This window comes from Sturnus vulgaris, chromosome 3 (assembly GCF_052056855.1).
Source record: "Sturnus vulgaris isolate bStuVul1 chromosome 3, bStuVul1.hap1, whole genome shotgun sequence".
NCBI lineage: Eukaryota > Metazoa > Chordata > Aves > Passeriformes > Sturnidae > Sturnus > Sturnus vulgaris.
The window spans coordinates 105,818,372-105,943,372 of NC_142245.1; the positions used below are offsets into that span (position 1 = coordinate 105,818,372).

At 44.9% G+C, this 125,001-nt stretch overlaps 2 protein-coding genes and 1 non-coding gene across 4 annotated transcripts; 1 reads left to right on the top strand and 2 right to left on the bottom strand.

Annotated features, from left to right (window-relative positions):
* Positions 1-45,857: 45,857 nt before the first annotated feature.
* On the bottom strand, positions 45,858-99,017 carry HS1BP3 (HCLS1 binding protein 3). Of its 2 annotated transcripts, none has more exons than XM_088162463.1 (7): positions 98,726-99,017; positions 92,572-92,737; positions 83,205-83,412; positions 81,208-81,427; positions 57,326-57,477; positions 56,700-56,835; positions 45,858-47,603 (listed from the first exon to the last, which is right to left on the bottom strand). In XM_088162463.1, the coding sequence occupies exons 1-7, from the start codon at positions 98,767-98,769 to the stop codon at positions 47,375-47,377; spliced, it is 1,155 nt and encodes a 384-aa protein (XP_088018589.1). In that variant the 5' UTR covers positions 98,770-99,017; the 3' UTR covers positions 45,858-47,374. The 2 variants fall into 2 exon arrangements, with proteins under 2 accessions (XP_088018589.1, XP_088018588.1); XM_088162462.1 differs by lacking the exon at positions 98,726-99,017 and adding an exon at positions 98,390-98,562.
* Positions 98,903-98,984, bottom strand: TRNAS-AGA (transfer RNA serine (anticodon AGA)). Its single transcript has one exon. It is a non-coding gene; the product is annotated as a tRNA-Ser (tRNA).
* A 17,479-nt stretch (positions 99,018-116,496) lies between the features above and the next one.
* On the top strand, positions 116,497-120,299 carry GDF7 (growth differentiation factor 7). The gene is made up of 2 exons (XM_014894908.2): positions 116,497-116,824; positions 119,270-120,299. Exons 1-2 carry the CDS (start codon positions 116,497-116,499, stop codon positions 120,190-120,192), a joined length of 1,251 nt encoding a protein of 416 aa, XP_014750394.2. The 3' UTR covers positions 120,193-120,299.
* Positions 120,300-125,001: the final 4,702 nt, after the last annotated feature.

A 125,001-nucleotide genomic window follows, 5' to 3' on the forward strand; every position in this document is an offset into this window, starting at 1 on the left:
TCCACATTACTGAATTTTGACTCCTAATGTATTATGCAGTGGGCATAAGTACTTGTATGCACAGACATATATGTGCACAAATCCATACAGGTACTGGCACAAACCCATGGGGTTGGTCTTACCTGCATCTATAAGCCTGTTAAATTTCTGTAGACTAACATTTTAGGGGGTTGGGGTCTGTTCAATTCCACAAAATGAGTGGATTTTTTAATCTGCAGAGTAGCAGACATTCAGCAGGCTGTAAAGCCAACAACACTGAAGTGGTGATGTATCTGCCTGGTTTGTTTATACAAAATTCCCACAAAGCCAGACTGGCCATTGCTCCTGGAACCAGATCATCTTTACTTCTTGTGTCATTACTCTCCATTTAATGCCAGTCTCTCCTCACCTGCAGGCTGGTTTGGAAGAGCCATGGCTCTTCCTTCCTGTTAGTGAAGGAAACAGATTGGTTGGAGGAACCCACAGAGAAGATGAGCAGGACCAAAATGCTGACTCAGGTCTCACCTGGTCCAGATGAAAGAGCCTTGTCTTTCAGCACAGATGACTCAATTACTTTGGAAAGCAGCAGAATAGCCATCAAGAGCTAACAAATCTCTAACAAATGAAGATTTTTTTATGGCTCATCGGTTCACCTCCCTTATCCAACAGTAATACTTTAAGTTGCAGATTAGTATTCCTCTTCCAGCTGTGAGAGGAGTCATGTGGATCATGTGAAGTAATCTCCAGAGGCAGTTCAAAACAACCTGAACTCGAACTTGCTCATCTGAAGAGGAAATAATTTATCAGGTAGTGAAAACAAGGTCATAAGCTGTCATTTCTACTTTCTCTCTCACAGGACCATCTGAGTTTGGTCCCTGAGGAACTTGGCACATCCCAAGCAGCTGAACAGACAGGCAGCTGTGGCTCAGAGGTGATACACACCTCCTCACTCTGATACAGCAACATGATCCACAGAGGTAAGAGCCACAGTGAGCAACAAGGCAAAAAATGGAATTGGGTGCTCCTGAAGATTTATTGGGTGTGACATGTCTATGAAATGCAGTTATATTAATCTTGCTATGGACTATAACAGCACATCCCTGCTGTTGGGAGATTCCAATACTGCAGTAAAACATCACAGATATAATTCTGATCTGTTTAGACTTGAATTCTTGAGTTTCACCTCAAGGCCTTGATATTGTATCTGCAATGATTTCCAGCAAGCAGAGAAGATGCACTGCAAACATGAACTGTTTGAATAAATCCTCAGTAGCTCCAGCTTTAATGACTTATTCATGAAAATAAATTGGCAGATGACAGGCTGCCATCTCTGGAACAGAAAGGTTGCAGCTTTAATTAAACTTTTTAATTGGCATGGTCATCTCCTCCCACCCAGAGCTGACACTGAATAAACATAGAATGTCACTGCATCCTTCTTATGAACAGATGTGGAGCCATTTCAGAAAATCAATGACAATGATTAAGAGAGCTTTCATCCCTTGCTCCTACCTACATTTTGCTTCCCACACCAAGTGTATTGACTAAATGTCTCCTCCCAGAAGGTTATGTGTACAGGCTTTCAGCAGACAGCACCAGCAAGGTTTCTTGTTAGAGGCAGGCAATATTGCTCAAATTCCTAGCAAGCACCTTCCTTTGCATTTGCAGTACAAGTCTTGTGGGGTCTGGGCACTGTGTGAGCCTGGCAGAAGATATGCTGTCCTCAGAGACCTGGCTCCTAGGGCAGACCAGAAGTGGTCAGGGATGAAGAAGTGATGTGAATTTTTCCTGCATGGAGAGGTAGGCAGGAGGAGAGGGCATATGGCTCCTGGTTGAGGACAGAAGCCCCATCTTAGAGTCTCATTTCACTATCCTGTAAGCAGAAAACTTCCTCCTCTGACAGGTCAGGCCAGCCACTGCACCATCCCTCAGCTCAGCCAATGTGGCATTCAGGAGGCTGCTGCTGTGGTGTCTGAAATGCAGCTATGAGAACACCACATCCAAATATGTAAAACTCTTGAGAACTGATGGGATTGTTGGCACAGCCTTACCCATCTCCTCCAACTACCCTGCAGCTCTGGTGATGTTCAGGTCTGGGCTTGAGTCTCAGTGTGATACAAAGAAGATGGAGCTCAGTGACAAGTCTGGCTCTCAGAAAATCACATTGCTACAGAGCAGCCTTCTTGAAGAGCTGTTTCCTGTTTTCCTTAAAATCAGCAGCTGATCCAGATTAGGAGCTTTTACCATAAACAACAGTATTTTGTACATTACTGCAATATTACTCAAACTTCTTTCAATATCTTGAAAAGTTTTATTTATTCATCAAAGTTCTATAGATAATTTGTTGCATAAAGGCCTAGGGAGAAGCATCACAAGAAGTACTGGTGAAATATGTGCCAGCAGCTCCAGCAAGGGGCAGAACAGGCTATATCTTATTTCCTTACATGGGTTTGAATCTGTATCAGGTCAAGTTAAACAAACCTTTACCTCCTCTCCTCATAGCTCCAGTGAGCACAGATTGCTGTAGTTGAATGCAAGGCTCAGAGCCTGGTCAGCTAGTGACAACCCAGCCTGTTACTGCCAGCTTATTAATGCCAGCTGAGCCATGGTGACTGTGCTGCTGCTGGCCACGTCTGCCCTTCCAGCTCATCTCTGGAGCACAGAGTGCTGGAGTACCTTTCAGCCCACCAGCTGAGAAATGACTGATCTTAGACCTCAATAAAAGTGGTTTACACTGTGTTGCACACAAAGATTCTGCAGATGAGTGCATGAGCTTCACTGGCATCAGCTGATGGATGGTAATTCATTGAGCTGCAACTCAGCTATGAGGGGTTGCACATATATATATATATATATATATATATATATATGTATGTATGTAGATATGTGTATATATATTATATATATGTATGTATGCATGTAGATATGTACATATATATGATGTAAATAAATATGTGTGGAGGTATCTACCACAAAGTCACAGAGGGGCTGAGGTTGGAAGGGATGTCTGGGGATCATCTAGTCCAAATCCCTGCTCCAATCGAGTCCAGCAGCTGATTCAGGGCCATCTCCTGTGAGGTTCAGAAGGTCTCCAAAGACTAAGCCTCCACAACTTCTCTGGGCATCCAACTGTGGTGGCAAAGCATAAAGCAAGGGCTTTAATGCAAACTTCATGGCCTCTGCAACACATTCCACCACTGTGGATGGCCAGGATATTGTACTGCCTCTCTGTTGTCCTCCGGTGAAGGGAGCAACTTTTTTGGGTGGATACACTGCTGAAGAAATCTCCACATATATGAACATATATGCAAGTTCTCACCTCCAGAGCTATCAAAGTATTTAGGAGTCTTTAGGCTTTTGAAATCCATCATGCCTAAAAGACCTTCATAGTTGTGGAGCCTATTTGTAAGGCTCCAATCACTGTAGCCTAAATGTCCTGTGTTCTTAAGAACATTTTTCCTTATAGTAGCCCAAGATATAGAAAAAAGAATTTAAACTATTTGTCGCTGTCAGAGACACATCAGTGACAAGGACAGCAGCTTGTTTCACCTGAGCCCCAGACCTGAAACCTTGGTCCATCTTCCCTCGGTTCATCTATTCCAGTAGCACGTTACAAATTGGCAACTTTGGAGAAAGGGGAGTTAGCACATGCATAGGGCTTCAAACTGCAAATATTAGAAATGGATTCAAGCCCGTGCATCTAAATAACCCTGGATCTGTATGCAAACTTTGCAGCTGATGCAGCTGAAGTGGGAGGGATTTGTAAATTTTGTCTCAGGAGACATCTCAGAGCTACTGATACTCTTACTGGAGGATTTAAATTGTGCTGCTAATTTTGTCATTCAGGTCATGACCAAATAACAGATAACAACTAAACTATGCAAAGTTATGACTATTGCATGTGGGGGCTGAATGACTTGGCCAAAAGGCAGATGTCCGAAGGAGCACTGAAACAGAGCAGCTGCTGTGCTGCTGCCTTTCCTCCTCCTCCTCATTCACCTCCTCCTCCTCTTGCTTCTCTGCAACAGTTGGAGCTTCTCAACTGCTCCCCACATCCCTGAGAAGGAGGCACTGCGAGACAAAATAATTTAGTTTTTCTGCCTTTTGACATGCAAAGGCCCTTCTCCAAGTTCTCTCACATGGATATGTACTTTGTACCCATCTGCAGGCTTTGTGTGCTGCACATAAATGGAATCACAGAATCAGAGAATAATTTGGGTTGAAAGGGACCTTTTAATCCCTCTGCAATGAGCAGGGACGTGTTATTTTGTGGAAATACTGAGGGTGGGCCCTACACCTCTGGGCTACATTAGAAAGGGTATACCTTTGGATGTATCCGTGGAGGCTGGATGAGCGACAGTCTGATTGTTCTGGACAAAGTGTAAATGCTCAGAGAAGGTTTGGGGACAGCTGAGCTCTGAGGGTTAGGGATCTGGACTGTTCTGCAACAGAGATTTTCTGTCTAGCAAATTTAGCTCTCCCACCACAGATTTCCTTTCCTTAATTAATTTTTGCACAGCTGCTTCCAAAGCCCTAAAACCTTCCAGGACCTGCAGACCACAGTTGAAAAGCACTGGTTTGATAAACAAAACACTACTGATAATTGAGACAAGCAAGCATGGAAAAAGCAGAAAGAAGTAAATTGGCTCTGCACAGTTATTAGTCAGAACAATTAGCACAATTTTTTGCCTTCTAAACCATCCTCAGGCTGCAGTTCATAACACATGCTATGGAACCCCTTATTTTAATCTACATTTATTTTTTTTTCCATGCTTTAATTTCTAACAATGTGTGTGAGGCCAAGTCTCTCAGGAAACCACATGCTTACAGAGTAATCCAGGGAAAAGCACAGCAATTGGCACTTGTTTCCCTGAGCAGCCATGCCTCATCTGATGTGCACAGAGCTGTGGTCAGTGTGGTCAGTGAAAGAGCTCAGTGGAGGGTGGGAACTATTAGGCTCAGCATCACTTCTGGTGGTCATTATTGCCAGACTTCCCTGTGAATTATTTAAGAAGAGAAGGAGCTGGACTAGGGGTCCTTGTGGGTCAGTGAGGCCAGTCTCTCAGAAGGCAGCAGTCTCTGCTGTCACAAGCCACCATGTCACACATATCCCCACATATCCCCCAGCCATCACCTCCTAAACCAAGATTCATTCCTGCCTCCAGTGCCCTTCCTGCTCCTCCTGTTGTATCTGAAGCACTCTCCTCCAGTGATTAGAACTACTTTTGATTTCAAGTCTGAAGTTATCTGTGGCTGGCTGATACTCATTTGTACTGTTGCCAACAGTGGCTTCAGCTTACATGTTTTTTTTTTATCCTCTGGTGTATATCTGCTTGATGTATTAATAGACAGCAGAAGTTAATTGCTTCTTAGCTTTTATTTTGTCAGACTAAACAAGCCAAATTCACTCAGTATCTTCTCACTGGACATGTTTTCTGTTCCCCCCAATATTCCTTCCTTGCATGCCATCCCTTTGGAATGACTCTGGGCTAGAGGAGGCCATGATTAAACACTTTTTTTCCAAAAACCATTGTTAAGGAGCAAAAGGATGCTTTCAGAAGCCTCTCTCCTGATGCAAGCTGTGACTGTATTTGCTGCCTGGATTTTGTGTTTGATCAGCACACTCTACAGTAAAACACTGTAATTTCTTAAACCACATTTATGGCAAGCCAGTACAGTGAGCCAGGGCCTGATGGCGTGGCATGGCTCACATCCATGACTCTCCTAATCTCCAAACCAGAGTGACCTCATCCCTGCAGCCCCTTGGAAGCCGTCCCTGGCCAGTGCTAATCCCCAAACCATGCCTGGGCATTGTCTAGCAGGGAATTGCTCAGCCCCGTCAAACAGTGCCAGGAAGCACATAAACATTTATCCTCACTGATGCTCACGGGGCAGTTCATAAACCTGCCCTGGCTCAGTTTAATTAATTAGTGTAGAGGGAGCCTTAGTGCATGCCAGGCACTTTGAACTCTTCACTCCAGGTCTGCTGATGCAGCTCTCAAATGCAGTGTGTTTTCCCTTTCTGTTATTCCCAATTCAACGATGCCTCCCAACTGTGTATTGTCTGCAAATATCATTAGCTCTTTCTTATTTTTTGTTCCAGAAGAAAACTATCTAAAAGTGGCTCCAAGTAATTTCACCCATTATGTCCCCCTGGTCCTATCTTTTTCCTTTCAGAAGAACCTGTTGTGTTTGTTCTTGGCTGTTTCCTGACAGACCTTCAGCTCAAATACCAGTCCCTGCTTCTTCCAACACAAACAATAATTTCCCATGTGGCTCTTTTATCAGAAGTGTTGCTGAAGTCCAGACAGATTAGATCTAAAGCATTTCCCTTGTCTAAAAAAGCCCATGGAGAACTTTGTTTGGGTTTTTTTTTTTCCCTTTTCTTATCAAGTTAGTCTGACTCAAGTGACCTTGGTAAATCCTGGATTTATTTTTATCATATTTTGTCCTTTACTACTATGCCTTCAGGTGTTCCTTCAAAATTAGTTTGCATGTTATCCAAACATGCAAACAACATATCCAGCCCTTTTTCTCTGAATTCATGTAAATTCAGTCCCTGAGTAGTCTGTGTCACTTAGATATCACAGTCTCAGGAGGTCTGAAATTCTCCCTGCTGTGTGACCACCCTCAAGAAATGGGGCTATTTTAAGATCATGGGCAGAAAGAAAACTCAGAGCTAGAGCTACCTCAGTTCAGGGTGGAAACACCCAGCCTCATTTGTGCCAAGCTAAATATCCAGTCAAGGCAGAAAAAAATCACTTGCATGCTACTCCCCTTCATAATTAACATTTAGGCCACTGCCCCCTTGTTTCTCCATGGGGGTTTTGCAGCACATCCTGAGTCCCCAGCTCTGTGCCTGCCCTGCTGACCAGTCTGTCCATGCTTCACTGCCCCAATCCACACACCTCTGAGTTTGCAAAGACAGATGTACAAGGACCTGCAGGGCCAACACTGACACTGCATAGAACAAGGCCCAGCTGGTTTGATGTGACATTTCTGGAACACTCATCTCAGAATGCAGTTTGGTCAGGACCTGTGGTCCCCTTTGAAGGGATTTGGTTGCTATCCCTGGCGGCCCTGACAAGTGCTGCAAGTGCTCCTGCTGCATATATTTCAAATCTTTTTTACTCATATTACACCTCTTTCCTGGCAAACCTGTCCCTCAATCAGTACCTTTCCACAGCCTCCTTTGTGTATATAAATATGTATATAAATAAAGTGTATGAACATATGTGTATATATATCTATCTATGCATATAAAATCAATGTATTTCAAACAATTCTCCTTCTTTGCCCAATCTAATGTACACACAACAATAATGCAGGAGAGTCCCAGAAGCTGCAGACAAGCTCCTCCCCAGTCTCCATCAGGCTCTGATCCAAAAGTCTGCTGGTCTTAATCTGGGACAAAGGAGCTCTTTCCCTATTTAGCTGGAGGGTAGCTATGGCAACATGGCACAAAGACATCTCAATAGCTGGCTAAGGCCAGACCAGCCCCCTGTCTAGCAGACAGACACTGCTTGCTGGCACTTTAACTCTGCTCTTTTTTTTTTTTTTTTTTTTTTTTTTTTTTTTTTTGACAAAGGGAATGTTTATTACCAAAAACTGGGCCTCTGGCTCAAAATGTCCAGTGTAGCTGGAAGTGAAAGCAAGCACTGCAGCTCCCTCGACAAATGGGACATTTCAGGGGATGTCCATGAATAGGTCTTGTAGTGGGTAGTGAAAGAAGCAGTGGAGAGGGAGGGGAGGAAATGAATGAGCAGGGATTGCAGCAGCTAAAGGGGAGCTGGATGCAGGAGATGGGAAAGGGCGCTCTGATTTATGGCTTGTCTGTCTGGGAAAGTTGCACTGATAGAGCTTTCCTTTTTGTCTCAAATGTGCTGCCTTGTGGCCACACACAAATTGTCTCGCATCCTTTTGTCCCGCCCTTCAATGGAAATGTGGCTTTCTTTTCGTGCAGGGGCTGTTTCCCTCCTTTGTGCTGTGAACACAAGGGTGCAGCCACCACAAATCACTGTCTGTACCTACCAGCCTGCACGTGTGGCCAGCACTGGCCATGGGGCTTACCAGAGTCATGTTTGGGAAAGCTCTGGGGAAAATTGGCCTGTAAACACCCCACATTTAGCAGTGTACCTGAAGATCTTTTGGGGAGCACCAGCACAGCCACAAAGGAGCTGCACTTCCATGTTCCCACATAAAGCTCCACTCCTGCACTAACCCCCCATGACGTTTTATCTTTTCTCCTATTTCTAACTTACACATTTTGGGGGATGACCCTGGCAAAATTAGACACTGTTTCAGCAGTGGCAGCTCAGAGCTCACTAGAGCTCTCTTTGCTCTTGCCATTGCTCTGGCCAGAGTGATCCCAAACACACCAGTCCTGAAGACCCAAGGCAAAGGGCAGTGCAGATGCCTAAACCTGTAAGCGTCTCTTCCTTTCTCTTCCCAGACACTGGCAGTGTTCCTCCCTCCAAAATCCTGCTGTGTCCTGGACTACCAAGCTGCCCAGGTGTCATACATGGGCCAGGCTGTGCAGCGTGGGGACACAGCCATGGTGCATGGCCCTGTGGCCCTGATCTCACCCAGCATGTACCTCAAGCAATCCCACACGTTTATTAAGGAAAGCTGGGGCACTCTCCTTCTCCGTCCTACCCCGCAGTGTTTCCAGCAGTGGCAGAGCCAGGAGGTGCTGTCCCTTTGACCACTCCACCACACAGGCAGGCTCATTTCAGCAGCCATCAGTGCTGGCTGATGGCTTTAGGGTTGTGGTGCGCTGCTGGCACATGCAGGCACATTTATCACCAATTAGTTTCCCTAAAAGCACCAGGGAGGCTGCAGAGCCACCATCCCCAGTGCAGGGCCATCTGTCTGGCGTTCCCAGCCCTGTCACCTCCCCATGACAAGGACCTGGAGAGTGGCACAGCAGCTGGTGGCCGGCAGTCACCGCTGGCGTCAGGAGCTCTGTGTGTCCCAGCTCCACCTGCTCTCCCATCAAACGTGTTAATCTGAGCCTGAGGGTGGCAGGGAGCTGGCTGCTGGATCAGCCTCATCTGACTGAGCCCAGCCCAGCCAGAGGCTGGAAGGAGCAGGCAGGGATTCAAGGAGCTGCCCCATGTCCCTCTGTGCCCTGCCAGGACAGGCAGCACCAGCTGGCAACTATCCTTTGCTGGTTATGTCCTGTACTGACACATCCAGGGCGTGCACAGCCCTCTCTGCTCGCTTGCAGGACAGCTGGAGGCTGTCCCCATCAGATGATGGCTGTCCCCTCACAAGACCACCAGTTCAACTCAGCCTCATGCAGGTGTGGAAGTGATCCATGGCTTGCCCCAGAACGAGTGCAGGAGGCTCAAAGAACCCTGAACAGGATGTTCAGCTCATGTTTTATGTTTGCTGCTGAGAAAGGCTAATGTAGCAGCAAGCTCTTTGCAAGGCAATGATCAGTCATCACTCAAAAATATGCTAATATTTTAGACTGGGTAGTTTATATTTCATCTATGCTCCTCCATATTTCCATAAGTAACCTCCCTCCTGCTCTTGAGCCCAACAGACTGTAGACTTACCTGAAGCAAATAATGGGTTTAACTCATTTAAAGGGGAGATCTGGCTGCTGCCAAAAGCCTAACACTTTTTTGGTTCCTCTTGGCAAGCAGCATTGGTTTTGGGACCAGTAGGGATGCTTGTGTGTACATCCATGAGAGAGCTGCTGGCACTTTGGGTACCCTCCTGCTTCTCACAGTTGCTGTGGTGCTCCCTAACCCTTTAACTACCAGTCCTCTGGGCCTGCCCTCTGCTCTACCTCAATAACTCAGCACCATCTGCTGCTGTAGACTCACACTCCAGCTTTCACCACAGTTTGCCTGAGCTGTTTTGGAGTGCTAATGCCATTGCAAACCATTCATTTGCTTTTCTGGATAAGGGTGCTGAGCAGATGATGTGCCCCAAAGCTGGGGAGAAGGGAAGTAGAGGAAAGGGAGAAGGACACTCATGACCTGGGTGTCAGCATTGGGTGACCTCTTCTGGCTCCTCAGCTTGCTGCTTGGCCACAGGAACATTCCTGTCTGCCATAGAGGTCAGGATATTTTTTCCTGGACAGCACCAATATACCTGTTTTTATTTTTCTCTTTCTTCCTGTGGGTCCAGGACTCATATTTTCTGAGACACTTGCCCAGCTGCTTCAGCCAAATTTGTTGCAGAGGCACTGAAGCTGCTAACTTCCAACAAATTCCATGACTGCAAAGCAGAAGAGAGAGAGAGAGCAACCCTCTGGAGAGGGAGAATCGATGGGTGTTTCAGGGTGCAGGCATACAGAAGGCAGGCTGGGGTGTGGGACACAGACACCCACAGAGTAGGTGTGTGTGTGCCTCCTGACATCCAGCAGGGTCCTACAGCCGTGCTAACTTGGAGTAGGGTTTGTGTCATAGCTCCAGGGCCTGGTCCCTGGGAATGCCAGGAGGGATGGCCACAAGGATTGCCCCAGGTGTCTGTGGGGATGGGAGACACACTTACACACTGCTTTTTGGGTGATGAGATGTGTTCTCCCCCACTCCTGGCAGATAGAAGGGTTTCCAGCAGCCTGGAACGCCTCAGCTGAGCCTCCCAGGGTGACCAGGGACAGCAGACATTCACATTTTTTAGCTTTATACATCAGACACCCGAGGAATGACATCAGTATGACTTTGTCCAGACTGGGTGGAGGCTGGATCCCACTCTCCACAGCACTGCTGGTGAAAAAGCCCTGCACAGTGGGAAAGGGAAGCTGGACGCTGCAGCTTGCTCCCAGTTTGGGCATGTCTTGAGTGCAGACCTTTTCCTTTCCGGTGGCCTGAAGCAGGGAAGACTGCTCTTATCTAAAGGTCAGCAAGGAGACAGCTGACAAATACCTCTGTCTTCAGCCTGTCAATGTGCACATCACACAGATGCTGAAATAAGCTGCCTGGGGGTCTGCTGAGGGGGTTTGGAGGGGTTCTGATTAGTTCTAGAGAGAGAGATGCATTACCTTGTGCTAAATGCTGTGCTAAAGGCTGTGTTACAGCCTTAGATGAAAGGGGAGGGGAGATGGAAGTCTGGAACTTGTAGCCCCAAATAACTTAATGGTCATGATCTATACTTTGAAGCAAGATAATAAAAGACGTCTTTTTATGCTATTCATTTCAGGAGCCTTTACTCTTCAGCCAGAATTTTTCTGCCTGCTGGAAATGGCCTGATGGAAAAAGTTTTAAAACTTCCAGAAATCCCATCTGAGACTTTTACTTTGTTCTTTACCTCTGAGGTTTATGTAGCATTTCTGTGGCCTTATACATCAGACAGGACAATAAACATCAAGAAACTCCAGGTCACACAGGGACCAAATTGCCAGCTCAAGCTCAGCCAGTACCAGATGCTGCACCAGAGCAGTTTAAACACCAGAGAGCTCTGGAAAGCCATGGAGAACTTCTCTCTCAGGCTCTGCCTAACTCCTGAAGGTGCTAAAACCCAGTAGGAATGACCAACCTGACCATCCAAAAACAGGCCTTGATGAAAGGTTGTTCATCACTGCTGCCATGTGCTGCAACATCTGACTTTGAGTTGTGGAAGAGATTTAGGGAGCTTACACCTGCATGTGAGAGCTGAGCCTTAAACTGGGGTTCGAAATAGTCTGCATGCCTGAGAGACACTGAAATGAGGCATTGCCAGGAACTGATTTTAGATATCAAAGATGGGCAGTGTGATCATGAGGCAAATGTCAGCTACAGCAGCAACCCCCAGCACCCTGAGACAGCCAGGGAGGGCAGGGTCACACGAGCAGGTTTGGGTGTGAGGTGGACTGAACCCAGCTAAACTAGCACATCCAGGCACTGCACAAAGATGTTCTGGCTCTTCAGAAAATTCATGGTAAAATCCTGAGTTGCCCATGCAATACAGGAACCTCCACAGACAGGCAGCAGCTGTGGTATCTGCAGAGCTAGACTAGGTCTGAAACTCCAGGCCTGGACTTCTGCACATTTTATCATGGTTTTCCCCTATTTCTCTAGTCAGTTGGAGGTTAATACAGACCATCTTAGCTCTCTTCCAGACATATCACTATAATAAGATGTTCAATTTTTAATGAAGCCAAGAGACTGCTTTTCTAAAGACCTTCTGAAAATCAATAATGCTCTTTACAGTGATACTACTTTACAATAGTAGGTCAATAAGGAAAGAAAATGCAAAGCCTCTGGGGGCAAGGCTGCCTTCTTACCTGAAAGGATGAATTTTATGTGACAAAGTCCAGTTAGACACATGAATGATTTGAAGATGTATCACCACCATATCACATGTTCTTTAGAGTTATTAAATTGGTTGTTGGCAACAATTATTCAGAGGTCAGAGATGGTCTAGTATTTTAGAATTTTAGAATAAGATCATTACTGGTCTGAATTTCTCATAGCACTTCCTATACCATTGGGGGGGTTTTATTGTTATTATTCTGCATAAAAGCAAAAAGCAATTGACAAATAGGAACACTAAGGCGACCTTTAGGTAACCTGTTATTAAACCTGACCATCTGTATTCAGACTTGTTATGTCAGAATAAATAATTATCTGGAAAAAAAAAGTGTAACTGTGTGGCAAAGTCATATTAGAAACAATTCTTTTTGTTGATTAGTTCAGAAATGCTCTGATTAAAAAGTGAACAACTAAATAAATCTGGATCCAATTTGCGAATTCATAAAGAACTCTTACTGTATGTGTCTTCTTCTTTGACTTCAGTGAGATTGAAAGAAATGAAAGAAAGGGGTTTTTCCTAAATTTGGAAATTTCCCAAGCTGAAGTGTATATTTGTGAGCTGTCACTCACTCTGACCTCACCCTGCTAGATGCAGGAGGAAAAAGCAGAGAGGAAAAGCACATTAATGCAGCCAGCATTTGGACTTTTCTGCTAGGAGTGATTTGCTGGTATTCCTTACACCGTTAATGGGGAGAGCTGGGAGCTGCTGAGCAAGGGTGCAGAAAGCCTGGATCTGCCTTCTTGTAGCAACCAGCCTCCCTTCTCCAGCCCTTCCCAACATTCTGCAAACTATGGGATTCTCTCCACTGCTGCTATTGAACAGTCTTGGCAGCTGCTGGCGCCTTTGACTCATCTGTGTTTACTTGGTCTGCCCCCAGTGTGGGGGGACGTGTGACCTTGGAGAAAAATATGCTGGACTTCTCTCCATCCCACCCCCGCTTCCCTCTGCACCCTTGGGCGGATGCTGTCTGCACTTAATGCCTCGTCAATACCAGGAGGCTCAAAGCCTTCACAAGCTATTTTAAGATTTATCTTACAGACTTCCTGGTTTTCCTGCATTTCTCTCTCTAAATATCTTATCACCATTTTAGGTAAAAGTCTATCCTTCTGAGCTTTGAAAACAATGGCTCAATAACTTTGTTATTACATTTTTTTCAGTTTATATTTTCCCCTATATCATTTCTGCAAGGAAATCTTGTCTCCTAGTGACATTAATCATAAGTTTTCATATATTTTTTGTTAATCCTGCTGTCCAGGGATGCTGGGTCTTATTTTTGTCATCTTTCTTCTTCGGTGCTTTGTAACTTTGTTGAAGTTTTATTCCCCTTTTACCTTGCTCCAAGGTTTTTAGGCAACAATAGGTATCACACATTCACGGGTCACCCTGGAAACTGAAATGACAAGACATTAGAAGTTGAATTGAAGGATAACATTGGATTTGGGTGCTTTGGATTTTAACCCAGTTCTGGCAGAGTGGGATCAATAGCCAGGAGCAAATCACTCAATAAATCCATCTAGTTTCAGCTGTCTTTTAAATGGGAAGAATTTTTGCCAATCTCTTATGGCAGCTCATTTCAAACATAACACCTTGGTCAATCTCGGGTGAAGGGCACTGGAGAGATCTCAGATAAAAATGTATTTGGGCCCAGGTAAAACACTGTACAGGGAAGAGACAGTGAGACAGGAAATTCTCTGCTAGTACAGCTCATGGACATGGATGTGGCAGATACATCACAAGCGTTCACAGGGGAAATAATATGAAGGACATAGGCGAAGTAAAATGAAACTTCTGTGATGCATTTGTTTTGCACCAAAATCATCAGGTCTTTCCTTGGTGACATTAATATGGGATTTCCTTACTTTAACACAAAACCCAGTTTCAAAACCAAAATAGCTGACAATTCAGCTGGTATTTGCATCCATGCTGAACTTCAAAAAACCCAAACAATGTTTTCTTTACAAAGATCCTTGTTGTTTTTGTTTTTGGTTTTTTTTTTTTTTTTCCACTGAGCTTGAGATGAGGTTCCTGGAGATAAAATACTCTCAGTGGATGTGCAGCCACATCTGAGACAGGGATGAAGCATTGCAAGCCTTCCCACAGCAATACAGTAGGGCATAAAGATAAAGGATTCTGTATCTAGGAGAAATCACATTTATCTTGAAGGGACAGGCAAGAGTGAGAACAATGCTCTTTATTTTATCCAGCATCAACCCCTTCTCATCTCCTTTGCAAAATACTTTCGGTGGCCAACTGGGCTGTGCCCTGGAAAACCATATGAGAGATTAATTAGTAATGGATTTTTAACAATAGTGTAGAAGATATGCACAGGAGAGAAAGATCAGGCAGTTCAATTGAATTATTATATTTCTATAGGTTTTCAGATTGACTACTTTATGCTTTTGATTAAATTATTATAATTTATGTGCTTTACAAGTAGCAATCTTCTCTGAGAGATTATTTTCTCTTGACCCATCTCCATATAGAATTATTTCCATGGTAACAGTTTGAGCAATTTCAGAAACAAAATTGTGGACTTCCATTACTATTGGGTTAAAAAACTACTATTTTAAAACAAAAATACAGGAGAATTTGGCTTTATAAATGATAAAGAGTAGCATCTGAAGGAGTCACTCTTATATAAAGAGTTATATAAACACAGTTTATATAAATTGAAACTTGATCTGTTGTTATTTCTTTGCAAGAAAAATGTTTTCTTCCAAACAAGGTTATAAACTGTTATCATTAAATCAAATAAATCTCATGTTTATCTGCATTTGAAAGTACCTTTGAAAGTATGGGGCTTAAAATAGCCATTTTTTCTTCTAAGTCAGCAGATTGATAAATCAATGCATAATAGCTATTATTTGGTATTTCCCTGGAATTTTCTCAGTGCTGAAATGTTTAAATCAGTTAAAGGTTTTAAATGTAAGGCATAAATTAGAGAAATTAGATAAGCCATGAGAGGCAGACAACAATCACCCAAGGGTAAGTGAGGGATCAGCTGAAGCACTCCTTGAAACATTAACAATCATCTTTGAGTGCAAAATGAGGGTGGAAGGGGAGAATCTCAACAGGCCAGAGAAGAGCAAACAACAGAAGGAAAAAGAGAAGGTTGTGGATGGAAAGAGGCCAGACCAGTCAGACTTGCTTTGGTACCTAGCAGGATTCTGTGAATTATTTACAACTTTATAAGCATCAGCAGGATAAAACGCTAATACAAGAGAAATAGACTTTTCGGGAACAAGTCACATGAGTCCAGCCTGACTCCTTTCTTTGACAGGATAACAGGTCCTAAGAACAGGGGAAAAGTAGATGCTACATTGAATCATGACTTCAGAAATGATTTTGTCCTGGCTAGATGATATTCTTACATACTATCTAACAGAATGTGAAAGAGATTAAATCATAACAAGGTGAGAACTGAATTGCTTGGCATATGGCACTGAAGGGCATATTGTGAATAGTTTGTGCTCTAAAAATTTTGCAGTGTTTTTAGTAATTTTTTTTTCACTTTTGAGTTCACGATGGAGTAAAGGATGTACTTTCATTTGTTGAGAGATGAAGCCTCTCAAGGGAAGTTTTAAAATCTACTTGAGGTATGCAGCAGGGCTCAGAGCAATCTGCAAGTCCGGGGAAAAGCACATTAGTGAAGTTGAATGAAATAAAATGTTGAATTTGGGAAGGGGGGTTCAAATGTGCAAATACCAAGGAAGCAGTTAAACAACACACGCTCCCAAAAACCAACCAACCAACCAACCAAACAAACAAACAAACAAATAAACAAAAAATAAATCCCACCCCAAACACCCCCAAGCACAAGTTTTTATTAGATAGAAGATGAAATGTGAAATAAAAGGGAAAATGCACTAAATAAAAGGGAAAATGCATTCTGGGTTGTATTGGTAAGAGTATCCCAAGCTGTGGTTTTGCTCTGCTCTTTTTGATGAGTCTTGAGTTTAAGCACTAAATCCAGCTTAAGAAAGGTTGGCTGCTGTCCAGGATGGGCAGCTGTGACAGAGGTTTAAGAAATATGAGTCAGGAAGATTGGCAGACAAGTTCCTCTGGAAAAGAGAGGAGTGAGGGCAGAGGAGCATTCAGCAGTCTCTGAATGTGGGATGGAGGACAGCAAGTGACTTCTGTCTGGCTGGTAGCACTGGGTAAAATATATTTGATGGAACTGCCACAAACAGTATTTGTATGAGATAGTAGGAAAATATTTCCAGTTATAGAGTGCTGAAGCTGTGGTTTGAGAATCCTGGAGTGTTCCTGAACTTCTTGCACTGGGGATCATACAGATCAGGTTAGACAAATCTTCACCAGGGGAGATCTAAATATGTTTGTTCCTGCCTTGAAACTGGCTAAAAAGAGCCAGTCACCTGTGTTGGATGGTGCCTGCATGGGAGGTCACCACGGGAAGATGCAGCTGGATGATATTCTCCCCTTCTGTTTGAAAGTTTTCTTCGTGCCCAATGGAAGCTTTCTTTCCCAACACTCAGATGTCAGCAGAAGAGATCTGGAAGCAGGAGAGGTACGAGGAGCATGTTTTAAATCCCAGGTCCACAGTCTCTGTTGAAATCCTCTTGATGCAAATTCCCTGACTATACTATCAAAGAGCATCTGTGCCTCTTACAGCTCAGTTCCTACGCCCACAGGACACTGTCCTGGGCACCAGCCAGCCTCATACCTCAGAAAGGCAAAAAAAAAACCCTTTTCATCTACAGAGCTGTCATTACCTACCTGGTTTGGGTACATATTTATGTACCTGCTTGCTTTGCTGAACAGAGCCCAAAAGGAGAGTAGTACCAGGAACAGAATCAAATTTACCTGAAGGCTTCCCGAGGCACTTGCAGGATTTACCTGGAGTTTCATCAACAAACACATCTCCTTCACCTAGGCAGGCTCTAAGCCTCTAATCTGATGCCATCAATAAACTACAGGTTCAGCTATCAAGAATTCCTGTATCACAATGCTGAAATTGCTTATTCTTATGCATTTTCACACATGCACTGTGCCCCCTGGGCAGAGTGACTGCGGGGGTTCAGGCTTTCCTGCTGAAAGGTAATCAAGGCTTATGCCAAGGGCTCTGCTGGGAACATGCAGGCTGTGTAATCCCTGACATTAAGCGACACAAAACAGAACTTCCTGTGCAGCCCACTTAATCCAGACAGATAAAATTCATTTTGGACGGTTTCTCTTTCTCAAATCATAATGGATAAAGGAAGAAGCGTTTTATCATGTTGTATTGAACATCACTCTCTTCTACAATTTTTAGAAACAGATGCTACCATGTTCACAATGGATCTTTTCTTCTTCTTCTTCTAACATGTTTCTTCCCATTTTTATAAATTTTCAGGCTTGTCTAAGGAGTCTTAAAATTTTAATCCTCTAATCTCAGTGTGATAAAGTCTCTCTTAAAAGCTAGCATTGGATGTGCTCTTAAAAGTTGCTTGGACTGCACACAGGCTTTCAGAAGAAAAAAACTCACGCTTATGTCTTCTTGCTAATTTAGATCAGGTTCCCTGTGCAAGGAGGCTTCAGCCAGGAGAGCTAAAAGTGAATCAGGAAAGCTTATTCTAACCACTGCTAAACTTTCCTGTCTTGTGGTAATAAGAAACTAAATATTTTTTGCAGGAAAAAAGTTGGCCATGTGGAAGAAATAGACCAGATTGGTTTTAATAAGAAGACCTTGTGTTCATACATTATTTTGCATTTTTCAGGGTGCAGAAAATCCATTAATAGTTTAATTTGCATTGCCAGCAGGATGTACTTCTTGTCCCATCAAATTTTGGTGCTGGCTGAGTTCAACCAAAGCTCAATGGCTTTGAAAACACTAAAATAATCTTCTCCAGGGATGCTGCTGTCCTGGCTGCTGCCTGCTCTGGGTCAGCATGTTCTACTCCTTCCCAGAGGGAGTCATTAGGGACAGTGTGCTCTCTGCCAGCATCTCGGGGAACAGGACACCTCCCACTCCGGGCTGCTCAAACACATAACTTCTTACCCAGCTGTCTTCCTGGCTAAGGAGATTAAGGATGGTAAAAAGGCTTCTGGGAAGCAATGGGTGCAGGTCACTGGGTCACACAGGCACTGGGATGTTTGCTGGTGGGGGTCCAGGAATTGCTCACAGACCAGAGGTGTCAGTGGGCTTTGGTGCCAGGGCCAGGCACTTCCCATCTGGTAGGACACTCATCTCATGAAAAGCCCATTTTCATTAAATAAAAGGAGCCTACTTCAGTTCAGGCTCATTTTTTGATTCTCTGCAATGGTTTTACCTCCATTTGATTAAAGTCACAGTACAAAGCCTTGGGTCTAGTCTGGATAAATGAATACTTTCCCTGGTCAGAAGACCAAGTTCAAGGTGAAGCAGCCTCTCCTGAGCCTGCAATCAAAGGACCAGAGTGAAAACCAGAGATCATCTATCTCTCTAATCCCTCCCACAGTATTTTTAAAAATTATCTGGCTGCCCAGGTATCAGACACCACTGCAGATAAGCAGGCAGGTGGCACTCCCTAATATCAGCCTCTGGGCCATTACTGGGACTTGCTCCTGCCCAGGGTTGCAGTGCCAAGGCAGGTGAGAGCCAGGTGCTCTCCCTGTCCCAGCCACCCCCTGTGTCCCTGTCCCTGCAAGCACAGACGCTTTGGGCAGGCTGTAAATCACAACTGCTCCCAGCACTGGCAGCAGGAATACCCCTGCATCTCTGCTCCAACCATGCTTGGCAAGGTGTGTCCAGTTCCTATTGCCCTTTTGTTCTTTCTCTCTTACTACAAGGCTCGACTTGTTTCAGGGCCAAAGGATCCACAGGCCTTTCTCTGACTTAGGTATTTTTAGGCTTTAGAGTGGTGATCCTTACCTCCTCCTCATGTCTGAGTTCTGTCCTGTTGTAATATGAGAGAGAGCCTGTCCTTCCTTCAACTTCAGTCATCACCCCTTCATTTTTGAGGGTAACAGTCTCAAAACAACATAGACACTTATGTTTCATTTCACAGGGAAGCTTAGTTTTTGTGCTGCAACAGCTGAGGATTGAAGGCAGAAGAGGTCCACAATCAATTCATCAATTTGGAAGTGCCTTTACCCATCTTCCCTTTGTTTGCAGTACTTAGTTAGGCATATTAATAAGTGAATAGAAATCAAACTTCTCAGACAGACTGGGCCATCAGTTCAAGAAGAACGAAGTATTTCATTAAAAAGAGCTCAGTAAGATGTTCTCAAAGACAACGCTTTCAGACTGATTTAGAATAAAAAGGGCAACAAACCACTATCCATGACAACTGCAGAATTAAAACCAGAGTTTGCAGAGATACTGGTTTAATCACTGAAAGGACTATGGTTCTGCAAGTCTCGAGGCAGGAGCTGTGTTGCTGTAGTGTGATCCAGTCCAGTCCCACCACCACAAGTCCCACCCCAAGCATGCTCTCTGTGAGCAAGGGGGGCACAGGGATTCTTCTTGGCATGAAAAGTGTCACACCTTCCTTCCATGCCTCCCTGAGCCCAGAAAGTAAAACACTCATCTTCACGGGCAATTTAGCAGGGTGAGAGGCAGCTCTGCCATCTGCATTCATTAGCACTGTGGTTAGTGCACCCCATCCTGGGGACAAGCAGGTTTCTGTGTGCTGCGTTTTGGGAGGCTGCTTTGAGCGGAGAGGCCTTTTCCATAAATAGTGATGGCCAATTCGGGTGTGCCAGGCCATTTCTGGTAAATGGGACACTGGGTTTCACATTTTCTGAGGGGGTAACTGGAGCATCACATGGGAAAATGCCAGGCACCCGCGTGTCTTTGTGCCACTTGTGTTGGTTTCAGCAGTGTCTGTCTGGATTTAAATAAGAGCCTTTCAAAGCCAGAATTTAAATGGAGCATTTATGGCTGCTTTGTCCCGGAATAGCAAATGTTGGGAACTGCAGGTCCATTGCAGCAGCCTGGCTCGGCTGATGGGTTTTTTTGTGCAGCTCAGATTTATGTGACCTTGTGTCCTGAGATCTATCTGTGGCCAATATTTGTGCATCCCCTGGGACACGACAAGGCAAAACTGCAGTGACTGTGCATCCAGAGGTGGCAGCTGGCTCTTGGAGAGCTCTGACAGTCGCAGTTTGGTCACTGATTTCACCCCAATGCTGTACAACACCACCTGTTGTGAGAGACACAAAGCTGCCCGAAGCATATCCCTGTGCAGAGATTAAACAGGTAGGCAGGGCTGTGCCCTCTTGGGACACATTTCATTTTCGCCTGAGATAACTGAGGATAGACTGCAAATTGCCTTACCAGAAGAGAACTCCCTGTTCTTGGCCAGTCCATCCTTGTCTCCATGGATCACAGAGGGACAGCACAACCTCCTTCTAAGGTGACAGGGAAAGGCTGCCACCCCCAGCCCTGACAGGCCAGTGTTTTCTCATTTTCCTCCCTCCAGCCTCAGCAGGTTGAAGGCCCCTATCACTCACAAGGCTAGAGCCTTGTCTCCCATCCTTATAACCTCATGGGGGCTGTGGGGAGATTTTTCACCTGAAATAACCTCATACTATTGAGGGTTAGAGCATTCCTGCATACAGAAGCTGTGGGTGCAAGTTTTGTGGAACAGGGGACAAAGGAAGTAGAGAAAATAGGATTTTTCCCTAAGTGAAAGCTCTGACCACTCTCATGAAGAGGATGAATATCAACTTGGCTTGTCTGTTCCTGAGCACAGACATCACACTATGATGAACACTGCTGACAGCTACACACTTGTGCCAGGCATGCATGTGTGGCTGCTGTTGAGGCCTTGGATACAGGGGGACATGGAGCAGTGCCAGCAGCCTGGTATATTTGTCACCTCCAAATGCAGTCTGGATCCCACAACTGATTATTCTATGAATTTAAGTCCAAAAATCAGTGTAAACTGCACTTTAGTTGTATTAATGACATTTTCCTTATGCCACGTCCCAAAGACCTCACTTTTCCAAACTAGAAATTATATTTTCAGATATTAAAACACCCGTTGATATGCTTTCCCTTGGTGTAAATTACCTGTGAAATGAGGTTATTTAACTGGTGTACAATAATGCTGGCTGTGTACTTACATCTCAGGAGACAAAAGTCTGCAACAGCAAGGATAACAGTGTTTTTTTCATCAGGTGTTGGCATTTCTGAAAACGGTTGGCAGTGTTTGCTCAGAAATTGGGAAGGGATCAAATGATCCAGAACTAATCTAATTTGCATGGATATTTTACCTTAAATGCCACCTTGAACAAAATTACAATTCTGCAGAAATTTTTAGGAAGGTAGATAAGACTGAGAAAATGAAGACAAAAAGAAACCAATACATATCTTAAGAAGACTGAATTATCCTCTGGAAGTTCTGGTCTCTCCCTGTGGATTCTACAGAGAACTTGGCAGTACTCAGGTAACCAGCTATGATTATATACTTCTTAGCACCCAGTGTGTCAGGACTGCTGCTTTCTAGGCATGAGTGGCAATTGCTCCTCACTCTCTTGAATCCAATGTCTGATGATGATGTGCTGAGATCAAGGCTGTCCCTTAGTTCTGTGCTGTGTGATATTAATAAGGCTTGGCTTAACAAGTCCCTATTGAAAGTTTAAACAGCTCAAGAAGAGGAAATGAGGCCCATGTGAAGGCAGGTAGCATATCTGAAAAGTCATGGCAACAGCAGAAATTTACAGGAGACGAACAGGAAACAAGGTACAAGATAAAGCTGTATCCTCTATCCATATATCATATATCCATAGAGGATAAATGTTGAAGTAGAGGGTTAGTCAAGGTGAAGGCAGTCAAACTGCAGTCTGCCTGATGAAAAGGGGATTCAGTCCCTCTTAGAAAAGAAGGATTAGAGAAGAGTTAATCCTCTCAATACTTTTTAAGTTACAAAATACAGTCTTATTTGCTTTCAGGTAGGAACGGGACTTGGCTGTATTCCTGAGGAGAAGCAGAAGAGATGGAGCAGAAAACTTTGCAACTTTGCTGAGCCTCTCAGGGCTACCAGGCATGAGGGTGACTGCAGATGCATGTGTCTGCTGCACATTGCCTTCAAGAGGAGATGCCTCAGTGCTGCAGGATGTTGTGTTTCAAAAAGGGCTGTGTGACCAGACTGCTCCTTCAGCTCCTGAGCTCGGCTCCATGCAGCTCTTCTGCAAGTGCTGGGGAAGCCCAGTCCCCTCCCCAGCCTCAGCAGTTCCCTGAGTGGGGTCTGATGATGCAGAGGGGGAGGAAGGCTCCATCACCCTCCTCCTCTGCAGATTTTCCAGCCAGACTGGCTGTTGAGGTGGTGGTAATGATGAGGAGATCACTGAGAGAGCTTTGACATCCCTCAAACCCTGCTGGTGAGTCCAGCCACAGCATGCAGCAATACTTAGTGGTACCAGAATCTATTTCATACACCTAATTTTCTTTTTGTGGGGAGGAGTGAGAGGAGTAGGGTGTTCAGTATCATCCCAGTCATTAGTATCAGTCCTCATTGCTATGAGTCCAGGAGTGCTGGAGGAAAATAGCAGCCAAAGACCCAGAGACAGCAATAATCAAAGAATCATAGAACAGCTTGGGCTGGAAGGGACTGCAAAGACTATCCAGTTCCAACCCCCATGTCATGGGCAGGGACAATTTCCACTAGACCAGGTTGCTCAGAGCTCCGTCCAGCCTGGCATTTGAGCACCTGGCAGGAGCTGTGTCCTCACAGCTGCTCCTCTGATGGCAGCGCAGGTCCTTGCTGAAGCAGGATGCTCCACCCTGGAATGTGGTCAAGGAATGTAAATAATGCCCATTTTGCAAGGTAATTAGTGGTGGACTGGGGAAGGAAGGTGGGGGGAAGTCCTGTTGTTTTTGGTGTTGAATTACAGCTAGACCTAGTCTGACTCATTCTGATAATGAGGTAAAGATGTGGCAGATATGGTAAAGTATCTTTATCTAAAAATGTTAACCTGACACTGCTGATCTGGAGACATATGACTGGCACTTAATCACTTTATACTACAAAAGTCTAGACCCACTTGCAAACAGGCAGGTTCTCCTAACATATTCCTCCTTGGAATGTGTGGAAATTCCTCTCCTGGGTTTTGGGGATGGCCAACAAGGATAACTCCTCGAGGTTAAGAGAGAGAGGCCTGCCCACGAATGTTGATATTGGTGAGTTACATCAATCTCTACTTAAAAATAGTTTCCTTTTGCTAGCTTTAATATAATTGCTTTAGTACAGTGCACTGCATTACATTGTACACTACCAGTAGTTTTAGCTTTCATATTGTGCAGTAAATAATTCTGATTAAGATATGTTGCCTAATTATTTGTCATAAAAAATAATAAATTTTATATAGATTTATCTGATTTGCCATATTTCAGTTCTGCAGGACAAAGTTGCTTAAACTGTTGACAAACTGTGAGGCTGAGATTGGATCAAGCCACTCCTGTGTTTCTCCCTGAGAAGGAGTTTACAAGGCAAGGGAGTCCTCTCTGTGCCTCGTGGCTCAGCAGCAGTTTATTCTTCAATAAACTTTGTCTGAAGCTCATAGTCCAGCCACGACAATTTGGAATAGTCCTGACAGGATGGCAAATGATTTTGAGAAACAGACAAAAGGTGTGACAGAATATTTATGGTGGCATAGTATACACATTGACGCTGATGATTCCTGGCCAGGGGAGAATTGGTATGAGTGGGAAAAGATACAGGAGAAATTAGATACAAAACGAGCATCACTGAAAGATAAAAAAGGAAAAGGTATTATCTGTCATTCATTAAGATTATTTTTAAAGGCTGCATGGCAATGGAGAGAATAAATGTTAAAAGAAACTAATAATCTTAGGGAAGAAATAGAAGAAAGAGGAGAAAGAATAGAACTTTCTCTACAGTGTCAAAACGACTGATTGAAAGAACAGTTGAAAGAATCTAAGGAAAAGACAAAAACTTGGAAGGAGAATTAGAATTGATATTATTAAAACTAACAACTGTTGCTAAAAAATTACAAGAATTGATAGCTTCACCTGAAAACGGGGGTGGTGATAATTGGAAAAGCCCTGATGAAAATGCTGGTGAGGTTGAACGGGATTCCGTTGAAAAAATTAAACCCCCACCTGTTAGAGAGGAAGGGATTCCAGAATTAAAAGGTCCATAACGAAACCCAAAGCTATCTGAAGGACCTCAAGAAAGTCAGAGGAGGAACAGAGCCAGAACTACTCCCTGGGATCCCCTGCAATGGACAAATGTATGGGAAAAATACAGTCAGAACCTGAGTTTTTGTGGAGAGTGAGTCTCTCTGGGGGAGATGGAATTTGCTGGATGGGTTTGAGAGCTCCGGGTTCTGGGCTGCAAGAGTCTTGTTAAACCTGACATCTGAGCCTGCCAATGAACCCCATTCAATGACCAGCAGGGTTGCATATTGGGCAGGAGAAATAGATATTCTGGACAGAGGAGAGCCAGTTTCCATACCCTGAGAGCCAGCTGATGAAATGTTTGCCACTGTTACAAAGGCAGCTCGCCTGCAATGCACAAATGAGCACATGTAGACATTCCAGTCTCCACAGAAGTGGACCCCAGTTTATGAAGTTAAAAGGAGCCCCTAAAATATTAAAAATGTATTTAGTGAAGTGACGAGATGAAATCAGAAAAGATGTAATGCATAATGAAGCTTTACAAGAGCCACAATTCCCAAGGAGAGTTATCCCTCTGTGGGCAGATCTCTTAATGACATGGTGAACTGTGCAAGAGAAGTGGGCTGGGAAAATCATTCTGGAGAGCAAACTTAGGCTGCTGAAGGGATCTCGAAATCTGGAATGCAGAAATCTGAAAGAGGAGTGAGGACTTTTAAACAGAACCCAGCCAGAAGAAAAGAAAAATCAGGGCCTCACTTGGGAGAACAGTGAAATGAGCTGTGAAGGGCTGCAGTGATTTTGGGAATTCCCTGTGCTGCCCTCAGGGACAGCAGATTTAGTCACAGAGATACAGAGCAGGAGGGGAACAGAACCGAAAAGCCTCCACAGGAAAAACACCCCCAAGCCTTTTGGAACACAAAAGGAAAGCAACCTCTAAGAGCTGGGCTATTGGGAATGCTCCATTCCTTTCTTCCAATGGTCCAGTAAGAGCGAGCCCTGTATCTACTTACCAGTAGGACCTAGAAAAAAACCTTTAAGTATTAATTGATGCAGGAGCTCAGCTATATCTGATCATTCCCAGAGCTGCTAAAAAATAAAGTTTTAAAAGAAAGAATCTGTCTATGAGGAAGAGGGTTCAATGAACAAATTACCATATGTTATACTGCCACTATAAAATGTCTGTTTATGGTTATCTGAGGAAAAACGAATGACCTCACAAACATTTCCAATTGCAGATCATGAAGTAAACACTTTAGGATATGATATCCTTAAAGGAAAAGTTTGGCAATAGCCTAACAGGAATGTCTGGTCATCTGGGCCCACAAAAACTCCATGTAGTAAATTTTCTGGAAAAAAAGAAAAATTGATTTATTAAAAATTTCCCCAGTTTTACCTGCTTCTGTTTGACTAATATCAAGAAGTACTTTATTCCGCCTGCAGCCAAAGAAAGGGTAAATGAATTAATTAAGAATTTAGAACAAAGAGGTAATATATTTAGGACACATTCCCATAAAATAATCCTGTTTGGCTGCTACGAGAACCAGATGGGAGCTGGCACTTAACAACTGATCATCGACAACGTAATGCTAACACAGAAACACTCACTGCAGCTGTCCCAAATACTGCAAGTCTCACTGCTGCCCTGAAAGCAGCTGCACATAAATGGGTGGCAGTTTTTAATATAAAAGACCTGTTCTTCATGGCTCTGCTTCAGGAAGAAGACAAACCCAAATTTGCCTTAACTCGGGAGGGAGCACAATACACCTTTAATTGCCTGCCCCAAGGGTGTAAGTATTCACCTACCACAGCACACAATGCTTTAGTTGAACTCCTTCAACAAATGAAAATCCTGGAAGGAGTACAAATCCATCAATACACTGATGCTGTGTTGATAGAAGATGAAGCTACAGTAAGAACAATAGCACAGGATATATGTAATAAATTAAATGACGAGGGGATAGAAATGCCCCTACTAAATGCAAATGCTTTTCTAAAGAGGTTAAATTCCCAGGAACCTGATGGGTTGCTTGTCAGGCTGCAATGCCAGATGGAACAATGACAAAATTGGATGCTGTGCCTACTCCTACTACTAAAAATGAACTTCAAAAGATCATAGGTACTTTAGGATACTAGAGAAATGTTTCTGGATTTTTTTCTAATAGAAAGACAATTGCACACATTAATGAGGAAAAAACAGACCAGGGAGTGGCTTGGTGATCACAAAGAGGCTTTGCAAACACTGACAGAAGAGTTAAAAACATATCAAGCATGAGGTCCTGTTCATCCCAGTGATACTATAATAGTTAAATGGGCTTTTGCTGTACATGGGACTTATTGTAATATGTTCCAGAAAAGTCCACATGGACGCAAACAGTCATTAAGGTTGAGTTCCACAGCATTGAAGAATACTGATGAGATATACACTGATTGGGAAAGGGGATTATTATCTCTGACCTAAGCTCTTAAACAAGAAGAAAACCTCAACAGCATCAACCCATGCAACTGCAAGGACCTTTCAACCTGTCAGTCAGCATTAAGAGGGGCAGTGCTTCACCAGATGGGATTGCACAAAGACCAACAGTACACAAATGGTTTGTGTGTCTTGGGACTCAAGGATCAGATCAATATAACTGAAGGGACAACAAAACCTGCAAAATTACATAGCTGTGGCCCCAGATATGCTAGCTCTGCCATACTAAACAGCCGTGCAAACCTAGTCCTGTACTTGATGCTCCTGCATTTACATCAGACTCTGAAATTAAAGATGTCTGATTTGTTGATGTGTCAGCCAAATGCCTTGATGGTAAATAGAATTACAGAGCAGGTGCTTTTTATATTCATACAGGAATGGAAGTAGTAGAAGAAAGAATGAGAAGTGCACAGGTGGGAATGTTAAAAGCTGTATTGCTGGCAGTAAGAGAGAAAGAAAAGACAATATATGTTGATTCTTATGCAATCTGGGCTGGTGCCAGTGGTTGTGTCAATGGAAAACATTAGTTTGGCAGGTAAATAGAAAAGAGGTGTGGCAGAAGGAATATTGGGAATGATTATTTTTACAGGCTCAAACCCAACCAATCCACATAGGATGGATCAAAGCTCATGGTCAAGACTTACAGGAAAACCTAAAGGTGTTCCAACCTGTCAGGGTCAAACTACCCCCACTGGGATTGTACCTATGACTTTAATGGACACTCAAGGACCATTAGCCTGGGTGACTACAGAAATTAATGGCCACCAACACAGAATCAGTTCATTAATAATCCCCACATTCTGAACTAAGGAAATTCACCTGTCCCATCCAGCACAGCTGCTGAGATATATACAGTTTTATTTTATGGATCAATGGCTGCCCCTGGCCATCATCCTGATGGTAACACCTGGAACACTGCAGTGGATAATATCCTTCAAACAGCTTGGAGGCTGCTGAGGTGTGGACTTGCAAACACAACAGCTCTCATGGGCCAGTATGTACCTGCCTACAAGGGTCCCTTTACAACTTGAAGGTGGTGTTGTCATGCATCAGCACCTATGGGAAGGAACATTACCCTGGTTGGAACATCCTGATCTACACAAACTCATGCAACTGAAAAAATATAGTTGAAAAAATTGATCACTGTCCATCATGATGTGGAAAAATACACTGTTGTCCTAGACAGAGTGAAAAGGGATAGAAAATGTCACTGTATGATGACTCGTTTGGATGATCCCCAGCCACGATGGGCACTCTGAATTTATTGTTACACCCTGTTATTATAATTTTGCTATTAATCAGATTCTAGTTTCTGTAAGTAATAATTTTATATATATTTTATATGTAAGAGAGTGGTACCTAATCCAACAAATGAGGATACTAATGATTCCAGAAGTACATAAATTAAAATAATAACAGTGTTTCTTGCCCGAATCAATAGCTAATTCTACAGTATGCTCCATTTAATATTATTAACTAAATCCTAACTGATTTTTATAATAATTTTGTCTGTAAAAGTATAAGGTATTATTATAATATTGCTAACACTATTTCAAACTATCTAAGGATAAAATAGTAAAACCTAGAACATTGACGTATCTCAACATATTTAACATTAATGTATATATATACAGTGGACACTTTTATAGCATGGAGACAAGAGGTACCTGCATTAGCACTTCATGGAACAATGCCCTATTAGCAAGGCCATCCCTGGTGGACTGTGAAGGAGCTGCTTTTGGTGTTGAATTATGCTAAAACCAATCTGACTTACCCCGATGCTGAAGTAAAAATGTGGCAGATATGGTAAAGTATCTTTATCTAAAAAGGCTAAGCTGACACAGCTGACCTGGAGACACATGACTGGCAGTTAATCACTTTATACTATAAAAGTCCAGTCCCACTTGCAAACAGGAAGGTTCTTCTAATGTATTCCTCCTTGGAGTGTGTGGAGATTCCTCCCTTGGGTTTTGGGGATGGCCAACAAGGATAACTCCTCGAGGTTAAGAGAGAGAGGCCTGCCCACGAGTGTTGATATTGGTGAGTTACATCAATCTCTAATTAATAGTAGTTTCTTATTGTCAGCTTTAATACAATTGCTTTATATATTACACTATACACTACTAGTACGTTTAGCTTTTATACTGTGTAGTAAATAATCCCAGTTAAGATATTTTTTCTAATAATTTTTCGTAACAAATAAATTCATTTTGTGTAAATTTATCTGATTGGACATCTTTCAATTGGGGCGGGTGGAGGGGAGGGGGAGTGGGGGGAAATGACTTAAACTGTTGACAAACGGAGAGGCTGAGATTGGATCCAGCTGACCCCAGGCTCCTCTCTGAGCAGGAATTAAGAAGGCAGGGGAGTCCTCTCTGCACCTTGTGGCTCAGCAGTGGTGCTGTAATGAGAGCAGCACAGTCCCCCCAAACTGGGTGCAGGTGGGTATCAAGATGGGCCTTTTGGGTGGCCTGGGTTTGGGATTTTCCCATTCATACAACACCAAATATCACCTCTAGCTCACAGTTGACTCTGGGCTGTAATGTGGGCACAGAATGAGACAGTTGTGCATTTGTTCAAATTGCAGTGTGGATTCTGCTGCTGAGTACCAGCTAGCACTTAAACTGTTGGTCTCAGTATTTCAGAATGAGTTCATTGTTGTGCTTCTTCCTTTTCCTAATTTAGATGGCTGAAGGGTGCTAAAGAGCAGCTCACTGGTGTCCCCACAGCTCCAGCCTGCCCAGCATCCTCAGCTTTTGAGCTTCAGGCACTGGCACGGGTGCAAGATCTATCAGTCATCACAGTGCTGCAGAAAACAATGGAGATTTCAGCACAGCAGGAGCCAAAGATGCCTGAAAAAAAGTTTCTCCTTGTTCAAACATGCAGGCTGCATCCATGCAAGGAGTCAGATCAGCCAAGAGAGTTTTGAGAAAGGGACAGGATCTGCATGAATCTTTATCTGATAGTGAGAGTTCCTGCTTCTCTTATGAGCTCAAATTCATCATTAGTTAAATTGCTCACCTTCCTCCACAGAAATAAGTACACTGATATACAACATGGGATTTGAGTGCAAGCTGACAGGCCATGGTGGCTTGGGTGAAAGGTGGAGAGGCCTGTGATGACAGACAGCCTTTGCATGCAAAGGCTGGGTAACACTGGGGAGCCACAATGGCAAATATGATGTGTAAAACCCCAGGTTCCATCCTGCCCTCTTCCTCTTGGCTTCCACAGAAATACTCTAGTATTGGTGGGCACCAAGTCTTGTGGGAATTCACTGCTCTTCTTCCAGCTCTGAAGCTGGGTTGATAAGAGATTACCTTCAACAGAGGCCAAAATACCTCAATATGTGACTGTTCCACCACCATGGGCTAAGGGTGGAGACCCCATAACCTCCCTGGGCAGCCTGTGCCAATGCTCAGTCAACCTCACAGTAAAAAAGTGTTTCCTAATATTCAGAGGGAACCTTCTGTGTTTCAGTTTGTCCCCATTGCCTCTGGTCCTGTCACTTGTTGGAAACCACCAAAAAGAGCCTGGCTTTAACTTCTTTGCAGCCTCCTTTCAGGTGCATTGATAAAATTCCCTTTGAGAATTCTCTCCACACCAAAAAGTCTCAGCCCTTCCTCATAGGAGAGATTCTCCAACCTTCAATCTTTTTCATGAGCTTTTTCCAGAGTCTTTCCAGTATGTCCATGTCTCTCTCATACTGGGAAGCCCACAACTGGACCCAACACTCCAACTGTGACCTCACAAGTGCTGAGTGGAGTGGAAGGAGCTTGACCTGATGGCAATTCTTTGTCTAATGCAGCCCATGGTACCATTTGCCTTCTTTGCCACAAAGGCAAACTCCTGGCTCATGTTCAGCATGGTGTCCAGCAGGACCCCTAGACCCTTTTCTGACAAATTGCTTTCCAATGGGGTGGCCCACAGCATTTTCTGTTGCATGGGTCTGTCCCTCCTTAGGTGCAGGACTTCACATTTGCCCTTATTGAACTTCATGACATTCCTGTTGGTCCATCTCTCCTTCCTGTTGTGGTCTCTGGATAGCAGTGTGGCCTCTCCTCACAGTTTTGTATCATCTGCAGAACTCCTGAGGGTCTCATCCAGACCATCAATGAAGATGTCAAACAGGACTGGACCCAGTAGGGGCCCAGTACTCCCAGTCACTGGCTTCCAACTAAACTTTGTCACCACCCTCTGGGCCCAGCCCTTCAGCCAGCTTTCAATCCCCCTTACTCTCTGCTCAACTCACACACACATCAACAGCTTGTCTATGGGCATCTAATGTGAGACAGCATTGAAGTCCTTGGAGACATCCAGGCAGAAACCACCCACTCCTCTTCCCCATGTCCAAGCCAGTCATTTCTTCATCGAGTTTGTAAAGTTGGTCAAGGATGGCTTCCCCTTAGAGAAACTGTGCTGACTGCTCCTGGTATTTATGTACTTGGAGATGGCTTCCAGGATAAAGTTGAGGCTCGTCAGCTTGTAATTCTTTGGGTCATCTCTCATGTCCTTCCTAAAGATAAGAGTGGCAGGCTTACTCCTCTTATTTTATGGGAAAATGTGTCAGTCTTTAGAAGACGTGGTAAAACAGCATCATCACTGAAAAGACTGTAGAGAAAGACTTTTCCTGGGCTGGCTGTGGTGGCAAATACTTCAGGTGTAAATAAAGGGTGCCTTGGAAACCAGAGGATTATTTTCGACACTAACCTGTGTTTCAGCTCCATCCATGGATTCACAAAAAACATCTGGCATGCCTCTGCTTAGGTGATCTTGTGGACTATAGCAAGTTTGTGAGTGCAAAGACAGGGGAAAAGAAGTTCAAGTCCCAGTGGGCATTTCTTCCTAACAATTCGCTCTTGGCATGACCTGGAGCTTGCAGCACTCTCCAAGACTGATCTGTGCTCAAGAGTCCCAGCTCTGCAGTGAACTGTATCCACCTTCCCTAAATGGCAGAGGAAATGCCCTAATACCCATCCATATGGTAAAGGAAGTAAGAACATCAACAACAAAAAGATGATTAGGGAAAGATATCCAATAGAGATGCAAATTAACCTCCCTCCACAAAGCCCTTTTTAAATCCTGGGGTTTTGTGCACTTATTACTTCTATTAAATGTGACATATTTAAAGCTTCCCTTTGCCAAAAGTGCTCTTTCACTCATTCTCTCTGACCTCACTTAGCTAGTTCATGAACAAAAAGGCAGATTAAAGGGGAGATAAATACGATTTATTAAACACTTGGGACCACTGGAAAAAATGACATGCATAAAAACATCATGAAACACACAGTATTCTTTAACATTTTATTTTGCTGAAGGTTTTGAACTATTAATTACCAGTACCATTCCAAAGTTCAGTGTTTCTCTACCAACCATTCCCTTGCTTGCTAGGAGCTGAACCAGCTCCCTCCTCACCAGCCCTGCTGCTTCTCGTTTCCTCTTTGCATCCAATCTGGTACCAACCACTATTTGATCTAGGTGGGGAAAAAAAACACTAAATATACCTTGACTCTAGGTTACAGCTCAACAAAAAAGGGCTTCTTTTTTAAAAATTGGACAGGGTTTTTGCCTATCATGGAAGGTCCCTGGCAGGCCAGCACACAGCCAGTGCAGTTTTTTGGTCTGCAACACCAACATGTAAAGTGAAGCTCCGGGTGGGGGTTATTTGGGGCTGGGTCAACCTACTGGGAAGCAGGTTTTGCAGAGTTGAAGTGGTGGGCTAAGTCCACAGCAGCTGATTTCTGACTGACTTCAAACAGGGGTGCAACCTCTTCCCTTCTTCTGCCCCTCTGTGGCTTTTCCTCGTTCCCAAAAGTTATGAATTGCTGCTGCAGGGCACGTGGGTTTCAGCAGACACATCTCATCCTTATTTGCAGGTGGGGTTGGGTGGAGATTTCAGTGGTGGAGATGTCTGGGGAGGCAGTGCCACCACACGGTGCACATCCAGCAGGTGCACAGCAATCCCATGTGCCACCCCATGTGTCAAACAGCTCGGATGGCTGCAGGCCAGCATGGCCAGCATCCTCAGCAGGTGTGGAGTTACTGACACAGCTGAATGGCAGCAGAGCCTGGTGATCACTGGCCAGCAGAAGGCTCCAGCACTTGGTGTATCCATGGCAGGACACGGAGCTTGGCTGGATCCAGCACTGCTGGATGTAAGTGGAGACAACACCCTGAAATAGCCAGGGGCAATCATGGAAAGCATATCCTGCATGGAAGACAGTCAGACACGTTTCCTCCCACGTGCAGTGGGAGTTGTGATGGCTGTCTGGACCAACATTTCAGCCTTCAGGAGATATGAGGCAATCTGGTACAGCTGTATCCTCTTTCACTGCGAGCTACATGATGTCATACCCAACCTCTGCTGCCAGAGCCTGGCATCACATTTGGGCTCTTGCTGCTGCTGAGGAGCTGTGTGATAACCTGCCAATCTGCAGTCATGTGTCAGAGCCTCTTAATGGGTGCAAATCGGGAACAACTCCATAAAAGTTAATTACACTGGTGGAAAACATGGGCAGTGAGCCTTCTGTGCACTTATCAGTGAGGCTGGGCCTATTAGTCATGATTTACTCACAACTGTACGAAGAAAAACAAATGCCTGGCTGGAACTATTGAAGTAACTGTTTCAAGTTAACATTTATGGGAAATGATCTGTGTAATGGGAAACAACTCTTTCCTTCTGAGCTCACATGTCACTAAAAAGTTTACTTTCTTCTGCATGTCCTTGCCAGTCATCTTTTGTTATGTTGAGAACATATTGATTTTATTAACATTCTTTGGAAAGTTAAAGTTACTTTGGGAATTAATTTATTTCAAAAGCACCCTCCTTGAGACAGAATATGTGTAAAAAACTCATGTAGCATAGCAAGAAAAGAGGGAGTTCTGAGAGCTGCCGTGCTCTTCCCTCACGTTGCAACTTCTAGTAAATGCCCCAGCAAAGTTGCAGTCCCCAAACTTGGCTTGGACCTTTGGGGAAAGGGGAAAGTCAACCTGCACCAACCCCGGTGCCAGGCACCATGTACTGGTGCCTAATCCTATCTCACAACAGAAAAGAAGTATATTGAAATTGGCAAATCTAAACCACTACACACCAGAAGGACTTTCTCTGTGATGCTGTAATGATCCTTTTTGGTAGATCCCTTGGGGTGAATTAGATTGAAATGACACTGAATGACTGGTATATACATATCTTATTTTTTTAGGTTGGTTGAAATGGAAAGGAGGTGGAGGAGCCATTTTTGTTATTATTTACAGAAATATAACAATATAAAAGTATAAAACTGTAACTTCAGAAAATATATAAGCAAAAATAAGACAGAATAAAAGGATAAGAGGAGACAGTGGAGAGGAAAGCTATCATCAGCCATGGATCCAGCAATGAGACTTGATTGTTGCAAGGTGATGGTTGCAGTGTTGATCTGTTGAGGGATGGATCTGCTTCTTATCAGCCTCTTATCTGGCTCAAAAGTCAGGGAGTTGCTAAACAAAGGCTGGTTTGCCATGGTCATCCCGCAGTGGTGAGGGTGCACCCCCTGCACCTGGGCTGTGCTTGTGCACATCAGAGCACCACACACCCAACAGGTCTCCTTCTCCCCTTCAGCTGGGGCTGCAAACCTGGCTCCTGTTGCTTTTGCAAATGGTCGATTGTTTGAGCCATTAACCCTTAACATTTCAGTCTCTCACCGACTCTGAGGTGGTTGGTGGTCCCTGGCACACACCTGGCCCTGATGGTGTCCCCGGGTCTGGGGCCAGCTCACACCTTGGACCATTCCTACAGCAGTGATTGATCCCCCTGTGCCACCTGGTCACCGTGCTGGAGGTCCTGCAGGGAATCAGCAGGGAATCAGCTACCAGCAGGGTTGTCAGGTGCTTTTGATAAACACTTGAGCATGTCCTGGGCCAGCAGAGAAATGATGTGAGCAGACTGTGGCAAGAAGAGGTTAGGCAGCACTGCTGGGGGCTGAGAGGGATCATCCTCTCACGGCAGGAGGTACCTTCCACACCACATCTGAGCCTTACAGTGCTACGTCAGGCTTTCCTCCACTGAGGGTTAGATTTCACCACCCCAGGTGGGAGTTCTACAGAATGTGTTGTTGAAATGATGTTCCCCAGGAGAGGGCAACCAGACCTGCTAGAGAACGTGGCCATGAAAAGGGGGCAGCAAGCAGGAGTCACAGCTGGGATGTTGAAGGAGAAAATATTGATCAGGTGGTGATTAGGTGGGGCCATCCTCTGTGCCAGCACCTCTGCTGGGACACCCACTGCCATGGTCCCCAGGACATGGCACCAGTGGCATTTGCCATCTCAGGGATGTGCTGATGCACCCTGGCTGTGCAGTGCTGCCCAGCTCTGGGCTGATGTGTGGTCCCAGGCCAGTCATGGAGCTGAGGGTTTTGTTAGCATCAGGAGAGACCACGTTCATCTCAGCCTGACCTTTTATGTTTTAAATCCCAGTGGTGGAGGAGTTACTCATATTAGGAACTAAATTGGTAGATTGGAGCAAAAGTTTCTGCAATGTTCCATTATCAACAGAAATTTCAGCTTATTGAAGCAATTTCTTGAGTCTTTTAACCTAACTCTAAACCCAGCAGTTTTATCCTGAAGAGCAGGGAAACATTTAGAAACCTATTAGACTCTCTACTGTTAGCTGTTCCTATGGGAAAATGGAAGTTGGCTATAGGAGCAATTGAACAATAGTAATACCCAGCAAGTCACTCCTTGCCATTTTTACTGCACAGCAGCACAGATCACACAAATATTGTGTCTGTCCATGTGAAACTCAGTACCTGGACTCTGGCATTCCCCCAGCTTCTGTAATGAGAAATATCTCAACACTCCCAAATACTTCATTAAATTAAATGCTAATTCTTCCTATATGACATGAAGGCAATGTCAAATAATCACTTGAGGTACAAAAGCCCCAGGGTAGTAATCCCTTTAAGATCAAAATATCTGTGGAAATTTTTTTTAAACCAGGCACGGGTTTCAGGTTACCTTGATGCTTCTGCTCCCATTTACTGAAATTATTTCACTGGGGTGTCAGAGTAGTCAAGTATCAGTGTGGCAGCTCATGTGTGGAGCTAGAGAGGGCAAGAAGGTCCTGCTGCCCAGGGCCCAGCCCAGCACCACATGGCCACACGAGCAGCTGCTCATTGCTGGTCAGTGGTGCAAACTGTGTTTAAAACATGTCTGGGGAAAACGTGTCCAGGGATGTGTTTTATGTTCCAAGTCAGCATTCAGGCAGCTGCTGGGGGAAATGCTAGGGGAGACAGACCTGTGCCTCCCTCTTGATGGGTAGGTGTTCTGAGTGCAGCCCTCCCAGGATTAACATTTATGAAGCAATTTTTAAAGACTCCCTGTAAAAATGTACTTTTGCCCCAAGGCCAGCACCTGGCAGAGAGGGACAGATCTCTGCTCCGTAGGAGATGAACCTTCATGAACCTTCATTGCTTGAGAGGAGCCAAGTCCCACCTGGGACAAGGCACTGTCTCTCAATTTTCCCTCACATACCCACTGCCAGTGCAAGCTTTGGCTGGCTTCTCTGTTAACAACTGACCCCTAGCACATGTGCAGAAACACGGCCAGAATAATGCTCATGGCACAATTCCAGCTGATGGGTCCCAGCCTGGAATAGCCTCCTGACAGCTGGCTGCCTCCTCCACTTACAGCCAGGGACACCCAGCAGGATTTTGGGAGAAAGGCTCCTTGCAGGATCCCTTTCACCAAGTTTGGATGCTCCCAGCCTGCAGCTGAGCGAGCTGGCCACAGTCCCTTGGAGAGGAGATCAGGCACAGAGGGCATGTCACCTCACCCTGGGCTACAGGGAGGACAGATGAAGCAGCCTGGAAACAGCAGCTGTTTCATAGACTATAAAAGAGTTCTCAGCTGCCAGCTCTGACATGGGATACACCATCCTTGAGGTCTGGTTCCTTTGCCTAAGCACAGATGTCTAATATCTGCTTGGCCTGCAGCTGCTGGCCCCCAGGTTTTTCTTGTCCCCAGATCACCACATGCCACAGCCCCTTCAGACAGGACACTGGTGGCCAAGGGCTGTGCAGGTCTTGCTCAGTGTCCTCCTGCACTGGGCTATTGGAGGAGAGATGTGCCCAGTGACTGGATGCAGATGGGCACTGACAGGGGAGACCACATTCATGGCAAAATGTACAGAATTGCCCACAATATTTCAGTATTAGCAGTTCATACATTAGATATTTTCCTCTTTTTTTAAAATTTTTTTATCATACACACAAATTTCAGAAGATGAGGGTTTTGTCTGTTTCTAATTAATAAACCAAAAGGAACAACTCTGACACCCAAGCAATTCCTTTGCTGATTCCCAAACCATTCTTTCAAGCTTTGAGACCATAAAGCCTTCTCACCCAGTTTTAAGAAAAAATATAAGAAGAACTCTCTACAACTACTTCATGCTCACGAGTACTTTGAGTTGAAGCATTCTTGATATCTCAATTCTTAATATCTCAACTGGAGCCAAATAATGGGGCATGTGAAATGTTATCCTAAACAATTAAAGCCTGGCAAAGTTTAAGGAACTAAAAACAGGAAAGAAAAACATAAAGGAAATGGCTAGATGTATTAATTTGCATCAGGAATAACTTGCCACTTAATATTAATAAGGATCATGTTAATATTGGTTTAGCCAGGTGCCAAATGGGATTATTGTCTCATTTGTGACGTGTGATCAATATTGAAATAATAGCAAGAAGCCTCCAGTGATTAGAAAGAGCTGAGATCCCAGGAAACCACGCTGCTATTCCTATCCAAGACCTCACTTCTCGCTCTGCCTGCCGGTCCCGTCCCTCCCGCGCACGGAGGGCAGGAGCACCCAGCAGTGCCCTGAGAGCTCAGGGTTCAGTCCGTGCCCTGGCTTTCCCTTCTGGAGAAGTGCACAGTCACAGCGCCAGGTTAGTCAGCGTTCCCTCCGGCTGCAGGCATTCCCTGAGCCGCGTTTCCAAGAATGTCACCGAGTCACAGCTGCGACAGGAGAGCGCTGGTGCCATGGAAATGCTTGGGAATGCATGCTGCCCCTTTCCGTGCTGGAGGAACAAAGCTCTGCTCTGTTCAAAGGGCTGCCCACCTCTGCCACAGTGTTAATGGCTTAGCTGCACCACCTAATCAGTGACTTGTATTCATTTTCTTCTGTCTGCACTCAGAGTCAGGATTAAACACATGAAGGAGGTGAATTTTTCTGTGTTCAGACTTGGTTGTTTATTAAATCTTATCTAAAGTACAGAGAGTTCTGCAACACTTCTAACTACCAGCTAAAAGTGAGCAAAATAGAGGTGAATTTAGCTAGTTACAAGGTCTTTTAAAGCTAAACAGTCCAATAAAGAACTAACACCTATATTATTTATACTTTTGACCCAATAACCAAACTCCTGTCACCTGCAGTACAGCACGAACTATCCAACCAAAAACTACTACTTGAAGTCATGAAGAAGAAGGAAGAAGACAGAAAGAGATAACACCCCAAAACCCCCATCTTGTCCCATACTTGTTGCTATATTCTAAAACCTTCAAATTCTAAACCCTTCACCATGTGAAATCACACACTTCTATTCTAACAATGCACTCATGACTTTAACTCCATCACTGAAATTTGGAAGCCTTCTCTAAGGCCTCAAGTCAAAAGCAGTGTTCTCCTGGGGGTCAGTGTCAGAAAGCACACAGAGTTCAAAACTCCCAGGATTCTGGGTTCCAACAACACTGCAAAACCACCTATAGAAAAAGGGACCTATCCCATATCTGTACCCAGTACCTATTTGCATAAGAAACCACAAAGTCTGTAGTGCTCCATCCTGGGGAAAGCCACACAGGCAGGTTTCCAGTGTCTCTGGACACTGGATGCCTCTCAAGGCATCTCTGGGTTTTGCTGTCACAAGCTGACTGAGTTCAAAAATAAGTTTCTCCAAAAGTGTTGACTTATGGTGTTCTGACACCAATCCAGCAAAAGTTTTATTTTTCCTGGTTCTGAGCAGGCTGTGGTGACTGAACAGTGACTGGTTCAGGGACTTGAGACTGATGGGGAGAGCAAGGTGATTTTAAAAGTAATTTAGAGTTTGGATCTGTTTTTCTGACATAATATTGAAAACACTTAAGCTTTTCCTCTTTCATTTTTAAAGGTCAGTCATTTCCTTCTTATATTTTACTGGGAAAAAAATAGGAGGAAACCCAGGTTCTCACACCCTTAGTGTCAGGAAAATCCATTAGCAATCCTAACAAACATTGTTTTTCTCACAAATATTGTTACATATTTTAAAATGAAATAGAATAGGAACTGGAAAAGAAATTAAAACCTGTAATACCAAAACAGAGTTTTCCCTCCTTTCATCTGGCACAATGTGACCAGTTCACTGTCTGTCCAGCAGACAAAGCATATTCCTGAATTTCTAACAAAACAGAGAAAATACAGGCTAATTGTTTTCAGAGGGTGAATATTTCAAGTCACCCTTATGCAAATGACAGAAATATGAAAACAAATCAGAAAATCCCCTAACCTACAGGATTGTTTGGTTTATATTTTTAGTTTAGCCTTGAGGTTCATGGCCAAGATATGAAACCAGACAAATCTTTTGCTGGCTCTGCTACAGAGTCCCTCTTTAACTGTGGGAAGGTTAATGAGCCTCTCTGATTTTTCCATGTTCTCATATGTAGCATATACACACAGATTGTCAGACAGAGAGAAACACAGGGTCTATAAATGACTCCAAAGTCTTCAATCCCAGTCTCTACTGAAGTATCAAAAATAACAGAGTTGTTTTCATGAAATGGCTGTTATTAAAATAGCCACAGGGAAAGCAAAGGGGGCAGCAGGTCTCTGACAGTCACAGGGGCGAATACTCCAAGCCCAGGGCAGGGACACGGTGCTGTCACCCCTCCCCAGCCCCTTTTGAAGGGTCACTACCAAGCAGCACAGTGCTCCCAGCAAGGTGAGGCAGCACACAGCAGTGGTACCTGCCATCTCCTGGGATCTCTTACTGGATTCTGATGCTGCCCTGTGTAACTCCCCGTGTGGATCTCTGGTAGAATTACATGGCATTTTTTATTCAAACATGGCTCTAGAGAAACTTTTTTTCCACTAAACTCCCAATTTTTTATTTCTCCTCTTATCCTCTGGCTGAACCAAAGAAACTCCATGATTTTCTTTTACAAAGCTGGAAAATCTGCAGGACAAGTGGAAAAAAGAAAAAGAAGTAGTAGAAGAAAAAGAAGGACAATAACTAAATAGTAACAGAAATGGGAAAAAGAAAAAAAGCAACTGTGGTAAATGAAGAGATTACAGATCTCACCTGCAGTAATTTAGGGGAGGAGCCACTGCAGGTCAGTACCTCGAAGGGGAAGGCAGTCAATCTGCTAATTACTGCATTAAATGGAAATGGGTCACCTCATGGCTACTCTACAAAACCCAGTGTCATGCACACAAATACGAGAAAACTGGAATATCAGGAAATGCAGCACTATTCAGAGCAGCCTGTGCTTGTCAGCCTTAGCTGAAAACTCTCCTCTGGGCAGAGCATACCAGCCCCTGCCACCCCATTCAGCTGTGTGGTGCCAGCCTGGAAAAGGGAGAAAGCAACAGCATCCCATAGTGACCCCCAGTGACCAGTTTTAAAGCCAGGCCTGGGACTGAGTCTCTGTCTTGTTGCTTAAGGAAAATTTTATTTCTTCTGACTTTTTCCCTGGTGCATTGCCTACTCACCCAGGAGGGCAGACATGCCAGCCTTTTGCCTTTCTGAGCCACGTGGACTTTCAATCCTCCATTTTCCATTTCTCCAGCAAACAAGAATCAAGGCAATGCCAAAATCATGCATTATCTTCCCAGCTGAAACTGGAAAGAAATAGGATTCCTCGAAAAAGAAACAGGGATTTTATAGCAAGTAGGGTATCTACTTGAGAGCAGGAGATGGGGGAGTTTGTTTTCTCTCCTGACATCCCCAAGCAATACAATTTTTTCCTTTAGTTGAGCCAATGTTTGCTTAATGCAAAACTCACTAACAGCCCGGACAGCAGAGACAGATGAACAGAGAACAAGATTTTACAGAAGGGGACCTGGCTGGGTATTGTGAAACCCATTCCAGGCCCTGCAGACCATGGAACACCTGAACCTCCCTGTGATTTTGCCCCTTCCTCCCTTTGCTCTGTCAGTACAATCCCTCACTGCACAGGTGGAAGGGAACTAGCTGAGTTCAGTGGAGTTGGGGGCTCAATTTACCAGCAAACATGAGCTGATGACACCAGCAAGTGCAGAGGGAAATAGCTGGTGGTGAGTCCCCTCTGCACACACATGGGGGGGTTACTTCTGCTTCTGGGTGGCTCCTCTGGACCCAAGTGTTTGCTGCCACAGCAGCTCTGTGATGGGAACCAGAGTATGGCTAGGTGAGCCACCCAGATGTGCTATGAAAATGCTCCTTTGAGCTAAACTAAACCATTGATGAAGGCAGCCTCAGATTTCTTTTATCATTCCTCACGAAAAAGATGAATTTTCCACACAATTCCGTGTAAATTACTTTTCTTTGTTGTTTTTTGGTGGGTTTGTTTGTTTCTTTTTGTTTTGTTTTGGGTTTTTTTTCGGTTTGTTTTTTTTTTAGGTAGGCATTGCAGCTATAATTAGAATGTATTCTAGACATAAAATATTCCTTTTGGAGACTGTAAACAAGATTAAATAAGTAAGCTATGAAAGGTTGAGACAGAGGAAGGCATAAGGAAAACAGGAAAACAAATCATAGTAGCCTGCAGATTTGATTGCTTAAGATGGGAGGGAAGCACTAGGTAGTTTTGATTCTTAGCACTCAATGTAAATAAATGATTGTTTTTTTCACAGTAAGAACTTGTTAACATACCCAGACATTACCAAATGGACTGTTTCATTAAGCTCTTCTGGAGTACAATCAGTATCATTAAATCATTATTGCCAAAAAATAGAAGTTTGTGATCATTGGACAAAATCTCCGTGTGGACTTAAAAAGTAGATAGATTAGCAGAGAAATTGGGAAAATGCTCATTAAATACCCCAGGAATTTTATCATTTGTTTTATGTTCATTTGAAAAACCATGGAGCTCCTCTCACCACATAATCACTAAACTAATTGCTGATTCCAGCCCTAGAGCTGTGATATTTCAGGGGAATTGAATGGCTCTGGAGCCTGTGTATGAATCAGGCAGATGCCTTCTTTCATTCTACCCTGTCTCTCCTGTTTCTCAGTGGTGCCCTCCAAGCCCATCAGGCTTGTCACTGGTGTCACATCCTATTCCTTTACCTCCTCTCTCCAGCATCAAGCACGACCAGGCTTCCACTGATCTGCACGAGGTTTTGACAGCTTAGATTGAGAGCATGACCCTCACAGCAATCATAGGAAGCAACCTTTTGGTGACATCAGTGGTACAGAAACATTGCCTTTGGTAGAAAATAGCTAAATTGCATTCTGAGAGTATTTAATGAGTTCAAAGAGAGACTGGTTTGCATTTCTTTTACCAAAATCCAACAAAACGATAGGTTTTCATACATTGTTAGGATTTTTGGGTGCCTGAAGGACCACAAGGAAGATGCCACACTGACCATAGTGCTTTCCTATGGCTTTAACAGCTCCACACCTCCAATTTAATACCACAATTCTTTGGTACTTGATAATAAAAACAATATACCTAAGGGTAAGAAACCATGGTAGCTGTTAACAGTGGGCTGTGAGGTCTTTTTGTTTGCTGATGACTTCAGACTCTGAGGTTCCTGAGCACCTCACCGAGAAAGATCATAACATCAGATACTCTAGTTAGGGGGTATTCCACTGCAGTTTGATGGTGGTGTGATGATGCCCATTTATTGCCAGGTTACAATGGTAAACCTCCTGTATCTAACATCCTAAACAAACTAGTAAATACTAACCCTCCAATCCAGGGTGGCATCATTGAATCATAGAACAGTTTGGGTGGAAGGGACCATAAAGATCATCCAGTTCCAAGCCCCTGCCATGGGCAGAGACACCTTCCACTAGACCATGTTGCTCAGAGCTCCATCCAACTTGGTCTTGAACACTTCCAGGGAAATCCACAGCTTCTCTGAGGAACCTGTTCCAGTGTCTGAGCATCACTACAGTAAACAATATCTTCCTAAAATCTAATCTAACCCTGCCTCTGCTTTGAAGCCATTTCCCTTGTCCTGTCCCTACAGTTCCTGAAGAAGATTCCTGCTATGAGTCCCCAACACAACCTTCTCTTCTCTGGGCTGAACAGCCCCAACACTCTCAGCCTGTCTTCACACAGGAGGTGCTCCAGTCCCCACATCAACTTCATGGCATCCTCTGGACATCCAACAGCTCCGTGTCTTTCTTATATCAGGGCACCAGAACTGTGTGTTGTATTCCAGATGGGGCATACTCACTGGAGCAGAGGATCTGGATCTGGAAGAGCATTCAGGAATCATTCAAATCTTCCTCTGATACATCTGGACTTTTACTGCTCGCTAAATGTCAAAAGCAGCTTTTGAAAAAGTATATATTGCAAATCAAAATTTCAACTGACTCCAGGACTTTCTCCTGAGAAAATAGGAAAACCTGCTTTGTTGTTGTAAGGCCAGTGGGGGTATCTTATGGAGGGTGCTGGGAAGCAGGGTGATAAAGACTGAGTATGTTCTATTCTCTCAGTCACCAAATCCTCCCTGAGTGACTCATCCCCATGGGAGTTTTGGGTTAGCTCAGAACAGTATTCCTTACAACAGCCAAAAGCAAATCACTCTAGGGAAATATGACAATATTTGGCTGTCGAGTATTCTCCTTGTTTTCAGTAACCTGTACCTCAAGGACTTTCCAAGCTCTGAGTGGCATAACCATCAATTGATTTCTCTTCCATGAATCTAACCAGTGTCTCCTTGACATATAAATTTTAAGCATCCATAACATCTTGGTATGAATAAAACTTAGTCCCTAAATATCTAGAACTAATCAATCCTTTAAGCAGCTTTGTTGACTTCTGAACTCTCACAGAAGCACTTAATTTGACAATTAATTTAATTTACCACCTTCAAGTGCTAGTATCTTTACTCAAAGCAATGCACAAGATTTTCCCATGGCTTGATTTCTTCATTAGGTTCAATGCATGACATGAAATAACAATATGCAGGAGGTTTTAAAGATCACTGATATGGTCAGGGCTGAAAAAAAATGGATCAGAAGGGTTTAAAGATGAATTAAGGAAGAAATGGGCACAATACAGAAAGCGAGTGACTAATTTACTCCAGTTGTTGATATTGAGATGAAAAGTAAGAATATAGATAAAACTTCACAGTAAAAGCCTTCTCCTTGACCCATAGACATTTAAAACTGTCACAAATGTGTGATCACTTCAATTTATATGAAATGTGGTTGAAGCATACACACACAAAGACTCAAGAATCCTTGGTGAATTTGTGACAGCCACATTTTTAAGTGAAACATCAGAGCTTTCTGGTACTCAGCATTAAATCTAACAACCTCAGGGACTGCTCATTTACAGTAGGTAATGCTTTAGTGGCCCATGAGCGTTGCTGGATTTTCATGACCTTAAATCAGAGGCTGACTTGAGTATTCTGCTGTAGCCATCTTCTTTACAGAAGCTAACATCTGGGCAAAAACTAGCAGAAATATCAGTTTCAATTAATATATTGTTTTACAACTCAACCCAAATTATCACTGACAGAACTAGGCCTTAAGTGCAATATGGGAATTAGTTTTCCTAAAAATTCACCAACTGAACAGACCTGAGCAGATGACCCACAACTCATCTGTGAAATACTCAGCTTGGTGAAATAATTTCTTTAACTGTGACCCAAATAATGAAGTATACAGTGTTAGTTGTCAATTAATGCTGTTACCAGAGAGCAAGCAGAATGTTATGCAAAACAAGAAGCTGCTTCTAAGGCAATAGAGATACCTATTATGACTTCTAACTAACCTCTTCATCTTTTTTAAGGATTTATATATAACTCTTTCTTGTCAAATCTTTTTGATGAACTCTATTACTGATGTTGGAAGGTGATGACTGTCAGCCAAGAACTACATTAGAGTCCATAATTGAATTTCAAGAGTTGTCAAGAGCAGGCTAATCAAATAGCTGCTCCTAGACGTAAAATATGAAAGAATGAAAAAAACCAAAGTTCTCTTCTGGCAGGATACAAAGTATGTTGTATAGTTTCCCTGTGTCATTTCTAATAGTACGTTCAATTTTTCTGGGCTACCTTTGTCTGACATTCTTCTCTTGTATAATAATGATTCATTATATATAATGTATTCAATGACTGTAACTCACCCCTTAGTGCCCAAAAATATGACTGCAGCTAGACATTTGCATTGTAAAACAAAAGCATAACACCAGGGTTTATGAAGAATCCTTTTGTATTAGTTTCTTGACAGGAATGCTAGATTTTTTCCTGAAGTAAAATACTGACCTCAAAACAATCTCAAAAATCTAGCACAGGAAGCAATTAACAGCTCTTCCTTTCCCTGTACTTAGGTAATTTGACAATTTTAGGGAGAGATGGGGGGCAAAATATTCCTTGGCCATTCAATGAGGGTGAAGAACTATACTCACTCTACTGATCATTAAATCCATGGCCTGCAGTTTGGAAGTTTTAGCAGTGTTCAAGCTATGTGATGGGCTGTGGTCCAAAAATACAGAAATGCAAGCAGTGTCCCCAAACAGTGCTGAGTAAAATGGAGATGATGCTCCCTGAGCCCTCAATTAAATATAGGGGTTGTTCATGACAGCAAGGAGTGCAGCAGGAAGGCTGTTAATTCAGGCATCACCCTAAATTAATTTTTCCTGCCTGCTATTCCCTGCCTGTTCTTGGGCAAGGCATTTATTTTCTCCTCACTGCTTTTATTCACCTTTTTTATTCCTAATTGCACCAGGACACTGGGGGGACACACAGGACCAAGTTGTACCCTTGGTTCTGCCTTTAGCTGCTTCTCAAAGGAAATATGAGCACAACTACATTTTTGGTTTCACAGTTATTTACACTTTAACACTACATAGCACTCCTCCTGAGCTAAATGGAATCGATTCTTTGCTGCTACTGTACAACCTCGAGAACAACAGCAACAACAGTAAAACCAGCAGGTTAGCAAAATGTTTTATTACAGTAAAACATACCATACATAGAGGAGAGCCAATGGTTATATTTCATCTCTCCCATCAAAGCAAAGTATCTTTATAACATTACCCACTGGGTTAAAAAGGAAATGCTAATAGAAATAATTTCATTATTAAAAATATATAATGCTTTCTATTTATTTTGGTCTATATTAGAAAGGAAAATATTGGGATGATAATATGGCTTAAATATATTAAAATTTTCCTTCTGGGGAGCTTGTCTTCATGTCTAGCTAGACCACACATGGAATGAGTTCAGGAATCTCTATTTGACAGCAAGTATCAGCCCACATTAGGTGTAAATTTGGTATCTTCAACCAGAATGCCTGAGTTTGTTAAGAAGAGGGAAAGTCCTGGATACCTGTTCTACAATGTTTTACTTTTACTGCATATTAACATTTCTTCAGTATATTTTCTTCCTATTTTTTTTTCCTCTACATAATGCCAAGTTTGTCTTCCCTTGTTTTAAGCATTACATGGTAAAGAACAGACCATCATCTCATCACAGAAACTCATTTTAGCATAATGGAATTGATCACCATGGCTGGTTCTTAAAAATTCTGACAGAAGTGAAGGAAAGGAGAGAAAGAGTGACTACAGAGAGCTATTCAGATTTCCTCCATTAACACACCTGCACTGAATGACCTCCTGGAGAAATCTCTCTCTCCACTAACTACAGTGGAAGCTCATGAAGGCTTGGCTGGAAAAAATTAGCCCTTGTGAATCTGGAGTTCACAGGATTCTACAGCATCCAAACCTCCTAGGCATGGAAACTTCCATCTATGTCTGTAGAGTGCTCTTAGTCACCCTCAGTCATCTGCTATTCTTCCCAGGAATCTGAGATGCATAGCATGGTCTTTGCAAGCCTAAAGTTCTCTCACAAGTTGCCATTTGTGCAGCATTTAAGGCAGCAGATTGTCAGGCTTAGCTGGGACTTCAATGTTCCACAGAAAGACAGAGGAACTGTTAAATATATTTAGCAGTTCCTGTTAAAAATGACCGAAATACCAGTCAGGGAGGGACAGGCTGCTACAAAACACACTGAATAAAAGGAAAATGGCCTTTCATGGAACTGAAAAACACTATCTAAAAATGTCATTAACAACATCCTATCATGCCTCAGACTATTTGTTGGACATTATTCAGAGTTGCCATGTGTACAACATCCTCACCATTTTCAATCAACTGGCCAAAACTGCACTATGTTGATACTAAAATAGCAGTAGACAATCTGTAGTGCTACATCCTTGTCCACATTCTCTGTAAAACCCTGAAAATCTAAGGCAACATTAGATCACAGCTGCACTGTTCTGAAAAGCTCACAGGGAGGTTCTGCTACTCAAACTTGCTCTCTGTATCCCGGTATACAAATGAGCACTGTGACAGTAGAAACAACACCTGGTCAATTCTTGCTGCTGTCACTTGAGCTCACTGGGAGGTGGGGCCAAGAATGCATCATCACATTTTAAAAATACATATGTTCAGAAAAGACTGGTATCCTGGTTGTTGATAGATTCATTTTCCTGGATATACTGGAGAATGTCCACTTCATTCATTGTCTGAATCCTGTTTTCCTTTTGCTTTGCCAGTGAAGGTGAATTAGTGCTCCTGGGGGCAACTGCTGGCTTCTGAGGCAGAGGTGGTTTTGGTGGGACCGTAGGTTTTGGTTTGGAGGTAACCTCTAAGAGCTTCTCAAAATCATCTTCAACTCTGTAATGAAAAGAAAACATCAGTAGCATCATGGGAATTTCTGAATTGTTTTTTGTTTTGTAAGAAAATGCAATCTTTCAAAACAAAGCTTTCTGCAGGAAAGGATCTACTCTGCTAAGTTTCTCTCTCCATAGAAGTTCCCTTAAGAATCATCTTTTTTATGATGTGGCCTTTCAGTTCACACAAGTTAACTTATATAAGTTAATTTTACAGCATGTTTTCAAATGTCTAAATTAAAGGCAATTCGTGATTACTAAAACCAGCAAACTTTATTTTAGTTTGGGAAAAGAATGTTTATTATTTGTGACAGGATACTTTGCTTCCCCATAAATTTTCACGAAAAAGTAAAATTATCCACATTCAACTCTGTTTCCTCTTCATCCCCATTACCCAAAACTGAGATTGAGCATCCCCATGCTCAATCACGAGAAACTGTAAACACTAATGGATTTTAAAATTCTGTGTTCATATTTGGTTCTGGGAAACTGAAGAAGTTTTGCAATCTGTGACCACATACAACAACTCTTTTTGATGATAACTTGATTCTGATTCCTACTGAAATAACCCAGAACACCTCAAACAGTTCAAGGTATTTTCTACCTGCACTATTTGACCCTATCAGATATGCAGCAAGCTGTTTGTGCCCAACTCTGTTCCCATGTGAACTGTTAAAAGATTTTAAGAGCACCCTTATCATAGATTATCTTGTGACTGCAAGAACTGTGTGCCTTTGGAAAGTCAAAATATGGAGTAAAGAAAAAGAAGGATGGTCTCCAGTGGCTCACTGACTGGAACAGGATATGGTACTGGAGCCCAAGGAAGATGCCTTTTTAGTTTCTTCTTCTCCATTACCCGTAGATAGGCAGTCCCTGGAGCATGAATAAATCATTTCATGTAATGTATTTTATGACTCTTCCTCTCATCTGCCTTTTGTAGTTAGAATCATGGGATCAGTAAATATCCTGAGCTGGAAGGGACACATCAAGATCATCAAGTCCAACTCCTGGACCTGCACAGGACATTCCAAGGATCACACCATGTGCCTGAGAGAACTGCCCAAATGCTCCATGAGCTCTGTCAGGCTGGTGCTGTGACCACTGCCCTGGGGAGTCTGTTCCAGTGCCCAACCACCCTCTGGGTGAAAAACCTTTTCCTAATATCCAATTTGTAACTTCCCCACTGCCAGGCAATGAGGCATCTTAGGGGGTTACCCAGAACCCTTTGAAACCCCTGGGATAATTTCTGTTTCCTAAATGTGACAGATGATAGGGATTCCTCCCTTTCTCTCTCTATTCATCAGTTGCCTTAGGAAAGGTGCTGTAAATGCTTCTACCACATGGCAGTACAACTGCTGAGGCTTTCTGCAGACAGTTAAAAGCAAAGTTGAGCTTTTCAATAATTTGGGAAGCAACTGATGAGGCAACTGTCCAGGATGACCAGGAACATGACTGAAGAACCAACATCTCTGAGACACTTTACTCTTCCATCTCCAGTGAATATTGTTTGAATGTTAAAACCATAGGTATTTCAAGAGTTACAGCCCCTTCAAGTTAAGGATCCCATTATTACTAAGATGAACTGCATGATTTCAAGGGTTTCTTTTTTGTGTTCACAAAAAAGTTCATTAAAACCTGTGAGGAATTTAAAACTATACAGCCCAGGCTGAGACAAACTACACTCACCATGAACCGGCCATGAAGTCAATAAGGATTAGCTGAAAGTCAGAACTCTAAGGTAAAACCATTCCTAACGTCAGACAGCTCTTCTTGTGACTCCCAAAGGGAAACTAAAAAGAATCACTTTTAACCAAGGCTGCTCTTGTAAAACCAATAGCATGAACACTGATATCTAAAACTAGGGAACATCTGTAACAGAGCAGCTGATGGTCAGAGCCATTCTCTGCCCCAGAGTTTGGCACCTTGAACTCTACCTATGGTATTCCAGCAGACAGAACCTCAAATTGCATTTTCTAAGTAACTCCAGAGATTATATTCTCTTTTATTTAGATAAGATTTCTGATGTCTTTTTTTTCCATGATTCCTTGTGGGTGACATATCCTACTTAACTTACAAAACAAACTCAATGTATTTCTGAATTCCTCATGTACAAAGAAATTAATTTCATTTAAGCCCAGCCTTTCTGTTTGTTGCAAACTCTGATATCCAAGAGGTATCACACCTGTGATCACATTGCCAAGACATGTTCTTGTTCTCTTTGCTGTGTAATAAACAAAACTTGTTAGGGCTGGTATTTCTGAAGTCTCCCTTCTTGGCATAAACAAATTGTGAATGAATCAGTGTCCATGTCATAAAATTTTGGTCTTAAATAACAGAAAACATAATAAGCAGAGGAAAAATACACAGTATATATAGAGACCATATGGAGGAAGCAGTATTTTGAACTATGTGCACTACCCAGAAAGGGTAGCAGTAAATCCAGTTCCCTAACCTGATATGATGGTACAACTTCCTAAATTCTCTACTCCAGTTTCTGTGCTAATCACAGCAACAAAACCACTCAGCACAGCCAAGAAAACACCCCCAAAAGATCCAGTCCACTAGGTTGTGGGGGTCTTTAGGGGATGGGGGTTTGGTGTTCTGCTTTTAAGCCAAAGAAATTCTGGAAGCTGGTGATGTAATTTCCTTTTTCTGGTCTGGATTTTTTCAAGACCTAAGTTAGACAGAAGTCTCTTAGAGAGAACACAGCAGATAATACGTGGTCTTTGTCTCAAAACCTGCTTTTCAGTGCTGCAGTGCTAGGCAATCTGTTTGATCCACTGCTGTTTGATCATGTGAGACAGAACTGTCTTTGCAAAACTAAAGAGGTAAAATGTAAAATGCCTCAGGCAGAGATAGAAACAGGGTCTTGTATTTCTTGAAAGCAAATGAATTGTTACAGTGCCTAACTACCACCATATTTAACTCCAGGCCAGGAGAGGAAGAAAAAATCAAGCAACTATTCTGAGACAAGATTAAAGGAAGAACCTTCCCATCCCATTTTTTTATAGACAATCAGGCAAAGAACCCATGTAATTAATCATTCTTTAATTAGTCTCTTTCTGTAAAAGAAAGCAGCACCACATTGTTTAAAATGCCTGCCATATTGTTGCTCTGATTCAAAGAGACTATTGGTGGAAATTCTCTCTGACACAGAAAGCAATCAAAGCCCTTACTGAAGAAAGGCTGTCACAAAACCCTTCATGACTGCTGGCATGTGGACTTCCAGACAGTAAATGAATTCTGACTTGGAGACAGATGCAGCTGCCACAAGAACATCAACATTTTAGATGCCATTTCTTTGGACTTTGTCCCTTCTCTATGGACCAGATCTTTGGGACAGGAATGACTGTCTGCATATAAAATATGATGGGGACAGTGACCTTTGCTTGCTGGGAATGCTTTAATGAGGAGAATCTGTAATGAAAGCAAGAGACAAAGACTCCCATAATTTGCTAAAGTATCCCAAAGGCTCATGCTTGAAGTTCAGTTATGCAACTAACTGCAGTTCTTGCAGAACAGACTTTCATCTTTTGTTATCTTATTATCTTTATTTTGACTGGTGTTAATTCCAAGTATGAGAGATACCTTGGTGAAGCCTTGGCGAGTGCTGTAATACCACATCTACAAGTTGGGAAAAGACTTGTGCCCAAAAATAGGTAGGAGACTTCAAAGTATCTGTTGCCCATCATGTCTGCTATGCTCAGGAGAGACAGTGTGATGTCCAGCAAGGCCCAGGGAAAGAAACAGGCTAGAGTTAACCCCAGAAATGCCAAGCACTGGGGGCTGTAAAGGAGGTCTCTCTCTTCCTGCTTCAGCTTTCCCCTGCAATCCATTTCAGGTAAATACAAAGCAGTATTTTAACCAGGGCCAGGAAATATGTCTGGACACTGGAATGTGACAGTCTGTATTGTTTAAAACCTACAAGAACCACTGCCATGGCTTTGGTTTGGGAGAGATTAGCCCTCCTCCAAAAAACTCTCCAGAACAACTCAAAGCTGGTGTGGGACAGGGACCATTCCCTGGAGGCAGCTGCACAGTCCCCTTGTTCTGCAGCTGCAGAGTCCAACAGCATGGATGCAGCCTGGGGGTGCTACCTGGCCAAGAGAACAGGCTCATTAGTGCAGGTAAGTCCCACAAGAAGCCCTTTTGAGGAAATCAGCCTGCTGGTTACATCACTCACCTAGGAAATGAAAAAAGTCAATTTTTCTAGTGTGAATAAGTTCAAACCTCTCTCTCCTGCCTCTCTAGAAAGTTCGCCAATCACCAGCCAAAGGCACAACTGGGGCAGGGGAGAGCAGGCAGCTTTTGCCCCTTGAGCTGATGGTCTGCCAAAAATGCAAAAAACCTGGGGGGAAATGGTTGAAATCTGGTGGTTCTCAAGCCCAGCAAAAGCATCTTTTGCTACACTAGGACTCCACATCACCTCTGTACATTATACTCCACAACCTGTACATGTTCCTAAGGATGGGTCAAGGTCTAGCAAAAAACTTTCTGTTTTGTTGGCAAGTTTACTTTATGATTTTTCTAATGCTTGTAAATAGCATCCCAATACATCACAGGAATGAAAAAGAAAAAAAAAAATGCCTGAAAACCATCCCAGAAGAATTTGTTTTTCTGTAACCTACTGCAGCCAAATCAAGGACCTTTCCCCACAGTTTGGTCATAGCAAGCAAGAGAAGCTGCCCTGGACTGGTCAAGAGAAACTGCCCTGGAGTGGTCACAAAATTTCTGACTCAGTTATTCCAACCTTCTCTTCCACCTGAACATTGCTCAAATAACCCTCTCCCCAAAGGATCTAGATTAACCCTCTGGAGTTTCTCAAAGCTTTTTTTCTACCTATAGTGTTGTTCTCTTACTCTCAGGACAGTAAGCATTGGTGCTGGAGATGCTGCTCCTGGACAGGTTGAAGATGTGTTACTCTCTGAATTCAGCATGCAATGCCTGCTGAAAGAAGAATACACAAACCTTTCCTGCTTCGAGGGTGGCAATCCTTGGCAAACCTGAAGCTGACAAACCTGCTCAAGAAGCTCTGTGGACTGAACGGTATCTGGGTGCATTTTCACAAACAGCCTCACCCTTAAAAAGTATAATGCTCCTGGAAAGGGTTATCAATGCAATCCTAAGAAGGAACACACCAGATCTGCCATCACAGGGCAGTAGAACTAGGATCCTACTGCTGACACTTTTTTTCTGCACTGGAAAAAGACACATGTAGTGCTGACAGCTGCTTCCTTCCATCTCAGCTCTCTATTCATTATCAAAGGTGAAGCTAATTAAATCTCTCCTAAAAGGCTGCTCAGGCAGCTGTGATAATTATTTCAGGCTAGGATGTGTGATAATTTATGCAATTCTGTGGGCACACAGAGCAGCTGCAACATTCACAGGATCAAGTCCAGCACTGGATTTCCACAAAAACCTGATCCATCACACCAGGCAGGCATGATTGAGATTAATGAGGCAGAAGAGTGCATGCCTGTAGGGCTATGACCTCATTGGCATCATGGAGACCTGGTGGAATAGGTCCTGGGACTGGAGAGTTGGAATAGAAGGATACAGGCTCTTCAGGAAGGACAGGCAGGGGACGTGAGGAGGGACTGTCACCCTCTGTGCCAATGACCAGCTGGAGTGCACAGAGCTCAGCCATGAGCCTCAGATGAGGAGCCATCCAAGAACTCAGGGGTCAGGATTAAAGGGAAGGCAGGGACAGGTGACATTATTGAGGGGGTCTGCTACAGGCCACCAGACCAGGAAGAATGAGTGAATAAGGTACAGAGAGGAGCAGCTTCACATTCACAAACCTTAGTCCTCATGGAGGACTTCAACCACCTCATTATTTGTTGGAAGGACAGACAGCAGGGCTGCTTAAGCAATGCAGGAGGTCCCTCAAAATGCATTTGAGGCTAATTTACTTCTCCAAGTGACAAAGGAGGCAACAAGGAGAGGTGATAGGCTGGACCTCGTTCTCACCAACGAGGAGGGGCTGCTGGGCAAAGTGAAGCTCAAGGGCAGCTGGGCTGCAGTCACCATGGAATGGTGGAGTTTGAGTCTCTCATGGTAGTAAAGTGGGTACTCAGCAAACTCAGTACCCTGGATTTCAGGAGAGCAAACTTTGGACTCTTCAGGGATCTGCTTTGTAGCGTCCCATGGGATAAAGCCCATGAAATGTCCCATTGCACTTACAACACAATTGGTTCTTCTCAATGCTCAGCACTTGCTCACGTAAAGTTGGTGATTCTATTTAAAACAGTAATTCTCATTTCATATGAGCAAGTATCCACAGAGAGCACAGTCTTCAGTTTGCAATGAGAACATTTATCAGATTCTCTTCTCCCTCATGTTGTGACAAGCACAGCCCACGCACATTTTGCAGACTCATTTGTCTCCTTAACAGCCTCTGCCTCATGAGTTACAGCCACTGCTGAGGATTCACTGCTGTGCTGACACTGCTGTGGCGCTACTGCTGCTACAACCATTCAGGTGCCATAAAGATCACAAAGGCTCTGGCTGCTCCTGTGTTCTGCTCCGAACATTACCTTCTTCCCCTCCCCCTTTGGAAGAAAGTTTTGCCCTCCTCTGCCTTAGGCAGCTCTCTTCTAACTCTGCCCATGATTCACAGTGAGTCAGACACTTCTCAGATCTACCACACACATGTGAGCAGACCCTGAGGTACATGTGAATGTTCACTGCATCAGTCAAGAGCTCCTACATCTGCATTATTCAGCTACTCCACTGGAGTGCAGTGAAGATGTCCAGGTTTCTGGACCTACCACAGACCTGCTGGTGCATCACAGCTCAAGACAGTCCTAGATCTTAACAAAATGTGTCCAGGTAAACTTTCAGTATGATATAATCAACTATGTCCAAGAGACCAAGGTGTTTCCATTTCCATTTCTAGTAGCATATCCAGCTCTAGCCTGCTGAAGAAATGGGTTGTCACAGCTCCTACTCTGATCTGAGGGCTGTGGAGAGATTTCTTCAGTACCTTTTGGGAGAGTAATTGTCAACATATACAGGGCAAAGGCAAGACTTATTCTTAGGCCTCAAAATAAGCTCAAGTTCCCATGCCAGGGAGATTGCAGAGTGCAGCTTATGTTGAACACTTTCTCACCACAAAGGGTCACTGCCTGGAAAAGAGACTGTGATTCTGCCCTGCAAGAATATTCAATACCAGTTTGGTGGGAAGGAATGGGGGGAGAGGATTCAAATGTGGCCTCATTCAAATGCTGCCTCTATATTTATGAGACCTGACTGTTCTGCTGAGGCTTCCAGCTGAACAGAAAACAAAGTGCATTTTGCCCTACCACTGGAGAAAGTTCCACTATGGGATTTCAGGTGACTGCAGTGAATTTGCATAGAGGGAGGTAAAATGTTGCATTAGATTAAAACAGCACTGCCACTTCTCCTCCCCTCTTGGACAGTAGCTTCTCCTTTACCCTCAACTGCCCTGCATTGAGTTCACCCGTCCTCTAGGATGTGCAGATAACACCATGGACTGGGTTTACCAGGGGAATTTCAGAGGGTGTTAGGCACCTGAACAGGTCAACAGATCCTGATCTATCTGCCTGTATCTCTTGCACAGCCAGGAGCTGCCTCTGGATTCCCATAACAACTTTCCTATTGGACCACTGGCATGGTTTTCTGCTTCATTATATGTATTCATTTCCAATTGGATCTTGATGACTTATCAACTATTGGAAGCACTGAGACAAATCAGAAATAAATGAAAACTACTGGAATTTAAAAGAAATTAAATATTTTCCCATGGGTTCTCATAACCATCTGGGTGTGCTGCTGCTGATGATGATCCCAAACTGATCTGAAACCATGGTCTAGTGAGCAGACTTCAGAGACCTTTCTCTGAACATATATAATCCAAAAGAGATTAACACAACAGATGGAGAAGTTCTCTCTAGTGGATAAAAATGCAAGGACTGCACTGCAACAGGCCCTTCTCCTGTAGTCATATGAACACTCTGGATGAAGTGCTGTATGCTGAGATCACTATCAGACAAGAAAATATTGCAAGAACACGTGTGTTTGCTCCCAGTACACCACAGCATGAAATCAGGTCATGTCCTGCTCCATCAGCTTCTATAAACATCAGGTGGGCTGTCAGGGTGGAATGCAAGATGGCATCCAACCCAATTTAACCTTTGTTTAAAGTAAGTCAGATATTACTCCTGAGATAGCCAGCACCTTTCCATGCGTAGAAAGCAACAGCTGCAAAATTATCTGCTTCAGGAGAGGTTTGAAACCACACACAGAGTCTCTCTCCTGGGTTTAGTACCTGCTGTGGAAATCATACATCCTAACAGAAGCTGGTTGACACAAATTAGCACTGGAAGCAGGCTGGCTTCATCATTCAGATGCCAGAGACCCAGAAGGAATGAATTTGACTCATTACTGCAGCACAGATTCCCTGTGTCTCTCCAAGCACTGGTTCCCTGCTTGATCTCTGGAGGATTATCAGTGCAGGCAAACCAGCCGTGTGAGAGAGATGTCAGGGATAAATACATTATGTGCTGATGTGTTCCAGTGCTACACTGTCAAGAGAGAAGCAATATATTATACCCTCCTGCAACTCTGAGCTCCAGCCCTCCTTCTCACTAAATTAAAAATTAAATGCAGGGTGATAAAGACTCCTTTACTGCTGTGGAGGTATGCACAGGATCTCTCCTGGAAATCATTCCTCCTGTGGCAAGAGCCCCTGTTTCAGGTCCCTGAAGCTGAACTGCTCTTTATCTCTGGGATTTGTTCCCCACTTTTCACAACGGAGGTCAGGTTCCCTGTGGATTGTTTGAAGGAAGCAGAAGTGTCATGTTAGAAAACAAGAACAAGATAGCACACCTTGAGCCTTCAAGGCTCTTCCTTTGGAGTCACAGAATAATTCCTTGCACCCCATCTTTCTCAAAGGGTCTTCCTAACTTCCTTTTTAATGTGTTTGATGTCCAAGCTCCATGACACTCTTGTTACTACAAGTATTGATTCATAGTTTGCATTCTGAGTATTTAAGCTTTGTCCCCAAATTAATCTTTTTCAAGATCTAAGTAACATTTCAGACCACCTTCATGCCACATGACAGATTTGAGATGAGTACCTCAGCAGTTCCTCAGTGTCCTCCTCAGGATCCCTGCTCAGCACATGCTTGCTGTGCTCACAAGCAGCTGGCAGCAGCAGTGAGTCACCGAGTCTCACCACCCCACCGAGGTCTGGGTCTTCAAATAACTTCAGATCTAGAAAGGGGAATCAGAAGCTGCTGTAGTTAAATCATGCTGTGTAACACAATGCCTACACTAACACTAACTAGTAAATCTGGCTAGTTGGGTTGAAAACACATATCATGTAGACAATTCGTTTTTTTCCAAAAACTTCCAGTCCATTAAGTGCAGCGATACTCTGCACTCTAAGGACTTGGTAAATCTGCTTTTTTGTGGCATTCAAAAGTAGGTCATATTACTCTTGTTAGTGTGGCCTAAGTGACTGTGGGACAGCCAGCTCCCACAGACCTTAATATCCTAGTTCCAAATGTTTACAGAGAACAGCTATGGGAGCTTCAGGTTTCATTTGTTCTTTCTAGATTATTCTGCTCAGCTGAAGATTTGCCTTAACATTTCCAAGTCATTGTTTAGCCTGTATACTATGCATCACTGTAATTTAAAGGCTCAGTTATACATATGCTTTAGATAAAACAATCTGTGTATATACAAATATAAACAGATTTACTCTCTTTCATCTTTCTTCTGGGATCAATTGATGAGAAATCCTTTTCTGGGCCAAAGAGTCCTTCGTTTGGATCCACCTCCTCTTCAAAAATGGTTAATTTGGGCTTCTCTTCCTTGGCTGGAGGAGCAAGTGTCTTCTTTGTTTTCTTAGTTCTAAAACATAAGAGAAAAGAAAATTAGCGGCAACTTTTCATTTAACAAGCAAGACTTATGGCTAGGAAGTCTCAAAAGCTGAAAATAGATAGTGGGAGACTAAGAGAGGTTTAGACAAAGGTACACAGGCATCTGTTAATTGCTGGCAGGAATGGGATACTAAGCTGGAGGGACAGTTGGTCTGGCATTCTCTAGCTGAACCCATGTGTATTCTTAATGTCTGTCAAAGGCCCTAATGGGAATGGGAAAAGCAGAGCTAACAATGCTGTACTGTGCAAACTACTACTCAGAAACATTTAAGCAGCTTTACTCCTCCCACACAGAAAGCTTAAAATAAGAAAGATCAATTCCATCAACACTGTTTGAGACAGAAAAGGATGGCTTGAAATACGAAGTGCAAGTTGGTCCACTGCACTTATCCCTGAGGTTTTAAAAAATCCCTCTGGCTCCATTTCCTTGCCAGTTCCTGCTGTGGTTTATGATTGCTGCATACTCCTTTGTAAAGGTATTAGACACTCCCCTCATTTGCACATGACTTCGAGAGAGTTGACTCCTCTTCCAAGTGCAGAGTGAAATGCACCTGCCTCTTGCTCTCATACCTAGGACTCACATTCCACCAGCTAAAGCTACAAGGCAGCTCTCACAATAAGGCAGCTTGAGTTATGAGGCAAACCAGATGGCACAGCAGAGAAAATTTAGAGGGAAAAAACCTTTGGGTGTAAAGTCCAATTCAAACTAGGCTGAAAGAGGAGCAGTCCCTAGGACAGCATCTCCTCCCAAAGTAATTGCCATGTTTCAGAGATCTTTACTCTCAGCAGTCCTGGCCCTGCAATTTCTAAGGCAGCCCCTTTGAGTGCCTCTTCCAATAGAAGATCTGATCTTCTCCTCTGCAGAGAGCAGGTCAGGTTTCAGCCTAGAGCAAACCCAATTATCAGCACTTAACATGCCACGGTCATCAAAAACTCAGAGCAAGGTCAAAAGATTATACACACATTCCAAGTACATGAAAGAGTCTTGTAAAATTCTCTTCCAATTACAGCTGCACACAAAAGCAGAATCCAGTTACTTCCACTTATTTTCACAAGTTTATTATCAACAAACTGGAACTCATGGATGGTTATTACCTTGCTACCATCACTTTGTGGCAAATGCAGCCTAAGAGCAAGCCCCATGCAGACCTTAATTATTGATTTATTTGGAAATTTACCCTATTTGATACTCTAAAGGTATCTGCAGGTGTCAGCAACTACTATTTATGACAAAAAGCTTCATTTTCATTAAAGCAGAAGAAACTTTAATGATTTTTTCGCTTTCATATTCATTAGGGATATGCAGAGTAACTTCTGAATTTGAGCTACTTTTGAAAGCCCAGCTCCAAGGAACTGCTTCAAACTGAAGCATTCATAGAACACCCCTCTTCCAATACCTGTCAAGATATAAAGATATAATATGTACAGGCAGCTTTCACCCAGGATACCTACACAAACTCAAATTCATTGCTTTATTAACTGTAGTAAGGGATCTATCACTCAAATGAGCCTAAGTATTAAAAGAAAAGGTAAACCAAACAACAAAACCAAAAAGCAGCAGCTCTGAGTCTTTCAGAGCTGACAAACTGATTTAAAAAAAGACTTGGTAAACACAAATAAATCTGATCTGCTAGGGAAGAAACAACCTTTATTTGCAAAATTCACACCTTACAAAGTATTCTTTGAGAGGTGAATGACCATATAGGTGAGGATTTGCCAACCTACAGAATGCCAGAAGTCTTTGACAAGACCCCTTGTCCATTCAGAGAGTTACAACAGCTCTCCTGATGCATAAGAGCCCATCATGGCACAGGTAACATACATGAGCCACTACACTGCCAAGCAACAGATGACCACCCCAGGGAAGTTAGCAAGGAATTTACTATCAGTTAGCCCAAGTATTTGCAGTAAACAGAACCAGAATAGTGGGAAACACCAAATAAAGGGAAGAGAATCACAAAGAGTGTTATACAGACCAGCAAGTAAAATGGAAATAATGGAACTGAAAGGTCCTGATAACAACCTTCTGTGTAATCTGGCACTAAACCAGCCCACTGACATGTGCTCACTTTCTGGTTGGCCAGGGGACTCCACTGGCAGCTACAGGGCACAGGGCCAGACCCACTGAGCCTGACTGGTACCAGTAGGAATAGGAGAAAGTTTTTCTTCTGCCTTCAAGTTGTTTCCCTTCACTGCCCTTCTAAGGAAGCCACTGTTGGACTGCCAAGTAATTCCAGCATATCCATACAGGGACTCTGTTGAGGTCAGTCCCTAAGTGGGAAACAGGATTCCCACGGTTCTGTATTTAGCTGTGCCAGTCCAGACTGCACTGCTGGGCAGAGGTTAATGGATGAGAAGGGGGGTGTGAGAAGCTTCAGAGACTGTCTGAGGTTCTGCAGCTGGCCTGAGTGTGCATCTCTATAAATTGGTACTACCTCCCCATAAGCAGGGCCCAGGGACTCTGCTGGAGCCAAGCTGATTGTGAAGCCCTGAGCTGGCAGGCATGCAGAGGAGAGCAAGGACAGCTGATTCAATGATCATGATGTACCAGGGTGCAGTAAACTTGAGTAAGAATGCAGAGTCTTTGGGGAAGACAGAATGAAGGAACATTCAGTCTTCCAAAGTATTACTGTACCCAAACCCTGCACTTGATTAACACCTTCTTCATACATCACGCTCACAAGCTTGGCATCTGACATTTTGAAACCACCAGCATCCAGCTGGCAGAAGATGACCCGTGTTATTGCTATTTCTTCATTTATGAAACAAGTGAACTTTTGGAATATCACTCTAGTGACTTTTAAAACCTTAACAAAAACCAAACCAGCCCTAAAGATGACATATCTTTTGTTCAGCAGAAACTATTTACCCAGTTGAGCCTACTGATGTCTACACAGGAAGAACTGGAAGAATAACTCAAATAACACTCCTGTCTCCTGCTCTACTAAAAAGGAGCCTCCTACGTGACTATACATAAAGACTGGCCTCCTAACTGACATGGACCAAAATTGGATGATCAAAGATTAGACTATATGAATCCACCAGGCTGCTGGAACACTCAAAAGTCCAGCTGAGACTCCTGGCTCCCACACGATCCTCAAATCACCCATGAAAATGTCAACAAAACCCTGTATGCAGACACTTTCAAACCTCACTCACTTTGTGAGTTTTGTGAGTTGTCTTGTTACTGTTTACTGACACAATGTAGGTCACTCATCTGGCAGGTCTCACTGGCACAGCAGCAGTGCACAAGAGCTTTCTGGTCAGCTGTGGAAAACAGTAAGGAAGATGACTAAGACACTCCAAAGTCAGAAGATTTCCAGACCTGTGTGTGATACCTGTTTGTGAAACACGGAACTACAGATCCAATGCTGGGTGACACTGGTTTAAATCACAGTGTGTCTACTGTGCTCCATACGGAGAGGAGTCCCTGCCCCATTATGGGTTAAAGCAGTGAGTATTTTTATCAAGAGCACATGTAATCTCAGCACACAGGCAGAAGTTTTCAGATGTTATTTTTCTGAAAATATGACCATCTTCTTTTTATAGAAATTAGATTATGCTTCAGAAAATGAGTGTTACAATAATATTAAAAAATACTTATTAATATACATACTCATATATTAGGTATCCATGGAATTGTACAAGGGAAGAGCTCACCAATATAAATGGACATCCCAACTCACACAGATCTACATTCAGGCTTGAACAGAAAGCTACAGCTAGAATAGCAGCAATATTAGCACATCTTCTTGAAAACCACATCTGAAAAACAAAGATCCTATACACTAGTTTGTTTGTGCAGAAAACAAAATGTCATCTGCTGCTTTCTTTTCATTCAACAGTGCTCATTTTCCAGAGCTGCCTGACAATAACAGACAGGACAAAAGGGGTCAGTCTCAATTCCTCTGGCCAAGGGATGCTCAACAGAAAGTCGAAGCCCATCAGTTCATGCAGCCTCACTCCTATGCATTAAACCACCACTACAAATGCTGGCTGCAGGGATACTTTACCTCACATAGCAGTCTTTTTCTTGTGGACATCATGCTAATTTACAGTATTTTAAATGGCTTTGGCATGTCCCAAAGTAAGATAATGTGCAACTGATGGAATAAATCTCCAAATAGAAATCATTTGAAACAAGAGTATTCAGTTGCAATATTTGTCTGCTGCAGCTCCAAGATTAGGTCAGCCTTGGATTATTGTTCCAGCAGAGCAACAGATGGAAAGAAAGCCTGAAAGAACAGATTTTCAAGAGTTCAGCTCTCATCCAGGGACCTGCTTTTATGGAGAGATTTTTCTGAAGGGCTCAGAACTCAAGAGTACCTGTTCTACCTAAACAAAAGCAAGATGTGTTTATAATCTGTCCTCAATTTTTCTGATTATATCCTTTTCCAACATAATTTGAAAGCAGATGAGAATACCACAGATGGACAACTTTTGTTTAGTAGACAGTTCATTAGCAATAATCATAATGCAGAAACATTTCCTAAAATGTTTTCAACTAAATACCTAACAAAACACTCAAGCACTCATAAGCCTGGCAAGGGAACTAGGGTTATAGAGTAGACTGCAAAGAAGGAAAATTACCATAAAGGAACTTTCTTTATAATTTTCCCCTGATTTTCTAGACTAGACCAGAGTGTAAGACTTGCTGAAACAAGTTAAGGACAACAAAAGACAAGTTTCAAAACATAATCATGACTAAATTAAACCACCGTGGTCCAGAACAAGAGAAGCATAATAAAGTTGTCAGTAATGATGTGAAAAAGCCAAAAATATTCACTAGTATTTTAGATTTCACCTGCAAAGTAGCAAAATGGTACTTTCAGCGTTTCTGACAACAGTGAAATTTTTCTTATCCTAGTACTCATGTTAATGATTAACATTTTCAGATATGCAGTACCAGATAACACACAGTAAGATGTTTTGGGAAAAATTGGCCAGGCATTTTGTGCACCCTGGATGCAACTACTCAACACATTTTAGAACTCCAGGGAGGTTATAGAGGGCTAAAAATAAAGCTATTTTACAAATCATAAGAGTTAAAAAAGTAGAACACAAGCACGTGCCAGCAAACATTGCCTTGATACTCAGTAAAATTATAGAAAGGCAGATTATCAGATACAATCAGTCAGTAACTAAAAGAGCATTTATTACTAAAATCTGTCCAGAATCATGATATCTTCTTTTCATGAACCTACAGCTTTGATTAATAATGGTATCTTACCCAAGGTGTGACATAGCAAATTTGAAAGTTCCCACCATTTTCTTCTAAAGCAGGAGCAGGTGAAACCTGCTCCCCTCCTGGCATGAACACACTACTGTAGCTTCTTGTTAGATCTACTTTCTGAAAAAGCACTAAACATGTGAATAGTTGATACTTCATTTTCAGATGTGTTGGGCACTCACACCTCATGGAACAGCAGGGTCACAAAATGGTGTGGGTTGAAAGGGACATTAACATCACCTATCCCAACCCCCCTGCTGTGTACAGGGACACCTGTCAATAGATTGCTCAGACCCCCATCCAACCTGGCCTTGCACACTTCCAGGGGTAGGGCATCCACAGCTTCTCTGGGCCACTGTCTCACCACATTTATTGTACTTGTATCTCATCTAAACCTATGCTTTTTCAGCTTAACACTGAAAGTTTTAAAGTATGATCTCACTACAGGCCTTGGCAAGTTCTGATCAGCAACTGTTTGGTGCCTCCTTCCAATGACAGGCAGCCTGTTTGTAACTGCTACCTCTACTTTAAAAAGTTTTAATTTTGGTTATTTAATCTTTACCTCCTCTCAACAGAATGCAGTCCAACCCTCTGGACTCGCACTGTGCTCCTCAGGAGGAGATAATTTCCACTTTGTTGCTGTCTCACCTGAATTCCCTCCTCACTACATCCTAAAGCAGAAGGGGTACAAGAGCCCAGAATGCAGACAGAACTCTAATTTTTCTATGTCTGAACAGAAAAGCTTCAAATAGGATAGAGGATGTTTGCACATAAAACGTCTGGCCTCTCTAATCCCTGATGCTCCATATAAAACTCAGTCTGAAAGGTACCTTTCCTTTCCTTTGCCTGGCACCTGCACAGACCAACCCCCAGCCTACAGAAACCCTCTAGCAACCTGCACATGATGTTCCAGTCTAAAATTTTGTGTGACATACCTGTCACACCGCATCTAAAGAGCTTATGAAAAGCTCGAGAGGGGCCAGATACCAAGGCAGTGAGCAGATTCGAGGAGTAATAGAGCAGGATTTGCATCAACTCGAGCAGGGATGATGGGGCTGAGCCTGGTTCCCCCCGCCTTCCCTCCCCCACATCATGCTGTTCACAGAGGTCACTTCTTCCTCTTGGTGGTGCCATGGGTAAAACAAACCTCTCACCACAGCTCAGAGATGGCTCTACAGGAACTACAAGGGAGAAGGACACAGTGAGACATTGTCAGAGCTAAATGACACCGCTGTTGCAGACACTCTGGCTGCTGCCTCTCTTGCTGATCGTGACAACATCTTCCATAAAAAAAGCATACTGCTTTCCTGCCTACAGGTTTCTTGTGATGATTTTTTTTTTTTTTTTACAGAGGTAAGATAAAACTGCTCTGGGTGAATATTCCCAGGCCATGGATATATCTATTGCATGAAGCAATTCCACTTGTGATGCTGCAGACACTGCTGGAGGTCAGACTGTAGGAACAGTCACACCAGGGAGCACCCCAGACACAATCTCTCCCTCCTAAGCAAGAACTGAGGCTCTGCAGTGGTGGCTGCCTGGGGGCTGCTTTCTGCTGTAAGCAGAAAAACGGCTGACGAAATTCTGCATTTTTAAAATTGCTATCCTATTTTTGATTTTATTGCTAACTAGCTTAATTTCTCAGCAGAGAAGCTTTTGCAAGGTCAGTAGTTCCAGGGCCTGGGCACTGAGCTCAGTGTGCCAGCAGCTAGCTGTCAGGCTGGAAGCGGGTCCAGTGGGGAAGCACCACAAAGCCCTTGGGAAGCACAGTAGGGCCAGGCACTGAACCACGGGAAGCTGCTAGGTGCCAGCAAGCCACAACACGTGACTGAGAAAAGAAGAAATGAGCAGTCTTCACAAGTGCTCTGGCTTATTATGTGTGCTATCCAACTCATTGCTGGTGTTATTTGGCAGCCATGACAATATTCCAAAATCTTAACAAAATTCACTTCCCTCCTACTGGCAAAAATCTCTGAGCTCAGCCCAGCCAGAGGACACTTGCTATTGCCACAGCACTCTTCAGAGCTGGCAGATGGATGATCTCAGGCCTCCAGCTAGCATCTCACCTCAGAGGATTATGACTTGACACAAACAACATGAGCCTGTAGAACCACACAACTGACTCCTTGCAGACCCCACTCTTTGGTCCTGCTCAGCCACTTGATGATCTGCTCCTGCCCACCAGCCCCTTGAGACGGCTGCATTAAACACTGAAGACTCCTGTGCTGCAAGGGGTGCAGCAGGGATCAGGGAACACAGCAAAAAGCAGCAAACATAGAGCTCCAACAACAGCTAAGGAGAGCTCTTTCCACGCTTAGCTACAGGTCACTCACAGTGTGAGCCAGTTTTAGCTACTGATCAATCACCTGTGAACTAACTTTGGGTTAGTTTGCTGACTCACAAATTCTAAATTCATTCAAAGAACATAAAAGCTCTATGCTGTGAAGAATATTGTACCATGTAGTAAGATGGAGACGTGAGAAATTACCTGAGGTTTGGTAAAGGAGGATCTTTGGTTGAATACAGAGAAGGAACACAAATTGTATCGCTGATCTGTGTCAGTAAGAGGAACGACTGGAAAAGTGCTGAAATGATGCTGATGAAAGCAGGAGAGTAGCAATTACAAAGAACTGCACAAGGTTTTGAGCTTTTACTCTCTTGTGCTACAGTGGCTGTGGCAGTGCTGGAGGAAGAATAACCATTACAGACAGAAAACACAGACCCAGGGCACTTCAGGATTTGGATCCATAAGCAGAAATGCTACAGCAGACCTTTCACATGCCACACAGCCAGGACAGAGGGTCAGCGTGATTGTAAACATACAGTATATCAAATATGGTGAAAATGCTGATTCGCAGGGCTGAATTCTTCCTGTAGCCAAGTACCTTCATGCTGCCCACCCAGCTCCTGGCCTCACTCCTGTCTCTCTTCATCTTCCTTTGTCCTGAAGGGGACATTGGTACCTGCTGTACTAGATTTGCATGGCAAAGCTTTGGTAGCGTGCAGGGGCTACAGGGGTGGCTTCTGTGAGAAACTGCTGGAAGCTTCCCCATGTCCCACAGTCAATGCCAGCCAGGTCCAAGAGGGACTCCTCACTGGCCAAGGCCAAGTCCACCAGCCACAGTGGTAGTGCCTCTGTGACAGCATCGGTAAGGGGGGAAAACTATTCTGCAACTGCAGCCAGGAGAGAATGAGAATGTAGGAGAGAACGAGAATGTAGGAGAAGCAGTCCTGGAGATGCCCAGGGCAGTGAAAAAGGCAGATTTCCCTGCAGCCCCTGGTGAGGCAGCTGTGCCCTTGCAGCCCATGGAGGAGCAGAGATCCACCTGCAGCCTGTGGAGGATCCCAGTCTCGATCAGGGGAATGCCTGAAGGAAGCTGTGACCCTGTGGAGACCCCACACTGGAGCAGGCTCCTGGCAAGACCTGTGGCCCATGGACAGAGGAGCCCATGCTGGAGCAGGTTTACTGGCAGGAGTTGTGACCCAATGGAGAAGGATGTGAGGAGAAGGAACACCAGAGGTAACATGTGATGAAGTGATCTCGGTCCTCATTCCCCATCCCCCTGCATTGCTGGTGGGGAGGCAGAGAAAATCAGGAGAAAAGTTGAGTCCAGGAAGAAGGGAGGGGTGGGAGGAAAACATTTTATAATTCAATTTTATTTCTCATTATCCTGCTTTGATTTGACTGGTAATAAATTCAGTTCATTTCCCCAAGTGGAGCCTGTTTTACCTGTAATGGTCACTGGTGAATGATCTCCCCCTGTCTTTATCTAACTCATGAGTCTGTCATTACAATTTCTCTCCCATGCCCAGCTGAGGAGGGCAGTGACAGAGTGGCTTTGGAAAGATTTTGACAGTAAATTCCACAGCAGAGGTTCCATAAGCATAGGAGGCAGCACACACACCTACCCTGCTGAACAAGAAGGCTGATGAAGGACTGTATCCATACTTTAAAACACTCGGCCTTGGTCTTCCCTTGCTTTCTGTGGCATTCTGGAATTAATGTTTATCCTGCATCTGTTTTTAAGTTCAAAGTTCTTGAAATGACATGGGGGCTGTGCTAGAGTTCTGCCAAGTCATAGCCTGAACTGGTGCTAATGACATGCTTTGGGCACAGAACAAAGGCACGTGGGGGTGTTTGAAGGAGCAAAGGCTGGTGTGATACTGCCAGAGGACTGTATTATGGAGGGAAGCTTGATGTCCACGTCACCTTAAAGGGTCCTTGTGAGGGGTCCTGGGTACCAGCCCCTTCCAGGAAGAAGTGATAAGCAGAGAGAAGAAAGGAGACTGATGTCCTCTGCCACGTTTGTCCATTTGGCTGTAGGGCTTAAGGACACCTTAGCATCCTTCATAACATCCGCCAGCAGCACACAACAGCACCATGACAGCATCCCTCCTGTGAGCAATGGTGCTGTGCTGCAAACAGCTGGAGAAGGACTGGCAGACCAAGGAAGTTCCTCCATGAGAGTAAGGAATACAACAAGCTGGGTAACATCTCCAGCACCACCTCCCAAGGGCAACTAGACCAGTGCTTACTAACAACAAACCACAATGTTTGGATAGCCCCAAAACACCTCACAGCCTTTCAGAATTCTCTCTGCACCTCTGCATGTCAAGGCATGCTAGTATTGTTTTTTTACAGATTAGTAATGAAATGTGGTCCTGAAAACCAGAAGTGAGTTATCTGCAGCCTAAACAGGATGTCTTTGAAATGAAGAATTAAAACTAATTCTGAGACTTTGGTGCACAGTTAGAGACCATGTGCTTCTTCCTGTTCCAGCACCCTGCATTGTGTGGCACTGCCCTCTCTCTTGGCAGCATCACTGAACAAATAAAAACAACTCCAGTGAGGTCAGGATTTGGTGTAACAGCCCCTGAGGGATGAAGTGAGGGTTAACCCTCAGGAGTCTCTTGAGAACATTTGCTTTTTTCCATATTACAGGAACAGCTGGGGCCATGGCTCTGTCAGTCACAGCCAAGAAAGATGGATGATTCAGAAATAAGTTTCCAGGACAAGAATGTTACACGCAACAACAACCTATGCTGGCAGATAACCCATCAGACAGATGAAAAATGAGGTGTCTGTTGCAAAGGGGCCTAGATAATGTAGTAAGTTCTCGTTAGCCATGCAGGCACAGGGCGGGGTTTTCCTCCTGCCAGCATCAGGGTGATGAAAAGAGGGCTCTGGGGAGCATGGTGACCCAGAGAGGACAAATGGATGTGGTGTAGCAGTTTGAGCAGGCAGGGCATGCAGGAGGGGTTGCAGATCTCCCTTTGCTAGTGGGGTTTTTAGTTCGTTGTGTTTTTGTTTGTTGGTTGGTTTTGGGTTTTTTCGTTAGTAATGGTTTTTACACAATCAAAAACTGCAGTTAGTAAAAGTGTGTGTAGTCAAATAGAACCCTCCAAAAAGGATGTGTCTGTCCAGACCCATCCCTGTGCCCAGTGTTTGAGCTGATCAGTGGTACCTGGGGCCATTGCAGAAGAAGCCTGCCTGCAGTTCGAACAGGTGAATGATTTCTTTTCACTCGTGGCCCAGATTAGGGAGGAAGTTGAAAGACTAAAGAGTATTAGGGAAAGTGAAAGGGAAATAGATTGGTGGAGTTGTGCCCTTCCATCCTTGAGAGAGGCCCACCAGGAATCAGAGGACTCCCATGCCCCCCACTGTCAGGCAATAGGAGAACACACCTGTGGATGACAGGGAGTAGAAATAGATCCCTACTTGGGGAGGTAATAATAAAAATTCCTCCCAGCCCCTATCACCTAGCCAGAACAGGTCTGAGGCCCTGGACCTAGAAGGTCAGTCAGATGGTATAGAAGAAAATGATCTGCCCAGTGAGCCTTCCAATTATGCTTCATCTGTAGGACGGATCACCACCTCTGACATCAAAAAGAAAAGAAGGGTAGTTGTGGTGGGTGACTCCCTTCTGAGGGGAACAGAGGGCCCCATATGTCAACAGGACCCATCCCACAGGGAGATGTGCTGCCTCTGTGGGGCCTAGGTATGGGATATCACGGAGAGACTCTCTGGGCTGATCCAGCCCTCTGATTATTACCCACTGCTGACAGTCCAGGCTGGCAGCGACGAGAGTGAAAAGAAGAGTGTCAGGGCAATTAAAAGGGACTTTAGGACACTGGGTCAAGTGGTTGATAGGGCAGGAGCACAGGTGGTGTTCTGTTCAGTCCCTTTGGTGGCAGAGAAAAACAATGAAAGGAATAGGAGAGCCCACATTGTGAACAAGTGGGTCAAGGGCTTGTGTCATCAGCAGAATTTTGGGTTCTTTGATCATGGGGCAACTTTTACATCACCTGGCCTGCTGGAACTGGATGGGCTCCATCTCTCTGTTAAGGGCAGAAGGATTTTAGCTCATGAACTGGCAGAACTCATTGAGAGGGCTTTAAACTAGGTTTGAAGGGGGAGGGGGATGCAGCTGGGCTGTACAGAAGCAGACCCAAGGGTGGTAAGCCTGAGCTGGGGGTGAAATCAGCAGCCCAACTGAGGTGCATGTGTACCAATACACGCAGCATGGGAATAAACAAGAAGAGCTGGAGGCCATGGTGCAACAGCAAAGCTGTGATGTAGACACCATCACAGAAACGTGGTGGGAGGACTCACACAGGTAGAGTGCTGCACTGGATGGCTACAAGCTCTTCAGGAGAGACAGGAAAGGGCAAAGAGGTGGAGGGGTGCCCCTTTATATTAGGGAGGCTTTTGACACCGTGGGTATTGAAACTAATACGATGAAATTGAATGACCATGGATAAGAATTAAGGGGAAAGCCAACAGGGCTGACATCCTATTGGGAGTCTGTTATCGTCCATCCACCCAGGAAGAAGAGGTGGGCAACTTATCCTATAAGAGAATGCTTCAGGACCACCAGTCCTTGTTCCTGTAGGTGACTTTAACTTATGAGACATTTGCTGGAACTTAATAGAGCAAAAAAGAGAAAGTCCAGGAAGTTTTTAGAATGTGCAGAGGACAATTTTTTGTCACAGCTGGTGCGTGAACCCACCAGGGGAGGGACTATGTCAGACCTGTTGTTTGCAAACAGAGATGGGCTGGTGGGAGATGAGGTGGTTGGAAGCTGTCTGGGGCACAGTGATCATGGAATTACAGTTTTCAATATCTGGTGAAATAAGGAGGGACACTGGACTTGCAGAGGGCAGACTTTGGCCTATTCAGGAGGCTTATTCAGAGAGTTCCTTGGGAAGCAGCCCTTAAAAGCAAAGGAGTCCAGGAACGATGGGTGTGCTTCAAAACAGAGATCTTGAGGGCACAGGAACAGACTGTCCCTGTGTGCCAAAAGATGAGTCCATGAGGCAAATGTCCAGCCTGGATGGGAAACAAGGTTTCGAAGGAACTTAGGAATAAAAAGGGGATGCATCATCTCTGGAAGGGAGGGTCAGGTCTCTCAGGAAATATTTAAGGGAGGTTGCTAGGCATGTAGGAAAAAAATTAGGGAGGCCAAAGCTCAGTTCAAACTTAATTTGGTAACTTTTGTAAAGGATAATAAAAAGTATTTTTAGAAATATATTAATGGCGAAAGGAAGGGTAAGATCGATTTTTGTTCTCTACTGGATGCGGGAGGGCATTTTTAGCAACTGCAGATGAGGAGAAGACAGAAGTGCTTAACGTCTTCTTTGCCTCAGTCTTTAGTGGGAAGATGGCTTTTTCTCAGGACAGCTGTCCTCCTGGGTTGGTAGATGGTGTCAGGGAGCAGAATGGTCCCCCTGTTATCCAGTAGGAGGCAGTCAGAGAACTGCTGAGCTGCTTGGATGTTCATAAATCCATGGGACTAGATGGGATCTACCCCAGGGTGATGAGGGAGCTGGCAGATGAGCTTGTGAAGCCACTCTCCATCATTTACCAGCAGTCCTGGGCCACTGATGACTGGAAGCTGGCCAGTGTGACACCCATTCACAAAAAGGGTGGGAAGGAGGATCCTAGTAATTATATGCCAGTTAGCCTGACCTCAGTACCTGGTAAGGTAATGGAACAGTTTATACTGAGTGTCATCACACAGCCCTTACAGGATGGCCAGGGTATCAGACCCAGCCAGCATGGGTTTAGGAGGGGCAGGTCGTGTTTGACCAACCTGATCTCCTTTTATGACCAGGTGACCCACCTGGTGGGTGCAGGAAAGGCTGTGGATGTTGTGTACCTTATCACCTCTACAACTCCCTGAAAGGTGGCTGTAGTCAGGTGGGGTTGGTCTCCTTCTCCAGGCAGTAACTGACAGAACACAGTCTCAAGCTGTGCCAAGGGAAATATAGGTTGGATATGAGGAACAAGTTTTTTTATGGAAAGAGTGATAAAGTGCTGGAATTGTCTGCCCTGGGAGGTGGTGGAGTCACCATCCCCGATGTGTTTAAAAAAGACTGGATGTGGCACTCGGTGCTATGGTTTAAGCTGATGTGTCAGGGCATGGGTTGGACTCGATGATCTTGAAGGTCTCTTCCAACTGAATGATTCTGTAAGATGGTTTTGAGGGCAGAACACTGTGTTTTGTGTTTAATGATGCCAACAAGTATGCCTCAGATACTATTACAGACAAAAAGCAAGGAAGAGAGATGCTTAGAAGTCTTCCATTCAAGCCACTCCACTCCATTTGTGTATTGTGACAAATAAAGAGCAGTTATTACAGAAAATTGTGGTTCAGACAGCAGACCTCAGAAAATAACCCATACTAGTGAAAAACCAAAATTAAGACCTTTTCCAAGCCATGTGATACACCACAGCTCACACCCACAAGGCTGGTCTCTGCTACGACCCAAAAGAGGCAGGCTGCACCTATCCAGCTGCAGGCTAGTTCCTGAGCTGTGCCACCACCCAACAGAGTGCCAGAGGAGAGGAGCCAGCAGCCAGACCCATCCTTGCTGCAAAATGCCCCTGGGGGTTTATGGCCACAGAGCATCCTCAGGTGCCAGGCATACACTCAGTACTGCCTGCACCTCATTACAGGACCCCAACAGCTCCAATCCTGACTCCTAAAAACGCACATTCCTCAGGCTGCCCTGAGGGCAACAAAAGGCCAACAACAGCAAATGAACGTGGTGAGTGCATGGGCTGGGATAATGGTGCATAGTAACTGCCTTGTGAGTTTTTAGCAGCCGGAATTCGGCCCAGGCTAGTTATTGCTTTCCCAAATGATGCCTGGACAAAGTTTAGGGATAAGTACAATTTTGGTGCCCTTCCTGTTTTGGATATGGCCAGCTTGCTCTAGGGAGCAGAAGGATTTAGCTGTTGGATAGAAGCTACTTTATTCGACTTGGCAAAAGCAACACTACAGTTCCTGTCTGCTTTTATTTACAAGTTTAGCCACAGTCAAACCACCTACCACAGCTGTTTAATTCACTGTCATAATAAATCTTACTTCCTCTATGATTTGGACATGACTAGACATATCAAGCAATATGGAAAGAAAGGGTCTGACTCTTACCCAAAATGTACAGAATGTAATGGAAAGCATTACTTTTGCTTCTATGACAATAGTCATTAACAACTATCTGAATGCCACATTTCTGTACAAAGGGAAATTTTTCCCCAGGCAGATCTATAAAATCAGTTTTATTCCTTTTACTAAAGGGATAATGGAGAAATCTAACTTTTAAGTACTGCGATATGACCCAAGAAATTCAAGTGCAGAATGAAGAGCTGCTGAGTCCTAGATGCACCTGTCCTTAGGGCTGTTCCTTTTTAATTGACATTTCAGATAGATGATTCCAGACCTGGCCAAATGCTGCAAGGGGTAGCAGTAAAAGATGTGATCCCCAGGTGTGTTAATTAGTACCAGACTATAGTTATATAGCTAAATCATGCATTTTTGGCAAAGTTTTACAGACTGCTTTCAAAAATGGTTTTCCAAAAGCTGAGTCTTTGATCCTTTGAAATGAAGAGAGAAAAGTCTGCAGCAGGTCCATGGGGAAAATGGAACAATGCTTTTATTAAGTCTGCTGAATTAGGAACCTGACAGCATCAGATGAAAGGAAAAACAAGTCTCCCATCTCAACTTAAACTGAGCACACATTCACCCCACAGACAACTTCTTCAGTGAACAGTAAAGCAATAGGGCTGCTCTGAATCCATCCCTCATTAGCAGTCTGTCTCATCTATGAGCAGTTCCCTGCATCTGTCGATTAAAGATTTCCCCTGCCTTGGTGAAAGGAGCAGGCTCATGGGTGAGGTAATGCTTTTTTATTCTAATTAAGGACTTGAGTCATCCTATTATTGTAAAGTCCATGAAACAAAACATGTCTAAATCTGCCCAATTACATCATGTTCAATCCTCTTCCAAAGAAGAAGTAAAAAAAAAAAAAAACACTTTTGATTCCATGTAGTCATAAATTTATCCTGTAGCCTCTCTAAAGGATCTCCTGCCTCCTCTCTTTCTCAGTTAAGTAAGGATGTGCTGGATACGCCTGCAGAGCTGCTCACATCAGCTCCAGCACCTTCAGTGCTGCCCAGCTCTGCTACAAATGCCCACATGTCCTGCCAAACAGGAGGGGGAAACCAAAAGCCAAGAGTTCACTCAGAGGACTGTGGGAATTATTCGAAAACTGGTGCCAGGCAGTGGCAATGGCATTTCATTCCAGTTCCCTGGTATTACGTGGCTCTACAGTTCTGTATATAGAAAAGTGCATGTTAAGTTTAATTTCTTTAGTACATTGTAAACAATGAACAAGGTCTGTTAAAAATCCTATCAAATCTTTTTTTAAAAGGAGACAATCTATTTTAGCAATCTGGTCGAATTCCAAGCTGGGTATTTGCATTTACATGGGTGCAATTTTCTCTGCATTTCCAGTTGAATTAAGTGTTCTTCATTTATGGTGCTGCAATGAAGTGTTGCATGAAGCAATTATGTCCTTGCTGCATTTTACCCCAGGTGAAGTTACATTTGTGTTCTGCTTGGAAACACCACCGGATGGTACACACAGCTGTAACACTACACAGACTAGAGAGCTATTTTCAGCCCTTTGGGCTTAGGATGATGGCATAAACACAAATTAACTATTTATAAAACCCATTAAAGTATATTCAGTGTTCTAATCAGAAAGAAAATGAAGCACATTAAAATAATTAAACTCTTTCCCAAAGGATCCTCATGTTCCAGCTGTGGATGTACTGAAATCACTCAAGCCAGTCATGACAGAAACTTACCACTGAACTTTAAGCCAGGCAATTGCTTAAAAACCTGGGGAAATAATAACTATAATCTCATGGGACCAAAAATCCAACACTAGACAGTGAAATATGAATGCAGATAAGGACAATGCTGGCACAGGGAGGACTCTCACAAGTTTTTCTTAAGTCAAGGAGATTACCATTTCCAAAAATAAAATAAAATACAGAGAAGCCAATTTTAGAGCTGTGACTTGTGTATCCACTCCAAACCTCTCTGACAGTGTGAGTGCCCTAGCTCTGACCCCAAGGTACAATTCTTTCTGATTGCCAGATGCACACATAGCAGCAACCACCTGTGCAATACACTCTCCTGAAGGAGTGCTTATGGATAGAACATATGTCAACTACAAGTCCAGGAGTACCCAAAAATCTCAGTTTTCCTAAGCATAATTCCATTCAGTCTGCCCTCCCAAAGAAAAGCCATGAGAGAACAGGGCATCTCAAGATAACAGGTTTCTGCCACTCAGAAGACATAACACAGAATGAATATGGATGATTCTGTGAGATCCAGCAGCTAAACATGGTTTTGTTTTCAATTTTTTTCTTTCCATCACCCTCAACCTCCCATTTGTGGGGGCACAGCAAGATTTCAGTAAAGAAACACAATGGAAGCTGTTCTCAGGAGACAGGATTGGTGGCAGAAAAGAAAGGAAAGCCCTCTGCTTTCCTTTGTGAATGGGAAATACTATTCACAAAGCACCTGTAAAAAGATGTTCAGGAGACAAACTGGAGGGACTGAATTCCTGCAAGGAGAGCATCCCTGACAACCTGCTTTATGCCACTCAGTTGAAATAACCCCAAAGAGAGGCTACAAGGTTGCCTCTAAAAAAGGTTGGGACTAGACAATTCATGAAAAGTGAGGCAGACTTATCCTCTAACTGGGTAGGTAATACAGAATTTTTGCTCTCTTTTCTTTTCTTGTTGGAGAAGAACACTATACCAGACTATTATCCTTGGTTTTCAGAAAAATTCCATCTGTCAGTAGAAGACCAACAGGGTTGTTTACTGGGATTTTGTGAGTTGACAATCTGACAGCAGCTGGATTGGAATTGTGACAAATACTTGTGTCACTTGGCAAAGTGATGGTCAGACATGCCTTGCAACCTAAGCTTGTGACTCAACGACTGACAGAAAATAAAGATTTGCCTGTTTAAATCTCTGAAGGCTTCACAGCTGTGAGCATGGATACACACACTGCTAGGAAAACAACGCTCTATTTCCTCATTCTTTGTTTTAACTATTGGAATTTTGTTAAAGAAAGAATAATCTGTATCTTTGCTCCTTGATGTTTTGACACCTTCACTTTCTTTTAGCTGACCAGGACAGACAATTTGTTTTTATGCTATGTACAAATCCTACTGGATTCAGAGGGGAAGGCAACGTGTACCTGGTTGGACCAAAAGGCACCTGTGAATTTGTGAGTGGCTGAGGAGCAGGATGCTTGAGGAGTGGCAGGAATACAACCCTGCCAGCCAAGGACCAGAAGGCACAGCAGCTGAACACACATTTTGACAAGTTTGCTCCAGACCATCTGTCCAGCAGTTGTGCTACAACACCACTCCAGCCTGCAGAAATTTTCTTCCTTGGAGGGGAAAATCCATGAGCAAGTACACTACTCTCACCTATGACAGCTCTGGGCACTCCATCAATAAAACCACTCGGTGGAGAGATGCTAAATGTAGGATTCCCCTTAAGCTGATTTCTGCCTCTTCATCAGCTGCCCAAGGTTTCTGGCACAGGAAGCAAGATCAAATGTTGCCACTAATTTCTTCGCCAAAGACAAAAGGCTAAGGCCATTCTAGGCTCTTCTGCCACAACAGGAAGAAGAAAGGAAAGGGAGCACTGGCATCAACAACTCAGAAGTCAAGCTCTAGTCTGACTGCCACTGAGGAGCTGGGAAACACGAGGTGTAGGATGCAACCCAGAAACAACTGCTGACTTGTGTGCCAACCTACCTCCTCCTGCAGCCTGCCTGGCTCTGCAGGCTCTGGCAAGGCCAGGGCTGGCTCCTGGCTGCTCATTCCCTGCCAGTCTGCTGTTCCAAGCCATCACCTACTTCATCTGCAGCCAGGAAAAGCACTGAGTGCCTTAATAATCTCCTTACCAAACCCAGCAACAGCAAACCTTGAGCACTGGAGGTGATTGAGCTTGACCCCAGCAACAACCAGCTACAAAGATTTAAAAAACCTCTGGTCGAAGATGCTCAAAACTTCAGCCCTCACCAGCACAATCCCTTACTAACTATGGTCAGAACTTAGCTGTATCTGTGTTTAAACACAACAGATGCAAAGCTTCCACCTACCCATGCGTTTGTATTCCTCATGAGAGGAAAAAATCTGGATGAGGAGAAGCCACAAAGGGAAATCCTCTGAAACAACCGTAAAGGCACAGAGTCAAGACAAATTCTCCAGGACCTACTAGGAGAGAGAAGAACTCTTGCTAGGGAATACTCACCTCTTTGCAGTTTGCCAGGAAAAAACTATGCCTGGGGAAATATATGCTGAAAGATTTAGGAAGGCAAAGGAAAAAGCACAGAAGGGAGGAACCCTGTGTGGAAGAAAGGCTCCTACGAGGGCTGCAGAGAGCTGATGAAGGCAAGGAAAAAAAGCACAGGAAAAGGTGGGTTCTCTCAAAGTGGTGAACAAATATTACCTCAGAAGGTAATTGCAGCTGAAGAAATGCATGCACTGAAAGGGCTGCTGCACGTTTTAACCCACGATGCAGCCACACTCCTTTCACAGAATTGTGCTGCTTTGTTCAGAGGAGCTGGTTCACAGTCATTTTAATCAGCTGCTGTCTGAGCTTTTTTGGAATGAACTGAATACAAGCACTAAATTCAGTTGTTGTGACTACAAAGTGGGAGGAGAGGGATGCTAAAGCTCTTGGCTTCAACATATAAACAGTAAAATTCTGTATTTTGCCCACAGAGGAAGAAGATAAAACTCAATTCAGTTACTGTAATGTGTTTTTTAACTTGTGAGATGAACACCTGGAAATGTCAACTTGATCTTGCTTGGATTAAGCAAAAAAATCCCAAACTGGATGCCTGAATTCTCTACAGAAAGCCAAGCCCTAGGGTAGCTTGAGGGCAGAGTGGAGCAAAGATGGCAGCAGGCAGAAAGCTCTCTGGGTAGAGGAACATGGGGCCATACTGGTTTTCTGAGTAATTCCTATACAGCCTGGGCCTGAGCAGAGGAGCTCAGTTCAACAGTTCAAGCTGTTGGAACAGTCCCTGGTACACCCCTGGCATGGAACAACCTGCCTTCTCCCAAACCATCCCAATCACAGCCCAGCAGCCACTTGCAGTGGCCATTCTGAACACAGCCAACTTCACTGAGAGGACAGGAGAATGTCACAGTATAGCCACAGCCAGAACTGCTCAGCCAGCCCTGGCCAAAGGGCCAGGGAGCAAATCATCTTATTTGATCCCTGCTGCACACAGTTCCCCTCACCCATGCCAACCTCCCCTCAAACCACTGGCAAATCACACCTTTTTCCATTGCAGCATTTTCAACAGTACCATCAAGTTCGGTGAATAGCTCATGCAACTTGTGTTTCTCTCACATGCCATGTCCTTAGAGGATTAGCCTCTTTCAGATCCATTGCTCCTGTTTCTTTCATTCCTAAAGGCATGCCAGTTGGAGAACTCCCTGCAACTGAGACTCGCCACACAATACTATTTTGCAATTTATGAGGGTAAGTTCTTTAAAACATTGTTAAAAGATACTGCAACTTTGATAACTCAGATACCAAAGCACCATGGTAGCTATTAAGAATTTAAAAATATGTATCTGGAAATGTTGAGCTCTATGGATTTAAAGGAGAATGATGGAGTGGTGACAAAGCTAAATCAATACACCTAATATTGTCCCTACAATGGGGAGTTAAGTATGTATCTGATTTCCTACTTATAAGGGAATTAAAATATTTTAACACAGGAATATTATAATGACTGTGGTTTAAGAGAAAAAAAATTAAAAAAAAACCAAAACCAAGAGATGCTAACTTAAAAAAAATGCTGTGAGAGCCTTACTGTGACTTACAAGTCACTGTATACTTAAAGTGCTAAGAAGAGTGAAATAAATAGAGCTGAAAGTGTGCCACTGCTACAAAAGTGAGTATACGATAATTCATTCCCTTATGCACAACTGGTATCAAAGGATCATCTTACTCTATATTAGGGGTGATTTTTCTTACAGGACCTGTATATTCTGACCTAAGCTGAAAAAATTTCTACAAATGTCCAGAAAAACTTGCAGAATAATTGGTGACAATATATGGGGATACCAATACTCAAAACTATCAAGAAAGGCAGAGGATGAAGAGAAGAAAATATATTTCAATTAATTTCAACACTGGATCCCACAAATATAAGTTAAGTTAATTTTGAGCACCTTTTATCCTAGGAAGAGCCAGGCTTCTGGAGTAAAAAAAAAATAAAAAGGAGGAGGGGTGTTAAAAGATGAAAACTTTATCAGAAATATGTATTGTTTTTGACATGTTCCCGATTTGGACAGCAAAACCCCAAGTCTTTCTGCTTTTAAGAATCCCAGAATCACCCTGCTAACACAGAGAGAGCTTTGAGGCATAAGAACCATACAACAGAGAAACACAAAGTTTGTAGATCATCATTAATACCCACAAAAGATGAAGAGCTGAACTGCCAAGTGAGTTTACCCACCTGACATCAAAAAGCAATTCAGACACAACCCTGCAAGCAAGGCAGAGAATCAGCACCACTGGGATATCTCTTCCAGGCAAAAGGAACCAGGCTATTATGAGCTTCCACCTGGACGATCACCAGCAATACAAGACCAGAAAAAAAGACCCTAGTTTAGCATTTTATCCCTAAGGCCAGATATTTAACTGGATATTGGGTGGTTCAGCAGCACAGCAGCAGTGCTGGGCCAAATCCAATTCGCAGCCTTCTGGCCCAGGAGGGGAAGTTGTTACCAAATGAAGCGTGCTGACAGCATATGGAGGCCTGTGCTACTGGAGCAGTTTTATCCTCATCCAGAAAGCAAAAAACCTGTAGGATTATGCCAAACACATGATTCAATTTAGGCTGGAGCTCTGCTGCTCAAAGCGCTCTGGCCACCACTACTGCACAAAATGGACTGGCTTGTTTCAGTGCTGACTCTACAGCTTTCCAAAGGTTTTTCAGAGAGGAAAGGAGAATGCATTTTTTTTCCTTTTTAACCTGAATTTACTAGGCACCAGGGGACAATTTACTACTAAACACATTTATCTATCTGCTTCACCTCCCATTTATTCATTCCCATGCCAAAGTAACTTCAAGCACTAATGTGAAGCACAAAAGCTGTGAGGCTTCAGCTCCCTCCTGAAAGCGTGCAAGCACCAAATATTTTAACAAGCACAGAAGACAGCATAAAATGTCTGAGAACTGCCCATCCACTGACCACTAAGCTCCTGCCTTTGGCCTCTCAGCTAGACACTTCTTACTAGATGGCACAGAGCTGGGATACAGTGCTGATGTACAATCTGATCTCCATTGATGTGAGCTGAAAATAACTTCCATGGAAGCAGGATGGGTTACAGAACAGAGACAATGAAAAATCCAACTCAGAATTCTTGTTTCCACTTTCATCTTTCTGCCCCAACCCTGTACATGTGAGAGTCACAAAAGCAATAAAAAATAAATATGGAGATTTCTTTTATAGATAGCCAGCCACTGCTTTAGAGTGAAAAACATCTGACTGCATAACATGTCACGCTGCAGCTCTGTTCTAGTGAAGACCATACTTCTTATATAAATGAAGTTATTTTGATTCAGTAAGAATTCTGTACTTGGAAGGAATGAAAGCAATAAACTAAATGAGGATTAACTACCAGATCTTGTCATCCTTCAGTGCATTAGAAGACCAAAATAATCAAGATTTTCAAATGCTATGTCAAGCTGTGCAGAAGAGAAAAGCAAACTTTTTGCTTGTTTTGGCATAGCAAGCTCTTTACAGCTTCTATTTGTTATAAGTTGGAAAAGATAACATTGCATTTGCTAACCCAATAGATCATTTTCCCATCCAAAAAAGGACAGCTGCTTTTGCAAACATAAAAACTAAGGACCTTAAATTTTGTGGGAAGTATTTCTTTATCTAACTTCTCATTGTAAATAGTTATTTAAATTTTTAAACTCTGCTTAAACAAAAGAATAATTTTGATGCTGAGTAATTCAGGAGATTTTGTCAAAACAGTAACAGTTAATGTTTTTTGGTGATCTTTTTCTGGTCAATCTTTTCTGATTAAAAGGATTAAATACTTGAAGTAAAAAGGACAATATCTGGGCATCTACAATTACATATGATTACAATAGTGGGAGCAAAGTCCAAACAGTGCTTCCAGTATTAATCATCTTATCTGACCAACCTTAAGTGTAGGAGACTCCATCTTAGAGCCTAGAGTGAATGATCTCCTGGAAATGATTTAATGGCATTGGGAAACACCAAGAGAGGGGTCTGGCTTGTTACTCTCAGTTACTGCCTATTGTTATGCAGATTTTGAAAGCACAGTCTAGATCCAGGACAACATTCAGTAGTGGCTGGTGACTCTGTGTGGCTGAAACCATCCAGCTGGGTCAGTGCTTACTGAAGATCAAGAGCAGCTATACCTTCTTTATTTGGACATCTAAAGTCTGAGACACCCTAAAAAGTAGTTGACACTCATAATCCCAGCCACAGAAAAACTAAATTTGCTTCCAGACTTTAGTAGTTAGAAATCGGTTTGGAATTCAGTGAGAAATTCCATCTTGAAGTGTAGAAAGTAACTGAAAATTACTTGTCAGGTAAATAAACCCAGATACTAATATCAGGAAGCTTTGATCCTATTACTGTTTCTCAAGCTGTTACTGCTTATGCCTTAGTGGCATTTAGCATGTGACACCTTCAGACAAAGGAAAAAGGAAAGAAGAGTCACAAGTGAGCTCAGAAGTAGTTCCAGACACTGGAATCAGAGTGTCCTGTGTACTCCAGAAGGCACATCCACTGGATGCTGGAGGGTTGATGCTTTGTGATAGAACACTGCAGTGCTCAGCAAAGCAGCTTCTCTAGCTGGGGCTGTTACCAAGGCATTCATGATGTCCCTGTCACTTGGCTGTCCTGAGGAATTCACTGAAAAGGCACAACAAAGTCTCTTCCCTCAACCAAAGCACCTCATCCATGAACTGCAGAGGTCCCTCCTCCTTAGTGAAATTTAGTGATGTGGGGACAGCGACATATAACAGCCTTGTTCAGAAAGGCTAACATCTAAATACCTAATTTACAGGATTTTAGCCATACCTGATTATACCAAGAGGGTCTAAAATTTCCTCCTCCTCCTCATCTCCCTCTTCTTTTTCCTCCCCTTTTTTGACATTTTCCACTGATAAAAGCTGTGAGATTAAGTCAGGTGTCTTCTCCTCTTTGAAAAAATCCAATGCATCATTTTCTTCATCTTCTTTCTTCCTGTCATCAGGCACATTTTTACTCTTGAAGTCAACAGCACTGGAAGATTTTGTTCCTGCAAAACACAGTAATGGAGGCTAAACTGAATATACAAGATATAAAAAACCTGTAGTTGTTATCTTGTACTTGTTCCTGATAGTTTTGTTTGAGGAATGAAGGACATGATCAGCTTTTGTGAAACTCTTTCAAAACACTCCCACTGTTCTCTTTATTCACTATGTGTCATTTTGTGTCTGATCTGTTTACTGATTTAAAGTAGTTAAGTAGGGAAAGATAGAGGAAATGAACTTTATCTGAGACACAGCAGCACATGTCAAATCTGCTTATTTATGTTCCTTCTACCTCAACAGAAACAATAGAATTTCCACATGGTGATTCATCCCACCCAAATGAAGTCATGTGAGAAGCTCCTCTTTGAAGTGCCTATTTCTCTTCTACTGGCTACAGAGAGACTGTAAATACTCTGATTAGCTATAGGTAGCTAACTTTCACATAGCTAGTAGAGATAAAATGGTCTTTTTGACACTAAAATTAAAGCATTGGACAACATGTTTCTACCGCAGCTCTTCAGTTTACACTAAAAAATGAAGCCTGATGTTCTAAAACCCTTCAATATGCAAGATGCATCCAACTCAGCAAATTCAGCCAACTGAAATGTAAAAGTAAGTCTTCTCACCATACTTGTTACATGTAAAGGCCAGCAGAATGAGGTGAAAATGGTTCCTTGTTGTTGAGTTTCTGGACGTCAAGTGTAGCAATTTAAAATAATAAGACTAGCTAAAAAATGGTACTGAAAACTGTGATGGATAAAATTCATGGTTACATCATTTTGACTATTGAAGTAACATGGCATGGGAGACTCATCTCACTCAGCTTTCCATGTCTGCATCTTCCAAATCAGTGTAAGATTTACATTATTCTAAGGAAAATTTTGATTTTATATTTCTTGCACCCAATCCGCCCACAGAATGCAACCCAGCCTAGTTTAGCTGCAAATGTGCACCATGGTTAGGTTAACCAGCATGCAAAGATCAATCCACATGAATTCTGAATTCCCAGTACAAGGGGTCTGCTTTCAAGAGAACACTTCCAGGGAAAAAAAAAAAAACCCAAACAAAAACCTTGCTACCTGGATCTTGCAAAGCATTAAGCAGCTTTGCCCCCTTTGACTTTAGGAAGCTGCCATTTTCACAGAACTAATCTGGCCACACTTGACACTTCTGAAAAATGGGCTGTTTACACTTGTTAGCTTCTTGCAACTTCACTTAAAAGTAACCCTCTTAAAAAGTAACCCTCTGCTAAGAATTCGGCATAGCACCAGGCTGGAGTATTCCCTGCTCAGTAGCCCTCAGCTGAATTAAAAGCAGAGAACTCACATGTTCCATTCATTCAGTATGCTGCTATGTCCAAGAGACATAAGAAAGGAATTATCAGAGTCAATAATTTGTAGGTAAACCAGACAAAACATGCAAGAGTTGCTCACTAAGGGAGACTCTGCACTGTCCCTTTAGGGTTCGTCTTCCCACTGACAACGTATGACTATTTAGCCTTCTAAATTTACATGTTCTAAAGCACAGCAGGAAATCAGAGACAGGATAGCACAATGCTTGCTTTGAAGGTACCTATCAACATCTCTGAAGGAGGCATGTGTCCACTGAGAGGAGGGAAAAACACTAGCAAACGTGACTGTGCAGCACTGTAAACGCACAGGAGAGTATTTTAGTGACAGCCTTTATTCTGGCACTCTCTAGTTTCTGGCTACCCAAGTCAAGAACTTAACACTTCCATAAAGCACATTCATGGGAGAGGGGACACTCACATCTTTTAGTTACCTAAAAATTCCAGTAACTCAGGACTCGTTGCTAGATCCTCGTCTTTGGAGATGAATTTCATTATATCGTTGAACATTGCTCTTCGTTCAGAGATGTCAGATTCCCCCACGAAGAGAACTTTTCTAGGCAGGAGTGGAAGAGAAACCTGTGGATATCGTGCTGCCAGTCTGTGGTAGAGCTCTTCAATCTCGCTGTATTTCTTGGAAACCTGCAATGAAAATGTGTTGCCCAGGTTCATTTCTTTACAGAAGAGACAGGAGCAGCAAAGCAGCAGTTTAAATGCTGTGAAACATTAACTGTGGAAGAGAAAACCATATATTAGCCAGGAGCTTTACACATGGCCAAGCAAATGCCTGTTATGTACCCGGTGAATCCTCAAGCATTGTTGCTGGTTTTCTAATTCTGTTATTAAAATCCACTGCTTAATGGAATTAAAGTTCATTGCTAGAATCCATTTGTCTGACTCATCAGCTAATGAAATACTGGGAAGGTCACTGCTCTAGATACTTTTCTGACAGCAGAAATCCTTGTCCACTAAAAGTGATGCTGTGTCCTGAGAGTCAGGAGGGAAGAACAGCCCTGCCTGGTGGGTACATGGTGGAGAAAGCTGTCTTTGCACCACTGTCCCATTCCTCACTCCTGGTGGCTTCAGTGCCCTTTGGCTGCTGAGGCCTAAAAAACTGTTTTCTACCCTGAAGAGTCACCTGACACAAAAACCTAAGGGCAAAGACCTCAGCTGACCCCTGACTATTCAGTTCTTCCATAAAAATCAACAACCTGGCTATGGCCTAAAAGGTTCTCATACAGGGAGAAGATGCCAACAGTGAACAGAGTAATTCCTTCTGTGGACAAAGACAGGAAGCCTGAGGAAAAATAAGGCTCAAGATATTACAAGGAAAGCAACAGCTATGGAATGTTGGTTAGAAAAGGTGTGGCTTTCATGCCACATTAAGTATTGAATTCAGTATCTTAAAGCAAAACACAAAACCCACACACAAACAAAACACTATCTTTAAGTGACATTACAGATACTATGAGGGTGACTTCCCTGCTCTGTGGTGTTATACAGATAATATATTTGTCAATATATTGACATGGACCTCCATGGACCCACAGTCTACCAAACTGTTTCAATTAATACAGAGATTAAAAAAACAACCCAAAGAGTGCTAGTGGAGTGCATAAGACAGATACTCTTTTAGGGTCCAGCTCTTATCCTTCTGGTAACACATGTTGCTGAACTCCAGTGGAGTGAATCCTAATTAATATTGCAATATATGCAGTATTGCACATACTGAGATGGATATAAAAGATGGAGAGACTCAAGAACCACACCTTGGAATGGAGAAATGCAGAGTTCTCCCACAAACACAAAAATAAAGTCAACCTAAAAAAAAGCACAGGACGGGAAACGAGTTACAGATAAACGCAGAATCCCTACACTGCCTCTGTACAAGCAAACTAAACACTAAGCACCAAGCACATTCCCAGCAACTGGAACCTGAGAGCAGCTACTAGAAATCTCATTTATAGTGTCTTAACTGACACTATGGAACCTGACAATGTCTGGCACAGTTCCTACACTCTGGGCAGCTATCATGCCCCGAGGTAACTCTTCAGCCCAAGGTCTGGCCCGGTGGACAGACCCCTCAGCAGCCAGTTTGGGTACTGATGAACACTGCAGATGGAAAGAAAGCTTAATCCTGCACATGCAGCCAGACTGTGTGAGCTGCCCTCCAGGCCAGGGAACAGGCCCTGACAATAACAGGCACACCTCAACCAGTTCACTGATTCAGATGTGGGCACAAAGAGCAATAACCACCTCAGCTTTCACGCTTCCCTGCCTTTCACAGTAATTACCAACCTAGCCAGATGATTTGGAAAATCATTTGCATTTCAGCTGTACAATGTTCACTGTGGGGTCAGTGTCCAGTCACAAAAGGCAGGCAGCTCTGTAACAAAGATCTGAAACTACACCCTGAGTCGACAGGGGAATGAAAAACCGAGAATTTTAGACTTGTCTTGTGAAAGCAACAAAGGTTAAGTGTGAATAACATTGTGCTCCATATGCAGGATCTGAAATGCCATTCAGCGACCAAGCACTAAAGTGAGGGCAACAGACATATTCCAGAACATTGTAATCTTCCCTTTGAAAGACAAAAAAGAGAGGGGAAAAAGTTCCCCAAAAACAGAGGGGAAAGCAATTCCAGAGCCTCTGAACTGATGTACATTTTTAGTTTGGTAGGTCCCAGTAGCACCTGGGCCTGAGCACCCCCCAAAAATACTATGTAAACACAAATGTAAGGGCAGCAAGGAATTCACCGGTGCTCTTTCAAAAGAATAAACGTCATTACTCTCCACCTAGGAAAAAAAAATTAAGTCTGATTTGCGAAAAACATTTAACATCTAATAAATTTCAATAATAACTATCAAATTTCTGAAAGCGTTACAAGACAGCAGCCAATCAAGATGATGCCAAAACAGTTTTTAAAATACTCCAACACTGAACTGAGATAAACAAACTTATTTCTTCCCCCACTTAATTTTCATTCCTCCTCTATCAAAGTCTGTAAATTATTCATAAATCTCAATTTATGTCTAATTACACCATGGAACCTAAAGCAAACGCACACCCTCGCATCCCATCGCTAATTGCGCCTTTGTGGATCTGCGTGGGCTTTGAACAACAACGCCGGGAACGCACACACGACACGGAATACCAAGTGTGACGGCACCGTGTCCAAAGCATACTAATGTGCTTCCCAAAGCCTGCAGCACACCGTGCAGACAATATCCACAGTGCCGGGATGCCCTCTGCTGGAACATCCCACTGTACCAGCGAGGTGTCAGACCTCTAGCCAAAGCCATTCCCTGCTTGCCCAAGCCCAGTGCTGGCCCCTGCAAGCCCCTGGCAGCTGGGGCTCCTCACCCACTGTCCCTGTACCTCAAGCCCTGGCAATCACGGGCACCCTCGCTCAGCTCAGCTGCCAAATTTACCTTGGGAATGCAGCGGTAGGGCTGGCTGAGCCCAACAACCTCAGACTGGTGCACCGGGAATCACTGAATGGTTTGGGATGGAAGGGACCTTAAAGATCATCCTGCTCAATATGGGATGGACACCTTCCACTAGACCAGCTTGCTCAGAGCCCCATCCAACCTGACTTTTGAATGAATTCTAGGGATGGGACAGCCACAGCTTCTCTGAGCAACCTGTTCTAGTGTCTCAGCACCCTGGCAGTCAAGAATTTCTTCCTCAGATCTAATCTAAACCTCCCCTTCTTCCCCTTGTAACCAGTCCCTCTCCTGCTTTCTTACAGCCCCTTTAGGTACTAGAAGGGCTCTAACATCACGCTGGAGCCTTCTCCAGGCTGTACAGGCTCTCTCAGCGTCCTCACAGGAGAGCTGCCCCAGCTCTGTGACCACTTTTGTACCCTTCCTCTGGATCTGCTCCAACAGGTCCATGTCTTTCCTGTACTTGTGACCCCAGAGCTGGATGCAGCAGCACAGAGGCCTTACACAAGTGCCAGACAGGTTCCACCGAGTGCATTTTTTCAAGGCAAATCCCAGACATGACGCAGAGCATTCTCACACCTTCCCAGTCAGAAAGCACTGCTCTGCTGCAACAATTTTGGACCCTTTCAATTAGACATCCTCTGTCAATTTTCCAGGAGAAAGGCGTATCAGCATGTAACAAAATTAAACCTTGCCTTTCCTGGTTATCACTCACAGCCCTTTGAAAATCATTGATGGATCCTATGGTCCAAAATGTCAGGATAAAAAATTAGCACTGCTCTAAACCCCATTTTATCAATCCTATTAAGTAAACAAAGTTCCATTTGATTAATATTCAAATATTTTTCTTCTGCTGCCTGTAATTCCTCCAGGTCTTGATCCAGCAGTTATCCTCTCCCCTAACTGAACTCTGTGAACACTGTGGAGCTAAACCCCCACCACCTGTAAGTCAGCCTGAGTGCACACACTTCAAGGAGTTTTGTCAAGTCACAATATCAAAGACCCAATCTGCCTCACTTCAAAAGAGTTAATCATGCAAATACAGCAAAGCATGTGCACATTTGCCAGGTCAAGACCTTATTTGCCTGTAACAATTAACATCCAACACAGAACTTAAAAGACAGACAGGGATGGGTTGAATGCTTTTTTTTTTCCACTGGGAACAAATAAATAAGTTGAATGTGATCAAGTATAGCTGGAAGGTTAAGAAAACCACCATGAAGTTCAAAGTGAAAGTCTGAAGTTTGCTGCTAATCCCTCAAATCTCATGCATGTGCCTTGCCCCCCTCTTCCCAAGGGCCTCACACATGAAAATTCCCACCGGAATGGCTGCAGGACATGAGCCTGGGACTCGCAGTTGTGCACAGAACTTGATCCCACTCACTATTAATGCCATTTAATGCCTCCTTTCCCTTCAAAGCTCCTTTTACTATCCCATTTCTGACCTCAAACTTGACTTCATATGTTTTGTATCTGCTGCAAGGATTTCAGAAAAATTGAGATCTTAGAGCCAACTCAAGCCCTTTGCTAACCAGTGTACACCAACAAAGAGCATGCTTGATTTTATAGTATTTTGTGAAAACCAGGGTTACTGTAACTTTCTTCCTATAAAGCCCATTTCTTAACACTGTCAGAAAAGGGATATCCAGCATCTAGCTGGATCCTAACTACTAGCTTAGGTTGCAGGAATCAAAAGCACCCCTTCTCCCGGGCAGCACAAACCAAGCTTCTGCTTGGAAACTCCCAATTCAAGCCATACCAGAATTAATGTTGCTTGGTGACCCCGTGGGTATGCATTACAGTAGATTTTAATTACAAGACCACATGCTGTTCTCCTCATCTGTTTTGCCCAGCAGAAGAGCAAGAATTCTAATATTTCTTTTTAATCAACATGAATCCTTAGTGGTTCCTGAACCTATTGCTACACCAAGCATGAATTTTCCCCCCCTTTCACATCACAGAAGCCATAAGGTAAAGGAATTTATCTTCACAACACACCTGTATAGTCAGGAAAAAGCAACTCCAATGCACAGATTTGGAGGCCAAAAAAATAAAAAAGACCAACATATGCAAAAAGGCAATGATGAAAACATAAATGAATACACACCCACATCCTCATACACTGCCTCATTTTAAGAGAGGAAGACAGTTCTATAGTAAATGCCTCCCTAAATTGTGCTATGCCTGTCAAACACCAGTAGTTATTTTTTCAGTTTTGAAAAAGAAAAAACTTGACTAACAAATGACTTGTACATAAGAATCAAACTGGATGCAGATACAAAAAGAAAGCACTAAAGGCTGGGTGGATTTTTAATAAGGCTAGAAAGGGAGAAGTTAATTGCTAGAAAAGCTAAGGTGTGGCTAGAAGAAATGCCTTTAAGAAAAGCAAAGCCTTTTCTTTTTATCACAGAAAATGGCAGATCTACAGGCAATAATTAAATATCACCTTGGTAGCAGTACCAAAGAGAAAACCAATTTCCCTCTTTCGATAGTACAAGAGTATTCTGACCTTTGAAAGAAATGCAACTGACTTTTCCTTTAATTATCAAATATAACCTTAAGGTTATGCAGTTCTACAACCCATTTGCCTTATTTTACAATTAGCATTTTCTAAAATTAAAAAATCCCTCCAGTTTCCAAGAATTTAGATCTGAGCGTCATTACAGACGTGACTTTCTTCTTCTGTTACTGCTTCACAAACATTTTAATTAGAGATGCTGTGATGCTGATTTTGCATATCCCTATTAAGGCTGGGGAAATAGGCATTCTGGATTGTTTAGAACCACAGTAAAGGCTTCACAGGTCAGATCTGAAATCTCTTTTTGATGTTCACCTGGTTTTTATCATAGGGCCTTAACGCCGAGAGGACAAAGCCTCAAGCTGCACCAGGGGAGGTTCAGGTTGGACATCAGAAAGAATTTCTCCATGGAAATGGTCGTTAAACACTGGAGTGAACTACCCAGGCAGGTGGTGGAGTCACCATCCCTGGAGGTGCTCAAGAAACATCTGGACATAGCACTTGGCACTCTAGCGCAGTTGACAAGGAGATCCGTCAAAAGCTGGGTCAACGATCTTAAAGGCTTCACCCAAATGATCCTGTGAGACTACAGCTAGCTTAGAGGACGCTTCTGCCTTGCTCACCATCCTTTTCCAGGGGAAAGAGGAGCAGCTGGAGCCGCTCATCCCCGCCGGCCCCGGCCCCTCAGGGCCTGCAGCGCGCACGGCGGGCGCTGGGCGGCGGCAGAGAGCGGCGGGGCCGGCCCCGCCGCTCTCTGCCGCCGCCCAGCGCCCGCCGTGCGCGCTGCAGGCCCTGAGGGGCCGGGCGGGAGCGGAGGCTCCTCGGAGGCCTCAGGGACAGCGACAGGGCAAGGAGGAGACGCAGAACACGGACCCGGATCCCCAGCTGGCCAAAATAGCGACAATCCGAAAATCGGTATCCAGAGAGAAGGAAAATCATACCACGCCTGCCTGTCTGCCTTCCCTAACCTATGTGTCACACCGCCGCTGTGACACCGGCTCCTTCCTCCAATTTGGCAGTTTGAACAAAAGCAAAAAGAGATGTCCCCCCTCCCACCCTGCTCCAGAACAGGCACGCAGTAGTTTATTCTTCCTCCTTCAGACGTCTCATCAGACTCTGTGACACAAATTTGCTGTGTCAGATCTGCTGCCCATCGCAGCCTGCTCTCTGCTGTCCCTCGGGTACCCGGCTCGGACACTTCACCTGCAAACTCCTCAGGGAAGGGTCACAGCTCTCATTTGTGCTGCTCCAGCATCCAGCAGAACAGAACACTGCACAGACACTCTGGGTGCAACCTACCTTCCCTGGATTTCCTTCCAGGGGATTGGCACTTCACTCCCAGTTAAGCCATCTGCCTGAGGTGTCTCAGCTCCCATGACAGTCATTGGTAAAACGACATTTTGGTGAAATGCGACTGAAGCTCAACTCACCTGAACACATGCAGCCAGTGGCACCTTGGATGCTGCACTGTATTCTCCTTGCTGTTTCAGGGCAGCTCCAATGCCTTTATGTCCTCTGTCACACCTGCCAGCCCTGTGCACACACCTATGGTAATTTAGGGTTTCTCAAATGGTACCAGATGTTTATGTAATGCAAAATGGTTCCCCACACCCCACAGATGCTCAGCTACATCCTTTTCAACAGCAGTGCACCGATGGGGATGGGAATTTAAAAAACCAAATGCAGACATCTAACTATAGAGAGCAGACTGTTCTGCCCAGAAGAAGGCATCCCATGCCATCTGAGATGCTTTGGGGTATCCAAGGGGCTTCTGTGCAGCAGGCTAATACCATGCAAGATCTACAGGAAACCCACAACCTTCTGAAGGCCAGGCAGAAAATACCAGGGCACCTCCAAGTGCACACAGTGATTTGTGTGCAACCCTACTGACCCTCAAGCATTTCAGCCTGGAGTTGAAGCCCCCCACTGCAGCTGTCTAAAATGTAAATACTTTCCCTTTATGGTCAAAGAAGATAGACATTTCCAGAGGATGAGTCACATCATTCCCCTCCTCCCTACTGACCATACAAGCATGGACAGACTCAGATTAAAATATCCAACTTACAGAGAGATAAGTTACGACAGGTGAATCCCTCTGTTCCTTCCAGTAATACATACAGACAAGACTCATCGGAATGAATCGATGGAAAGCATCCATCCTCAACCTCCCAGCTCACGGTTTTGAATTACTCTCACACAACAAACTATATAATGTATCATATTTAGTCAGCTGAAAAAAATGTAACTGATGAGATAAGTGTTATTCTCGTCAGGCTCCACCAGTTTTCTTCTTCATGAAGAATGAAATGTCAGGAGGCCTCACCAGAGGAGAAATCAGGAAGGTTCATTTCACTTGAGAAGAGCAACTGAGTGCTGAAAATCCTCCCAGAGGGAGACATGGGAACAGACAACCACAGCAACAAGAGGGGCCACAGTGCAAAGTCTGCCTGATTTTATCAACTTATTCTTAAATGGTGCAAAATAAAGGTAGGTGATGACAGCCCAGTTTAACACCTCAGGTGTAGTCAGATTCTTTCTTCCGCAGAGCTGTGTGGAAATACTACATAATATAAGCAGGCATTGCTGCATGTAAAAATGCAACTGCACATCCCCATCTCTCATCTGCCCATGTCTGGCTCTTCCCTGTCCTAGAAGAAACTTTAATGAGATTGTGCAACTCAGGCTCAAGGAAGAGATGTAAATCAGTACTGAGTAACAAGCCCCAAAATACCCATTTTTAGCAAGGAGCAGTTCCTCAGCTGATGCTGTGCAATAGCCACATGACACTGGCACACAAAAGGAAACACTGCAGGAGCAAGAACAAGCAGTAAGGAATGAGGAGGGAGAACAGAACAGACTCCCATGCCAGCATTGCTGCTTTGACCATAGTTATATATAGCCCAAGGTGTGGAATAAATGCAAGAGATCTCATTTGCTGTAAAGCACTTTTTTACACTGACAGATGTTTATCTGCAAATCAGATTGTTTAAATGGGCTTTTAACAACTATCTTCTATGAAGTGTGAGTTACACTACAGGTCATGGTCTACCAGGTAACTACACGTTCACATCACTCCGACATTACAGTTATTGCCAAAATATCTGAAAAGAGCAGATGTTCACAGCATGCAACAGGGTGTGCCCCTTTATGGTAAATGGACAGAGAAATGCACTTCTTGGGAGTGGTTCAGCAAGCAGCTAAAGAAGATCAAATAGAACACCCTAAATGCACCTTTTTCCATTAGCTTCACAGACAATCCCAGGGGCAACAGCTTAAGTGGATATGCACAGGCCATAGATTAGATTAATTTCACCTGTCTGAAGTCATGTGCTGTACTTTCAAACCTTTACTCTGCAGATATAATGAAAAAGACAATCCAGCTAAATAATGTTTTATATGGACACTTCCTTGTAAACCTCTCTTACTAAGATTTTAAAAGCTGTGTCTAGGTAATAGACCCACTCAAATAAGCTACTATATATTTATTTCATGTTTCTGTACGAAGTCTAGTACTGATACATATATTGGAGAAACTAATTTGTAGCAGAACTTACAAGAAGCTTAATTGTTTTCTATTTGTTGATCCATAATAAAAAATGCCTTAAAGGCAACAACAGTCACTTTTAGCTGCTAGAATAAAAAGTTCAATTACTGCGTGGATAATGAATACACATAATGGAATAGGAATTGCAGAAATGGTACAGACTGTGTTGTCCTACCAACGACCTTGACCTGGAGAGGCTGTGATTGATGATGAAGCATCTGCTACATGATGACAGAAATAATCGACGCTGATTAAGAAAGTGATCACTAACACAGGTCTGATTAAATATTTACCATGAATTGAACCACATCTTCAGGCTTGTGCTTTGCTGATTTGAAGGCAGCCAGTCGGGTAACAACGACAATGTGATACTCGACATGGCCAGACATCATCTTCCCATGGATTTCCTGGTATTCTGGCACTGATAAATCCAGCCCCGTGTGCGTATTCTGAATTTGCCTAGGGAAGAAAATACACAGAGTTCAGGCACTGGCGCAAAGACTTTAAACTGTCCTTCTCCCAGTCACAAGCCCAAGAAAATCAATGCAAACTCACTGGAACAGCACATCACACAGACCAGGCCCCAAACACTTCCTACTCTGCAATAAGACAAATTGGGACATGGCCTGTTTCCTATAGTCCATCCCAAAGCACCTGCCATGAGCCACTGCAGGCAACATGCCAGGAAGACAGTATTTCTATGAGGAGATGTGGATTCATCCAGAACAGGACTTCACTCACAAGAGCTGAAAGTGCTCTTAACCCAGCATGGCAGGTGAGAAGATTCCATGATCTCTCATCAGGTTTATTTTGAGACAAAGGTCTGTTCATAGTGACTCATGCTGAGCCCTATCCACCTCTCCTTTATCTAAGGACATTCCCAGGAATGATGGAGACAATAGCTGAAAGGCGCCATGAAAGACAGATGGAGCTCTGTCCCTGGAGCACAGGGCCAACTTCAGGTTTGTGAAGAGCCAACCAGGGAACTGGATTAAAGCCAAAATACAAAGGAAGCTACTGGAGCAGACTGATGGGCCAATCACAGTTTCCATTTGTGAAGGTCTTTGCAGAAAATTAGACAAACATCAAGACTGAGCAAGTTCAAGGAGGACATGATCCCTCAGAGCTGCCTTCTGGTTTTGACTGTCTGATACACAGTCTTGTTGCCAAACAGCCAGAAGAGTACACTAGCAAAAACATCTTGGCTTTCCCAAAGAAAATCCTACTGGGAACAGAACTACCTGTCCTTTCATACCCAGTTAAAGCAGACAACCACAGCATCAACCTCTGAGAGCTGCCAGCAGTCATAACCACCCATGGCTCCTCCTGGAGGAAAATGCAACACGGGAGTAGCTGCTGCTGCAGTTTACTCAATCAATTTTTTTCCTTCTGACCACTTCAGATTCACAGAACTGTGGTGCCAGCCAACTTTCCTCTGGATTACCACCTGAAAATATTTATGACATTTTTGCAAGAGGAATACCAGATCATATTAGAGTGCTCACACATCAAGATAAGACCAAGCAGTTGCTGTTGGACCATTATACAGTACATTTAATGAAATAAACATTGTTTCAACCGCCTGAAAACCAAAGCTGATTAAAGAGCCCTTCCCCAAAGTATCCAAGGGTACAGAAGATTCACTGTCACTGGAACCAAGTATTCTGCCATAATCGGAAGTTCACCATCCAGAAAACTGAATACCCTCTGAACACATCTCTTGGTACATCCTTCCTATGTGTGAGTGAATGTTTTTTTGATAAATCAGAAGGGATCATTTAAAAGAAAACCAAACTAGGATCATTAAACATTTTTTCTGCCTTTTTAAGCTTTAACCATGAGGATTAGCAAGTTCCATCTTTCTTGGATTTCCTGTGGACTGCAGAGTTCTTCTGGAATTCTTACCTCTTCCTTCAGAAAGTTTAGATTCATTAACACAAGTGCCTTTTCACCTAAGGATACACAATGCATAGAACTTAATATACACCTTCAAGGGGCTTAAACCATCTAGTTTCAAACAAAGTTTCAAAAGATTCCTTTCATCATGCCGAAACTTGATCAGTTCTTATGAAACTTGAGCTTCTCGTAGAAGGCAACCTCTGAATCTCTAATTCAAAGCTTGAATAAAAAGCCTTTTAAAGAAAGTATCTTGAGAGTTCTTGATAAATAGAATAACAATAAACAAGGACACAGACCCAGTTTTGTACTCAATCCTCTTTGCAAGCCATGTTTAAAGCCTTAGGGCTTTAACAATAGCTTTACCATCTCCAGTGTTTTGATGATGCTATTCTGTCTGCTCCAATTCTGTTCTCATGTTCTGCCAGTCAAGGACTTTACACATCCAGACAAAATTTTGTCCTCAGTTACACGTGGTTGGCTCTAACACAGGACCAGAAGTGCCTGTGTGTGAACACACAGGTTCCTGGCTTTCACATCACAACCTGTGGACCTGTGAGTAACAACCATCATCTGGAACTCTGCCTCCTTCAGTGGCAGCCAAAATGCTGACTCTAAGGGCACCTGCCAGTAAAATCAGCTGAATCTGGAGTTTTTTAGAATATACCTGCAGCAGAGAATATGCTCTTATAAGAGACTGACAGATCACAATAGCCTTAAACACTGTTAAGATCACCAAAGGACTTTGCCCACTATGGCAGACTGTATAAAGAAGCAACTCCTCATCTGCGACCACCAAAGACTCCACCTCAGATTTGCCCCTGTGAATTCCTGGAAATACAGACAGTAAATTAAGCCACCTGATGGGGACTTGAGATAAGATAAAGGTGGTACTATTGTCCAAGTTATCTCAAGCCTAAGGAGAGGTAAACAAGGCTGGGGGAGAAGAGTGTAACACTGCAAGGAGTCCATGGAGAAGGCAGCTCAGCAACTGTGCTGAAAGTCAGCTCTGACTGGAGGAGACCATAGTGCACTGACTCAAAAGAAGAGACACACTGAGCACAGGACATTCACACTCACATGTAGGCCTGAGGGTATTTATCCCTTCTGATGGGGCAGAACAGGCTCAAGTACGCAGGCATGAGAGGCAGCTGTCATGTCTTAAAAGGTGTCATAAACCACCAAAGATACCCTCCAAAGCACCTCCAGATTTATTTCTGGGGCCTTCCATCAGAGGATTGTACACAGCTCGCAGGGTAGCAAAAGACAGTGCAAAACTGCCCTGCAGGGGAGGTGCTTGGGCATGCCTCTATATACCTGAATGTGTATTAACCCATGCACCTTTACGTTTTGTGGGACTCTTACCACCAAAAAGGGTGAAGGACCAACAGAACGCTGCTGCATCCACAAGGTTAGTGATTATCTTTCTACTTAATTTTTCTCTCTCTGCTTCTCCCCCCACCCTCTTTTGTATACCTTTGTCTCTCTCTCACGTTTTACGAAATAAAATACGCATTATTGATTTTAGCATATGAACTCATTTGCACATTAATTTGGGTAGAAGCATCTCTCTCTAATAATCACAATAATCAGATATTAACAGCTCTCCAGATGTGCAGTCACTCAGAAGTTGTGACTGCAGCTATGGCAGCAAAAAGTTCTGTCACTCGTACTCAGGAATGACTTACTAACCCAGGGAAGCGTGCGAGTTACCAGTCCTTGAAAGGATGTGTAAATATGGTATCTGGGAATAGGGTTTAGTGGTAAATGTGGCAGTGCTGGGTTAATGCTTGCACTTGATGATCTTAAAGGTCTTTTCTATCTCAAATGAGTCTGTTATTCTACTTCTGTTAACACAGAGTATAAGTGACTAATTAACCTGCTTTACACCTCTAATATAAATAAAAGGAATAACGACCAGTGAACCATCAAGTGGCCTTTAGCTGAAAACACCAACCATGTACAGATATTCTGAAATGACACAATTACAACTTCATTGTTAGAGCTGCTGCATTAGAGAATTCTGAAACTGTCATGAAGTTAGTTAGTACCTTATCTATACCCAGGGGTTTTCTTTTAAAGTTGTTACAAGTCTGCACTGAAATGCCATGGAAAATGATTAAACGGAGGGGAATAGCTATATTTTTGTTTGTTTGCTTTAGGTCTTATGATCGCTTTCAGTATCATCTCCTACAGGAAACCCACCCCTATTATCTCTTCCATAGTTACAGGGTTTCTTTTTAAATATAAAACTGATTCTAAACAAACAGAAATCAGCAGGAAAGCTGAGACAGACAGACTGTACTATCCAAAGCGGTCCCTAGTTCTTGTAATGCCTTCATGCCTTCAAAATGAACAGCCTTCGTGTTTTAATTAATTAAACATTGTTATTGTTATTCAAACAGAACCAGCACCTGCAGATCCCAAGACAGAATATAGTTTCACAGCATTTTTTCCCATAAAACACAATTATTTTTACATTTGTAGCTTTAAAAAAAAGTAGCAAAAGGAGAAAACTGGTTGTTTAACTTGGACACACAGGTTTAGTGCTTCTTCTCTTTTTTTGAATCTAACTTTTCTCTAGCTTACATTTCTGTCTACAAAACAGACAGTTCACCTGGGCACACGGTTAATAGTCCTAAGAGGAATCACTTCACTCAAATACAAGGAAAACATTCACACCAGCAACACTGGCGTGAATCAGATCATTGCACAAGCAGATCATTCAGGATTGGCCCGAACAGAGGAAGTGCAGACTACAAAGGTCAGCTGAACTGAGCAGCTTCCACAGTTCACGGAAGAGCTGGGTTTCCAGTCCTGTTCTTTTGATTTGCGTATAATAATTAAATTGTATTTTAATTAATCTGCTTTCTGTACTGAAAGGCCAACATGGGGGGGGAGGGGGGGGGATAGCCACCTTCAGAAAGGAAGTAAAATAAGAGATGCAAGTGCTGTGATCAGAGAAACATTTATTCCAGCATCTGTGTGGCCAGGAGAGCAGAGTCTATGCTTCCTGCCAGCAGCACCCAGCTCCAACAACCTCTCTCCACAGGGGACCACACTGTGACATTCCTGGTCTTAACAGAAGGAGAAAAAAATTGAACAAGTAGTTTCAATTTTAAATGAAGGCAAAGTACTCACCAAATAATTTATTTCTCTGTATAGTCTAACTACAAGTATACAGATTTTATAGGCTCCCCAGAGAAGTGACCACAGCACCAAATCTGACAGAGTTCAAGAAGTGTTTGGACAATGCTCTCAGGCACATAGTGTGATCATTGGGATATCCTGAGCAGGGGTAGGAGTTGGACTCAATGATCTAACTCAGCATGATTCCATGATTTATATTACCACAGCAACTAGGAATCCTATTCCCAAAACAAGAATGTGGAAAAAAGAGTGGAGAAGGTAACAACTATATAGCTATTTCACCTCAGAAGCTAGAAAATATGTTCACTGGCTAAAGTCTTAATCTCACACATATATATATACCAAATTTTATCACTGAAAGCACTGCAGTTTCGGTGGGAGAATTTGCAAGTGTGTCTTTTTCAGTCTAACTACTGTAAAATTAATCCAGGTGTTCAGATTTCTATTTCCAAGGCTAAACTTAATATGAAATCAGTCCTACAAAACATCTGTTAGCCACATCAGATACATTTGAAAGTTCAAGGCCACTGCTTCAAGGAAAGTCCAGCCCTGATACAGCCAAATATTTAAGGATTAAAAAATTGGCTTTGAAGTTAAAGTGACTGAAGTAGTCATTAATTACGTTCTAGGAGGTAACGACCTTGCTGAATCAACACTTCTGCTTCTTAGGTCTCATCTGATAGGAAAGTGCTTTCATGTGGTCTCAAATATCTCGGGAATTAAAAAAAAAAAAAAAAAGAAAAAGAGAGAGATCTATCAATTTCCCTATAAAATACTGCCATAAGCATTTTCTTCTTGAGGCATTTCTCATGAGGATTCCTTTACCACATCTAGGAAAAAATAAGGTTTAAAAACTTAATGCAAAGGAAAACAGCGCCCCTGCACCACGAAGGGGATAGCTTCGAGAAGGTGGGAAAGGAGAATAAACTCTCTTTGCCCGTCCCTGGGCTTCCAGCCAGAGTGGGAACACGGAGGAGCAGCGGGATGCAGGCACAGCAGCGGGAATGGACACCAGCCCAAGCACCGGTGACACCCCAGGATAAATCCTAATTCCTGCCCACCCACCTCGACACACCGACCAGGAAAAGGCGTTCCTGGAAGGGGACAGCCCACGCTGCGCCAGAGCGGACAGCAAACGACCCGGAGTTATCACCAGAGGAAAGGGAACACAGGATGGCCAGGGATCTCCTCCGGATGAGAAAGGCAGGAAAACTGGAGGACATCTGAAATGCCCCGGGGCAAACCTACGCGGCACCACCCGGCTTTCCCTCAGCCTCCACCGCCCCGCGCTCCTTCCCTTCTTTCCTTTCCTTTCCCTTCCGTCTTTCCCCCGCTCCCTCGCCCGGGCTGCCCCGCCGAGGCTGCAGCGGGCGCGGGGCGCTCCCGGCCCGGCCCCGGTACCTGGTGGTGACCAGCACGGCGGGCGCCGCGCCGCGCTGCTCCATGGCCGCGGGAGGAGGTCCCGCCTCCCTTCCCGGGGCTGGACCGGCTGCCCCGCCGGATGTCAGGCGGCGGCGGCTCCGGTGCAAAAGGAGCTGGGGAAAGAAAACGTCCGGCACGGGGAGGAAAATAGTGGCTCGTAGTCGGCAGGATTCGAACCTGCGCGGGGAGACCCCAATGGATTTCTAGTCCATCGCCTTAACCACTCGGCCACGACTACACCGACGGGCAGGAACGCCGCCACGCGAACCCCACTAACTCATCCCCGCGCTTCCTCTTCCTCCTGCACCGAAATTTCCCCCGAGCCTCGGAGCATCCCTGGTTCTCCTCTTCCTCCTCACGGGAAACAGCTCACACGCATCTCCCTGCACTGAAACAATGGGCACGGCGCTGCTTACCCAGCCCCATCCCGAGGCAGCGCCAGCCGGGTGCAAGCACGGCCACCCCCACAGCCCTGGCCGTGCACCTCGGAGCGGCTGTGTGCTCCGAAGTTCATTTTGGGAAAGAAGAGGGGAGCAACTGTTCCTTCTGCTGCCCCTCAGGCACCTGTGGCCGGGCTGGGCAGCCCTGGTTTGTTTGCAGGCTGCTGGGCGTACCTGAGCGCTTGGTTATCCACGGCTTCTCTGTGCTGGTGTGCAGGGCTCCTGCAGGGAAACACTTAGGAAAAAAGCTTCGCACCGGGAACAGCTTTATGGAATCACGGAATTACAGAGTTGTCACGGGATCCAATCGTTTACCCATCCACCATGTTCACCACTAAACCATAACTCATAACCACAACATAGTAAGTGCGACATCCACATGCTTATTTGAGCACTTCCAGAGACAGCAGTTCCACAACTTCACTGAGCAGCCTATCCCAATGCCTGACCACCCTTTCAGTGAAGGATTTTTTTCCTAATTTCCAATTTAAACCTCTTTAGGTGCAACTCGAGGCTATGTCTCTATCTGTCGCTTGTTGCCTGGGAGAGGAGACTGACCCCCACCTGGCTGCACCCTCCTTTCAGGTGGTTGTAGAGAGTGATAAGGTTTCCCCCGAGCCTCCTTTTGTCCACGTTAAACACCACCAGTTCCTTCAGCTGCTCCTCATCACATTTGTGCTCCAGACCCTTCCCACCAGCTCTGTTTTCCTTCTCTGGACAGACAGAAACCACAGGTAATGCCAGGGAATATTATAAAAGTGATAAAAAACAGATGCTGACACTACATCAATGCAGCCAGCCTCCAAACAGGCTGAGCACCTCAAGTGGGTATGCAACAGTATCCCCAGAGAGGAGCAGCCCTTGAAAGAGGACCTAGCGAGTGCCTTAAGACTTTTCACCCCAGCAAGGAACAGCTGGAGGAATTTAGGATCTAATGGAAATGTCAAAATCAAGAGAGGTCCAAAGTGGCAGACACATAACAATCTTGATACTTGCAGTGAAACAAGAAATCTGGAACATGAAACCCACTAGTCAAAACAAAAATAAGGGAGACTACATAGGTGGGGTTCCTTCCTAAATCCTCATTATCTCTCCCTGCCACTACAAACCTTTTGTTAAGCAGAGTGTAAACACCACCACCCAGCTGCAGCCTTTACGGCACAGGACTTGCAGTTTCCAGACGTGCTGCAAGCCACCAGGAAGTGCTTTTGGGATATGAATCGTTCTCATGTGGCCTTTGAAGGGTTAAAAAGCCCTGGGGTGGAATTCCTGAAAGCATATAATGAATGATTTTATGGCTAAACAAATTGCTTCTCTAATGGCATTTTTATCCCCATTTGACTTCCTGGATAATGCAATTTATTCAGATAGTAACGAGGAGTAAGCAGCTGGCAGTTTAAATAGAGCAGGACCTGAGCCATGAGTTCCCTCTGAAGCTTGTTGTGCTCACTGAGCAGTGTCCTTCCAGATGTTGCCAAGTGCCTGCGAAGGTGCTTCAAAAGCTGGGGATTTTCTCCCCAAACAGGAGTGTCTGCTTGGCCTCAGTAAGCAGCCACTCTTTGTCCTGGAGAGGCTGTGTATGCTATGTCTGTGTGCTCATGAAGAAGTCCAAGCACTGCCTGTTTATCTGATTTCCTAACTAGCCTTATCATATATGGCATTTTTATAACTCACACGTATCATTGTAACATATAAATAAAACAGGTACCTCAGTGGTGCTAACCTCTGAAATTGTGTAAATAATCAGCTGATTTTCCCATGAGGTTAAGGCAGGGTCTTTGTTCAGATGGTGACTGTGAAGAGTGAACCTCTGCATAAAAGGTGGACACAAATCAAACCTGTCAGGAAAAAAATTATTTGCCAATAGAGCTGTCTGCAGGAGCTAAACATCAACTTGCCTCTTTGAGAAGCAACCTCCCAGATTACTTGGAGCTTGATTCTCATGTTGCTTTGGCTGCTACACAGAAAATTTCTTCCACTGACCCAATTTTTTGACTCAATTATCCACTGAAAAACCTGCAGGGGAAAGCCTGTGGGAGAACGTGCAAAGAATCTGAGAACCAATACCAGTAACAGTCATCACTTACAAACATACATTTTCTTTCCTGCTACTTGGGTTACCCTCAGCTGTTCCTCTCTCTTTCATGGTTGCCTTTGCCTCAGTTAAATTGTCTGTGAGTGAAGGAAAGACAAAGAAACCCTCTGAAGTTTCAGGACTATTTTCTTTGGGATTTATGGCTTTTTTCCCTTAGTCTCTTAGCTCTGCAGCACTGGCTGGTATGGTACATTGCTTGAATTATTTTTATCTATTCTTTTTCTGGTTTTTTTTCCCCTTTCTTTCCATACCCTTGACAAACTGAACCAGCATATTCACGCAGTCCATATTTACTAGCCTGATTTATGTGTAGCCTCTGTAGTAAAATTCTTAATTAATTTGCGTAGAATAACTGCCTAAATACAAACACAGATTCTTCTCCTGCAGGTATGTGTGATACTGTACTAGACCCTTTGTGGTTTCTGCATAAAGGAGACAAGGCCAAAGATGACTGCTCCAAGTGGGAGAAGATACTCGAAGAAAAGATCAGTCTGGTTTCAGTCAAAAGCCTCTAGAAAGTGAAGGAAAAGAATGAGTGGGAGACAAGTAATTAAGCTCAATAGGAGGTTGAAGGAGATTTTTTTGTCTTCAAGATGTCTGAGCATTGCAAAGTGTCTATGTAAAAGGAGTTCATGCTGAAAAACAGTATCATCCATGAAGGCTAAAATAATAACCCTCCCAACACAGAGGTAATGGAGAAGCCAGGTCTTAAACAAAGAGTTTATGTAGAAATGCATATCACCTCTTTAACAAGAGGTGTAGCTGTTTCAGGAGTCAAGTGGCTGTTTCTGGTTTTACTGCCACCATCATAAAAAATCTTTTAGCTGTCATTTCACAGAAATAAAAGGAAAATGAGTTATTCTTAGAACTCAACACTCAGATACCTACTATAAGTAAATCCCAACTGCAATACAATATCCTTATAAATTTCATGATTTTGGGACACCTTTTGAACACTTGAGTTCAGTATTATGGTACTGCTGATGTGAGAGTACCTACTACATAACTATTTTATGGCCTGTGTCCTGAGCTGACTTCCTTAATAACCTTGTTTTTACACTGGCATAGTCTAGGTTTCCACTTTACCCAGTGGCTTATCACTTTGTGCTATGAAACAGGAATATTTTCCCTCAGAGCTACTATCCAGCACTGGCAGGGCTCTCAGAGCAGAGGGCTTGTGGAGGCTCAGCAGCAGCTGGAAAATGAGTTCATATAATTTTTCCCCACTTCTTTCTTCCCTTCCATACCAATGTTTCTGCTCTCCTTCCACAGTACCTCTCTGCTCTTCTAACCACTAATACACACAGGAGCAGGAACTGCAGGTGTTTCCTTCAACACAAGGAAAAGCACTGAAAAATAGTTCAAAGGGGTTGAGGTGGTTCTTGTGCGTGTGAGTCAGCTCTTACCAGGTGAGGTTGGCATTCCCTGCCACTCTGCACGGCTCTCTCATCACACTTCTGCCCGAAGCATCACAGATCTGGGAGACCTGGCTTTGAGCCTCCCTCCTAAATCCTGTTCCCAGACACTCAGCACAGGCCCATGGTGTGTGGGTGTTATAGACCCAATGCCTCAGACACTCAGCTGGGAGTGACTTAAGCTCGGGGACAGCGCATCAGTTTTGTTTGCCTCTGGATCCTCTTTTCTGTCCACTAGAGAGCACTCAAATACCACCAATAGATGCGGGATGGGCATGGTGCTGCCTGCAATCCCCAGATGTGTCCCATCAGGCTGGTTTTGTATGCAGTAGAGTTAATTTTCTTCATAGTATCTGGTAAACCATGGCACCCAGCCTTTGGGAGCCCACTGCCCAGCTCCTGTCTGGCACCATTCACTCACACACACAATCCCACCAGCTCCAGTGTAACCCTCAGCTCGTGCTCAAAACCTGACTCTGGGACCAGTTACACTAGAGCTGGAGTCAGTCAGTGATGCAATTGCAGTTAGAAGTGATGTTTGTATTTACTTTTTGATACACAATTTACTCCCAATAGCTAACTTTCACTGACACATAGTTCAGAGGGGTTTTCTCAGCCACCTGCCTCAGCATGGATGTAGAGTATGTGGTATGAGAAGGGGGAAGAATTACCATCTGTGCTCGAGGACTCCTTACCAGCCATTTGCAGCAGGCACTGAGGACCCACAAAGGGTTAAAGCAAGGAAGAAAATCCTCTCAGAGCCTGATAAAATGCTGAGTGATTTGTGGCTGGGATCTGTTCGTTCTGTTCGATGCAAACGGCCTGCAGCCCTGGAGTTTAATCCCTCTCTGTTCTTCACAGGGGCACGGGAGATGAAGGGTCTCCATCAGGGTCAAGGTGTGACCCCATGAACTCATCCCAGGGTCGTGTCTGTCTCTTGTACACTGAGCAGGGACCAGCTCTCACATCACTGCATCTCTGCCTGGGTGTGATTCTTGGCAGCTCATGGATTTGCTTTTCATCTCCCCCAAAGCAGCGGGAGAGCAACAGTGAGTTTATAAGCCCAGAGGAAATTGTCCACCAAGTTTTGAATCCCTGGCAGAGGACTCTAACTGCAATCATGGCAGGATGAGGGGAAATCAGAGCCCTGCTAAGGGTATAGTGAATAAAATGTGTAAAAAAGCAAGGGCAGAGGAACATATTTAAAAACAAAATAAATCAGCTATGGAAACACGGTTTAAAAGCTGAACATGGAACTTTTTTTCAGCCTTGATTTGGGAGAAATGCAATATAATTTCATTACTGAAAAAGGCTGCACTGAAATTCCAGTGAGATGATCACTCACTTATCACTCCTAACACTATTTGTTTTCGGATGACAATTACAAAACCCAGATGTGAGCTACTAGGAGATTTTATATTATGACTGGGCTTCTCAGTGAGTTCCAAAGGTAGCCAAAATGGTAGATTTAAAGTTCACGCTTGTTATATGATGTGGCAAGGTTGTTGATAGCCTGTCATGACAGTCTTTTAATCTACACACCTCCTAAACTCGGTATAGATTTATTCTGGAGAGAAGTGAGCAGAGTTATAGAGCTGTTATTCATTATGCCTCATGCTTTTCTCCCCGCTTTAAACATTTAACCTGTAATATGATGAGCCACATGTCAGGAATAATCTAGTAGAAACCATAGGTAATCCCTGCTGAAAGATAAACCTGGCTCTTGACCTGCTGCAGCCCTGGAATTAAAATTCCACCTCTCTTAACTTTGGGGGTCCTAGGTAAATCATGAATAAGTTTCATGGTAGCCAGTGAGGAAGAAAAGATGAGATTTCCTGGTTTGCCTCAATTTAATAAAACCAAACCCTAAAATACAGAAAATCACCTATATTATTCAAAAATCACATCTACAGTAGATAGATTTTTTTTTTCTCCCAGAAAACCCATAGTTTTTGGATAGTTGAGTCTTTACATAGCAGCAATGGAAAGTATTTCCCCAGTCCAGGAAAAGTGAAGGAACAGTGTTGGGCAGTCAATAACTGCACAAGTTTACACCTACATATGTTGCCAAGTTTTTCAAGTCCATCTTCACCACATATGTTGCCAAGTTTTTCAAGTCCATCTTCACCACACACCTGATCAAAGCTGGTGCCCAAGGATTTTACTATCACTTCTCTCACTCCCACCAAATCAGCTCTGGAGCTGTTTCTGTTTGTGCTTAGTTATTTAATTGGAGACGAGCAAGAGCCCAAGGCCTGCTTGGTTTTTTGGTGCTGGCTCCTGGTTGCTCATTACCTGTGTGAAAGTGTGGAAGTGACTCCCTTTATGCAGATTCCTGACTGCAAGTGTAAAGGCTGAGAGTGATGGAGACCCAGGCTTCTCTGCTGAACTACCCACCAGAGCACAGTGTGAACCATCCAGTTAGAGCTGGCCAGGGTTTGTTCCTGGATTTCCTTTTAAAATTAGTAAACCTTTCAGGGTCATTGTTGGAACAATTCCTCCATTTTATGAGTGATTCTGGACCTGACTGAAATTCTCCCAAAAGGAAAAATTTAATCTTTTGGAATTAGCAAGAAAATGAGAAAGGGCTGGGAGGTGAAAGGGCGTTACTATGTTATTCTTCAGCACCTCTTCCTAAAAAGGTGTGTGCAATTGCTCTGTCTATTGCTCCATGTATTTGCCAGTCTCTGTGGCTACTCCCCACTGAAAAACAGTGCAGTAACCCAATGACACATTTTAACCAAACACAACAGACGAAGAAATGGCTGGACAGCTTTCAGCTCCTCCAACCATTGTAAAACCTGGCAGCTCAATAGGTGAGAGGCCAGGATTTATGTCCCTCTAAGGGAAAAGCTGAGGCATAAACTCAGCAGATACCTGTTTGATTTGGCTCACCAGTCGCTTCTCATATACCTCCAGTGTGTGATGGAAATAAAAAGGAAGTACAATGCAGGTTTTTTGGTAAACTGAGTTGCATTGGTTCTGCTACATTTTTTTCAATCCAAGCTAACTAATTTGGCAGATGCCATGAGAGCCATTTCAATGGCCCAACCTTTTCTAGGTGCCAGCAAGCCAGGATAGAGTGACCCAGTTATCCAAGGAGATCTGCAAGATGCCTCTGTCTCACAGCACAATCAGCACAACCCATCTCATCACAGTTATGGTAGGAAGGTGAACATCTTTCCAGGTCATTGCTGTTTCTTTAAGGAGCTGAGTTTAGCTCACAGATATTTTACAACAAGCATTTTAAGTCAGATGCTCTGACTCTTACCTAGTAAGTGGCTAACAGATTTTGGGTTTCACCAGGTCATGGACATAGGTATTTAAATTCATGCTTTTTAATGAAGATATTTGTGGCTGCAATTGTGAAGGTGTTACGAAGCAGTAACTACTTACTTATCCAGTGTCACACAGTGAGATTATTCTTGTTTTAAATTAGATTTTGACCTGCTTAGCATCTTGCTCTGTGCTGATCTGCTACACTGGCTTTGTAGTCAATGGACAAAAGGAGAAATTCTGGTCCAATGAGTGGCACAGCTGATGTGTGTCTAACAAATCTCACGTTGTAGACCAAGTAAAATGAATCTACCCTAAATACTTCTTCATGAAACTCCTCTAAAGTGGCACTATATGAGTGTTGGAGATTTTAGAGAAGGGTGGGTGATTGTGCTTCAGAAAGACAGAGGAAAAAACATCCCCAGAGAGAGATGTAGCCATTTATGGCACAGTGGTGTAGCAATCATTTTGGATATTTTTCTCATGAGTCAAGTTTTCAGCTTTCTGTAGTGCAAGAAGCAACCACCACCTGATGAGAGAAACAATCAGCCTGAGGAGAATGGAAATGAAGTCTCCTTGGGAGACCACATTGTTCAAGCTGGTCCTACAACCAGCTGTTTTAATTCCTGGTTCATATGACTGGAGCCTAAGCTGGAATCAGTCACATGTGCATTCAAAGCTACAATTACAAAACCAGAATGGTAATTGCTACCCAAGAATTACACAGTCAGGGGAAGTGGTCTGGGCAGTGGTGAGTTTCCCCCCAAAGCAAATTTCTGCATTTCCCCTTTTACTCTGGGAGTAAAAGGGGAAATGCAGGAATTGAGGAAAAGCTGGTTGCATGGAAAGTGCTCTTCCTTCCTGACACTCCACCAGGAATATCCATTCCATCCCTGAACAAGGTTGTAAATACACCCTTAATATTTCCTTAATCCTTTTCCCAAGCTGCCCACAAGAGCAGTCAGGGTCCTGTTGCAAAAGAGAGGGAAAAACTAAGATGGGAAGGAGTGTGGCAGTCCCAGAGTCCCAAACAGCTCTGGTTAAGGTCCCTTCCCAAGGCAATGTTCTTCATTGCTCTTGCTGCCAGCTTCTCAGCTCCCCAACAAATGTCAAAGGCACAGACCTTTCTTCCAACAAAAAAACCTCTGTTTCTTGGCTGGCTAAGGTTCAGCCCAGCCATGGTGGAATAAGCTTTTGAAGGAATGAAGACAAGGCCACAGACAATCCTGACAATGACCCAGGTTTTCTACACACAAGGTCAGGTACCCCAACCTGATCTCCAGGGTCTCCAGTGTTTCATTTACTCAAGTAAATTAAATAGTGCCAGGGAGCCAGGTCAGCATTGTCACACAGTTAAGAGGGTCTCTGGTGTGTTTTTGGACTCAGACCCTGATGAAGAGTTCCTGGAGCAGTTCATTTGTTAACACAGACTTTCTCAGCTCACAGCTTGTACATGACCATCAGTCTTGGAGATGATGGGAGTTTATCCATGTGGACATGGGCTGATCCACAGCACCTGACCTTGGTACCAATGAGTGTTCCTACAAACATTTAATGTACATGTATAGATGTAGCCCAAGTGGCTACCTCTACTTGCACAATTACGTCTACGTGAAGAGCTCATTAGTCCTTATATTCACAACCTGTCTTATAAATATTGTATCCACATACCATTACTGTACAGAAGAAGTAACTATGGAGAAGATTCAGAAGTTACAGAGAATATTCAGATCTGGGTTCACTTGCAGTTTCCACACCACTAATTCATCAAGGCCCAGGACAGTCTTTAACTGTCCCTGTGCCTTTGACTCTTATAAAAACTGTCAGCAAAGATTGAATCTGCATGCAGGATGAGGCCCTACAGAAAGGACAGAGGCAGAATTTAAAACCTCCTTGTTCCAAGTGTGAAGTGCTGGTTAGCAAATCAGCAGCTGCCCTCCCAACAATAATTTCATTTCGTTTTATACAGGACCTGGTCACATTAAGTCATTTTGAGCTGCACTTTTCTTCTGGACACAGATGAATGAGCCCAAAATGGCATATTTTGACTTAGTAACCTAGTGAGATCAGTGTGTAAACTACAGAAATAGGCAGAGCTCCCTCTACACTGCTGAAGCAACCCACACACAGTGCTGTGCTCTTCAGGGATTTCTTCAATATCAGAAAGTCCCATCTTATTTTTTTTTCCTACTAAATTCTGATGATATTCTCATAAGATCACATGCTCAGGTGCTAAAATAGGTACCTGAGGTTTCTCTGCAGGATATTCAGGACCCCTGTAGATTCACGGAATCATTTAGGTTGGGAAAGGTCTATAGACATCATGCTGGTCAGTGAAGCAGAAGGTTAGAATATCTCCCTCTTCTCTGAGGCAGAAGCTGGAGGTCTGGATATCTCAGGTAGCACCATATATTCACATTAAAGGATTTGATATTGTCTCAGGTGCCTGAAGCTGTGCATAAGTGTTCTGGTGTGTAAAGACAGACAAGTGGGCAAGGCAAAGCAAGCATGTTGCCTGCATTAAATATAAATCATAGAATCATAAAAAGGCCTGGGTTGGAAAGGACCTTAAATATCATCATGTTCTGCACCCCCCTACTGTCATGGACAGGGACACTTTCCACTAGATCAGGTTGCTCAGGGTCCCATCCAACCTGACCTTGTACACTTCCAGGGATAGGACATCCACAGCTTCTCTGGGCAACCTGTGGCTCACCACCCTCACAAAAAAGAATTTTTTCCTATCATCCAATCGAAATGTCTCCTCCTTTAATTTAAAACTGTTCCCCCTTGTCCTATCACTGTCTGCCTGTGTAAAAAATTTACTCTGCTTCTTTTCTGTGAGTCCCCTTTAAGTACTGTAAGGCTGCAGTGAGGTCTCCCTGGAGCCTTCTCTTCTCCAGCCTGAACAGCCCCAGCTCCCTCAGCCTGTCTCCATAGGAGAGGTGCTCCACCCCGGGATCATCTTTGTGTCCTACTATAAATAACAGGTCCATGCCTTTCTTGTTGAGGCAGAAACTGATGCTACCCAAATACTAATGTCAGTATAGCCCACACCAGCTTGTCTGCAAAGAGCTGAGAGAGGAACAGGTACCACTATGATGTGTTAGGAAATCGAGGTCATCCCTAATAGGGCACTTGACATCTCACACTGATGTGTGTTAGTGGCTTCATCCATGTAGCTGTCCCTGTCCAGAGGCATGCCTTTAACTTTAGTGGGAGAACTAAATAAATGTGTGGGGGCTGCAGGATGTAATACATTGCATATATCTCCTTTTATTGCATTTTATTTCAATGGAAAGATATATAGGCAGAAAGCTTGTTCTAAGTTACTCCTCAAAACTTTGCAAAGGACCCTTCCTTACACAAGATGTGGTTTGTATTTCTTTGTCTTTGTATTAACTCCATGACTCTTTGAGACAGGGTCTCAAATGTGAAATAAAATGGAACTTCACCTGATACATCCATAGTAAAAACTAGCATCTGATCCTGCAACTCACACTCAAGTCTGTCTAATGCACAGCACAGAAAAAAAGGGATGTGCCCATGAAATGTGTTTCCATGTGCAGCCAGTTTTCCATCTCCCTCCTTTTTACACAGGGCACACTTGTACTGAGTTTCTTTATGTGTATTTCACACCGTACATGGAGAGAAACCAGAGTGAGTGCCCTCCAAACTGCTGGTGCCTTCCACATTCCATCTGTGCCTCGGGAAACACCTTACACGGTGCCCCAGTGCTATAAATCCCTTTTCCAGGAGATGGTGCTCCTGCCCTGGGAGAGCCTTCCCAGGGCTCACACGGTTCCAGATGATGCTCGGTCCCTCCGCAGCCCCCCGGCCCCTCTGCTGAGCTTGGGTGACGGTGGGATGGGTTCTTTTCCGAGCTTCTCGTGCTGCTCAGCAGCCGAAGGAGAAAGAGACCCAAATTTTTGTTTATGAAGCAAAAAGCTGGAAAAGGCAAGATTAAAAAAAAAAGCATAAATTGTAGGGTTAAAATGCAGAACTGGGTAACACACCAGAAGGTACCAGTGGTAAGAATTAGTTTGTGAGCTGCTCAGTTTGCCCCATGGTGTGTGCTGGTGTCTGTGGGGCCTTTCAGGTAAAAGTCATCTTTCCTGTCGGCCCAAATCCCCACCTCTGTCGTGGAAGGACATGCTGCCCTGCCAGGGACATCAGGGACAATCTTTGATGGAAATGATGCAGACCATGCAAAGCTGCAATCAAGCACGACTTTGCACCTCATCTTTTCCCGCACCTACACACCCACCTGCCTCCATTCCTTCTCCTCCTCACAGCCCAGCACAGCAGCAGGCACAGAGCAGTGAAGGGAGGGAGGAGTGCTGGGCTGGAGCTGAGGGGTGCCAGGTCTTCTCTGCTTATCCACAGGGCTTGTTGGTGTCCCCAGAGAAACTGTCCAGGAAACCAAATATGCCAGAATTTGTCAGGTCTGTGACAGAAAATAAAATCATGGGATTAGAGCACTGAAGTGAATGAGAGAGAAAATGTAACAACAATACCAAAGGATGGGAAGATAACTTAAAGGGAAACAAAAAACCCCAAACACCTGCCTTCCATGTTCATAGTGGTGCACAGCTGTGTCCAGAAAGTTATGAGTGAGATAACTGGAGTTTTATTAGAGTTATTACAAATAACTGGAGTTGCTGATACGACTTTGAATTGCGATGAAAAGCAAAGAACTTGGTTTTTGCATGGAGAAATTCTGTCTCAAGTGGCAGAAAAGTGAGCCTGACACAGCAGTCATGAGCAGCACTGGCTGGGAAAGGATGGGGAGAGGGCAGAGAAGGAATCTCCTAGGAATAGTCCAGAACTGGAAAGATCAGGGTGAGGTACTCTGTTCCTTTTATGGTGTTTCCCTTGAGCATTTGCTGGCAAATACTCTCCCAGCCAAGTCTCCCCTTCTCTTCCCTGATGCCCCCAAATCTGAGGAGTCTTCAGGGAGGGACTGAGAGCTGGAGGACAAGAAGCTGGGCAGGAACGCAGTGATGGGGGAAACTGATGAGAGGAAAAAAAGACTGAGTGGAGATCAAAGGATTTAACACATAAGAATAAGGAATCATGGAGCAGAGCTTGAGGAGAGCTACTTCCCCTTGTTAACATCTCACTTGTTCATCCGGGGTGGGGAGGAGACAGCTGATGGCTTTCTTGACCTCTGTGACAGCTGTCTCAGCTGGACTCTGTCTTAATGCTGTAGGAACTGTTTTCTGCAGGTACTGCTCTCCCTCCAGGAGCTCGTAATGGGAAGAAGGTGGTTAGTTAGGCTGAAAAGGAACTAATCCTGAAAATGAGGGGAAGTGAATCCCACACCTTCCAACTAGATTCTGGCCTAGAGTACTGCCATGAAGACACTTGGGGTGAGTCATCACCATGACCCAGCATCTGTGCTTGGCGCATTGACAAATTACTTGCTGACTCTGCACTTTTCAAAAAGTAGAGTCAGCTTTTAATTTTTTTTTTAATTGACTGAGCTTTCAATTGTGTTTTGACTCACTATTTTCAGGTGGCTTATGCCAGACCCTGTCGACCAGATGCTGAATAGGACAATTTTCCCTGAGGGGATTTTGGAAAGCTTTTTTCAAGAAGCTTTTTTGTTTCCAGAAGGATTGAACTCTCTGCAAAGCATTTCCTGTCCCCTAGCTAGAGCACAGTGCTCAAATAGAAAGTGATGTGAGACAAGCACAGCTTTAGGCAGCCAGACTGAGCTGACGTCAGGTCTCTGGGCCTGAAGCAAAGCAGCCTACGGGGTCCTTGAATCCATCTGATGTTTCATGCATGGAGTTTGTACCTTGATTTGTCTTATCTTCCCTGGCTATCCCTGAGCAGACAATCAGAAAGAATTAAGCTTGGCTTCAGCTTAAGTAAGTTTTGGAAGGAGTTGCTGGAAGATTTGGAAAGAAAATGATGCTGTTGCTTAGCTACTTGCTGAGCTGGCCCTGCTGTCACTCGTAGCCATCTCGCTAGAAGACATTTGTTAAGTGAAGCCTCAAGAGGCTTCTTGTGCGGTCACTACATGAAAACACACTCTTCCAAATAGCCACTGGCATCAATAGTATGATCACTGAAGTTGCTCAAGACCTGAAAAGCTGGTGGAGCCCCCCTAGCTCAGCAACCAGAAACAGCTGCAAACACCTCCAGTTTTGAAAAGGAGGGGGTTTGTCGCTGCAACTTATTTCTATTCCATCAGAAAGGGTTGATGACAGGGAAGATGAGGTGGAGGTGCAGAGCCCTGGGAACATGGCTGAGATATGAGGCACATGGTTATTCCTTCAGGATTTCCCTTCTGCCTCAGTTTCCTACTTTGAGAAGTGGTCTTCCATGCCTGGTGGGGTTCTAGTTAAATCAAATTCATCCCTTTGCTGAAGAGCATCAGTAGGGCAGCCCTTCTGCCAGGCTGGGACCTTGCCTACAGCTGGACAAGAGGAGATAGCCATGGTAGGGTGATTCACCATGGCAAAGACTCAACTCCTGTGCATGGAAATGATTCAGTGCTCCACACACAAAAGTCCCCAACCACCATGGACAATGCAGGAGGGCAAGTAGGGTGGTGATGGGCACAAAAATGGGGAGTGGAGGAAGGGGGACTGCAATAGAAGGGACAATCCCAAGCGTCAGCCAGACAGGAATGAGTCCTTCCTGACCCTGAGGCAATCACCATCCAAAAAATGTTCCCAATAAGAAAACTGGCTTAGTGAGAAGACTGTCACCTTCTTTCCAGAAACCTGACCAGAAGGGTATATTGGTCAAGGAAGGGAGAGACTGCAGTGGGATATGGTGCAAGCTGTTTCAGGAGTCAGGATCCCTCCTGGGTACACAGCCATTGGCTTCATGTTACTTGGGACTGGTTCTTAGGGAAAAATTAGAGGCAAATGTGGCCCTTTATCTTCATCTTAGGTTTTGGCACACTTCCGATTTAATACTCAGTGAACAGGGTGTCAGGACAGTCTCAAAACTGTGTTTTTCAGCCCATGATAGAGATACCCAGAGGATTTTTAAGTGGAAGAGAAAAAAGAGACGGAGCAAGTGAGCAGGGATGGAGGCAGGATCACCACGTTGGTTGAGGGGCCCCATGGGCAGAAGCACATCACTGTGCCCACAGCAGTGGGGAGTGCCCTCAGGAGGAACTGGTCTATTTGCTGGTGAAGCTGAACGGACATAAAATCTCCCTCAGTTATGTGGGTGTTTTTTTCTGTATAAACTTGCTAATTGAGTTGTAAAATAAAACTGCAGCCTTTCCTCTCCAATTTCTGCTGCTGCAGCAGCGTGCTAATTTGGGTTTGGAAGGGGGCTGGTAGAAGGTGGCTTTTTGCCAGCATGGAATTATGCACCAAAGTTTTGCAGTGGGAGAGAAGGGAGCCCATCCATCCCCAGTACAGGGAAGGACTGGGGGCAGGAGCTGCTGTGCTGCTGCACAGGGCTCGGGAGGCTTGGGAAGGTCCTGCAGCTGGGCTGGGCTGGGCTGATGGAAATTCAAGAAAGCCCAAAAGGGTTTAAATGAGGCTGCAATGGAGAACAGATGGGAAAGTCAGTGCTTGTGCATCTCGATAGACGCTGTGTGGTTGAGAGGATGAGCTTTAGGATTTCACATCTACCCTCCAGCCCGGCCAGGCAGGGTTTGCTGCTTGAGTTGGTGTACCTGTCTTTGTGTGTGTGTACCTGTGTGTGTGTACCTGTGTGTGTGTTTGTGTGTGTTCATGTACCTTCTGGTGCAGGCACATGCACCTGGTGCTCACAGACGTGTGTCCATGTCACTGGGGCTGTATGGGGTGTGTGTGCCTGTGCCTGGGTCTCCATACAGACAGGGAGCACAGGGACCTGGCTCTTGTCACCCAGCAGCACAATGCTCTGTCATGGGGACAGCTGCACACAGGGACAAGGATGGTGTGGTGCAAACTGATGCACAGGAACCCATTGCTCTGTTCTGCCCGCTCACAGCAGGCAGGGATTTGGCCCTGGTGCCCACAGTGGGGGCTGAGAAGAGGATGGTCTGTGGGCAAAAAAAGCTGTGGAGGAAGAACAAACTGGATGAACAGTTGTCTGTTGTATTAATATAACTTTAATTTTTGAAAGATACACACCAAAAATGCAGTGACAGTGACAGTTCCAGTCATAGGGAATTTGGTGAACCTTGGGGTTCCTGGAGGATGTACAGACTTGGGGTCCCGAGGCTAGACCCAAACTCACCAGTTTTGTACCTTTCACTGTTTCCATAAAACTGACTGTGTGAAACGATTCCAGGCAGGATGCTCCAAAAATCATTGCAAGAAGCCCATGGGTTTATGGATAGACTTGTCTGCCCATTCAACAGTCCTTCCCACCCCAGCATCCTTCCATCCTTTTGCTGACCCTTTTGATCCCTTCCTTGGGCAGCACCAGGAAAGGGAATGTTGCCATACACAGCAATGGGAGCATCGGGAGCACAGTTTGGAGTCTGGGACTGCTCTTTGAGGTGGGATTAAGGGGGATAGGACTGGACAGTGCTTTTCAGCCTTCCCATCTTTGGGAAGAGAAGCCCTGGCACTGAGCCATGTTCTGGTTCTGGAAGGGCTCCCGAGTGGAGTCTCAGCACCTTGGCCAGGGGGGAGTGAGGCCTCAGGGCTGAGAGGTTTTATCAAATGTTTTTTAAAAATGACCTATAGTATCAGAATAGCATCAGGCTGGATTGAATAAGGGACTGACAGAAGAATAACAGCTAATGAAGCCTTCCTCTGCCAGCCTTTCCTCTGCCTACTGCCCTAGCTGGGGGATCACTAACTGTAGGGAGGGTGGCATGTGCAAGACCTTATGTGAGCATGCTGAGCGTGCAAATGCCATGCAAGCCATGGCAACTCCATGTACAGGCCGTGCAAGCCCTGTGCAAAGGCTGTGCAAACTCTGCCAGTGCTGTGCAAGGTGTGCAAATGGCTTCAGGCCATCCAGCACTGCATGGGAGAGGAATTTCTTGGGATGGGGTTTTCTTGGGATGGTGTCCTGGGAGTGGCGTCCATGTCTCTGCACAGTCTGCGTGTACATACCGAGCAAAGCCGCTGGTTGGCATTAGAAACCCACTCGCGATACTGTGACAAGACACCTGTAAAATTACAGCAGAAAGAAATCCAAGAGGCTGCAGTGACAAATGCTCGTGAGAAGCGATTGTTTCGGGGGGAGAAGGAAAAAAAAGGCCGTGTTTGTTTTGGCGAAACACCTACATTCCTTCAAATAAATCATCGCAGCGCTTGTTTTTGTATTTGCGGAGAAATCGCAACAGACATAACCAGGGACTTAAGAGACTTGAAATAACATCCTAGTAAATACCCCACTTTGTTATTTTAATCGAGACCCAAGGAAACATCTGAATTTTACCAAGGAAACCCTCCGTGCGAGGGAAAACATCAGCCCGCAGCCCGGCTGGGTCTTTGTTTTGCTCCGGTGTCGGACTCCCGAGGCGGAATTACCGGGGCCGATGGAGGCTCGGGGCAGCCCGGGGCATCTCGGAGCGGTGCGGGGGAAGCCTGGGGCCCCGGGGCCGCCCCAGGGCAGGTCACTCCGGCTCCCCCGCCCGGCCCCACCGCCGGCATCACCCCCGGGGCCAGTGTCGAGGAAAAGAGGTCTGCCGAAACATGGGGTAGCGGTTCCTCCGCTCGAAACAGAGCCACGACTGCCCCATCTCCAGTGTAGGACCGGGACCCCCGCCCCAGTACGGGGTGGTGGGTGACCCGCTCCAATAAGGTGTGGGTTCTCGGTCCAGTCTTCAGTGGGGGGTTCCCCGCTCCGAGATATGACCCATGCAAACAGAGGTGGCGGTGTCCCCCCCAGCCTCCCTCCATCCCGAATTGGGGTCGCCTTCCAAAGTCAAACACAGCCCCATCCCACCCCACAGTTAGGCTGGGGTGACGCCATGGCAGGGGGCTGTGGGACGCTGCTCCCCCCGCCAAATGAGGGGTGCCCCCACCGGGGGGTCCGAAGCCTTCAGGGATCTCTCACCTGCTGAGAGACCTGGGGCGGGATCCGATGGGTCCGGGGGTCCCTCACCTGGCGGCGGAGGCGGGGCGAGCTCCGAACGGCGTCCGGGGGCTCTCTCAGGTGGGACGAGGTCCAAGGTGGGGGTCCGGGGGGTCTCACCTACCGAGGCGGGCGAGGCGAGGTCCAAGGGGAGGTCCGAGGGTCTCTCACCTTCCGGGACGAGGTCTAAAGGGGGGGGTCCCTCACCTGCCGGGGCAAAGCCCAAAGGGGGCTCCGGGCATCTCTCACCTGCCGGGGCAAAGCCCAAAGGGGGCTCCGGGCATCTCTCACCTGCCGGGGCGAGGTCCAAAGGGGGGTCCGGGGATCTTTCACCTGCCGGGGCGGGCGCGGGGCGCGGGCGGTGCGCGGGCGGGGAGGGGCGGGCGGCCGGCAGGGGGCGCCCCCGGGCGGCGGGCGGCCGGGCCCGGCTGCGGCGGCGGCGGCGGCGGCGGCGGGCGAAGACGATGTTCAAAAGCGGGCGGGGAGCGGCGGCGGCAGCAGCTCCGCGCCGAGCCCCGGGCCGCCGCCATGCGCCTCCGCGCCGCCGCCGCCGCCCTCTGCCTCTGCCTGCTGGGCGCCTGCCGCCTCCGCCGCGGGCTGGAGGCCGCCGCCGTGCGCGGCCCGTCAGCGGCCGCTCCCCAGCGACCCTCGGCAGCCGCGCCTTCCTCCGCCTCCTCCTCCTCCGCCGCCGCCGCCTCCCCCTTCTCCTCCCCGCCGCGGAGGGACGGGGCTCTCCGCAACGGCACGGTGGTGCCGCATCACTACATGGTGGCCCTGTACCAGCGTCTGGCCGCCCGCCGCGCCCCCGGCCGCCGCGCCGACACCGTGACCGGCTTCGCGGAGCGGGCGCGCAGCGGTGAGTGCGGGGGAGCCGCGGCCGGGCAGGGAGCGCGGAGCGGCCGCCCCGCCGGGACCCCGCCGTCGGGCGGAGAAAAGTCGGTGCTAGGGCTTGGGGATGAGGTCGGGGCTTGGGGATGGAGACAGTGTTGTGCATGGGTGTGGGGATCGGGCTCCTGTGTGGATGTGGGGATGGATACACGGGGTTGTGCATCACTCTAAGCGTGAGTTTGGGGACATGATGGCACACGGAGAGGATGCTCGCATATTGGTCCTAGCACGGGGCTGTGCCTGGGATAGGATTGTACGTTGGTTGGAGAATGGGGTTGTGCGTTGGTTTCCGCGCGGGGTGATGGCAGGGGATGGAACTTCACGGGATAGGGGATGCGCATCCCGTTTGTTCAACGGGAATGAAGCCGTGTGCGCATCTGAGTGTGGGAGAGGGGGCGACGACAGGGCTGGGAGTGGGGTTGTGCGTGAGCATACAGTTGGGAGGGTGGCGATGGGGACAACAAAAGGTTTGTGCCCCGCACCGGTGAAGGGGTTTGCCGACGGAGATGAGCGTGGCGCAGAGCGGGGATCTGGGATGGGGATGGAGTTGCAGACGCAGTTAGTACCAAGGATGACGCTTGGTGCCGGGGATGCGGTTCGGGACGGGCTGGGAGGTGCAGCCAGCCGGGACGGGGTGAGCGAAGGTGCGGACGGCGCTCGGCACCTGATGCGGGGCCGGGCTGTGAGGCGCAGTTTGAGAGCAGCTTCTCGGCACGGCATCCCCCGTCCTGTCAGAGCCTTTGCAACCCGAAAAACTCCGCGGGGCACCGCGACGGGCCGGGCCGGGCCAGGGAGGGAGCGCAGCCACGGTGCCCCGGCAGGCGCTCGGCCCTGGGCGGCCGCGGCGCTCCGGAGCGACTCCCGCTAACGCCGCCGGCTGAGCTCGGCATCGCGATCCCCTTCTCCCTCTTCGCCTTCTTTTGCCCTCTTCATACCCGCGAATCAAATAATAATAGTAATAATAATAATCAAATGCATATACGCACCTAACGATATACTTTTAACAAATACTTGTATATATATATATGTACTTCGCACCCTGCCGGCCAAGTTCGCTCGGCTGCGGGAAAAAAAATAATACATTCTCGATGGAATAAGATGAAAACGCAAACTGAAAAGCCGCGGCAGCCGCACCCCGTGCGCCGCACCCCGTGCCTGTCGCCGGCTGCCTCGTGGTGGGAGAGCCCCCCTCAGCCCCATTCCCACATCCAGAAGGAGCCGTATCCTGCCGGCAGCCTTTGCGGGAGGAGGTATACTGGAAGCTGATGTGGAAACGTCGGGGAGCGAGGCAGGACAGGGAAGAGGATGCTCCGGTGGGAGGGTGGGCAATGCTCGGCTTGTGAGAGCTGGGCGAAAACTGTGAACAGGTCCTGGGAAGTTTCAGCGCAAAACGAAACCAGATGAACTCTTCAAAGGGATCTCCTTATCTGCTCTTATCTGCTTCTCATAGGAATTTTAGATCTGCTTTTCAAATAGTGATTTTAATAACTATGATGAATAATAATACTACTGTTAATGATAATAATAGCAGCAGCGGCAAATGACAGGGAGAAGAAGCTTCCCCCGCGGCGGGATGTGCAGGCTGCAGCCGGCGGCGCTGCCGGCGGGGGTGTCGGGCAGGGCTGTGTCGGGCAGGGCTCCGCCGGCAGCGGGTCGGGGCGCTCCGGGCACAGTAGAGATATTTGCAGCATGCCCCGGTCAGGTTTCTCGTTAACGAGGGAGAAAACAAAAAACAACCCTCCCAGAACTCCATTCATCTCTTCTTCCCAACTCCACCTCCTCTGGTGTTTCTTTTTTAAATTCACGTCGACTATATTTATTCAGCGCCAGAAACTGCACAAGTCACTGTCAGGTCTTTGGATCCACTAAAGATAATGACAAACTGAGGCTGGGCTCACTTTCAACTGCTGTGGGTGCTTCTATCAGACTTGTGTGCCTGTGCCTATCTGCGAGGGGGAAGTGGAATTTTTAACAGTGTGTGTATGTGTGTGACACTTGGGGCAGAAGAAATTGGTGACAACCTGCTGATAAGGGCTGAACAGGTTCAGGTGTGGCTTCCGTGCCAAAACAGAATAGTGGTGCATCTGGGGTCACTGGAACACCTGGGAGGAGGCACAGAAGCCTCTTCAGGATGTGGAGAAGAGTGCTGATGAGAAGCCACTTGTTTGAATTGATTTCTTCCTCCTATACTTTCTCCTCCCCATTTGTTTTTGGTGCCCCCAGCCAGAGTGACGCTCCTGGATGCAGGACACACAGACTGTGTCCCGCTGGGGTGCTCAGGGAGCCGTGTTGCACAGCGAGATCTCCCCCATTATCTCTGCGGCCCTTGCACCTCCCTAATGACAGCTTGGCTTTGTCTTGCTGATACTTAAATATTTTTTCTTCTATTTTTCTTCCGTGTTATCTGTTCCAGATGGCTCCCCATCCGCCTTGGAGCAGCGATACCTCTTTGACATCTCCAGCCTGCCTGAGGCAGAGGAGGTGACGGGCGCAGAGCTGCGGATCCTGCGCTCCCTCCCGGAGAACCGGAGCTTGGCCCAGTCCCCCGAAGGCACCTTCCACCACCTCCTGCTCTCCACCTGCCCCAGCCAGGACGGCCAGGAGCCCCGGCTGCTGGACTCCAGGGCTGCAGACATTCTGGACACGGGCTCCTCCAGATGGGAGGTGTTTGATGTCTGGGAGGCCGTGCGAGATCAGAGGGAGAGCTCGCTCTCGGGAACGCTGCTGTGCTTCCTGCTGAGGATCGTGTCGGATGAGTCGGGGCAGCTCCTGCCGCCCCGGCAGCTGGGCTTCGGCAAGCCCCGGCCGCAGCCCCACGAGCGAGCCCTGCTCGTGGCCTTCTCCCGCACCCACAGGAAGGAGAACCTCTTCAAGGAGATCCGGGATAAGATCAAGGCCCTGGGCAGCCCCCCCTTCCTGGAGCCCCCCGATCCCGGCCAGGAGGCGTATCCCAAGCGGAGGAAGAGGAGGACCACCATTGCAGCCCGGTCTGGGGGCAGAGGCCACGGGAAGAAGGCGAAGACTCGCTGCAGCAGGAAGCCCCTGCACGTGAACTTCAAGGAGCTGGGCTGGGATGACTGGATAATCGCCCCCCTGGATTACGAGGCCTATCACTGCGAGGGGGTCTGCGACTTCCCACTGCGCTCCCACCTGGAGCCCACCAACCACGCCATTATCCAGACCCTGATGAACTCCATGGACCCAGAGTCCACCCCCCCGAGCTGCTGCGTGCCCTCCAAGCTCAGCCCCATCAGCATCCTCTACATAGACTCCGGGAACAATGTGGTTTACAAACAGTACGAGGACATGGTTGTGGAGACATGTGGCTGCAGGTAGCAATTTCTGCAGCTCTCCCTATCCCTCCTGGCCTTGCTCAGCAGCCCTGCCCATTTTATATATATATATAAAAATATAAATATATATATATAAAATATATATATATATACACACATACACATTTTGGTGTGTGCCTTTGCAAAAGCCAAACTCAGAGCAGGTGTCCCCTGTCTTCCCTGGGTCAGCCTGGCCATGACCCCAAGAGGGATGGGGGATGCCCCTCTGAGACTGTGAGGCTGCCACCATCTCTGTGCCTTACCTATTCCCTCCTGGCAAGGGGGCCACATAGCCTGGCAGAGCCACAAGGGAATGTCTCCTCAGCCTCTGAGCTCTGCCTGATACACTTGGTTTGAGTAAGTGGAGCTGAAAACTTCTTCCCCAAAGGTTTTGGAAAATGTCTAGCCAAAATTGTCTTGGTGGGAATGATGACCCGAGGTGAAGGTGGAGTGGTGTCTGTGGCAGAGGGATCAGGTCGGCATCACCCTCTGGCTCTGGCAGTGGGATGGAGGTGAGGTAGGAATGCTCTTTTCTTTGAGTTAAAGGAGTTTTTCTGGCAGTCTTCAAATTGCTACCCTGGCTTTCCTGGTGGAAAAATAAGAGATCCCTGGGGGAAGGCAGGGAGTGGAGAACCTGTGTCTGGCGTGGGTTGTAATCCCTTGGTCCAGGTCTGTTTGCAGTGGGGAGAGGTTTGTGAGTCTGTTGGGGGGGACAGGAAAGAAGGAGAACCAGAGGCTAAAAGAGTCAGGTCTGCAGCAGAGCTTCTGCTCTTACAAGGATGGGAGTGGCCCTGGGAGGCCTTACCTGGAGATGCCTCGCTCCACGTGGTCGGAAGCGCTGGCACTGTTGTCTGTGTCCTGCAGGAGGTACTGGTTGGGAGTTTTGTCCCTTTCCTGCACAAAACTGCATTTCCAAGGCATACTGGGAATCCGGCATCAGGCCCACAAGTCACACAGCCATCCTGAGCATGTCTGGAGAGAAACAAACGTCCCAAGTTCCCTAGGGAAGAGCCATTTTGCTTGGGTTCTTCTCTTTCCAAATAATTTCTATAAAAGCACTAAGCTCCACTCTATCTTCCTTTGGCATCGATTTCCCAGGGAGCTGATTCCCTCCTGGGAGTGCCGGCTGCTCCCTGCTCCATTAAGGGAGCTGAATCCTCCAGGAAGAGACCTTTCCCATGCAGAGGGCTGAGTGCTACCCTCAGGGATTGCTGTATGAAGTGGGGTGCCTTGACGTGTGCTGAAAGGGCTGCAGGGTTTTAGTAACTCATAAATTACTGTGTATAAATTACACCTTTAAACCAGGGAAGCTCTTCATCCATGCCAGGGTGTGCTATGGATACTGGGAAGCATTTCTGCTGCACCTCAGTGGCTTTTGGTACCAAACCTTGGTTTCCTGGGTAGGTTGGCTTAGACCAGATATGTATTTGCACAGATTTTGTATTTGATGGTTTGTTTTTTTTCTTGTGGGCAGGGTGTTGGTGTGTAAGCATCAGTGCTTATTAGTGGTGGCAGTTTGCTTTTGGAGGAGATAAATCCCTGCTGGAAAACATGAGATTTTTCCTACATAAATCCAGTTGTCCTCCATGGCAGGGGTGCTCTGCTGGGAGGGCTGAGCCTGGCCAGGGCAGAGAGGGGGTTGCCTCAAAGAGCTCTACTGAGATCCAAATGGTTTCAAAGATCAGAAACGCCTTGGTGAGGTTCAACATCCCCTTACCCCCAAGTGCATCAGTAGGAACTAAATGTGTCCATTGAAAACAGTGACAGATCCACTGGGATAACACCCCCAGCCTCCCTCCATCCTCACCCACAGCCCCTGCTCTGCATCCTCAGGCTGTGGCAGGTGGCAGCTCAGAGGAGTAAGTGTGGTGTCCATAAGTCTCATGTACCCCCTCGATACCTGCAGAACTCCTCTGGCTTTACATCCATGCATCCAAGAGGAAAACCCATCTCCCTACCTCAGCATGAATGTAAATATATGTTAATGATGTTCCTGTCTCCAGGGGGGTGCTCAGAAATGCAGGTCGGGGGTGGGAGGAAGGATCAGGTCCATGCCATGGGTTTTCTTCCTGTCGGCATTTGGGGAGGCTGAGGTTCCTGAGTGAGTGAGGAGGGGTCAGCAGAGGGTTTGTGGATTTCCTCTGCCCTTTGGCTTTAGCACAGCTGGTTGGGGAAGGAGGTTGGCACAGCAGTACTGGAGCTGCCAGATTCCACATCAGTTATAAAGTTACCAAGCTTTGCAAGTACCTAATTTTTCAATTGCCTTTGGTTGTTTGATAGTTTTTCTCACTGCTAATACAATTTTTAAAAATGTTTTTGTTTCTTTTACCCCCTCCCCTTTCTCCAAATATTTGTGGTGAAGGTTCATGGGCAGTTCAAATCCAAGCAAGATATATATAGCTCCTGGCAGCCCCTTCTGGCTGGTGGCTCTTGTGAGCCTCTGCCAAAAAGGTGTGCTGAGACCTGCTCCTGTGGTACTGTGTCCAGTGGTAATGCCAGTGACTCCCAGTTCTTGTGGGTTTTTTCAGCCAGAGTTGCAGGGAGCAGACAGATGTCACCTGCCTCCGGTCTGGAGGTGGCTGATGGAGAGTAGGGTGACAGGTTGGGTCTTGGAACACTTCACCTCAGCCCTGATTCTGGGGCAGTGCCCACTGCTGGGGCTTTTGTCCTGAACCCCATGATGGATTTGCTGGTGCTGGGGACAAAAGCAGTGGCTCAGTTGCTGCAGTTCCATGGCCTGGATCACCACAATAGATGAGAGGGGAAGATTTGGGGAGAGTGCAGAGGCTGCTGCTGGCACCAATGCTGCCCATGGTTTCACCCATTTGGGAACCCAACCTGGCTCTCCCAGCTGTGGGCATTCCTGAACAGGGGTGTTTGGTGGGGGAGCAAACTTCCTTCCCCCGAGAGAAGCCCAGGGATGCTGGGGCCTGTGCCAAGTGCCACCTGTTCCTTTCCTGGGCAAACAACCTCTGGAGGACAAAGGGAGGGCAAAGGATGGAGCTGGATCCTCATTCTGCTTCTCTAATGAGTCAGGGGACGCAGCTCCTGCCTGGGGGATGTGTTTGAGCAGGGCAAGGCTGGAGGAGAGTGGAGCTGGGGGCTTTGGTGGGTGCCTGTACTGCTGCCCCTGAGTGAGTGTATCAGCTGCAGGGCTTGGCTGTCACATTGCTCCTTGCTCCCAAGGAGTATTTCCAGAGCAAAGGCCACCACTGCCTCCTTCATGACTCCCTGCAAGGACTGCCTCTCCATCCCCAGGCAGATTTGGAGATTGCACCAAACAGTGGGATTAGTCTTGGGCAACAGCCATCAGAGCCGTTGCAAATGTGTAGAGGTTTAGATTAAATATTCGGGGAAGAAAAGGCACAGAAAGAATTGTAAAGATCTGCCCGGGGAAGTGTAGAAGTCACCATCCCTGGAAGTGTTCAAAAACTGTGTGGATGTGGCACTTGAAGAGATAGTTTAATGGTGAATATGGTGGTGGTGTGGGGTTGATGGTAAGACTTGATATTTTCCAACCTTAATGATTACATGATTCTAAATTGGAGTGGTGGGTGTGAAAGCCTTTCCTGGGCAGGGAGGTTCTCTCAGCTGAGTTGTTGCAGCCCTGCACTGTTGGGACAACACAGGGAACTGCTTCTCTGCAGGACATCACCTTCTAATGCCAAAGGAAAGGCCCAGAAAAAATCTATTTCTGATCAGTTGCCTCTTGCCTGAGGTGATTTTTGGGCACATGTAAACTTTATAAATATGAGACTAAAGGTTGAACATGGACAAATATTAATTCAGCAGTCTCAGAGTGATTTGAATGGATAATTATAGGTTCTCAGTCTGCAGTATTTATACAACCTTTCCAGTTAAAAAAAAAAACAACAAACCCAAGCAGTTTCCATGCAGTGTGTATTCTCCTGGAGGATTTGTTTGACCTTGAGCACCATTTTTATGTGCAGGATATAATTACTAGTGAAACTAGAAATATTAAGCATTTAAAAAGGATATGTATCCATGCTTAACTGGCTCCCCCTTCTCTGACATGGGAATGTAATTGCACAGGAGTAGGGAAACTTGCAGAGTGATCTCATTTGACTGAGAAACATTGGGGCTGGGATTTGGGGAAGCCTGGCCAGCTGGGACAGGGACTAACTGGTGTGTGTGTGCCTTGTCTGGGGTTTCTTTGAGCTTGTGCTCAAGCCACTGCGTTCAGGAGCAGTCAGAAGCAAAATTAATTTATGCCCTGTCTAACCCTGGTCACCAGGGGTGGTTCTGACCTAGAAATACTTCCTAAGAATCAGAGATTTTATTTTTTTTAAGGAATAATTGCTTTTTAATTCTCCTAAAATAGAAATAGGGGGCTTGTCTAACCACGTATTCCCCTTTTTTTCCTTTCTTTTTTTTTTGGTTCTTTTTAAATATCATACTTCAAATCCAGTGATAGGAGGGAAATCAGTATCCTCTGGCAGAGAGAAAAATTCGTATGGAAAAGGTCTTGATGGAGCTTCATCCTGGCACAGCTACATTGATCCCAGTGGCCTGACTTCTGCTCAGCACTGGCAGATAGAGCCACATCCTCTTTGCCTGCTGGCTGATGGTTGGCATACCCGTGAGGAAAAGGCTGCAAAGGCACCAGTTCTGATTAAAAGCAAACCCCTTGAGCCTCTGCTCAAGTCTGAGTGCCAGCGACTCCTGTGTGTGTTTGCACCCCTGGGTTTTAACCCAGTCCTTGGGTTAAGCCCCCTCTTGCTGGGCAGTGATTTCTCCATCACACTCCCCTTGCAAAACAAACAGCTCCTTTCACAGTTTTAAGCCCTTATCC

Bases quoted from the DNA above. Each gene is read 5' to 3' on its own strand.
- GDF7 (XM_014894908.2), top strand. From the start codon at position 116,497: ATGCGCCTCCGCGCCGCCGCCGCCGCCCTCTGCCTCTGCCTGCTGGGC. The intron at 116,825-119,269 runs GTGAGTGCGGGG...TATCTGTTCCAG, and splicing joins CGCGGAGCGGGCGCGCAGCG to ATGGCTCCCCATCCGCCTTG.
- HS1BP3 (XM_088162462.1), bottom strand. From the start codon at position 98,547: ATGTCCTCCAGTTTTCCTGCCTTTCTCATCCGGAGGAGATCCCTGGCC. The intron at 57,478-81,207 runs GTATGGCTAAAA...CTTATGTTTTAG, and splicing joins GACCCTCTTGGTATAATCAG to AACTAAGAAAACAAAGAAGA. The intron at 56,836-57,325 runs GTAAATCTGTTT...TCCCCTTTCTAG, and splicing joins CAGAAGAAAGATGAAAGAGA to ATCTGAAGTTATTTGAAGAC.